This window comes from Acomys minous, assembly GCF_964271855.1.
Source record: "Acomys minous genome assembly, chromosome: 11".
Taxonomy (NCBI): Eukaryota; Metazoa; Chordata; class Mammalia; order Rodentia; family Muridae; genus Acomys; species Acomys minous.
In genome coordinates this window covers 97,291,755-97,413,633 of record NC_140492.1, presented here as the reverse complement: position 1 = coordinate 97,413,633, position 121,879 = coordinate 97,291,755, and the positions used below count along the sequence as shown (strand labels likewise).

Genomic DNA, 121,879 nt, shown 5'->3' with positions numbered 1-121,879 from the left:
AAGGGAACAATTCAAGTTTGAAATAAAAAACGATAAAATGGTAGAGAAGAAAAGATCCAGCCTCCCTCCCATCAAAGAGATCAAGAGATTTTTAGATCTGTTAAAAATCAAAGTTTTCCTCCCCTTTCTCTAAGGAAAGGAAAATCACGCCGTGTTTAACTCCCAGCCCTTTGTGGCGACCTCTGCACTTCAGCAGCCTCTGTGTAGCTAGCTACTGGCTTTCACATCTAAGGTGGAGAAAAAAAATCTCATTCAGTGATCTTAAAAGTAGCGTGGGGCCTTACTAATGGACACACAGCACGGAATCACAGACTCTGAGACTGACGTGCTTATCCCTTTTCTGCTAGGCGGTTCTAACCTCCCCTCCCTTTTCTTTTTCTTTTTAAAATAATATATTTTATTAATTTATTCATGTTACATCTCAATTGTTAGCCCCTCCCTTTTCTTGCAGAAAGGGAAAAAAGCCTTTTTAAGAGCTAAGATGGTAAATGAATTCAGCATTTTCTCCTGCTTGTAGAGATGCAGTGCTGACATAGATGCTGAGGACACAGGGGCAAGGCCAGTTGCTGGAACTTAAAGTGCATGCACACGTTGTAGGGGCAGAGGGCAGAGGGCAGAGGGCAGAGGGCAGAGGGCACAGGACCAGAGGTAGTGGACATGTGAGGTAACGCTGTGCCAGTCTGGGTACCCAGGAAGGGAGATAGGGCTTTATTAAGGCAGAAGTTATGCTAAGAGTGGGGACCTGATTCCAGGCAGAAGGAAAAGTCTTGGGCAGACCAGTGATGCAGACTGCTGTATCCTGAGAGCGGCCATTGAGACAGATACCCCCAAGAACACATGGGATTCGATCCGTGAAACTTAGCTGAGCTCTCAAGCGGTCCCTAGGGTCACATGGCAAGTCTCTGATGTGATATTCGTGAGGGCTCAGTAGGCCTGACCTTTTAGCACAGGCCCCGGGAGAGGTAGACTCAGTGCATTATCTCTTGGAGTGCGAAGCACTAGTCAAAGACACTTACTTGCAAAGTTTGGAACAGCAGCAACAACAAAAATAAACCCCTCCTCCTTTTGTTGTTTTTGTTATCCTTCCATCAATAGGAAATCAAACAACGGAAGATGGAATCGAATGACGATGTAATAATTCACTTACTAACAGTTGTGTACGAAAGTATGAGCTGCCCCCTCGGTTTCCAACTAAAGGCACAGTCCTGTGCCCATGTGTCCCTTTTCCTCCCATGATTTCCCTGAATTCCACACCCCAGGGTGGTTCCTAACCCCACATTAACTGGACAAAATGTGTGACAGGCAAGCACCTTCTTAGTGTCTTTATACTTGGAGTTTATATTCCAAATGGCAGTTTGAGGTAAAGAGCTCTCATGGTTTTCAAAAGCAGCAGCAGCAGCAGCACCACCATCACCAGCAGCAGCAGCAGCAGCGAGCATCTACGGTTTCCATGGTTACCACCCTCTAGCCTTAGAATGTGGGTGATCTGTTTATTGCACACAATCAGAGCCATGTTCAGATGCCGTGTCTAGACTTTTCCATTGTTCTGTTGCATTTCATGCGTTCCGCAGATGAGGGCCTGTTGATCCCCTCCTGCTGCTGTTTTCCTTTCATAATAATTGATATTTCAGAAGGATATATATATAAGAAAAGGGACAAGGGAGGTATGGGTCTGGGAAAGGGAAATAAACATCTGGCTATTATCATCTTTGCTGCAATGTTTACCATCAGATAGTTCACTTCACTGAGTGAACCAAACATTGGAGATAGGCAGAATTAAAAAAAAATGTTATTGCTTGCTTGTCTCAGAAAGACTGAATAACCAAACAAGGTATCACATCCTTTAAGGGCTCCTTCCCCAATAATCTCCTCTTTACACACACACACACACACACACACACACACACACACACACACACACACATATATAGAGGGGGGGGCAGGGAGGGGAGCAGCAGGGAGGGGAGCTGTGGGGAGAAGTGAGTGATAAAGCCAGGAACAGGGGCTGGGAACAGAGCTTGCCTCTGGAAGAGCAGCAGGTACCCACCCCCCCTTGCATTCCCATTTCCATTCAAATCCAGTCTTAATAGATAGCAATGACCTTGTGAGAATTCAAATGACTTTCAAATCTAGAAGGTGAAATGTCTGAAAAGATTTATTTGCAGCCCCTGTTTGCAAAATTGTCAATTCAGAAGTTAATATTTGCGTATAGTTATGAGAAATATATGGGAATATATTACCCATTCCCAGTCTTGTTTGATATTACACTTTCAATTTTTGCTCCTTGCTTAAAGCATTTGGTGTTAGAGGCAAAACCTTGATGGGATTTTGGGAGACAGTTCCCATGCTAAAATAAATTGAGGAGCTGTTAAAAATGCTCACAGCTGGACTTGCTCAAGATCAATTGAATCCCATTTTTCCTCTTTATTCAAATGTGCAGCCAAGGCTGAGATCATGGGGCTGGGCCTCAGACACCTTTGGGTATTGAGCCAAAAAAAAAAACAAAACAAAACAAAAAAACAAAAAAACAAACCCTAGCCAGGTAGTGACTCAGAACTTGACTCAGACAAGAGGTGGGGATTCAGCAGGTGGTCCAAAGGTCATCTATAAGGCTTAGAGCACGGCTGTGGCTTAGGGCTGAAAGGATGAAACAGTGATGCTATGGGGAAGGCACACGACAGGGGAAGTCACAGAGCCATTTGGTTCCCAGAAAAGAGCTTAAATGCTGAGTCTGACCCAGGGGTAGAAAGAGCCGTCAAAACAGATGACTGTCTTGAATGAGTTAAACAGCATGGAGAAATACGGGTTAGAGAAAGGAGCTTTCACAGAGCTGGTGGAAAGGCTGCAGTAATAATGATAGAGCGCACCAAGAGGTGTGCCAACTTGATCTGGGTGCCTAGGAAGGATCCTCCTCCTCCCCCTCCTCCTCATTATCATTAGCATCATCATCATCATCATCATCAGCAGCAGCAGCAGGAGCATCATCATCATCATCATCATCATCATCATCATCATCATCATCAAAAACCAGGGTGTTGTGTGCGATGTTGGTTTTGGGAGGTGGCACACACTGGCCTCCCCTCCAGCTTCAATGGCAGGTGTAATTTGAGAAGCCTCCATGCTGGATTCCTGGGTCTCCCCAGGGTTTGGGTTCCCTCAGCCGACCTCCATGAACTGCTATTGTGTTCAACCAACAGAAGTAAATTATTTACCAACAAGACTTCTAAAGGTCCTACTTTCTCTCTCTTCCTTCCCCGCCCCTCCCCCGAGAAAGAGTTCCACGTAGCCCAGGCTGGCTTCAAGCTCACTGTATAGCTGAAGATGACCTTGAACTTCTGATTCTCTCAGTGGGTGATTAGCTGTCACACCCTGTTAAAAATGCTAGAACTACAGCTATGCACTGCTTTGACCAGTTTTATGCATCACTCACTGGGGACTGAGCCCAGGGCTTCGAGTGAGCACTGTCCCAACTGAGGTACATGGGATAAGAGACATTACTCCTGTTTCATAGGAAACACAGAGAATCATAGAGGCTAGGAAACCTGTGGGTTCAAGGCCAACCTAGTCTACAAAGTGAGTCCAGGATGGCCAGGACTTACAAGAGAAACACTTTCCCTAAAAACTAAAAAGCAAACAAAAACCAAACAAAAACAAAAACAAAAAACCATAGAGTTGTGTGTAGGCGAATTAGTTACTTTTCTCATTGTTATGACCAAATACTTGACAGAGGTCACTCCAGACAGGAAAGGTTTATCTCAGAGGGGACAGTCTGTCATGTGGAGAAGGGACGCTGGCTGGGGTAGCTCATCTCTGGCAGGGGAAGCATGAGACACAGTCAAGACCCTCTCTCACCCACACATCAGCGAGGCCACAGTCCTCAGTCCCACAAGCTCTCGGATAACACCAGGAGCTGAGGACATGAGCCTATGGGGAACCTTTCACATCCAAACCAAAGCAACATGCATGCCAGTTAATTTGTAAACACATAAATTCATATAAAATGCATATAAATGGAATTCCCTTGTTGCTTTTTCATGAAGGCTGAAATCTTTGCTCTAATTCTAGATTAGCAGATTGGAGTTCTATAATAAATCCTATATTAGTATGGAGTGAGTCATTCATGATTTGCTTTTTTTTTTCAAGTCGGTCAATAACTTAAAAAAAGTTTTCAAGTAAGCTGAGAACAGAGTACATGTGTGTGTGTGTGTGTGTGTTTATGTGAGAGACTACATATATTCCCTTCAATATTCAAAACTGTTTTCCTCATGCCTAAATTATAGTGAAGCATTTGTGTGTGTGTGTTCAATTCAACTTAATGAGTCTTTTCAAAGCATTCAAATTGGTTTTCATAGAAACTCTGATTTTCTCTATCAATGCGCTGAGTTAATTAATTAGACACACAATTATTATAATGAAAGCACTACCAGTATAAACAGGCATGGTAACAACCCAGGCTGATCCTTGGCAAGCTTGTAACTCAAACTGGGGAAGGCAAGGAGCAGACTGGCTGGGGGATTTCCCTGTTCTGTGGATACTGGGTGATTAATTTTATAGAGAGAAGAAGCAAGTTTGGAGAAACAGCAAAGTGAAGGCTGATGAAGAGAGCTTCTCCTGTACATGTACCCCAGATATATTGCCACCCAGAATCCTACACCCCTTTGAGAGCACGCCCTAGAAATATAACCTCCACAAGCCTTACCTACCACACACACGTCTCTGCCTTAAATCATTGTAATTCTGTCTCCTCTCCCAGGCCATCTGAGCGAGCACTTAGCCCGCAGTCAGCTGCCCATGACCTGGGAACATTCTGGAAAAGGAAAGGCAGTTGGATATCTCTAGCAAAGAATTATCCCCGAGAAACAGAGACACTGAACAAGTTGGTGACAAGCTCTTGAATGGGAGATCCTGATGTAAGATTTGATCAGGTAATCGGGGTTGTTTGCATTTGAAGAATGGAAGCACTATTGGAGGAGGCCAAGGACAATATATGTACAGATGGGATAGTTATGCAAGGGGACAGAGCTGCCGTCAGAGAGCGGCAGGCCCCCAGGCTTCCTGATCTCTTCCTTCAGAGTCTTGTCACTTCCCAAATCCCTGCCATTAGCGTCCTCCTGACTTGAGCTGTTTTGAATGGGTGAATGGCCGCTGTGATCGAGTGCCCAAATCAGATTAGAAGACAAAGTGAGACCGAGTAAGTGTATATTAAGAGCTCTGAGACTAGACGTCACTGAAAAATCCTGATTTGTCTTTGCTTCTATTTTCCAGACTTGGGAGATAGGTCCAAATAACCTGCTGCATTGTTTCTGCCCATCATACTTCAAACTTCACAGGCCACATCCGTTCATCTTTGGCTTCGGTCAGTAGCAGCCCAGCATCCTTATCCGGCTCTCTGTTGTTTGGCCCTGACACTGTATTCCAGACTAGAGTCTCTGTCTTTTCCCTTGATGTCCTTGGTGTCTACTTTCTTAATCTCAGTTTCCCCTTCCTTCTTGCTTAGAGCTTCCAAGATTGGCATTGCCCCTGCAGCTGCCGCTGAGCTCCCTCCTGAGACTGCCCGCCTAGCTCCCTGGGGTGGCTTGAATGAAAGCAGCCCCCATAGGCTCATATATTTGAATGCTCAGTCACCAGGGAGTGGCACTGTTTGAGAAGGATTAGGAGGTGTGGCCTTGTTGGAGTAGGCGTGGTCTCTTTTTGGAGGAAATGTGCTGAGGGTCAGGTCGTAACCCTCAACTACTGCTCCAGTGCCACGTGTGCCACCATGCTCCCTGCCGTGATGATAACGGACTAAACCTTTGAAACTGTAAGAAAGTTTTCAATGAAATGTTTTCTTTTATAAGAGTTTGTCTTATAATAGAACAGCAACTAAGACATTCCCTATAACCGTTCTTTACTGTTGGCCTTGGGACCCTCTTCTAGCGTCCAAAACTTCTCCCCAGTATATTTTCTTTTGTGCTTCTTATTCCAACCATTATTATCCTAGGACTTTTACAGACCGAGTGGCATTCGGCTGGCCTTGTAAGGTGTGGTTTGGCAGAGGGAACAGGAGGAAGACAAGGAAATCCTGATGTTTTATCCCTGCTTCATTCTCACTGGCCTTTAAATTAAGCTCATGTCTCATGGTATTCTTTTGAAAGGACGAGGAGAAATGCGTTACCACCTTTCCCAGTACACTGGTTGATTTTTATTGTCGATTTGACATGGGCTAGAGCCATTTTGGAAGAAGGAAACTTTGGCTGAGCAATTGTCTCCACCAGCCTGGCCTGTAGTCGTGCCTGGGTAAGGAATGGTCTTAACTGATGATGGCTGTGGGAGGGCCCAGCCCACTGTGAGTGGTGCAATCCCTAGACAGGAGGGCCTGGGCTGGATAAGAACTCAAGCAGAGCAAGGCAGAGGGAACAAGCCAGCAGGCAGCGTTAGTTCAGTTTCTGCCTCCGGACCCTTGAGTTCCTGCTTGAGTTTCCTCAAGGATGGACTGTGTCCTGAAAGTGTAAACTGAAATAAACTGCCCTCCCTGCTCTAAGTTGCTTTTGGTCACAGTATTTATCGCAGCAACAGAAAGCAAATTAGAACGTCCAGGTATAAATGTTTATGTTAATTTGCTGTAGCATGAAAAATATAGGCTCCATCCTATGGAAGGTGACAAAAGGGGGGACAATGTGTGTCGTGTTTCCTGTGGTTGTGACAACCTTCAGGAAATATGGATTTAGGGGTGTTGGCAGGAATGCTTTCATACGTTCAAGGTGGAAAAGGGAGCTGCATCAAGCAGAAAAGGAGTAAAGATCGCATTATAACAGTGACTTTATTTTAACTTATGGGTAAAATAAAAATACTTACAAATCCTCTGAATCCCAGGGAAAGAATAGTGACCACAGTCGGCCTCAGTCACAGGGAACTTGGAGTAAGCAATTTTTCACGTAACTTGAAGTTATTTCTTTAACTGTAATCTTCATTGGGTTATATTGGCCCCTTTAAAAAACATTTAAACAAAGTGCATTAAATCAAATTAACATTCCTAGGCAGTCCAGGATCTTACTAGATATATTTTATAATGTCATTCAATTCAGTCCCTGCCAATGGCAGCCTAGGATGACCATGTTTTGAATCATACGATGCTCCCAAACCTGCTTGTGAGCGATTGCTTAAAAATGGAAACCTCTTCCAACGCTAGCCATTCTACAAAGTGGGTCAATGATTAGTGGTCTATGGGTTGCCTTCAAAAGTTCACATGTACAAATAGGAGGCTCAGTAATCAAAGCAAACATGGAAAGAGGTACAACTGTGTTATAGATGTAGAACAAAACACTGGAGACATAAATGTTGGGGATGAGAACTCCATGATGCTCTGTAAGTGAGCAAATCTGTGAGAGGATGTAGCCCATGAGGTGAAGCAGGCACAAGGCTGGCTGCAGGGAGACTGAGGTACCAAAAGGCAGAGATCTCTGCTCCCTCCTGTGGAAGGAAGGCTCTGACGATTTGCACTATGCACGGATGCCCGCGGGAGTCAGGCACTGCTCTCTCTTATCTGCTCAGGTCAGGTGTTAAATTTGTTCCCCTAAGTTTCTCCATATTCTTGGGGGGAATTTGTATTTATTTCAGAACCTTCAACATTTTTCTCTCTCCCTCTAGTTTCTCCCTTATTTATATTCTTGTCTCATTTTCCATCACTTCCCCCATTTCTTCTATCCCCCACTGTTACTCATGGTGTTCAGCATGTTCGCTGACGGCCTTCAGAGACTGCGCTCTGCCAGTGTGCTGCTGTCCTTGGGGAAGAGCCTGTTGCCACTTGTCATCTTCTGTAACCTTCAAGGTTTGCATCTTCCCAGGGTGAACCACTGCTCACTCCCAGAGGCCTTTGGGGGTATATTTTGGTTTGCAGTTTTCCTGAAAAATAGAGAGCGCCAGATGTCTGAAGAACACCAGCGGGCTATTAATGTTGTGTTCTTTTTTATTTTCTTCTTTCTCCCCACCCCCACCCCTTTTCTCCTTTGCCAGCAAAAGCTTGCCTTTCAAAGTCCCTTGCTTATTTTAAAATTAGTTTTCATTCCATAAGCTCAAACCAGTTGAGCTGCAGGAGGCAAACGAGCCAAGTTGTTTACTGTGCTAAGTTTCCAGAGAAGTCAACCCGATTTAAAAATTGACCTCAAGTAATGAACAAAATAAAAATTGTTGGGTAATTCTAAAATAGTAACAGCACTGGTTCTATCACTGCCTAGAAAACACCCAAAGACAGTATAAACAAGCAAGACAGAAAAATAATTCAGAGGGAGAGTTTGAAACTTCCAGACATGGTAGGTAAGCAAGTGTGATTAGAGCATCCCGTAGTGACGATTTTCTTGAGGAACTGGGTGCTTGTCCCTCTGTCCTGCTTCTGCTCTGTTGCGAGTCATTTATAGCTGACATAATGGAACCGAGGGACAGGAGTGGCCCTGGGATCATGAGAAAATAAGGTGACCAGTATTTTCAAAATGCCAAACACTTTCTCTTTGGCATGGGTTTAAAAGGTTGTAAAAGCTTAGAGCAGGCTGATTTAGCACATGGCCTCTCACAAACCTTTCAACCTTTCCCTAAGAACAGACTCCTCTCTCACTCTGGATCTTACTGTGGAGTTTTGTTGCCCTTGGTTTAGAGACTTCTGGATGTCCACCAAAACAAGGGATTGGGGAAGTCACCCCCTCTGGAGAGTCACATAAAAGGAGGAAAAGATAGAGAGGTGATATTGAATGTGAGACATTTTGCTTCATGTGAGTGGAAATGACCTGGTGAGTTTGTATGTCTCTATACATCCATCCATCCACCTATCTACCTACCCACCCACTCACCCATCCATCCACCCAACTATCTACCCACTCACCCACCCACTCATCCATCCATCCACCTATCTACCCACCCACCCACTCACCCACCCATCCATCCACCTATCTACCCACCCACCCACTCACCCACCCATCCATCCACCTATCTACCCACTCACCCACCCACTCATCCATCCATCCACCTATCTACCCACCCACCCACCCACTCATCCATCCACCTATCTACCCACTCACCCACCCACTCATCCATCCATCCACCTATCTACCCACCCACCCACTCACCCACCCATCCATCCACCTATCTACCCACTCACCCACCCACTCATCCATCCATCCACCTATCTACCCACCCACCCACTCACCCACCCATCCATCCACCTATCTACCCACTCACCCACCCACTCATCCATCCATCCACCTATCTACCCACCCACCCACTCACCCACCCATCCATCCACCTATCTACCCACCCACCCACTCACCCACCCATCCATCCACCTATCTACCCACCCACCCACCCACCCATCCATCCATCCACCTATCTACCCACTCACCCACCCACTCATCCATCCATCCACCTATCTACCCACCCACCCACCCACTCACCCATCCATCCACCTATCTACCCACTCACCCACCCACTCACCCATCCATCCACCTATCTACCCACTCACCCACCCACTCACCCATCCATCCACCTATCTACCCACCCACCCACCCATCCATCCATCCACCTATCTACCCACCCACCTACTCACCTGTCCATCCATCCACCCATCTATCTTTTTGTCCATCTATGAAGTTTATAATTTATAAGTCATATTTGCCAAGGGATAAATATTGATATATGTGTTTGAGATGATTTTTAAATGTAAAAAAAGGCATTTATGAATGAAGGTAAGTCTGTTTTTGTTGCTTACATTGAGAACAACTTGTAAAATGATATGCTGTGGTAGACAGTTTCTGTGAACTGTATTGGCCAAATTCCTTGCTGTTTTAAATTTTAAAAATCTATTTGAAGCATTGACGTAGAATGGAAGAACGTTCACTAATTGTATTTATTTAAACTAGTCATAAAGGCACAATGGCACCAGCTTAGACTGTGTGTATAGAGCTTTCCAAAGTTATTCATTACACAAAGGATTCATCACACACCCAAAGAGAGACACCAAGCTATGACATTGAACGAAGCTGAGGAGTCCCACACACAGTGTTGATCGACAGAAACTGTACATAAGCATAAACTGTGATTCCATTTTTTAAGGTCAGAAACAAACAAAACAGGTCGCCACAGTCAGAAGTCAGTCAGGGTTGTTGCTTCCGAGGAGGCAGAGGCTGCAAAGGAAGTGCGGACTTCTGGGTACTGCAGTGCTCTGTCTGAATTTGGAGACAATCTACAGGTTTGTACTCACCCTGGGAAAGCCAATAAATAGTATGACTGTGATTTGGGCACATTTTAATAACAATGAAAAAGAAGAGCACTCTGGGGATGAAGAGATGGCGCAGTAGTTAAAAAGCACTCGCTGCTCTTGGGGAGGACTGGAGCTGAGTTCACAGCAACCTGTAACTCCAGAAGATATGACACCCTCTACTGGGCCTCTTTAAAGACCCACAAGCACATTGCATCACAACACACTTACACACACACACACACACACACACACACACACGCGAGCGCGCGCACATGCACACATGCACTTAAGCAAACCTTAAAACAACAGCAGCAACAGCCCACAGTGGGCTAGTGTTGAGTAAGGTTTCTTGGTTGCAGGGACTCTTGTGCGTTACCGCCTCTACGTTCCTGTGATGACCGATGCCCACCCTCTCCCTCCGGCTCCCCACTCTCTTTTCTCATGACCCACTCGTGTGTAAGCTTTCATGCTCCAAAGCCTCGGCTTCCTCTCAGGGTTGCAGTGTCGCCTCCCCTCTATAAGAAGGCCTCTGCTTCTGGTCTTGCCACCCTCACTCTCTGCTGTCCTTCTCTTGCTTCCCTGGCTCTGCTGTCTCCTTTTCCTTCCCTCCCTGCAGAGGCAGGCTGCAGAGGAGGCCAGCAGAGGGCAAGAGCATTGGAGGCAGATGAGTGCTTGCTTTGCACTGCTGTGGGTGAGTGTGGCCAGAGGGCGGAGCTAGTTTGCTGGCTGTTGGTGCTCCTCACCTTTGGGGACAGGCTCCCTTGTGGCAGGGACCCCTGGATTGATGCAGAGATGGTGTGTACTGGTCAGCTTTCTCTCACTGTAAGGGAATACCCAAGGTTTAGCTGGCTCACAGTTTTGAAGATTCCTCCCTTTATTTGCCTCTCAGTGCTTTGTGCCTACAATGAGGTAGCAGCTTAGAGTGCCACCATTTACTTGTTTGTTTGTATGTTTGTTTATTATTTGGAAGAGCAAAGCTGCTCATCAGCTCATCAGCCAGGAAGCCAAAGGGCCCCATAGTCCAACTCAGGGGCACACACAGTCACCTGAGGGCCTCTCACAAAGCCTGACCTCCTTAGGGTCAACCCCACTCCAAGCCTTTAACACATGGGCCCCTGTTGGGGAGTCTTAAAAACCATAGCCTTGTACAGTGGGGCATGTATGAATGGAGTTCTGTATGGCATGACGGCCTCTGTCTGTTTCTCTGTTGCCTGTCTCTCTGTCTGTCTGTCTGTCTGTCTCACACCTTGTTAGTGATGAGTCAGAATGTATCTTCGTTTTGATGCCCTTTGCCATCTCTTTGTTGGCAGGCATAACCCACAGCCCATTTATTGCCCTGAAATTGCTGAACCAAAGACAGTAACCCAAGGCCCTTTTTCTCTCGCTGCCACGGGAGGTCCGCTTCATTCCTGCTCCTGTGTAGCACTGAGGGCAGACGAAGCATGTGACAGTGACACCCAGGGAGAGTAAATCAAAGCAAATCAGAGATTTCTGGGGCAGAGTCTGGCAGGGGCAGGCACCGTGGGGCACACCACAGTCCCAGTGAGTGCTTGGGGGGCCTGAAGCCAGAGGAATGTGAGTTCAAGGTCAGCCTGGGCTACACAGTGAGACCTTGTATTAAATAAAGCAGACAGGAGGAGAGCAGGGGAGGGAGGGAGCGAGGGATGGGTGGGAATGTTCTAGCAAAGGGTGGAATTGGAGGTTTTCAGAATTGCCTGACTTCTGTCCTACTTTGGACCTTGTAAATCCCCCCAAACTCTGCGCTTGAATGGCCATGCTCCTTCTGCTTGACGAAACCTCAATTCTCCTTATGTTTTAGAAACTAACGTGTGAGCATGCCCTGATTACCCCCCTAAACATCGAGGGTGAATTAGAATAAATATTTCTCTCTCGGAACAATTTACATAGAGATGGGATTTTGTTTTAGAGAAAGAAGTGAATATAAATGGAAATGCCTGTGTGAATACTCAAAACCCAGGGCAGAAGGAATAATCAGATTTATTCTGGACTACAGGCTGCGCCGAAACTTCTTTCGGCCCTAATATGAAATCTATCGATTTCTAGTAGGAAGGAGAAGAAAGCATATAAGGTTTAATTCCTGCATAGGGCACTTTCTGTATATTAGTCTAGTTGATTCTGACTGTAAATCCCTGGAGAGACATTTTTATTTCCCTCTCTACAGATGAGGGACCTTTGATGAGAACACACAGGAGCTACGGACCCCCGTCAGGATTGTGACCCATACTCCGAAGCCATCACTCGCCCATGTGCCCCACCCCCACCCCGTGAGCTCCTCAAGCCACACACCTGGCTTCGTTTTACCACACTTCACACAGCTTTTGGTTATTTTGCTCCTGGCGTTGTGTCAGTGACATGGGTACTGCGAAAGCAGTAGGTGTTCCCTCTTGACTGAGCTTATTGACTTCAGAGAAACCGGAGCATTTTGTATGCAATTGAAAGCAGTTGGGCTACCGGTAAACAGGTTCCAGCTGAGAACACGTAGATGTTAGCTTGTTGTCCGCTTAAGGGATGCATCCTGTACCAGAAAAAAAAGACCATTGGGAAACTGGGGCAGGGGTCACTGGAGGATGCACTTAGTGAGGCTAGGACAGAGGCAGCTGGCCAGAAGGGAGAAACCCAGCCATCCACACTGGCTGGCTCTGCCACTGTCACTTCCATTTTCACTGGCATCAAAACAACTTTAACTTCTTTTCTGAATTTGCTAAGAAACTATTAATTAAATGTCTCTGTTATTACTCTGATCTTTAGTTCCCCTTTCTATGTCTTTACCAATTATGCTTTAAAAAGAAAACAAATTACGCCTTTTCTGTAGAGGAGAGGGTGCCCCTCTCAGAAAGAACTTCCCTTTCTGTGTAGAGCTGGTGTGTCATCCTTTGATGCCTGAACTACGTCCTTTCTTCTGTCATCTGGCAGATGACTGGACCCTAGAGTGTCCCCAGTATATTTCCTTCAGTTCCTTGCCTCTGATTTTATGTAAGACAATATATAAATAGACCTCTGCCCAGAAGATGGAAAACCACACACATTGACAAGCAAAGTACATTTCCTCTATGTGGCCTTTTCATGACGACCATACTGCGCGTGGGATGCATAGGTGTAGCGCATTAAAAATTTACAGGAATTATACGTTTCTGAGTTGACTTTAAAAGATATTTTAGTGTTTTCACTAGTTTATGAAAATAACCAGAAGCCTGAAAAAAATTTTCAGAGTCTCAAATGAAACAGTAAAACCAGGAATTAAAAGGCCCTGGCTCAACTGCCAAGCTCTTTGCTGCAAACTTTCCATGTTAGAGAGGGCTCCCTTTGCCTGCTGTTGTTAGAGCAGTCTGAAATGTGTGTGTACTGCGGTTCCTCACATCACTCCTGGATTAAGAAAGATTATTAGGGGTTTCTATTTCATTTCTTTTTGGCTGCTTGGCTGGCTGAGGGGCTGGAAGAAACTGAGATAGGGAGAAAGGGGGAAGGGAGAGAGGGAGGGAGGGAGGGGAAGGAGGGGCAGAGAGAATGAGAGAGAGGGGGAGGGAGAAGCCTCTACAATTCCTCCTGTAAGCACACCTCCCATTCACCTAAGGACCCCTCACTAGGCCTCATTTTTAAAGGTCCACACTAAACAATCACAGCTGTACTAAGGTTCACGTCAACACATAGACACTTAAGAAACAAACCACGTTCAACCGCCACATGGGCATGGCTTTGTATATAAATCTATGAACTATTTTGAGGTAATTTTTATGAACTGTGTGAGGTAAGGGTCAAGATTCATTTTGCCTATGGATCCCTGACTATTAGAAAAGTCATTTGTTAAGTAGAGTCTCACCCCTCCCCATTGGATTTCCATGACATTTAATAAAGTCTACTTTAATTCGTTTGATGCCTGTTTCTGAACTCTCCACTAGTCTGGAATGGCTGCTGTCCCCTTGTTTTCTGTAGCTCTCCTGTGCACTCAGAATAATCAGTGTGGGTCCGTCGACTGCACCCTTTGTCTAAATAGCTCTGGCTTCTGCAGGTTCTTTGCATTTCCAGTAAATAACAATAAACTGTTAGTTCAGTTTGCAATTCCTCCCCCCCAATACACTTTACAGGAGTTGGGTTGGGATCTCACTAAATTTCTCTATCAATTTGAGGAGAATTCACTTCCAGTTTGGCATATGACATATTATTGCATTTGTTAAATCTTCCCTGTTTTTTTTTCTCCATAGTCTTTCTTTGATTTTTGGTATGTATAGGTATAGTATACAGTGTGTTATGCTGATCAAAAAATTTTCATGTTTTTAGAGATCACTATAAGTTGAATAATTACTAGGCTGAACGATACTATGTTAGTATCACTTGAAATTTTTTATTACCCCTGTTTTCTTTTATTATATAAAATACAAATGATTTTTGTCTTTAAAGTATGAGACCTTGGCAAATACTCATTAATTTTTAGAATTTTTAGTATTTTTCTATGTACATAACTACATTCACTATAAATATCTTTTTTGGTGTGTGCTCATGAGTTTACTCCCTCCACTGTTCAGTATTATTCCATCTCACTAATGGGCCTCAACTCTTCCTTTTAAAATACTCATTAACACTTGATGAAAATTTGGGTTCTCTGTGTTTCAAGCTATAAAGCCACCACGAGCGTTTGTTGAAATTCTTTATCCAGACATGAGCTTTGGCAAATACCGGCAGGTGAAATGGCTGGCTCTTGTCAGTGCCAGATGGACCCTCGCATTGAAAGTGTACAACTTTTAAGTGTACATGAAAACAGGGGCCTGCTTCCTCTAAATAGTTGTGTAATTGTACATTGCCACTAGCAGAAAACTGGAAACTAAATAGAGCAGGCCTTTATGTGTTGCCTGCCGTACTCACGTCTTCCTTTGAACACATTCTGTCTTGTAAATGAACCTCCTGCTCTGGCCACCTGGTCCCCTCCCAAGGGCTCCAGCACACAAAGCAATTTCCTGTCTTACAGCAGCCTTCCCACTGGCTTCCTCTCTCTACCTGACCTTCTTCCTTTGGCTCTTCAGAAGGTCTGGCTTTCTTGTTTAGGCCTTAGTTTGCAGACCACATCCTCGGAGCTTAAGCACTCAACTTAGGCATCGCCTGCCCCTGGTTCCTTGTTTCCTTTTGTTTCTTCTTTCTTTGTAGCATGCCTCACTGCCTGTAATTATATTTAATTGTTTTTTTTTAAAATCTACTTCCTTGGTTAAAGAGCTGGCTGAATGAAAGTATTCTCACAACACACTGAGAAGAACTCTGACTGGAACGTTATTTACAACTCACTTTGTTACCAATAGTGTTTTTTAATAAGCATCCTTATTTGGGAAACACTAGGCATCAATGGAGATGCAACTCCATTGAGCAGACTGGCCTGGACAATTGTCATTATAGTTGACTGAAACAAATGTGTTCTCATGAGCCCACTTGAGAAGAACCCCACTGAATCTGCTATCAAATCTTTGGGCATCCCAGTTGTCCTCGTGGGACAGCGCAAGAGATAGAATTCATTTGTTACGCCACTCTCGGCCCCTGTCCAAATCTTATGAATGCCATACGGTTGTTTTTGTTTTGTTTTTAAAGAAGGACCAACATTGCACCTATCACAGATGGGGTTTACTAAGAGTTAATTTAGGATGCACAGGCTGTATAAAAAGTGAGGACCGCTCTAAGGCATGAGTGAAGAGAAGGTCTTATTTTTTGTAGATATGAGGGAGAGTACAGCCAGAGGCATCTGGAAGAGTCCAGCGCAAGTAGAGCAAGTAATGGGACTAAACATGACCTGCAGACCCAGCCAGGCTATGAGAGAGGAGGACCGAGAGAGAAGGGGGCGGAGCAAGAAGGTACCAAAAGAACAAAAGAGGGTGCATGGCCAAATGACAGGGATATGTAGGAATGAGAAGCTGGGGACTAGAAAGTCCATGAGCTGGAGGATGTTAGAATAGGAGACAGCGAGGAGAAGAGCCAGGATGCCTGCATGGACTCCGTAACAGGTGCTCATGATGCTGAGAGAGCCTTGAGGCCAGCATGTGCTCTGGTATGCTAATAGGTACCACTTGTCTGTTTCTTTTGGACCTGATCCACACACAATATTTCAACATGGCCTAAAGACAACAGTTAAGCTTTCAGCTTAAAAAAATAATTCAGATAGTGTATTCAAGAGATCTTACTCCATCCGTTGCTCTAAGTCTGTCCCTGAACCTCACGGCTTAGCTTTCTAAGTCTTTATCATTGGTGAGTATAACAGCCAGTTGAAAGGGGGGGGGGGTATAAAATGTCCACCATAGACTGGCGTCCTAAAGGCATGGTCCCCGTACAGCAGCGTTTGGAGCAATATGTGATGTGATCAGGAGGAGTCCAGCCTCATTTCAGTGGACCCACTGACGAGCTCAGCCCTGAGTGGATAATTACGAAGGGGTCTTTGAAAGGCCATTTTGTTCCTGGCCCTTCAGTCCTTCCCCTCTCTCTGCCAATCCCCTACTGCCTGCCTTCCACCTCTTTTTCTGCTTCTCTTTCTGTCCATCAAGAGTTGAGAGCATTTTCGGCCAGATGTTCTGTTTTACAATAACCCTGGAAACAATGGAGCCAGCAGCTATTGGCTGAAACTGCTGTACCCATGAACCTCTGGAAGTTGTTATTCCCAGCTATTTATTCCATCATGGGATGGAGCAACACAGAGATTAAACGCTGCCCTTGCCACTGCTGCTGGGTTTCATCTCTTCATTTTTCCTCTCTTGTCCTCCTCCACCTTTCTTCTTCTTCTTCTTCTTCTTCTTCTTCTTCTTCTTCTTCTTCTTCTTCTTCTTCTTCTTCTTCTTCTTCTTCTTCTTTATTTTCCATGGAGACCAAGTGGAGACAACAGTGACGATGGTCTGTCTGTTGCACACACTTGGACCATGTACTGATGTAGTTCAACCATGATCTATTTTCTGTTTTTCTCTGTTAGTTACTTTTCTAGTTGCTGTCACCAAAATAGCTGGTAAATAGCAACTTGAGAGAGGAAGGGTTGGTTTGGGCTTATGTTTGGAAGGAAAATTCTGTCACTGTGGAGAAAGCATCGTGGCCAGACTAAAGTCTCAGGAACATGAAGTTTGCTCACATCTGCCAGGCAGGAAGTAGCCACTGGGGCAGTAGTGGCATGACTGCTGTGGGATAACCAATTCCTGTTGGACTTGAGGCTCACTTCCCAGGGAAGACTCATGCCTGGGACCGTAAACCTTGTTAAAAGCCCAGTGGGCAAGTCTTAGGCCTTACGTGGGACTGTACTAATGCTGCTTTGCTAACGTGCTTTCAGCTTTCAGAAGACTGTTGATGCAGACTCCCAATTGGTCAAAGTGAAGAGAATAAGTGACCGTTGAGTGCTCAGCCTTACACAGGACATCCATATCATGCTCCCCCCCCCAAAGGCTCAGAGATCATTGTGGAAGAGAGGGTGGAAAGAATGTAAGAACCAGAGGGTAAGAAGTAGTGTTAGGAAACGCTACTCTGTGACGTGACCTGGCTGTTATACCCATGAACTCACAGCATGTGTGGCTGCCTACACGAGGCTGGCATTAGACGGGAGCCGCTAGCACTCCATCAGGAACAGGAGAGGGGCTGACCTGAGGAGCTACAGGCAGCTAATGAGTGTTGGGGGCAGGTAGAGTCACATTCCTCAGGGAGCGTAGCCTCTAGTAGTGTAAGTTGTCTCTATTCAAATAAACAACCCCTACCCGTGCAACCATAACTAAACATAGTGGGCAACAACAACAACAACAACAACAGCAACAACAACAACAACAGGTGTGCAAGCAAGAGGAGGGCTCGGTGGGAGGAGGGGGTGGGGTGGGAACGAGCAGCTCATGGTGAATCTAACCAAAATAATCATATACGTATACAAATGTGAAAGGACATATAATCTTATAGGAAATTAAAGTCTGCTTAATAATGTGTATAAATATGTATTTAAAAAAAGGGATTTGGCCCATCATGACGGGAAGGCATGGTGATGGAAGGGTGAGGCAGCTGGTCACACTGCCCCTGCCCACAGGAAGCAGGGGCTTAGCTTGCTCCCTCCCCACCCTTTTTATTCAGCCTAAAATCCTGGCCCATAGGATAGTGCTACCCACATTCAGAGCGTGTCTTTCCATCTCTGTTAACCATCTTTGGACATGTCCTGGTAACACGCTCTATAAGGCTTGTCTCTTAGGCGACTTTAAATCACTCAACTCGACAATGAAGATTAACCGTAACAGGGACAGAGGGAGGCAAGATCGTTTCTACTTCTGATTACAGGCAGAGTCATGACTGCAGTATGTGGGCAGGACAAGACACGGTCCCTCTAGAATAATCCAGAGCCTGGGGAGAGGGCTGCCAGTGACATGGGCACACTCCCGACCCTGGGTGTTTCCAGAAGACATTCTGAGGAGGCTGAAATGTGAGCAGACCCTGGCTTCCTGGGCATGCAAAGCTGACAAGGCAAACTGCACCCTAAACGCTAATGCTGCTCATTTGCTGCTAACCCTGGATGCAGCAGAGTCAGGGGCACCTGCAATGCCACCTGGGCCTGTGGAGAACCATCTAGATGGGCAGCCACCACCCACGCACAGCTTTTAAGCACCTGTTATCTGCCTAGCCTGAATAGAGACATGTGCTAAAGATAAAATGCCCATCCGATTTTGAAGTCTTAATATAAAAATGGTTGTAAAGCATGTCTACAATATTTGTGCTGATTCTGCATCTAAATGATGATATTTAGCACACACTGTATTGAATAAAATTTGTAATTGAAAATCAATTTCTTTCTAATGTGGTCACTAAAATGTTACTCATAGGTATCACCCACGTTTATTTGTATCCAACAGGACTAGACTAGGTGACCCTCATACAACTAAGTCACTTAGAAGCAGGTAGCACCCGGCAGCAGGTTTTCAGGCCATACAACATAATCTCCACTCCAAGTAGTATAAAGAATAACATTGTGATGTTTCCAAGGTTTGAAAATGCAGGTTGTTGACACAGCGTCTCAATGGGTCCTGATATATGCTTGACATGTTCCTACTCTGCCCTCATCTGGCACAACTCAGTCAGTGGATTGTGACGTTTTTAAGGGTCACATGCAGATATTGTCAGTGCCAAGGGGAAGTAAAACTATGCAAAGATATCCCTTCTTGATCTCTTTCGTTAGTGGTGATGGCATCTTTGTCATGTTCCTCCCAGCCACCTCTCTCATATTCCATTTCCGTGTGCCTTCTCAGATATCTTGCCCCATAAGACACCCGAGGCTTAAAATAATTCCATTTTTATCTCAGCAGAGGGCGTCCTTTCCCTCTGGGACCCTAACCAGCTCTTAGTCATAGGAGACTTAAGATATGAGACCTTCTAAAAAAGGTCCTAAGAACAGTTTCAAAATTGGAAAGGATGGGCAGAACCACACACATTATCCAAGCCAATGACGTCATTTCCTGTGTGACTTCTGCTCAGAATCCCATGTTCCGCTGATGCCTGGCTAAGAACCAGGATTTAGGCTGCCTACCATCAACTCAGTGGATAGTGTCCTGGCCTCCTGCAGCCCTCTAACCGTGCATTTACAAGAGTAAGCTTATGCTGCTTACATTCAGTGTTTTACACCTGTGTTTTAGAGGTTCAGCCTAACATACAATGTGATGATTACAGAATGTCCTATGTCATTTATCACCTCTCTCTCTCTCTCTCTCTCTCTCTCTCTCTCTCTCTCTCTCATTGACTTCTTCTAGATTGGCTTATTTTTAAAGCATTATTTTCTCTCTTTCATCTGTTTAGAAATGTTGCTATTTTACAATTATCTATTTTTTTGGTAGCTAGTCTAAAAATTATGGTTTCTGTTTATTATCTTTCTTTTCTTTTCTTTTTTTCTTTTTTTTTTTTTTTGGTTTTTTGAGACAGGGTCTCTCTGTGTAGCCTTGGCTGCTCTGGACTTGCTTTGTAGACCAGGCTGGCCTTGAACTCACAGAGATCCACCTGCCTCTGCCTCCCAAGTGCTGGGATTAAAGGCGTGGGCCACCACGCCTGGCTCATTATCTTATTTTAACCCTGCATTAACTCATACAAATGTAATGTGAGGATTGGTCTTTACCATTGTTCCATCTAGTTTGGCAACATCAAAACTTTAAACCCCATTCACTCACGTCTCAACTAATTTGTTATTTATTGACTTATAACTCTATGCAATTTTTTTTTAAATTCCAGAAGGTACTTTGGTCTTGTTTGTCTTTATTTCTTTTTGTATCTGGGCCTTAGGACTTTGGGTCTTTTATCTCTGTTCTTTCATTTTTCCCCTAAGCATAAGTTCTAGGACTTCTAATACCCATTTAAACAAATGACAATAGATTTTCTGATAAAGACATTTTAGCATTCTAAGCAGGCATATGTTTTCTTTCACTGTGATAATTATAGGGTTTTACTGTCTTTTAACTTCCATTTTTGCCTTTGGAAAGCAATCAGCTACTTTACCCTTTTGAAGGTACCATGTTTTCTGCCCTGTGTATACACACCCCATCAGTTTCCCATGGCTTTGACGTCACATCCGGGAGTGCCGGCTCGACATGCTAGTCTTCCTGAATCTAGGGACCCGTGTCTTCCGTCAGTTTTAAGGTTGCCTTGCAGTTGGTGACTACGAATCCCAGCAGCCGCCATCTCCACTGCTCCTGGGTCTGTTTGTATTGCCTGTTATTTCTGCTGTTTTTTTTTTTTAATTTCCCTCAGTGTGTTTGTATCTGTGTGTGAGTGGTTATTCTTGACCCTTGGGACCAGGAAGAGCAGTAGAATGATTCACTTCAGCTCATGGTTTGAGAATTCAGTTACCATGGTGGAGAAGGCTTGGTGGTGGGAGCAGCTCTCAGCTGTGACGACTTGCCTTGTGTCTCCGTAGAGCAGGAAGCAGATCTCTGTGGAGCAGGAAAAAGTAGAGCTGGTCCATAAATGCCAGGGCCTCAACCATCTATACCCTTCGCTGAAGCTCCATAATCCAAAAGGTTCCATGAGCTTTCAAAATAGCACGAGGTGCAAATCACGTGGGGACATCACACTCGAGCTAGAACACAGTGGAAACGACATTGTGTGTGTTTCCAGACAAGAGCTCAAGTGTCCTTGTAGCATTCCGTCTTCCTCCTTTGAAACTTTGAGACAATTACGTCTTGAAATAGAAAATATCCACATGTAGAGAAAGATGTCATTGCCAACACATGGAGAGGGGGCTGAAGAGATGGCTCGGCAGCTAAGAGAACTTCTTGCTTTTCTGGAGAGCATGGGTTCAATTCCCAGCCCCCGCGTGGTAGGTCACAACTGTCTGTAACTCCCGTTCCAAGCAATCTGATGCTGTCTCCTGACCTCCCAGGGCATTGCACACACATGCCTCACCAACGTACATTCAGGTGAAACACTCATATACATTAAATAAAATCTCCAAAAATTTAAATTTTTTTAAAGGAGAGAAAATTCCCAAGCAAAACAGGAGAAGAGGGAGATATCTGAACTGCTAAAAACCAAGTGAAGGCAAAAGTCTGCAGGAACAGAGAGTCACTCCATTCCATTCCTAGTAAATAACTGCATGGCGAGTTACCTGAGTGGGCCAGTGGAAGAAAACGTATCGCTTCTTATGCCACGAACTGTACAGGGCCAGATGGACATCAGGTACGCATGGTCGGCAGAGGGGACTCATAGCTCCTCACGGCCATTCTGATGCAGAAACTCCTTCTAGTGGCCGTGGGAAGCTGGGAGCTTGCTGGAAAACAGACCGATGAGTTTTGAAACAAATAATTAAATTCAGAGCCAGAACTTATGACACGGGCCCGTGATCCCATCACCCGAGAAGCTGAGGCAGGGTCACTGTGAGTTGGAGGTCAGTCTAGGTCACATAGAGAAACCTTGGAGAGAGGGAGAGAGAGAGAGAGAGAGAGAGAGAGAGAGAGAGAGAGAGAGAGAGAGAGAGAGAGAGAGAGAGAGAGAGGGAAGGAAACTAGGGAAAGAGAAGTGAGACCCTTGTGACTGCCTTGAAAATGACCTGTCCAGAAAGTCTTGTGCTTCTAAGAGTCAGGGGGGGTTTTTGAAATGGAATCAGAGGAAAGAAATTGGGGCAGAGCGGGGAAAGCCCAGAAGGCTCTGATTACTTCACAGCGTTTGTGTTTAGTAGGCTCCCTTCCTTTCTCCACAGTTTAGTGCATCCCTCTGCCTCTGGGAAGGCTTCCTGAGCAGGACTTTGAACTGTGCAGAAGCAGAAGCCTCTCTCTGCCCTTTCCCCAACACATCACACCTCTGGAGGTGGCTGCAGTTTCTCTGGTTGTCACCCAGTTTTGATGACTGTGTCCTCCTTAGTAAAGGAAGTCCTATCTGAGTGACTGAAAAGAAGCAGTCTACTGTCAAATATAACTCCTGAATCTGCTATTTTTTGTGATAATGTTTTCAATAAAAGACTGGAAAAGGCTGGAGAGACGGGGAACGGGGTCAAAGCGTTTGCTACAGAAGTGTGATTTGGGATCCTAGCACACACACACACACACACTCACACACATGCATGCGCACTCACATACATCTCACACACACTCAGGTATATGCACACACATTATAGCACCATACACATAGCACACACACATTCCACATAATCACTTACTCACACATGCCCCCACACACAAACACACAAGCACACACACTCACTCACAGCAGCACACACATATCACACACAGATACACATGTGTACTTAGACACAAGTATACACACATATCCACATGCTCACAAGGACACACTCAGATATAAACACACATGCCCATACATACACACAAACAGGGAAATGTAATAATGTTTTTGTTTGTAAAATAAGGCTCTTTTTATGATTATCCCAGCCCCATCTCTCCAGTTGCAGTAGCCGTAGGCTGGGTGCCTAGTGTCAGGCAAGACAAGGGCTGGCTGTGAGGTCCCAGAGTTGAACACTACCTTGAACACTAAGGACCCAGCAGAGCCAAGGCCAGCCTCCCAGCCCGTCTGCAGCTCTTCCTGTAACTAGAGGTCTTTTCCTGTGTTTGAACTCGCCACCAATGGCTGTCCTACCAAAGGTAAACATCAGAAGTCTGGGCAATCCTCTCTGTTCCCAAAAGAAAGCTTTTAACTTTTTCTTTTAAAGGAGGAGGAAGGAGGAGGGTCGTCTGAGGACTGGGTGGAGGAAGGGAGGGAGGAGGTTAGCCCAGAGGAGACACGGTGACCCCAGAGGCTGCCCCGCTGTGGCTTCTTTCTTCTTCTTGTTTCTCTCTTCACCTCTCGCGTTATTTTTGGCTCCCTCTGTCGGGCCACCTCCCATTCACTGACAGGTGCTTTGAACATCAGTCGTAGCAGGTCACCTGCCAAGCTGTGTGACTTCTTGCCACATCACTCTGAGGGCTCCCGTTTGTTAGCTTCAAAGCTTGCTCAAGTGGTAATTGCCTCCTTCAGGGTGCGCATTAAAAGAAGAGGAAGCCTGGGCCAGGGTTACAAAACTTGTCATATTGAGGCTGGAAGAAGAAGAAATAAGAACCAAAGAATAGCGGCGGCTCCTGCCAGGGGCTCGTGGCCAGTAAAGGAAAGATGGGGGCAAAAGGCAGATCTGAACGTGTCTAATCTAGTTTTTCTCATTTGGATTGAAAACTGTTTCTCAAGGAGGCTCAGTCTGCTCCATGGGTGCCTCAGAACCACTGACACCTCAGGGGTGGGACTGAGGGGGAGTCAGGGAGAATTGGCTGAGTTTCTACTTTCTCGTGTCATTTTAATTTTTTATTCAGTCAATCATTCAACAAACGGTTATGGAGCAGCTTGCACCCAGAAATGACTTCCTGTCACTGGACAGGCAGCCCAGTTCAATTCCCATGGAACTTAGGTTCCGCAGTCTATATTAGCTTTTAAGTAGTAATGGCCTTTTGACAAAGGGCTCTGCAGATTCTTTTTTCTTACTTTGAAAAATGACAGATTTCTAATATCTTAACTTTCTGTGTGATAACTGGCATGCATGAAACAGGTGTATATTTTGTACTCTGTAAAAGAGATTAATAATTCTGTCACAACATGAAAGCTACCAAGAAAAGACACTTAAAAAGAACTTGCCTAGATGTCACCTCCACCCTCCCCAACAAAGGAGCAGGAAGATGACTCGAGTGGTGATCTGTCACCTCCCAAGGGTCCCCTCTGCGTTCACCTGTTGTCTCATAGGTCATCTGTCTGAAAACTACAAGAAGTCTGAACTCAGCCTCGCTTGGGTGACGCTCAGGGCGCAGTGGTTAGCAGCTCTGTTTAGTGTCAGAGTCAAACTTTTAGAGGAACCTGTGAAAATTCTCAGCTGGGAATTTTGGTTTGAAAAGTTCAAGCCCAAAGCTCTAAACTAGAAGCCTCCTGGCCACTTACTATATTAGTTATCTTTTGCTGCCAGGCAAAAAAAACCAAAACAAAACAGAAAAACATAAAACAAACAAAAACAAAACAAAACCAAAACCAAACCAAACCAAAAAAACAGCAGCAACGAAAACAAAAACAATAGAACAGTGCTGTGATTTGAATATATCCTCAGAACTTAAGTGTTAGGAAGTCAGTCCCCAATGTGGCAATAATCTGAGGTGATGGGGCCTTTAGGAGCTATTAGGGTCATGGGGGGGGTCCCATGACCTAATGCTGAATGAATGAATGAATGATTGAATGAATGAATGAATGAATACTGTTCTCACAGGCAGCCCTGGATCGGCCGCCTCAAGATTGGGCTGTTATGAATTGAGACCGCCCTTGTGTTCTGTCTCCCTGACAAGTGTCTGCTTGTTCTTCCGGTTCTCTGTCATGTGGAGGCAGAGAAAGATTCTTGTCAACTGTAGTTGCCCACGCTTGGACTTAGCGACCACCGGTAGAAACCAGGAGCGAAATGAACTTTCTTTTACATAGATAACAGTGAACGGATGGAGACAAGTACTTATCATCTTATAAATTCTGTGGATCAGGAATTCAGAGTGTGTGGGTATATTGTCTCAGGAGCCGCCGTGAGGATACAGTGGGAAGGACAGAGTCTGGAAGGGCTGCTGTCACCTGAAAGGCGCCGTGGGTGGCAGGACCAGTGCAGCTAGCAGACAGCCCCCACCGTCCTCCATGTGGTCTGCAGAGCGCTTGGGTGTTGTGACAAGCAGCTAGCTCCGCCCCCCTCCAGAGCAAGCAATAGTACAAGAGTGTGAGGATGAGACACCTTGGTGCCTTTAATGACTTTGTCTCCCTAGGTCCCTCATTGTCACTTTTGCCCAATTCTTTTTCATTAAGAGTAACTCGCTGAGTCCTGCCACAAGAAAGGGGTGGAGAATCAAGTGAGGTGTTTTTTTTTTTTTTTTTTTTTTTTTTTTTTTTTTTTTTTTTTTAGCAAATAAAATAATACCAAAGAACTTGTGGGCATATTTTAAGATTCTCCTTAGGCACCATTTACATATAGAATTTGTTTTTTCTTAGAGAATTTTATAACACATTACAGGCAGGTAGTATACTTAATTTAAAAAGATTTATTTGTTTAATGTGTATGAGTGTTTTGTCTGCATGTATGTATGTGCACCATGTGCAAGCCTGGTACACACAGAAATCAGAAGAGGGTGTCAGATCCCCTGGAGCTGGAAGTGTGTGGGTGGTGGTGAGTTCCGGTGTGAGTGCTGGGAATCGAACCCAGGTCTTCTGCAAGAACAAATGCTCTTAACTGCCGAGCCATCTCCCCAGCACCCCCAAATTAATATTTTATCTGTTAATTTTTTATTTCATATTTTTAAAGCAAACACAGCATCTCATTATTATAGCCAATGAAATTAGTGACGGTTCCAGAATATTTAAAGAAATTATCTGGAACAACTAATTTTAGAGTGTGGGATGGATGAAAAACAGTGAGACAGAGCTGTCAGTCGATTTAATGTCTACAAAAGAAGGCTTTTATCCTTTAATGTGCAACGTAGATGCAGAAGACCCTGGGATGCTCAGAGGGAGCATGTAAGGAGAAGATGTGCTAGCAATCTTGGAGGAAGACACTGGAGTCAGTTCTTCTGAACTACAGATGTGAAAACCTCTGGCCTGACAATACATCTAGTTACTTTAGAATGAAGGTATGGACATGCTATCCCACATTGCCAATACTAGCTATCAGAAGCCCAGGTGTGTGTGTGTGTGTGTGTGTGTGTGTGTGTGTGTGTGTGTGTGTGTGTGTGTATGTGTGTGTGTGTGTTTTGTTTTTAAGGGGGAGGGGTTGGTTTTTCAAGACATGATTTCTCTGTGTAGCCCTGGCTGTCCTGGAACTTATTCAGTAGAGCAGGCTGGCCTCGGACTCAGAGGTCCACCTGCCTTTGCCTCTCAAGTGCTGAGATTAAAGGCATGAGCCACCATGCCCAGCTTCCACATGCTTGAGAAGGAAGTTAGTAAGAAGTCTGTGTGCTCTGTAGTCAGAGAAGCTGTCGTTTCCTCCTCCTCCTCTTCCTCGTCTTTCTTCTCCTTCTTCCTGGTCCTTCTCCTTAGTCTCAGATGGTCTCTCCAGCTATGTGTGCCAGTTCTAAACTACCAGTCCACCATATGGAGCAGAGTTTGCTTAGGAAATGTCAACCTTGCCTCTAACATGGAATAGCTAATGTGTGTTCTCTTCAACTCTGGTAGTTTCACCAACTTTCAATCCATCACTCAAACTCACCACTTTCCCACAATCCTTAGGAATGCTTGACAGCTTTTCTGATGACAGCACGAGGCGTGTACAACTCTGTTAGGTGGGTATTGATACATTTAGCCATAAGAACACATATTGAGACAGTAAGAAAAAGGCAAGCAGATAGCAGGCAGGTACGGAAGCAAGGCAGGTTAAGTACTCAGCTTTGAAAGTGGGCATGAAATTAGAGGCATGGTGGAAGACGCTATTTGACAGACATTCATAAGATGTTTACATTTACACCCCACACTCTCTATCTTTGGGCTCTTGTCATACAACCTACCAACATATCTCTCAAGTTGTCCCGGTTATTCCGTCTCCAGGTATTGGTGTACCCGGCTGGATTTCTGGTAGTCCTCACCAGAACCATGAAAATAGCTTATACTTTACAGCTGCCCATCGACATTATTCTTGCCTCTCCACAACCCACCTTTGCGAGTGGCCAAGATAGCCTTTCTGAAATGCCTCTGTGGCAGTCCCGTCACTCGTGTGAACGCTTTAATGGTTTTCCATCCTTCTTATAGCCAGGTACAAAGTCTGAACTCAGACCTACCCTGTTTCCCCCTACAGGAGTGTCTCCTCACCATCTTTTCTTGGCTTGTGCTTGTTCTTTAAGCCTCAGTTGACATGCAGTTTTCCCTGGAAAAGACCATCTAAGCAGTGATTAATTGTTTAGCTATTTAGGTATGACTGGTGTAATTTGTAAGCACATTAACTGCTCACAGCATGGAGCCTTCTGGAGCACAGACTTGCTCTCTAAATGACTAGTGTGGTTCTAGGCCATGCATTTTTGCTTTTACAGTTTAAAACATAAGTCCTCCAGTTTTAGGGAACGTGCATTGTGTTTTTACCACTTGACAGGCATTGCTTATGTAGAGGACAAAGCCTTTTGGCTCCATGGCTTAAAACTAGGGTTCTGAGCCAGAATTCATGGGGTTTGAGATCTTACCGATGGTGTGATGCTTAAGTCCTGTGCCAGTGCAGTGAGCACACCTTCTCAACCATAGAAGGATGGAAGGTGGCAGAACCTACGTCAAGGGCTGTTGCGTCCTTAGGTAGGCCTTGACATGCCAAAAGCAAAGAGGACCATCCCTGGTGCATAGCAAATACGTGATGTGTTTGATAGACTTTGCCTTTCCCCCCATGACTTATTCAAATGAATTCTCCATTTCACTTTTTTAGGCAAACAAAACAGAACAAAACAAAAACTAAAATGAAAAAGGAAGATAGAAGTGAACGTTCTTGTGGTTTTGAGAGCTGGGTTTTGAAAAACCATGAGGGCTTGGCAAGAGAAAGACAATAAATCAAGGAGACAATGGTTGTTTCAAGGCAGCTTCAGGCTGGGGATTTGAGCAATCCCTTCATCACTTGAGGATGGTGGAACTCGGCATGCCCACGTGGAACCCAGAGGGCCACGGAGACTCACTGACCACAGACCGCAAGGGGAGATAAAGTCCACGCTATGGGGTGGGACATCAGGAGGCACAAGTTCCTGCCAGAAGTGAGAACGGCACCGCGGTAGCTCTTTCAAGCTTCCGAGGCCCTCTGTCACGTCTCCAAGGTACCACCATGTCCTCACAACAAATTCATATGATTAAAAAAAAAAACTCTGATGCTATGTATCTTATGTGTGAGGAACTGGATGCCAAACCCACCGACCAATCAACAACAACAAATGGTGAGTCACTGAAGAGGACTCTTTTTTTTTCCCCAGAGAGAAACGAGTCCTGCCTCTGACCTTTAAGAAGACATCTAGTAGGGACAGATGTGATGCTGTAACTTGGCAATGACTCAAAATGCCCATCGTCAGGAAGGTAGACATGTAAATGGTGGTGCTGACCCGACCTGAGTACCAGGCAGCAGTGAGGTGGGAATGAACAGCCAAGTGCACTCAACACTGAGGAGAAGAACCTTGCAAATGTCAGGGCTGAGGAGCCCCCAGCGGATAAGCAAAAGCCAGCCTCACCTTTGACACAACTTCAAAAGCAGGCATGCTCCTCTGCAGTTAGACTTCAAGATGATGTCCCCCGGGGACGCATGTGGTAGGAGGAGAGCCAAAAGCTCTGCTCCTGGCCACGAAGGTCAACCACTCAGACAGATGCGTTCCTGGAGTTTCCCTGGCCAGCATGTGAAGTGTTTGGCGCACTTTTCAGACTACATCCCATTTCACTCCTACCTCCACCTCTATGATCTGGGACTAAACTACTCCCAAGGGTGAACGGAAGGCCCCAGAGCTCTTGACATCATAGCTGGAGAGGTCCGAGTTGGGACCTATGCTATGATGAGCCGAGTGCACACAGAGGAGAGAGGAAGGTGGTTCTGATGTTGGGTTGCTAGGTCACTGCTTTGGTCCCATCGTCGTTTTTTTCCCCCATCCCATGGCCCTGCAGCCCTTTCTGGCCAACTCACATGATCTCTATAATGAGCCATGCTATGTGGAGATTACGTCCAGGTTACACCCATGCCACACACGGGCTTCTCATTGGCTTGGCGCAAGTACCCATTCCTTACTCCCTCAATAGGATTCAGGGCAGCCTCCAGGAGCTCAGTAGAGTTTAGGGGCTGACTCCGATCTCCCTCCGGAGGCCTCATGGGAGAATTTTCAGTTTCTGACACCCGATGGGTGATTGGATGAGAATCAGGTGGCTTTCTATATGATTGTCAGGGAAAGAGGAAGAAGAACTTGCTTTGGCCCTAGCAGGCAGGTTACAGCCAGGTGTCTTCATAGAGCAACCTCAGGGAGCTCCGTGGGCATCCCTAAAGCCTCAGAGAGGCTGATGCCCGGCCTCAAAGCCCAGCACACAGAATAAACATGTCCCTGGCCAGGCGCTCTTGGGTGGGTCTGCCGGCGCTGAGAAAACAACAGGGTTCAACGTGACAGTCCCCACATTCTGAAGACTTGAAAGGGAAATGCTTTGGATTGGGACCGGACTCCTGGGGCTCAGCCTGGTCTGGCCTGAAGCTGCAAGAAGAATAACAAATAGAAAGGACCATGGGTGTGACTGGTCTTCGGATGGTGAAGGTTTCTTGGCTGTAGGGACTCTTGTGCGTTCCCGCCTCTACGTTCCTGTGATGACCGATGCCCACCCTCTCCCTCCGGCTCCCCACTCTCTTTTCTCATAACCCACTCGTGTGTAAGCTTCCATGCTCCAAAGCCTCGGCTTCCTTCCAGGGTTGCAGTGTCGCCTCCCCTCTATAAGAAGGCCTCTGCTTCTGGTCTTGCCACCCTCACTCTCTGCTGTCCTTCTCTTGCTTCCCTGGCTCTGCTGTCTCCTTTTCCTTCCCTCCCTGCAGAGGCAGGATGCAGAGGAGGCCAGCAGAGGGCAAGAGCATTGGAGGCAGATGAGTGCTTGCTTTGCACTGCTGTGGGTGAGTGTGGCCAGAGGGCGGAGCTAGTTTGCTGGCTGCTGGTGCTCCTCACCTTTGGGGACAGGGTCACTCATGGCAGGAGTCTCTGGGCCAGAGTTGGATACATGCCAAATGCCAAGAATGCCGCCCTCGCCACCCCCTCTGCCAGTTCGTATAAGCACCCCAACTACCATCCTTCCATGCCCTTTCTGATTTTGCACATATTCAGACAGACAGGTATATAGGCAGGCAGAGAGAAGGAGACAAAGACATGGACAGAAAGTGTGGGATAGATACTCAATGTTGTAGACCATAGCACTCAGTTAAAGTATCTGCCGGATCCTGAACCAAGCCTCACTTCCCGTGAACTCACCTTTCCCGTGGCGAGCCATCAGCTATCCTTTCCACCCCGGTTTTTTTTTTTTTTCTTTTCTTCTTCACTATCAAGCCAATCGAGGAAGCAGCTTATAACCAGTGACTCTTGTGTCATCATAATGAACCACACAGCTGCTGGTTCCTGTTTGTGGTGACGATGGGCTTAACTGAATGAATGGAGGGCACAAGACTCACGAAACTAATTGGATGAGGTGGCCCCAGCTCCCTCCGTCAGCGCAGCCATCCCTCAGAGAGCCCAGGCTTGCCCACTGAGCCCCAGCTCCCTCCGCCAGCGCAGCCATCCCTCAGAGAGCCCAGGCTTGCCCACTGAGCCCCAGCTCCCTCTGTCAGCGCAGCCATCCCTCAGAGAGCCCAGGCCTGCCCACTGAGCCCCAGCTCCCTCTGTCAGCGCAGCCATCCCTCAGAGAGCCCAGGCTTGCCCACTGAGCCCCAGCTCCCTCTTCAGTAAAATATGGCCACATCATTTTTCTCTGTTCCTGCCTCGCCTTTCTATCGTGTTTCGAAAACAGAGATTGACTTATCTAAGACCTCAGCTGCTTCACAGTATTTTCAAAAACAATTTAGCACCCTCCTTCCAGTATTCCAGGGGTGACTCCTTCAAAGCAGGGCAGGACAGTATAAACAATACCCAGAATTAACCAGGGCTGGCAGCACTGCACTAAGTGGTGGCTTCTTTTCCTTTTGTTGTCCATCAGCAAAGATGGAGCTGGACTTGGCCCCCTGCACAGAGCTCAGTGGACAGTGCATAAACCTGCAGTTCGGTCGTGAGGGGCTCAAAGAACCTAGAGTCAGCCAAAGGGCCTGGGTGGCCAGCTACCATGCCCTTTGTTAAAGGCTGCAGGTTCCTCTTGGTTAGCACAGCAGTCCAAACTTTGCCCGGCTGAGGGTCAGAGTCGACATGACATGATTTGTTTCTTCTGGGCTGTGTCAGTTCTGCAAGCCAGACACCAGAGGCTGTGACCAGGAGAGCCTGCATTTGTTTGGGCACGACAGGGCCACTCAGGAGTTTTCATCTCACGAAAGCTCCCAGGGCAGAGAGCATATTTGAGGAATTCTTTTTATAAAGATTTTCTTTCTTTCTTTTTTTTTTTCTCCCGCTGCCCCCCCTCCCCTCCAACATTTTGTTTAAGAGAAAATGAGATGTCTATCTTCTGTTTCCTTATTTTTTTTCAGGAAAGCGAAGGGTTGTTGACTTCCGCCCTCTCCCCTCCCTTCCTTCCTTCTTCCCGAAGGTACTCATCTGAGAAAAAGAGAACGAAGTATTGTTCCTGTTCTCCTTCTTAAGTCATTTGAAACACTGTCCCTGCGAGTTCTTTAAGTTCCCTGCAATCTGTACACAAGAGAAAGAGGGAGAGAGAGAGAGAGGGAAACACAGAGACAGCCAGAGACCAGGTAAAGCGGTGGGGCTGCAGCCACAGCCCTCAGGAGCTGGTAAGTGACCAACTCATCCTTTCTACCTTCATTTTATTGTCCATGCGATGGAGGCTGACCCCGGTATCTGCCACAGAAACCACCTCCCTGCTCTGCTCTTTAATCAAGAGGTGTGACTGATGGGTTGCCCAGAGTTGTCAGCTCATGTCTCTTTTCTGAAGAGAACATGAATGCTTCGCAGAGCTGAGGCTGGCAGGACTGGAAACAGAGCTGTACTGGGGCTGAGGTGGACGCTGTGTTTAGTCTGAACGGCTTTGGCACAGACGACTTGGTTGGGTTAACTAGGAGCCAATGGGACGTGTGGCGGGCCCCACTGGTGGGATCACTGCTCCCCAGTACTGCGTCCTGGGAACCCTCTGTGGGATGCCTGCTGAGAACTGTTATTTGCTCAGGGGTTTTGTTGTGTTGTCTGACTTGAGGTTCTCCTTCTCTTGCTTTTTTTTTTTTCCCCTTTTACATTCTATCCTCCACCTCCCCAGAGAGAACTGTTCATGCATGCCTGTTGCTCTGTCACTGAAGTAAGAGGGGAAAGGTAGGGAATGCCTCTTGGAAATAGTGCTGTATGGGACCTTGGCGGGGTAGGTGCCACATGTGGGTTAACCATAAATGTACCGGCCGCTGTCAACGGGAGTGTCATGTGCTGTGTAAAAGAAGGCAGAGATTGGGGGGGGCCCTGGGGGGCTTATAGCTTTAGTTTTAGAAATCAGCTTGTGACTAGAATGGGAAGATTTAGATTGATTGCTTGTGTCAGGAAGAATACAAAAAAAAAAAAAAAAGTGAGCCACGGATGCAATTGAAAAACAGTCACCCAGAGCCTGCTTGTCTAAGCACCAACTAGAACACTGCAAAGTAGCCAGGCTTATCCATACCGCGCTGCCAGCGTCTAAATGTCTAACTCGCTTCCAACGCACTTGTCAGAGAGGATAGCGTTACCAAGAACTTATTACGGCAAGCCAAGAGGGAGCCAGGATCATGTTGTCAAAAATAGGTCAGCAAGGTCAAGCCAAGAGTCGGGCACGGCGGCTATTAATAATTTAATCCAGTGAGGTGCTGGATGGGTAAAAGGCGGCGTCACACACACTTCTCAAACTGTTCATTTCGATGGAAAAAAAAATGGGTCGAAACCCTCAGGGTGTGAGGGGCATAATAAAAGCAGTTAGACATCTTAAAATTAATTTGGCCAGATTATGTTTTAACCACAATCGAGTAATTAACCTTTATTTGAAACCTAAGCCATCAGCCTAATGAAGATGAGAAAAACCTTACAGAACTCGAAGGTTAATGTAGGGTTTGTTCCACTAACAGACTTATTTTTTTTCTCGTTCTGAAAAAAAAGATTTTCCCGCTAGAACCCCCATAACACAAGTGACATACAAGGGACATGATTAGCAGTTGTCCATTTAAGGGTACAAATGAGTGTGGCAGCAGTGAGGAGTGGTGCCCAGCTCTCCCACCACCTACCCAGCCATCCCATTCTCACACAGCTCAGCTTCTAGGACTGACCTCCTTGGGTGTTTTGCATCAGTGCTCGGCAATTGTGACCCCAGAAGAAATGCAATCCTGCCTGGTTCCTTTCGGTTTCGTTTCTCCTGATGTTATTAATGCCAATATGTCCAATAAAGAGAATAGCACGGGTCTTTGCTTATTAACAACAAGCCTCAGAAGCGATGGCGATGGAGGACAAATGGCTTCAGGGTCACTTTATTTAAAGACAAGTCAGGCAGAAGTGGGGAGACCATGTTTACTGTGTTCCTTCTTGGTGGCCAAGACTAAGGAACTGAGGGTAGTGAAGTCATCGCCAGGATAGATGTTGGATACAGGATAGCTCAGGGGGTGGAGGGAGGTTCAGAAAAAAAAAAAGTCCTTCAGCCACGTTAGCCTAGATCACTGCTACTCAATGTATCTTTTACTCAACTCCAAAGAGCGAGTTGGCACTTGTGGAAATTTCCAGAGCAATTCTTCTTTAGGGACATTGTAGACAATATTAGGGAAATTCCAGTTTGGAACGAGCCAAAACTTAACCCCTATGATATTTCATTAATTATTTTTTGCCAAAACAGTGCCAATAACTAAATTACCAATGTGTCATCTGCAGTTGAGGGAGGTGTTAGGGATTGAACTTAGGGTGTGTGCTAGGTACGTGTTCTTCCACTAGTCTATGCCTCACCCTCAATTAAATACAGTTTAGATCACATCATGGTATGTGTCCCCCAGGGCTGAGTGTGCATGGGTCACTCAAATGAGAGCAAGCAGAGCATGAAGAGTACAGGATGTGGTGATACAAACTGAGCTTGAATCTCAAATTTGTCACTTACTGATGGTGGGGTTCAGGTCCTCCAAATGTAGAACTGCACTAATACAATATATCCTGAGGACTAAGTGAAATAATTAAAGCAAAGCCGTTAGCACAGTGCTTGGGAACTCCCGGGAGCCGATCTCTGTCAGCTCTGATCCTTTTCAGAGTCATATATTAATTCTTAGGTGGCCTGTGTTTTGACAAATTGAGAGAATGAGCTAAAATTCCTGTTGTTTGCATATTTATTCTTGCCCGATACTGTGCCAAGGATTGATCAGAAGAGATTGCTCCTTGTAATTTCCAAGTTGGGCACACAGCAGGTACCTGTATTCCGAATCTTGAATTCACACGATGAAAAAGCTGGCGTTGATGGACAGGCTAACGTCCAGCCTTCCTGGTGACAGAAATGCAGACCTTGGTGGCATGGAGTGGCAGCTGCACTTCAGCCCCCGCTGCTGAGAAAGGCTTCCTTGGGGACCAAGCTTCTCCACTTAGACGCCTGCGGGAAGAGAACTGAATGGTGCTGCAGACATCTCTACTTCTCTTTACCCACTTCCTGTGTTCAAGCTTTTCACTGTGGTGACCTTTTCCCTGGCCGGAGAGGACTATGGTCTCTTATTCTGAAGCCGGTGGTGGTCACGACGGAGACTAAGGGGAGCGTGGTGGAAGTGATACAAAGTGGTGTTCCCTCCCCCTAAGCATTCCAGCAGCAAGCCCCCCACCTCAGCCCCAGCAGTAGGAAGGAGTCGGCCAGCACTGTGTGTGCGTATTGGGTCGTGAGGAGTCAGTTTCTCTCTCACTCAAAACTTTACAACCAGCATGCGTGTTAGCGCATCTAGCAAAAACGATACTTTTATTTAGCTCCCAAGCCTCTCTCTACTTTCCAAAAACAAAATCCCTAACAGCGAAATGAAGCAGATGCTACAACCCGGAGCCCAAGCTCCTGAGAGATTTTCACTAGAGTAAAGGCTCTGATGCGACAGAGACTGATTCTGATCCCAAGCCAGGAAGAACAAAAGCTGGGTGCCCCACACCACTGTGCAAAAGGCGTCTTTCAGTGTGGTGCGGATGTTGAAGAAAAAGGCCAGATCAGAAGCCAGAGCATATACGTTCTGGTCCAGCCTCTGCCACTCCCTGCATGATGCCTTGATGGATTTCTTGAACTTGGGTAGACCTCTGGTTTTCTGTTTGGAGATGACAGGGCGGACAGAGTCACAGTGATAAGAATAAGTGAGGCCCACAGGGGAGAGAGTTGCTTCTGTCGATTGTCATATGCCCAGGGCCTAGAACAGTATGCAGCATAAAATACATGGGCAGTAAATATTTGTTGAATAGATAAATTATAAATAAATGGGCTGTCAGTAGAATGTGCTATTTTTATATGATGCCAAAAGAAGCAATTAATTAATTAAGGAGGGGGAAAAAAACAGGTCAAGCTTTGGGCAAAGGGAAGGATTGGCTCATCCGGCTTGGCAGTTCCACCCTGGAGCTGACTGGGACTCTGGGTTTGTTTGACTGTATGTACGGGGCTGCTACCCATGCATAAGAGGGCCATGGATTTCAGGCAACCCACCTACTTGCTCATGGGAGAGAAACATTTGTCAGAGAGCTCCACCGAAACACGATTGGCTACATTTTATTTTTTCATTTGTTTTCTGGGCAGATGACGGGTTAGCAAATTGTTTCTGGCAAAGAGAGAGAATGACTATTTGTTTTCCCCGTGACTGAAGAGCTATGAGCCAGGATTCAGCCTTGAGAGAGTGAACCCAGCGCTCTTGAGTTTACTGTAGGCAAGGCTCTGCTTGCAAACCGAAGGAGTGCCAGGTCTCATGAGAGCACAGAAGACCTTGGGGCGAGCTCGGGGCAGGAAATGGGAAAGCCTTGTTGAGTGCATGTCTCTTAATTAAAATCCATGAAGACAGGCAAAAGTGGCTTGTGCCAGTCTTACATATATTTGGCAAATTTGGAGAGGGAAATATAAATGCTGATCTTCTTAGGCAATTGACACTACAGCTCGGCAAGTGTGACCCCAGAACAGCAGGTTGGGAAGGGGGGGGGGAGGGTAATGTTCACTACATTTGACAACAGCTTCTACTATTGTAGTAGAGAGCCTGAAAAAAAAAAGCTGTCTGTCCATGTCGATGAATGCTGTCTCCTTAGGGCCAGGGCCACACGCAAAGGCTGCGCCAGTCCACTCTTCTGTTTCCTTTTGTGAATTGTGGTCCCATCTTGACTTTATTCTCTGTGTCTGGGGATACCAAGTCAGGGCATGATATAACCAGAGAGCCTGCTTGTGGCCATAGGTTAAGGACCAGCTCGGTGCCTCGTATGCATCAGAGCCTCCTGCCTAGGTGACGGGTGTCTTACTCTCCCACCTTCAGCCTGCAGAAAGGCAGACAAGCAAGCCAGAGAAAGAGGAGGGCTTCCCCCAAAGTGACGTCGTCGCTTCTTTCTGTTCAGGTTCCTCACTAAGGAAGGACACCTGTAGCTGACATACCTTTAAAACTGGCATACCCCTTCAGGCAGGACCTCACAAGTGTGGCCCAGGGATCTTCAGCAGGACGTCACCGAAAAGCCTGTTAGGAATGTGGAGGCTCAGGCTGCACCCCATATCTGCTGGATGTTTCAGCCATTGAACACCAAATCACAGCTCCCCATGATTCTGTGTGTGTTCTAATCCGAGCCTCACCAGTGTAAGGTGATGAAGACTGCCCTCCCCTCGGTCTCAGCATTATAAAACCATCTGTTGGCTGTGGCCCTGTCTCAGACAACAGGACCGTCCTTTACACAGCGACATTTCTAGATCAGTCTCCTCCTCTACTCAGCTCAGAGCAACATATGGCTTGCATGTTGTGGTCATCACCCAGCAAACAAAGTCCTTCCCAAAGATCCCGATCTTGTAAGGGATATTGCTTTTCTAGTGTGTTTTAGGTGACAAAAATCAAAGCCACCCAGGGCAGGTCCCCAGTTCTGGAAGATAGTAGGAATCTGGGGTGTGGAAGCAAAGCAAGGCTCAGTTGGTTGCCCAAGCCAGCAACTTAGGACAGAAGAACTCAAAGGCTGGAGAGCAGTGTTGGGTTGGGGATGCAGAAATTCTGCCTTTTCAGCAATCTGAGAACCAACTAAACAAACTTCTGGGTTCAATTTTCAGCACAGAAAAAGAAAACGACATTTAAGAATGAAAGAGAGAGAGAGAGAGAGAGGGAGGGGAAGAGAGAGGGAGGGAGGGAGGAAGGGAGAGACAGAGAGAGAGAGAGATGCACACAGAGAGAGACACAGAGAGAGACAGAGAGAGAGAGAGAGAGACAGAGACAGAGTCAGAGAGTCTTTGCTTCTAGAAATCTTGCTGTTAGCCCACTGTCCGGGGATTCTGCGTCCAACATCACTCCCCTCATCTAGAAAAGTCTATGGAAAGAATCCTTAGAGTTTCCTTTTTGCTGGGGACTCACCGTTCTCTCCCAGAACAGAAATCCAGAAGGGGCTATTGTTGGTGAGGCGGGGAAAGGAAACAGCGGAAAGAGGGAGGGAGAGGACAGGAAGAGCCTGTGCCTGCTGCAGCTGGGACCCAAGAGGGCCTCTGCCTGGAGGGACACGGTGCCCTCTTCTCCTTCACTGGCCCCTTTTTATAGCAGTGCAGGGAGCGGAGGAACTTGAGGGGTCTCAGCAGTTTCATGGGGCCACACTATTGCCCCAGGGCCTGCCCACCACTATGTTTCTTGCTGACTAGCCTTCTGGCATCCCCCGCCCACCAACCCCCAATGTTCTCAATGGGGTGGGGGTGGGGGAAGGTACATAGGGGAATCTTCTAGCATCAAGATAAAAGGTGTATATACGGACTCATTTAGAATACTCTGAGAGTTCTGTGCTTAGTCTGTTGATGCTCCTGAAATACTGGAACTGGACCTTGTGGGATCAGAAGCACGCACAAAGTCCTAAGACTTCACGGTAGGTTTTACAAGGCAGGTCTATTGTGAGTATCATTTTTTCCCCCCGGCTCTCTAGAGAACACTGGCTCACGCACAAGAAGTGGGCATCTCCTCCCACGTGGTCCATAGGCCTCATGGTACACCAGCTGTTTTCCCATAGGATCTCTTGTATCTGGTCACGAGGCGAGAACTTCAGAAGAAGAGAATTCTTATCTCCCAGCTGCGACCTAGGCCCCAGGTCTGAGCTCGGAAGTTGAAGCCCAGCTTTTAGGACAGAGGGTCCTACCCAACTCGGCGTTGTTTGGAAGACTGTAAACCCATTCTGGGCGTCTTCAAAACTGTCACCTGCCACAGGGCAGTGCAACCTGACTTATACTAACTCCCTGATGCCTTCTGGCTCTCCTAAGGGAGGGATGTCAGTCTCTTGTCTGTAGCATCTGCCTTTGGGGAGGACAGTTTCATGTGGAGCTAATCTGGCTCTGTTTTCTACATGTAAAGTACTTAACGTATTTGTTCTGCAATTGCTCTGGCTGTCTGGGAAGGGAGAACTGGTTTACTGCGGACACTTAATGAACCTGCCACAGAGCTTATACATGTCTGTATGGAGACACAGCCTACTCAAAATTATGGGCCTTCATAGAAGAATAAGATCTCATATATCAACCATAAATTATTTCTTTGACTTGAGAACGTCGTAACTGAGAAGGTGGATCAATTCTACCGTCCTCATGTGTTTTCCTCGGTGATGGTCACTAGCATTTGATTTTCATTAGCATGAGACACCAGGGAGAAAGTGAGAGGCGAGCTAAGAGCTCCTGTGAACAATTCATAAAGTGTTTCATCTGCCCACTATGTGCAGTTGAGGGGGGGGAATAGAGTCATGAGAATTAGGTAGCTATTTGGGAAAAAGAAGGTGACATCATGCTGTGTTTCTCAAATGAAAATTAAATTTCAAGTAGACCAGGGGCATCAGATGTTAAAAATAAAGCCCATACTATGACTCTAAAATTACATTAAGTTGTCTTTTAAAGATCAAAGAACCGAGTGGGAAGATGGCTTGGGAGGGAGTTAAAGGTTTAGCTGCTCTTTCAGAGGACCCAAGCTAGGTCCCACCCATGTCAGCTGGCTCATACCTACTTGTACTCTAGCTCCATGGGATCTGTCAGTTTCCTCTGGTCTTCATGGGTACTGCACCCATGTGCACAAGTCCCCCCACCCCACACACACTACACACACGCACACACAATTTTTTTCTACTCATGGTATGGTGGCGCATGCCTTTAGTCCTAGCTCTTGGGAAGCAGAGTCAGATATATTTCTGTGAGTTCAAGGCCAGTCTGGTCTACATACTGAATGTCAGACCAGCCAGGGCCATTGTTGTGAGACCCTGTATCAAAGACATCTTTTACCCTGAAATGAAAGTATAAAATATTAGAACAAATGAGAGATTTATGGTTTTGAATCCACAATTAGGGAAACTCCAGTTTGACCCAGAAGAAATGTTAGTGTTGATTACACATTTTATTGCACTACAACAAAAGTCTTCTTCAGGGCCTAAACTCGATAAATAAACACAACCAGAAACCTGCGGGAACATCTGCAGAACGCATCACGTAATGCTGAGCGGAAACAGAAACACAAGGAAACGGCACAAAACACATACTTCACATAAAATGAAATCTAGTTGACTTGTAAACATATAAAAAACGAACAATACATAACCATTGTCATAATAGGAAAATACAAACTAAAACCCAGATGTCAGCTCTCATTCATTTGACAGATGCAGATAAACACGCGGAGCACACTTGTGTCTGGGCTCTGCTGTGACCGTGACTTTAAAATAAAAAAAAATCTTTGTAACTTTGATTGGACAAAGATGTCTTACACACACACACACACACACACACACACACACACACACACACACACCCCATCACACCCCATCAAAAGAAAAGCATAGATTAAATTGAGATTTAACAAAAACAAAAACCATTTGTCCTTCAAGAAAACAGATACCACTAGAAAAATAAAATGTCACAAAAAGCAGGGGGAAATATTTTCAAAACATTTATCTGGTAAAGACTTTATTTTTAGAATATATAAGGAACTGTTCGAGCCAGGTGGTGGTGGTGCACACTGTTAATCCCGGCACTCAGGGAGGCAGAGGCAGAGGCAGAAAGATCTCTGTGAGTTCGAGGCCAGCCTGGTCTACAGAGTGAGTTCCAGGACAGGTAGGGCTACACGGAGAAACCCTGTCTCAAAAAAACCAAACCAAACAAAAAAGAAGAACTGTTTGAACTTAATAATGACACACCAGCACAACTAAAAATGGGGGAACTTTACTGAATGAATACTTAAAGAGAAAATAGAAAAATGCAAAGCACTTGCTCCGTGATGAGAACGCAGACTTGAATCGTGCTGGGGTGCCTTTGTGCAGCCAGTTAAAGGCTCCAAGCCAAGAGGATGAAAAAAATGTGCAGCCTGCACTCTCCATGCACACTGAAGGCATGAACAGAAAAGGGTATTGATACTTTGGAAACCAGTATGTATATATACCCACCATATGATTCAACTTTGCTTCTAAAATAATATGTTTAAGTGAAAACTTGATGTATTAATAATAGAATTGCTTATAAGAATTCTGAATTGAAAAATAATCCAAAGCAACATCAGTTGGTTAGGAAATTCTGTCATTTTTATGCAATGGAATACTGCTCAGGCATGGAAAAGGGCTTCTGATGCATTCCATAATGTGGGTGCATCTCAGAATCATCCTGTGAATCAGAGGAGCCAGGCACAGCATTATTGAAGTAGACCAACATACGAGAAATGCCGACAGCTTCTGTTCATAGGAAATTTCTAGAAGCACAAAATGATAGAGATAGAAATTAGATTTGCCGTTTTCTGGCGCTGGGGTTGGGAGCAGAGAAGGGACTGTTACCAAGAATAAAGGCGGATTCATATGTAAAATGAAGCCTCTGTGTCTGGCGTCAGTGAAAATGTTTGAGACTGAGATGGGTGAAATTATTCTAAGATTGGATTTTAGTGATAGTTGAGCTTTTCTAAAATGCATCACACTGAATACATAAAAACACCTAATTTTAGACTATGTAAATTATACCTCAGGACAGTTGAGTGACTACGGGGAAGGGAGAATTATGCACATCTCTGTGTTCTCCTGAAGAAGCACTCTCCAGCTTATAGGGCTCAGGGAAAAGTCATGATGCCTCAATGGTGCAGCATGAATCATTTCTGTAAGCAAACCAAAAAACCAAAGTCTAGTTTTGATTTGCATAAGATATGGTACAGTTGCCAATAGAATTTGACTTTGGGAAAGAGACTGGAGAGAGAGAGAGAGAGAAAGAACGGAGTCTTGATCCCCACGTCAGGCATGCCAGGTCACCCACCTTGGGACCTTAGTCATGTGATATAGCTGCTGTTCCCTCAGCTATAAAATGAGCAAGTTGGGTCTGTAACGTCTAGGGAGGCATCTGGTTTTAACTCCTGTCTTTCTTTAAGAATGACCTCATGGGTTTTTTTTTTTCTCCTCTTGTCATTCCATTGCCAACTTGTCACAAAATGCCACATGGAAAGCAGGCAAAACCGTCTAGTTTATTGATTCCTGTCTTGGCAACATTTAAGCTCTGGGCGAGCTGGCAGCCTAGGAAGCCACGGGGCATGGCAGCGAGAAGGGATTCGGGAAGGATCTCTACCCTGTGCCTCGGCTAGCTGCTTGAGATGAACCGCCTCATCTTGCTTGCCCGCACTGTAACCACAGACTGTTTACCTCTGAGGCATCTCATGTGGCAGGCATGGGATGACACAGTGCTCTTTAGGTGCCAACTGAGAGGGCCCAGCCTCACGACCCCTTCATACAGTTAGAGTCTCACACCTGAGTGCTATAAGGGCATCTTTTGATTATGAAGTGAAACTGTCCTTGCTTATAAGGCAAGTGGTATCCTGAGGTAGAGGAAAGAGAGGCCTGGACTTCAGTAGAACCTATTAGCCCTATGAACTGCAATTTCTTGGGTAGATGGGTCGACTTTTCCAATAACCCAAAGGGAGAGGCTGCAATGTATTCGGCTGATGTTACAAAGGGAAACATGCCCTAGGAGTCAATGTCCCTTGGAATCAGTGACCAGCCTGGAGCTGAAATGGGTGTGGTTGGGAGCTGAGAGATTGCTGTTCTGTGCCGGGGCTTGAGGCAATTAGGTTACCGTGAGTTTCAGTGCCTTAAATTATATCAGGACAAAACGCTGTGAAGCATTGACATCAGGGCCATGCGTAACCTCCCCCCAGAGATGTCACCCAGCAAGTCTGAATTATGTCTTCACTCAAACGGAACTGAACCAAAAATCTCCTATCACCATGAGGTGGGGTCCTGTCTCAGCTTCGGTTTTAGTTCACAGAGAGAACACAGTTTAAGTCCAGATGGTTCTCTCTGAATCCCTGTAACTTCAGGCACCTCGCCACACATAGCAACCCTGACCACCACCACCACACACTCAATATCTCTACAGAAATATTATCTCTGACACCCTTTAAAAGTGAGGTGAATGTCCCAGTGTGCCTGTGAGGTCGCAGTGAGCCCCTTTGGCACACAGACACACACTGACCTTATTTGTCATCAGACCCCATTCTTGGACTAGAATTTAGCAAGCACATTTGGTGATTTGTTCAATAAATTCATTCTTTGAGGTTTCTGTCCTTTTTCCCCCTTCCTCCAAGGCAGGGTCTCTCTGTGTAGCCTTGGCTGTCCTGAACTCACTTTGTAGACCAGGCTGGCCTTGAACTCACATCGATCCGCCTACCTCTGCCTCCTGAGTGCTGGTATTAAAGGCGTGCTCCACCACACCCATCTGAGCCTGAGGTTTCTGTTTTTTATAGCCGCACCAGAACAAGACAGGCCAGGGATATTTTTATGGTAAACATTGTACTGTCACCAGGAGAAGCCTTCTGGATTTGTGACGGTTTCACACTAACTCTGTGCAAGGCTTAAAACAACATCTCATAGTGTCCTGATGGGGATGAGAGATGGGGAAACTGAGGTTCAGAGAGGACAAACATCTCAGAAGAGATCACCTTGGTGGATCTCAGAATATGGCGTTACCAGAGTGTATAGAGGGGTCAGGTTCCCAGAGCCTGCAAACCAGCTGTTTTGGAAGGAGAAGCAGCTGTAGTATTCAAATTTGGTAATATTTTGGCAATTAATTATCTAGAAATTAATGTAAAGATGTTACTGTGTTCAAAATTGCTTTTATTTATTTATTTTCTTCAGACTCACCAGGGTTTGTAAAATAGGTTTTGTTTATGAAGTATCCCCATGCTGAGAAGTCTGGGATCCACTCCTCGAACCAAACCCGGAGTTCACTAACATATTTTAGAGGGTGGTTTGGGCCTGCACTGTAACACCTAAGCCAACTGCTTCTGTTAAGCCAGAAGGTTGTTACAATGTTTGTCATTTTGACGACAGCGAGCTTTTCCATCCTTATATGTCTGATCAGAGTGTTTGGAAGTTATTTGCTACTATTGTTCCATTTCTTCCTTATCTATAAACCATCTCGCAAACCATGGTTCCTTCTTTTATTGTCTGTATGACCTTGGGCAACCTTCCTAGTCTATTTGTGTTTTGGAAAGAGTGTCACTGCTGAGGCTGCTGTGACAGTCACATGAATGAGCACATGCGGCATCTTTAACACAGTCTTGTCACACAGGAAACACTCAGCAAAATACTGCTTAGGCACCACTTGTCACCGCCTTGACACATGGCTGAGGCTGACTAGACATTCTGGCATGGAGTTAGTGAGAGACAGCGTGGAGGAGGAAACAGGGCTGCCGGAGATGTACAGTTCCCCACCCACACTCCCCCGGGCCCAGCCGGGCAGTGAAGGTGGGCTTTCTGCAGATGCTCCACTTGAGGGGCGGTTGCTTGAAGGAGCTCAGGCTAGAGGCACACCTCTGCATCTTCAGGTTCAGCTGACTTTCCCAATGCACATCCTGGGGTAGTTGATGGATCAGAAACCTACACGTTAGGGACCAGCAGCTGGAGCTTGGGCCTAGAGCTTGGATGAAGCACACTTTTCTCTCCATCACCAATGGCTGGGAAAGGAAGCACACCCACAAGCCCCGACCCCTGCCCCAGAACAGGAGGAGAAAAGGAAAGTGCTGCTCGCTTGCCACAAGCCAGATGCTGAGGGCCATAGTATTAGGGGGTTAAAGGGAAGTTCAAGCGACCTTTCACAGACAACTTGCTATTTAGCCAGCTGATAATTTCACTTCCAGATCATCTCATGGATAGATACTCAGCTTTATTATATCAGCAATCTTCTGCCTTAACAGAAACAGTTGGCTTAGGTGTTATAATGTTTGTGGTGGAGGGGGTAGATTATTAATTAAATCTATTTAACTGATACATAAAAATTGCACTTGGTACCAGGGTGTCACATGACTTGAGGTTTTTTGAGCATGGGGGGGGGGGAAGAACCTGATGTTAGAGTTTAAAAGTGGACAACTTTCTCCTGGGTTTGGTACAGGCTGACATTATTTTTAAAACCAGAATTGCAGGCAAGTCAGCCAATGAAGCAATAACTAGTTTCTGAGAAGTAGTCATTTTTCTGGGAGTAATAATTCTCATCCTTGGCCGCCCCATATTGGGGGAGGCTCTATGTTGGTGTTATAGACCTTAAAGCAAATAAGATCAAATTCAACCCTACCAGAAAATTAGCAGCTATATGGAATGAAATTTGAATAAATGCTCCCACCAGCCCTGTTTCTGCCCGCTGCTATCCGCTCTTCCTCAGTGTCATCTCTTCACATATTTAAACATAAGGCACCAAGTTTCCAGGCTTCTAACTATGATTTCATAGCCTACAGGCAGCTCTCAGCCATGTCGGTAGAGCATGTCTCTGTCTTTGTACCAGCAAACTGCACTTTCTATTTGTCCTGTCTATCACGTCTTACACCAGAACATCACCCACCATTGCCGTTCTGATGGTCTGGCAAGCAAAGAGCAGAGCCAAGCATCCTGGGCCCATTTCCAAGGTGAGAGCCATCACTGTGGTTGCCTTTTGATGAGCCCAGGTGAAAAGCACTGGACTAGACAAACAAGGAGCTTGGAGCTTTTTTAGTCTCCAGCCCTAACCTTGTCCCCAGTTCCCTTTCTTCATCTTCATAGCCCTGGAAAATAACAAAATAACCGGAGAGTTGGTATCTGCCCAGTTATGGTGCCTTTAAGCCTTTATTAATCTAAAAGGTCTCTGTCTCCAATACTTGTGAGCTAGTTGGAACAGAGAAGCCTTGTAGAGTCTACTATCCATTCCACAGCAGAGCAGTAGTAGGAAGATCAAATGTTAGCCAAACTGCTCTCTTGTTTGATAGCCTTTATCTACCTTACCTTATAGAATACTGTAATAACTCTACAGAGTGAGTGATTTTTTTTAATACTCATTTTTTTCTGCATGGAAAAAAACCCATGAGGTTTAGAGATTATGCAGTTTGTTATAGCTGGTAAGAAGACAGAATTCAGACCCAAGGCCCCTGACTTCTAAATGTGTGTCCCTTTTTTATGCATCAAACTCAATGACATGACACACTTGAACATACTTAGAATCTTGTCTGTTGGCACTAGGTACTTCATAAATGTCTCTTTTTCCTTCTCGCATCATCTGCTCTCTTCTCCTCAAATAATCACAACAACCCATTTCCAAGGGGTGTGGCAGATCCCCAGGCAGGCAGGCACCATGGATGCTGATGTGGTTTTACCCACCCGAGCTTCTTCTGGGGATCTGTAGGAGAGCCTACATTGTCCCCACAATTATTAGGCCAGCAAGTTGATGACCAAGGAAAGTCAGGGTAGTCATTCTAAACAATCCCCTCACCCCTACACACACACACACACACACACACACACACACACACACACACACACTTGTCCTTTTCCCTTTCTCCAAGTCATTTTATTCCATCCCCCACATCATGTGGGTGAATTTGGTGTCTTTTGAGCTCCATAGCACTTTATACAGCTCCTGCCTTCTTTCAACTCCAGGTTCATAGGTCAGAGCGGGACGGACAGCAACGAAGGTAGTCTTAGGGTGAGCTTTTCCTTGGTTCTCCCTTCCTCGGTGGGGTCCTTTATGACCTGCTGAGAGTGTTCTATGCCATCACTTGCACCAACTCTCATACTCGAGGCTCAGGGTTCTCAATAGGAGCAATGTAACACCCTACTGGAGGCATGCGCAAGTAAGAAGTGTGCTTTTGGATGGTCATACTGTTGGTATGCAGTGGCTGGTGCCTTTGCCATGCACACCATAGTCTGGCATGGTGAAAACCATTGCCTTCTGGCCATTGTCCTTCCATGCTGAGCACCATGTCCCCCACAGTCCTTTGGAACAATCCTTGAATGAGTGTTCTCTTTCGTTACCTGCCTACATCTCTACGGATCTCTGAAGAGCGGTGCTCAGCCTCTCAAGTCTGGAATTATTTTCATAAGGAGACATTTTATTCAGCCATGGCGCCCATGTTCCATTCCTCTTTCCTCCCTTCTCAAATGTGTCAGCAATTTGAGCTCCACAGCCCTGTGAGTAAGTGTCTTCTAGACTGATCAGCTCAGATAGAAGACCCTTTTCAGCACACATCAAAGACACGACTTTGTAGAGTAGTTTTAGGCAGGAGTTTTTCTTTCCAAAGTAGATCTGAGTTCTCTAAAAATGTTTTGGTAGATTGCTTAATTGATTATATCAATTAGTGAATAAGTCAATGATTGTTGAGTAATATAGCCAAAGCAGCAACAGCAGCCCTGCTGGCTCTCCCTCTTGGGAGCCTGAGAAATGGCTGTGGATTGAGGTCTGATGGTCTTTATCATGTTCACTGACATGTCAGGAATACGGACGCTGAGCCAGCCAAGGACACCAGCTTCCACCAGGGCAGATGAACTATCAGGGAAGAGACAGAACTTTGCCCCATCTACATCCCCAACTCCCCACCGGGTACTCACTCCCTGACCTCAGCACAATGCTACAGAGCATGGTGGTGTTTCACAGGAGCACCCCGTGGTACCTTCAGCATCTATGACTCTGAATTTTAGGTTCTGGGTAACTGCTTGAGAAGACCCACAGCTCCTTTCCCCTTGGTAAACTTCCAAGAGAAAACTTTGTTCCCCTTCAGAGAGAAAGGGGAATGCCTAACCCCTTTCCATAGAGAGTCTCTCATTTTGCTAAAGGGTTTTTATGAAATACTATAATGGTCTTAGAGTTTATATACTTTCTTTTGTTCTTGGTTTTGTTTTTTTGAGACAGGGTTTCTCTGTGTGTAGCCTTGGCTGTTTTGGATTTGATTTATAGACCAGGCTGGCCTCGAACTCACAAAGATCTGCTTGTCTCTACCTTCCTGAGTACTGGGATTAAAGATATGTGTCACAGCACCAGGCTTAAGAGTAGTCTAGCTTGTGGCTAATAAGCACAGGCAGGCAAGGATAACATTTGCCAACAGGAGAAAGCACTAACATTTATTTAGTCTTTATCTTCTACCATGCAGAGTAACTGTTGGGTATCTCATTGTAATTTTTCCACAGATCCAAAGCGTATTTGCCAGGATTGACTAGGCTATGCTTCAATAAAAAAAATGTCCCAATTCTCCACTGGGAAAGAGAAAGGAAAACAAGGATTTATCTTTTTGGCTTCACGATACATCCATTAAATAAATAAACCATGGCTTTGGCTTGGCATCTTAACTTTGGAGCCTAGACCAAACTAATGACTGTCATTGAAAATGTTTCACGTGGCTACAACAGGGGGAAGGAAAATGATGTGAAATTGTAGACTACTTCTCAAACATTCTAAAGAAATGGCCCATGCCACTTGTGTTTATATTGCATTGGCCAAAGCAAGAGGCATGTTCATGCCTTTGCCCCATTTTGGTCCTTTTCAAGGGAGTCAACACATCTAGTATAAAACCATTATGTACCAGAAATCATAATTTTGAAAACATGGCATGTTTTTCTTTCAGATACTAGTCTCATGTGTCATAGGTCTCTTTGCTTACTGCTTTGATTTGTTAAGTGGTGAAAGAGCAGCCACTTTCTCTTCAGTTCAGCGAGGCTGCTACCTGGTGGATCTTTAAAAGCCAGGAGAAAGATGGCCAGAGCCAGAAGTCTTCAGTTACTTTTAGAAAAACACTTTCTAGAGGGAAACGGCCCTTGCTCAAAAGAACAGTAGAACACGATGACCAGGTCTTAGAGAGTGAGTCCTGGTGCCTCATCTCCCTGGGACCACAGAAGTGTTCAGGTACGTCACTGATCCCTGACTTATCTAGTTAAAGCATCCTTAATGGGAGTGAGAAGCTACAGAAGAAATCCTGAGCTGTCTGTAACTGGTGAATTTGACTTTAACGTGTCTGTGTTTCCTACGTTCTGTTCTGTGACACTGTTGCATTCGCAATGAAAAGGTCTTAAATTAATAAGCGCTGTGGGATATGGCATTCTGTGGATTCCACCGTCCCTTCCCTGGCATCTCAGCATGTCAGGACAATACACTCATCATCTCAAAGTGGGTCCCTGGGGAAGGTAAGGGTTGGTGTCAAGTTTGTGGTATATGGCGTACTCCTTAGTAGCTACAGCACCCTATAAGACAGGAGGAGAAAGAGGAGGAGGACCAGGAGAAGGAGGAGGACCAGCAAGAAGTGGACCAACAGGAGGACCAGGAGGAGAAGGACCAACAGGAGGAACAGGAAGAGGAGGACAAGGAGGGCCAGGAGAAGGAGGACCAACAAGAGGACCAGGAGAAGGAGGACCAACAAGAGGACCAGGAGAAGGAGGACCAACAAGAGGACCAGGAGAAGGAGGACCAACAGGGTAACAGGAGGACAAGGAGGAGGACTAGGAGGAGGAGGAGGACTATTAAATGATATTAGGAGACAAAAAGGAGCAAGTACAGATGGGGGCGGGGCAAACATGGCTGAGGAAAGCACATGGAAATAGCTTGGAACCAATTCACAGATTAACACAGTCATTAGAGCACTACTTTTTTTATTCTTTGCATTTCCTTTGCACATTAAAGAAGACAAAGCACTTTGCTAGGAGCCGAGTGAGCTGTGGGTTGAAGCAAATGGTTTAACCTTGCTGGTGTCCAGCCCATAACTCAGGGGCTGCTCAACCTAATGAGGCAGAAAAGCACAAAACGCTCTCAAGGTGAAGCCTGCGATTTAAGTATCATGCATCATTAAACAAAAACGTCTACTTAGGAAGGAAACTCCCTGGTCACAAACTGTTGCCCTACTGAGTCATCAGCACTTAGAAGAGCCAGTTGTTCAAGTCCCCGGGCAGAGGATCCAGTTGTTGATGCTAAAAGTAGAAAAAAAAATATATAAGAACAAAGACACCAGGAGGCTTGTAACAATTGGCACGCTCCGTTAAGGTACTGGCTGCATTCAGAGGCAGATTCCTGAGCTGAAGAAGGCTTCGTTTACTGGAATGGAAAAACCCAGGGCCAGGAAATTGCTCAGAAGCCTCCTGCCTTCCTGTGAGCAGTGAGGTGCTCTGCCCGTTGGCTACTGTTTCGGATCAGAATCTAGAAACTTTGGAAATTGCTCGAGGTGTGTCCTTGGGAAAGAAAGGAGTTGTGCGATGTGTTTGGGTAAGGCTGGAAGGAGAGCCAGACAGGATGTAGGGGGGATTCTTTTATATTCTCTCTGGAATGAAATTAGCACAGGGCTGTGTTGGGAGATTGGGCAGCCAATCCGAGCTTAGGAAGCTGCCACATTTCCTGAAGTGGGGACGCTTGAAGATACAGGCCCATTCTGTGTGTCCAGGATGGAGGAGAGGTGGGGTAAACTCAAGTGTCAGGGAGTAAAATCAACGTCCATGGGCTCATGGGGGTCTGCATCCTAGCAGAGCGACAGTGGATAAAAATACAGGGCGCTGGAGGGAGTGTGAAATAGTAGAGACCATAGACAGTCTACTGAGAGAGCGCCAGATGTTAAGTGAGCGACCCACTCTGGTGTGTAAGTGTCAGCACTTGTGTATCTGTCCTGGTTTGGGGGTTCAGGAGGAAGGGGTGCTCGTTCCAGTATCTGAGCAATGTGTGTCATCACATCCCAGGCAAAGGAAGCTGGTGAGGTGTGGATGGCGCCCTTGACGATGATGGGAAGGGTGCTACAAAGCGTCTGAAGGAGAGGGAACAGAACATGTGAGGGGACCAGAGACTGGCGATGCCCTGAGTGTGGATCCAGGGATTGGGGAATAAGATTGTATGGGGTCTAGACCAGGTGAGGTTTGTTTTATGTTTTGCTCGTAGGCTTTTTTTTTTTTAAGACTAGTCCAGGTTAGCCTGGAATTCACTAATAGACCAGACTGGCCCCCAAACCACACATTCTCTTGCTTTAGTCACCAATGCTAGACTCCTGGGTGGATTTTGAACTATATCCCTGGATGGGTTAGAAGCTACTGGAGACAGGGGAAAGGCAGGGTCTTGCTTGCCTATAGATAAGCTCACTGCAGCTGTGGTATGGAGGACAAACTAAGGGTGTAGAGTACATAGTGATAGAAAGTTCTTGAATCAACTGCAGCTGTGCAGGGGAGATTGCAAGGACTTAGTGGAAGACCACAATGAAGGGGCCATGCAGAGATCTAAACAACAGTTGAGGAATTGAACCGGGCTTTGGATCAGCCGTGAGGTTTGACAGAGGGAAACTCAAGTACAATTCTCAGAGTCTGCTTCTCGCCTACAGGAGAACTCACCTCCTTGCATTAGGCTAACCACGGGGACAAATTGTTCTTACTGGTATTTAAAAGAAAAATGGGCTTTTGGGTGGTGTGGGTGTGGTGATCAGCCTTACATAAAGAGAGCGGTGAGGCATCTTGGTGAGATGATGTCATAGACTATTGCATCCAATGTCATCCACCCCGGGTTCAGCCCGCCTATCTCACACAAGCCATGATTTACTCTTGTGTGTCCCCACAGTAGTATAATCCAATGGAAAAGAAACAAGAGAAAGCACCTCAAACCATCTATTTTATTTTACCCAATTAGACAAAAGGATTATATCAGTTACATTACTCATAGGATAATCATGAACGAGAGATTTTACTTTTTTTTTTTCTCAATCTTTGGAAACCAGTATGGATTTCACAAAGTACTATGTGTCTCCATAATGAAATGCCACAATTTGATGTGCTCACAAGGCACAAGTGGCCAGAGGCCTGGACTGGATAGCACAGCCCTGTGCCCACAGCCATGACAGAATCTGGACTCCATGCTCAAAGTACTGGAAGTGTAGGCCTTTATAAGTCATATGCTAAACATCAATGCCTCTTATATAATGCCTCTAAATAAAAGGAAATTGATCCTTGGGGCAAAATGAGGGAGCTTCTAACTAGGGTTCGTGGTAGGTCACTGGATGAGTGTCCAGAACCAGAGATGTGATGCTCAGACTTCTAAACCATAGGCTTGATTCTCATCATCAATTATCCGGATGATGACCTACAACTCAGGACAAAGCCAAGGCTCGGACCTTTGAGTTGGAAGGCTCATAGACAGTCTTGACACATCCCATGACCTCCTGGAAGAACTCATTTTTGCTGCATATCTTGGGTGGTCAGGTGAGAATTAGCCAGAAGCAAGAACTTCCTCTGCCTCACGAAGCCAGCAGTTAGTGGTTCTTGTGGTCCGCTGACTGACACTCGAACACGTCGGCCCTGAAAACTACGTGTGCCCTTCCAAAATTCCCTTGAGCAGCTTGTGTCTGCCGAGTTCACCCTGAGTTCAGATCTGACTCGCCTCACCATCGCTGGCTTACTATCATCTGTGTGCTCCTGGGGATCTTCCAGGAGCTAAGACCATGTTAGCTTTCACTTTAAGGCTGTTATACCTCTATGACTCCGATTTTACTTTTCCAGTTTCTTTCTCATTCCTGGCACAGAGGGCGGGGGTCTCTGGCCAGGCGGGCAAGCTCTCTACCACTGAGCTTCATCCCGAACCACAGAAAGAAATGTAGTATGCATTTCCTGGTGGGTTTGTTAGTCAGTATGGTGAGGGACGAACTGTGAGTGCCTCAGAGCCTCACAGGGACCAAGCTAGAGCCACGAGCATCTGAAGCTGTGGTGACCCCCAACCATAAAATTATTTCATTGCTACTTCATAACTGTAACTTGCTACTGTTAAAGATCATAATGCAAATGCCTGATATGCCACCCACAGGGTTAGACCCACCGACTAGCGTTCTAAACATGGAATTCTAGAATATTCAAACTTTCATATCTTCTTTATGCTTCTGTCAGATGGAAACATCTATCAAATCTGAACAAAATGGTACCAGAGATCATTTCCCATGCCCTCAGCAGTGCAAAAACCCTTCTCAACAAGATTTCTGAAAATAATGAATGTGATAATGGCGGTGATAGATTTTGAAAGCAGAGCTAAGTGTTGCCACACCACCACAATCTCAATATTGTGTTATATTTAGGAGCTTACTTGATCTCATGTGGATGGTAGAAGTAGTCATAAAAGGTAAAAAAAAATACAGCTAAAGAGATAAATAATATTAATGTGAATTAGATTGATCTGGAAAACAATTTAGCACTATGTGACAAGACCCGGAACCTCATAGACTTTTACTCCGTAACTCTAGTTGTGAAGACTCTAACCTAAGGAAATTATACTCAACAGAGATTTATGAATGAAGTTGTTCATTTTTGTATATTATTTTGTCTGCTGTATAGAGATTTTGATTAAATAGGGTCATTGAAAAAAATCCCACGCATAGTAAAAGAAACAAACCAAAATATTAACATAGCTTCTTTGGAATTATTGATTATTTTAATTTTCTTCTTCAGTATTAACATTTAAAGTGGTAATGGATTTATATTATTTAAAGGTCATTAAAAACAAATTATGTAGAATTCTTTACCGTAATCAAATGTTGGTGCCAACACATTACGGGTTTAATATGTCATGATGAATAGCTGGTGTATCTCAAAGCATTTCTGGGTTTTCCTTTTCCCATCATTTTGTGAGGGCTTTACGCTGCGGCTTTGCTTACACCCCCATCCCCTACCCCCACCCCAGCAGCTTTCTCTGGTTTTAGGGTGTTTGCACTGTGACTCTCCCTCACATTTATTTATTCATTTTTATTTTATTTTATTAGCATTTTTTACATTAATTCATTCATATTACATCTCAATTGTTATCCCATCCCTTGTATCCTCCCATTCCTCCTTCCCTCCCATTTTCCCCTTACTCACTTCCCCTATGACTGTGACTGAGGGGGACCGCCTCCCCCTGTATACGCTCATAGGGTATCAAGTCTTTTCTTGGTAACCTGCTATCCTTCCTCTGAGTGCCACCAGGCCTCCCCATCCAGGGGATGTGGTCAAATATGGGGCACCAGAGTTCGTGTGAAAGTCAGTCCCCACTCATCACTCAACTGTGGAGAATGTCCTGTCCATTGGCTAGATCTGGGTAGGGGTTCAAAGTTTACTGCACATATTGTCCTTGGCTGGTGCCATAGTTTGAGCAGAGCCTCTGGGCCCAGATCTACCCATCACAGTGTTCTTCTTGTAGGTTTCTAGGATCCTCTGGATGATCATACTGAGTGAGTTAGCCCAGAAGCAGAAAGACTCAAATGGAATATACTCACTTATAACTGGACACTAGGCCATGGGGCATGTCTCATGAAAGTCTTCACTTAGCAGGAAAGCGGGATAGAGGTGAGGACATCCTATCACTCTAGGTGATAGAAATATAGGAGAATGGGGAAATAGAAGGATGCCTCCTATTTATTTCACACCATTTCTTCACATGGAGTTCACACAGCATTAATTCACTCACAGCTTCTTCCTTTGAGGGTGGAAGGCCCCTTGGGACACCCATTGTAAAATTCAGTTTTCTTAATTCTCCTTTGAAGTTAGTTCTAAAGCAAAAACTTCCTACATTTGTATTGAATTTCTCATTGATAAATAGCTATTTACTTTGGAAAAAAATGTCAGAAGTTTCAGAAATGCCGTAAACTAGGAATCGAATATTCTATTATTAACAAACAGCTCCAGATGAGTGAGTACCTCTCCCCACACGAGATGCTGCACTGGAAAGGCCTTTGTTACTCACTCACTCCTTTAGGTTAGTTCTCTTACTTTAGTTTCTCTATTTCTTCAGTCAACAAAAATCAAGATTAAAAACTTGAAAGGGGATTTGCACTCTTAAATGATGTTGGCAGATCGGCCTTCTTCCTTTTCCCCCCTCTCTTTTTCTTCTTCCTCTTTCCTTTTATCTTTCTTTCTTTTGTTCTGTTTTTGTTTTGCTTTTTTAAATTCACACTGGCCTTGAACTGGAGATTATCCTCCTGCCTCAGCCTCACAAAAGCATGGCTATTTGTCTTTGTTTTCTCTGGGGTGTACTGTTTTGTCTTGGATACAGGGTCTCATTTTGTCCAGTCTGACCTGGTCCCTCCTGTTTTCCTGCCTCTGTCTCCCGAGTGCCCCGGGACTGTAGCTGTAGCCAGCACTCCCACCACAGGTGTACCACTGCCATAAGAAGACTAGAGACAGCTAAAGAGCTAATAGAACCAGCCCAGAGGAGGGGCAGAGGTACTGGTTGAAATTAATCAGACTTTTTTGAGAGTCCCTCTCAACCATCTGAAGTTTAAAAATGGCAAGAAGAAATAGAAACCAAGTTATAGGAACCCATTTCTAAGAGAACTCACTCTTTAGCCAAAACTTCCAAGGAGATGTTTTTTTACTCGGGACCATGAAGAAGCCTTGTAGCTATTCGAGCTTATAGAGCAGGTGTCTCGGAGTCGGCAATTTTCCTGCCCAGTCCAGGCCAGCTGTTTCACACCTTTGCATTTGACTGGCTTGTGTGATTGGTTTCAGTCTGTGCTCACAGAATGCTAATTGCACCTTCCTCCCAGAATCCTCCATTTCGCCTTTTGTCTGATAGGCTTCAAAGCTCAGAGGGGTGTGTGTGTGTGTGTGTGTGTGTGTGTGTGTGTGTGTGTGGCGCGTGCGTGCGCTCTCGCGTGCATGTGTGTATGTTTTAAGAGCATGCCTAATTATCCTAAAAGACTTATTTTTGTTATTGTTTTCAGTGCTGGGGGTCCTACCTAGGGAAGCACTGTCTCTGAGCTGCAGCCCCAGCCACGCCTTGAACTTGTTTTGTAGGGTAGGCAGGCTTTGATCTTTCCATCCTCTTTTCTCAGTTTTTTGAGTCGATAGGATTACAGGTCGGTACAACTAGACCTGATTAAAAAGTTGTTGTTGTTGTTGTTTTTTTAACAAGTCATTGATACTCTTCTTGGATATTGCCATTTGATTCCTTTTACCCAATAGTCTACTTTAGTTATACTCATAATTAGGTTGTGCACACTTTCAGATGTTTAATATTACTGTCACCTGTCCCTTAATGACGGGGATATTTTTTTGAAAAAGATATTGTCTGTCAGTTTTACCATCTGCATACTTCACCGAGTGTTTTACACAAGTCTCTATGGTGATAATGCCAGCAGGCAATACAATCATTTAGAGCTAACAGAAGGCCCTTCCCTGACCTAAACATCCATACAGAGTGAGTTACTGCACTTGTCAAATGATGCAAACATCTTCCTGTCTGCTATTCTCTTATCAATTTTATGTGATTTGGGACATATGTGATTTTTTTTATCTTACGTATTCATGCCATGCAATTTTCTTGTTCCTGCTTTAGTGAAGGGCTTAGGAGATGTAGGTTTAAACCAAAGGCCCTGGTGTTCTGTCCTCTGGTGAGCAGAGAGGCCACTGTGGATGAAGCTGGTACAGTGTTCCGTCATGGGTTACCATCCTCCAGACAACTGGGCAGGGGATGGGGTCTGGGATTAATGTGACACTCACCCCAAAGGAGGAAAAGCCCCTGAAACAGGAAGGATGGAAGTGACAAGTGGCCTCTGGGGAAGGTTATGACAGTGATGACTGTAAGGAATGTATGCGCTTCCAAGAGTCAGGCATGAGTCTGGCTTATTTTAGAGGGACATCTTCTCCCCAGACTTAAATAAATTGAATGATTCAGTGATGGAATTTCTTGGGGTGGGTGAGTAAGTCCTTTTTGGGACCAGCAACGTAATGAGGAAGTGAAGGCTGACTTTGGTCCTATGGCCAACTCCCTTCAGATCCCCTAGCTAACATGTGCACGGAGTCCCCTCCTTGTAAAGATCAAGCCAGGCTTTGATTGTTCTAGCAACGTAAAGGGCATAAGGCAACTCGTGGCTTCCTGGTCTTTGTAGAGAGTAAAAAGGAAAGAGACTTTCAACCTGAACTGACTCTCAGAGCTCATCTGCTGGTGACTGGGTTGACAAGCAAGGCAAGGGGAGTGGCCCGTTATCAAGAGCCTGGTGGCCAAAGGGAAGGCACACAGCAAACGCGGTTCAGCCATGTGCACTCTGACCTCAAGCAGGTAGCTTCCCCTTGGACTTTTCCTTCTCTCCTACAGAATGTAATAATGACACCTCTATTGCAGAATTCTTGTGAGGCCTGGGTTTTGCAATATTTCAGTTCCCACAATTCTTATATTAAATCTTTAGGTGTTGTGAAGTTTTGAACGTTGTCCAGAAACTTAAGGAGATACAGCTGCGTAGAGATGGAATCTAGCAGCCGGTGGGTGTTGCATGAAATTCCCAAGATGCACAGGAAGCTTCCCTCAGCTGGGTTTTTGTGTGGTTTTTATACCCACACTTTGTGTTCTGATGAGCCAAGAAATAAGACTCACTGAAACAGCTCAGTTATTTCACCCAGCAGACGCTGTGTGCTCACAAGAGTTCGCATACAGACGTCAGGGATCCCCATTGAGATGAAAGATTCCAGAAGTGTCCAAAGAGAGCTTGGTGTCAAGATTAAATGCAGAAAGAAGTCAGCCAGTTACAGCCCTCAGGACAAATCCAGCCCACTACTGTTTTTGTTGTTGTTGTTGTTTTGGGAGCGGTTTAGAGACAAAGTTTCTCTGTGGTTTGGCTGTCCTGGACTCACATTGTAGACCAGGCTGGCTTCGAACTCACAGCAACCTGCCTCCCTCTGCTTCTCTGCGTGCTGGGATTAAAGGCATGTGCCACCACACCTGGCCCCACAACCTGTTTTTATAAATAAAGTTTTATTAGAACAGAGACACTCTCATTTGTTTACCGCTCACTCCAGCTGCTTTCTTCTTTCTTTCCAATGGCAACTTTGATCAGCTGCAACAGAGATTGTGTGTCGCATAAAGCCCCAAATATTCACCATCTATCCTCTTACAGCGGATATGTGCCAGCCTCTAGCGAAGACCTGTGACTTCCAGGCTAAGTGCCCTTACACAGATCATTTATACTCACAGTGCCTCAGATTCCTATTGTATAGAAAAGGATAGACCGAGAGTGGTAACTCACACCTATAATCCAAGCACTCAAGGGGCAAAGCAAGTTCAAGCCAGCCTTGGCTACCTGGTGGGTTGAGGGCCAAACTGAGCTTCGTAGCAAGGGCTTGCCTAAATAAATAAATAAATAAATAAATAAATAAATAAATAAATAATAGGAGAGCTATGCTATTTAAGCTAGATGTAAAGAGACATTTGCACGTGATAACTTCCTCATTCCCATCCTCCACCCTGCTTTAATAGCTATCACAATTATTAGTAGCGACACTGATTGACAACTAATCTTTTGGGGTAAACTATTCTGGCCAGGTTTTCAAAACCCCTCCTCCCCACCCATAGATATCACTCACTGCAGCTAAACTAGTCACCTTTCCCTACCACCAGTGTGACTGCTTAAGATCAGCCATTTCAATGCTATCAGCCACCCCGTTCTTCCACCCGCTGTGGAGACATTTGGATGAGTGTCATTGAGTATTTCCCAGTAGCCTGTGCGTCTGATCTGGAGATGGGGAGTCGAGTGAGGCACTCTGCTAGAATTAAATGCCAAGACTGCCAGCTGCTTCTCTCTGAAAATATGAGCTAAATAGTCCAAAAGGTGTGAACCGTCAATCAAAGTATCAGAGGATATTTTAAATTTACTTGCTGTTGTTGTGAGGTGGGGAGAATTAAAAACTAGAGAAAAATCATTCTCTTGAGAAATGGCACCAAAAGCAATTAGGGAGATGAAAACAAAAAAACCAAACAAACAACAACAACAACAACAACAACAACAACAACAACAACAAAAAACCGCAGCAGACTCCCTTGGCCTCCTCTCCACAGTGGGAAATGCTTGTTCAATGCAAAGAACATGCCTCATCCTGAAGTCTCGTCAGATATGGGGGTGATTTCCAAGAGAGAAGTGAAAAGAAAACAAAATCCCACAGCCCAGCCTTTCAGAAATATCGAAGTCATGCAGAAAGAAGCCTTTTTTCGGCTCTTCCTCATTGTCAACCTTTGCAGATTAGGGGGAAAAAAACCACCTTGAACCAGCCTGGCTTCCTACCACGTGGCAGGACAGGGCTTTGGCGTGAAGGGATACCTGAGAGCAAAAGAAAGGGTTATGGGTAAGGCAACGTGTCTAGCAGAAAACTCCTGTACACAGAAGCAACACTTCTATGGCACCCTCTGGCACCACCAGGGTACAGCAAGGCTGGCTCAGGGCACCTCCAGTTATGGATTATACAGCCCATAATGGCCACTGACAAAATGCATAGTTCATGTACTCAGACTTGGTACATGTCGTTATGTCCCTCACACAATCTTCAGTGGTCTGAACAGGTAGTGGGGAAACAGGGATGGTGGAAAGGCACTGCTTTCCTCCTTGGAATGCCTCTTCTGGCACCTACCAAGCTCTTTAAAGGCATGGATGCTTAAGCCTCTGCCCAAAGACCCTCAGGTCATTGATTCCATGGAGGAAAAAAAAAAGAGGGAGGGAGGCAGGGAATGGTGTATGTTTAAAACTTTCCAAGTGGTTAAAATGCTTTGAGACCTACTGTGTGCTGGACTCTCTTTTGGGAGAATGAAGCAGAGCACTAGCCAATTGTCTGATCTAGTGGAGCAAGTAATATACTAAATAAGTTAATGGCCAAGATATTCTTTTCTGATAATGCAACACACACACACACACACACACACACACACACACACACACACACACACCGGGGGCAGGGGGAGAGAGAGGCAGAGAGAGAGGGAGGGATGGAGGGAGGGAGAGAGAGAGAGATGGAAAGAGGGAGAGACAGAAAATAAGAGAGGGGGAGGGAAGGAGGGAGAGAGAGTCAGAGAAACAGAGAGTGAGAGAGAGAGAGAGAGAGAGAGAGAGAGAGAGAGAGAGAGAGAGAGAGAGAGAGATATTTGAGGCCATAAAAGAATGAGTCTGGGGTAAGAGTATCTTGTAACTTTGCTTGGCCTCTTCTTTGCTTTCTTGGCCTCAGAATTTGCTTTCTTGCTTGGTGAGCTCTCTTAGTGTTGAGAACTTGCAATAAGGTCATGTTCCTGTGATAGTTCATCGCTTACTGAGCCCAGGCCTCACAGCCTGATGAATGCTGGCGGGGACACTGAGAAAAGTAAGCCTCCTCACAGGGGAGACCTTGGCTCTAGGATGCCTCAGCCCTTTACCTTTCACCCAGTGAACTTCAAACGTCTTGAACTATTCTGTTTCTTAAATAGCGACTTCTATTTGTTTCTTCCATTAATGCGAACGTCTTTGGTCGCCCTCTGAAGAAATGTTCAATGGATAACATTTATTGAATGCAATCTTCCATCTTGTTTCATGATGATGATCTAAGGGTAACTTGCCATGTGTGGGCGTGCCACACAGCAGTTAGCTCAGCTCAGCCACCGCTAAGATGAATGCAATCGGCCCAGTTTCGTCAATGTGGAAACTGAACTCGCGCAGGAACTTGGGGTTCTACTTAGCTTTTCAGATCTTTTAGGTCTTTTCCAACTCAGAGAACCCATGGTCCTTTGATCCCTGACCTATTCTATGTGGAAACCTTCAGGGACAGCAACTGTCTTAAACACTTTGGCTAGCCTCATTCTCTCCTACCTGTCAGGAGCCTTGCTTGTGGGGATGAAGGCCACCCAAATTTAATGGTCATCCCTGAGTCGTCGAAGCCCCAGGAAGGCCTTCTCCTATAGGCTCTGCTGTCCCTCACAGGATCCTCTGTGTAAGAGCAAAGATAGGTAGCTGACTTCAGGCTTTCTCCTCAAGATTGTCAGGGGAGTCCTCAGCAGGCAGCACTGAGATTCCACAGAACTCCCCTCTCCTCACCAAAGCACCTTATAGGCATGTACAAAGCACTCTGGTATGTGTTTGCTCCCTGGAAAGAAATTTTTAAAGGAAACAGTTCTTTCTTGCCACTTTTCTCTAAATAGTTTTTTCCTTTTTTTTTTTTAAATGAGATTAAGACTCAAGATAGAGTCACTGTAATTCTTACATTAGGGATTGTGATGCTAGAAAGCAGATTTCAATTAAGGGTGCTCTGCATTTTAAGGTGGTAGAAGATTCCACGCAGAGAGAAGTTCAGGTAAGGTTTTTATCTTCAAAGGGAATAGTAAATTTTGTTAATTTAACATAAAACAATATGGCAGTGCGTGTGTGTGTGTGTGTGTGTGTGTGTGTGTGTGTGTGTGTACATATTAGACACAGAGGGGAAGAAATCAAAGGTGTGGCTACGGTGATATTTCATTGAAAAAATGAAGAAAAGAAGAAGAAGAAGAAGAAGAAGAAGAAGAAGAAGAAGAAGAAGAAGAAGAAGAAGAAGAAGAAGAAGAAGAAAGCTAAGAAGTTATAGTAACCTGAGGGACAAAGGGACATCCTCACATCCTCTAAATGATAGGTCTGTCATCATTTCAATCAGTAGGGTCTTGCTCCCTCTTTCCTCTTCTCTGGTCCTTTGAATAAGCTGGGAAACACAGCACTTGGAATTGATGGCTCTGTATAGGGGTCTTGCCCAGCCCCCTCAGGAGCCAGGTAGCTGAGAGTCTTTTAAAGGGCTCCTGTGGGTTTCGTTTGTCTGTTTGTTTTTATGTGCATTGGTGTTTTGCCTGCTTGTATATCTGTGTGAAGATGACAGATATTCTAGAACTGCAGTTACAGACAGGTGTCAAGCTGGGAATTGAACCCAGGTCCTCTGGAAGAGCAGTCAAGATTCTTAACTGTCAAGGCAGCCCCTGTTTTTGTTTTTGTTTTTAAATGTCAAGATGCCATAGTCTTGATCTCACGTCCTCTTGCTGCTAAAAAAAAAAATCCAGATTTAAGGAGTTAGAAGTTTATTGTCAACATCAAAATCTAACCTATAAACAATATGCCAATCCCAACATACTTCTCATGGCAATAAATAACGCACAGTGATACTGTCTGCTGTTGCAAACTTCTCCACATGGAGAATTAATTCATCCTGACTCTGAACTGTCAATCAATGCAAACATCCACCTATCAGAGTGAAGTGCAAATTGAAATTCATATATGATGCTAAAGCCACAGACCAATTTGCTTTAAGACAATACATACACATAGTAAGGCAGCCAGAGTCAAGCAGCAGAGTTGTCATGGTGACCAGCACAATGGAGGTTGTAAGAGACATCAAAACCCACGGCTCTGGGGTTGCTAGGAGCTTAAGCAATAGTTGAAAAACAAAACTTGTCTGCACAACAAGCAGAGTGCAATCTAAGGAAAACTTGTATTTAATATTGGGCTCAGTGTGTGTGTGTGTGTGTGTGTGTGTGTGTGTGTGTGTGTGTGCGCGTGTGTGTGCGTGTGCGTGTGCTGGGGTGTTTACAAAATGATTTGAAAGAAAGGAGATATGATTAGGTATGAGAGCTTAGAGTAAAGGCTTCTGGTCACATTGAAAGAATGCAGTGAATCAATCAAAATCAAAAATCCTGACTGGTTATGGAGCCTACACAAAGTGGACGAGGGAGGGTGCTGACTGCTTGATTAGCTGGCCTGAGATGAGAGCAATGAAGTGACTGCAGCGGAGAGGAGTTTAGAGAGAAGCGACCTCCTTCTCCCTTCAAAGCCAGGAAGAGGGGCTTGTTCATGCACAGGTTCTTTTTAGCTGACTACCTTTGTTCGACATAGGACAGGACTCATTTCCTTAAAGAGCAGAACGCCAGAACCACATGGGTAAAAGTAGCTCTGTATGGCTGGGCTCGATGGCACATGCCTGTCATCCTCGCACGTGGGGAGGCAGAGGCAGGTGGATCTCTGTGAGTTCAAAGCCAACCTGGTCTACAAAGTGAGTCCAGAACAGCCAAGGCTACACAGAGAAGCCTTGTCTCAAAAAAAAATTTTTTTTTCCACACAGCCTCGTTCCCTCCCTCCTCTTTGCTTCATGTGTGCAATATGGCTGTTCTGTCCCCAGCCTCATCTTCACGTTCCAGACAGAAGGAAAACAGGAAAGGGAAAAGCCTCTGCCATGGGAAGTGCAGGATGAGAGCATTCACCCGCAGTCCTCTACATGTCACTGGCTCCAAGGCAATCTGCCTGAAAGGGTGACAGGGAGAGCTGGTGCTTCTCCCAGATGCGTCACCACAAGAATACTCGGGGTTCTGTTTCTTGAGGAAAAGGGAAAATGGATATCAGAGCACAATCAACCATCTCCACACACAATGCCTAGCAACCCCATATGCTACTATTTAGGTTCCTGAGCAGAGAGTTGCTTGGAAAAATTAGCAACATCCTTGGGGGCGGGGCACAGGGATGGATTGGGCGTTATACAAAAGGGACATGGAAGGAAAGGGGAAAATGTCCAGGAAGGTGGTTGGAAAACTGTTGAGAGGAAGCTAGGCATGAAGCGGACATTTAGACTAGTACTCTGCATATGATGATGCCAAGAAAGAGGCAAGCCGTTTCCCAGGACCGATCCCATGATTTTGTCATAACTGGCCAGCAGTGGGCAAGATGGATGGTGTTGACAAATTGATTTCCTAGCCTACTCTTCTCTTTCTAGCCACAAACTAACATTTGGAGATAGATAGGAAAAAGACTTACTAGAAGGAAGAAGTTGGTAAAGGAAACGGTAGAATCAGAAACATTGCAACAGTAACAGGCCCTGGAGTCTTACTGTGTTTTTAACACAGGCAACATCTGAGAGGCAGGAAAAGGGTGAGTGGGCCGGAAAGAGGGGACTCTTCCCTCTTGGAAACTGAGCTTCTCTTTGCAGGGATATCCTTAGCAAATCTCCGGAATACATCTATGCTTCGGAAGAATCAAGCCTGTGAACAGTCCACATTCCTTTCTATGACTAATCCTAAACAAGGAAAGCGCTGGGCCCATCTGCAGGCATCAGAGCTCAAGGAAGGGGAAAAAGGGAAGGAATCCATGGACTCATTCTCTGTCTCTGTCTCTGTCTCTGTCTCTGTCTCTCTGTCTCTGTCTCTCTCTCTCTGTCTCTCTCTCTCTCTCTCTCTCTCTCTCTCTCTCTCTCTCTCTCTCTCTCAACTAGTTAATTATAAAAGAACAGAACGCAAATTTAAGGCTAGGGAATTATTGGACTGTGAAAATATATTTCTTAAAAGGTACCAACTACAGCACATGAGAGAGTAGATACAGAGAGGCTAAAGGATGCTTCTGGCTTGGGAGACCCAAGGTCATAGGGCGGCAGCCAATCACAGTTCTTCATGCAGAAGTTCCCTCAAGCCATAGAGGACAGACCATGGAAGCTGACAGAAGGAGGAACCAACCCAGCTGAGGGCTGAAGCACACTTTGCGCTTTGACACTTAGTTGTTCGGTAGCTGGGCAAATCATTTGGAACTGTTTTTACGTTAGCCTGAAAGAAGTTCCAAAGCATCCTGGGAACATTAGAACTCTGGGAGAGGATCTGACAAAGATGTCATCCTAGTATTCCAGAGTTCCATCTGCTAAGAAGTTCCAGGATGAGCGTGATGGGAAAAAAAAAACAACAACTGGATTCGTATGTAATTAGGCCCTGACCAGGGATCTTCATAATGTGCTCATTTGTCTGAATCTTCAGAGTAGAGCGCTCTTTGTCCTTTTCCTTCTATAAACATGGCTTCCCGAGGGCAGCCCCATATTTCAGGTCTTCCTCTGTTGTCTAGAATCCACAGATATTGAGGCTGGAACATCGAGTGGGGGAAGAAAGAGGTCTTCAGACATCCTTCATCCTTTACGAGATGTCCTGACATTTTATAATTAAGTAAGGGAACACTTGGAAAGAAAAACAGTCCATCAAATTAGTCAAGGGTGCGGAATTCGACTTTGGGCTCTGTTGTATTAAAAATGGAGTCAAGCTTGCAGGCCAAGATTGCTCTGTGGTAGCTCCTACAGCATGTTTCTCCACAGCTGGTTGCCGTCTGTACCCCTACCTGATGTGGAGTCCCTTGAGCCTCACAGATGGCTGATGAGACACTGAGCTCCTGGCACCTACCCTAGGGCAAGCATAGAAGAAGCACAGAGTTGCTTTCTCAATAGATGTCTATGGGGAGGTTACTTCCCTGAAGGTTTGAGCCTGTGTTCATAACACTGCACATCCATGAGTTAATCTGAGGTGAACTCCATCGTCATAGCAAAGACTTGGGGAAGAAGATCAAAGATAAATCAAACTGTGTGAAACAAAATGCTTTAAGAGAACTCTTCCGAGCTATGAAGGAGATGCTGTATCTAACTTTGTCTAAATTGATGCTGGGCAGCCAATTTGAATTTGCACTTTTTGTTTTTGTTGTTGTTGTTTTTGTTGTTGTTGTTGTAGGGATGGTGGTGTTTTGAGACAGGATTTCCTCAATGTAATAGCCGTGGCTGTCCTAGAACTCTCTTGGTAATCCAGGCTGGCCTCAAACTCACAGAGATCTGCCTGCCTCTGCCTCCCAAGTGTTGGGATTAAAGATGTGCACCACCACATCCGGCATGAATTTGCACTTTTTATGCATACGTGTCTGAACAGCTATGTCATTGCTGGTATATAAAGTGTTGGTTGGAGAAGTGCACAAACAACTCCACCCAGCTCAGCTGTGAGGTCACCTTCCAGTTGAGCCCTTATAGGAGTAGCTCTTTCTAAAGTCAGTAACTCTGTTGCTTAACTTCCAAGCCTACCCCTTCCTAGACACCCAGACCTCCTCAGAGACGTCCTGCTTTTGTAGTTCCTTCCTTGGACAGGCTATGTATCCATTCTGCTCGACAATGATGTGAGCCAAATGGATAGAAAAAGTCAATATGATGTAAGCAAGTGAGGAGATCCCCAAGTACAAGTTGGAGGAGGGAGTGAAGGTACGCAAACGGGGGACTATCATCAGAATGCAGAAATAGTGTGGGGGTTCAGCCTGCATAAAGGAAGGACAGAACAGGGTCTCAGGTCTTTCCCTGGAGCTAACAGAGCTTACAGAGTGTCACAGGAAGCTGCAGCTGTTGCTCAAATGAGACAAATCACCATACCCTGCCCTCCAGGGACACTCTGGGTGACACATTCTCTTAGAGGCTCAATAGCATTTGACTACTGTCACCTTGAGTATTTCCAGAGACCACTCACATTAATTTGTATTACCTTAACAAGATAGACTTTCTTTCATTAAAAAACAAAAACAAAAACAAAACAAAACAGAAACATGGTGTGTGCTCATCAAGGGACCCAAGCCAAGATGAAGCACAGGCTCTTGGGAACTTCAGAACAGCTACCATAGTCCCAGATGCACGTTGGCCGATATATGCTCCTCATTAGAGAGGTTCCTGCCATGGAATCTTGGTGAGGTTAGCTTGAATGGGTTAGTGTGGATTTACTGGAGGAGAACATACTGAACAGTTAATTTGTTCTTCAGAGAACACCAAAATTTGCATAGGGTCCAGGAGAAAGGAAAGCTAGAATGTGGCATTACTGAGTAAATGGTCAAGTAATTGCTGTCTCCACACATTTATAGACCACTGAGTTTCTTGCTTTGTAAGTATATTATGTTACAAATGTAGGACATCACACACACACACACACACACACACACACACACACACACACACACAGAGAGAGAGAGAGAGAGAGAGAGAGAGAGAGAGAGAGAGAGACAGACAGACAGACAGACAGACAGACAGACAGAGACAGAGACAGAGAGACTGAGATTGAGACCTGCCAGTGATAGAATTCAGAGATGAGAGGGATTGTGGTAAGAAAGTTTCTCTCTGTCCACCTCCTCCGCAGAATGTTGCAGAAACCCAACTCTCTCAAGTGCAAGGGATAGGAGAGCAGGGCCTGGTGAGGACTGTGACTCAGCATGCAGCCTCTGGGTTTGTAAATGTCTAAGTGAGGTCCACTCTTACGGCAGAACTTAGTTAAGCTAATTCAAAGAATAATGAACAAGAGAGGGTGGTGGGCCTGAATATTAATATCAGTCAGTTGATTTGTAAGGGGCACAAGTATATTTTCTAATGATCAAAATGATCTTGTCCGCTCATGGCAGGCTACTTTGCATTTCAAAGACCGTTAGAGCAATTAGAGTAGATTGCTTGCTGAGCATGTAATCAGGGCCCAGAGATTAGAAGACCTTCAAGTAAAGTATAGCCTCTGTGCCTTACAATATTCTTGTTCAATTGGACATGCACATACACTTGCACACATTCACACACATACACACACATGCACATACATGCACACACATGCATGCACACACATGCACACACTTACACACACATGTGCACACACCACACACACGTGCACATACATGCACACACATGCATACAGATGCACGCACTCACACACATGTGCACACACCACACATATGTGTACACATACACACACATTGCTAGTATATGTCTCCCTCTGAACTAAGTAGGAGTTAATTCTATTGAATTATGACCCAGTCCATGCTCTTTTCTACAAACTAAATGCTAATTATTAGACACATTCCAAAGCTAAGACCTTGTTAAAGAACACTTTGTCAGTAGCATGACTACTGTTAGACACTTGACAAGCATCTTTAGCTGTTCATTTAATAATGATACATAAAGTAGTATTTTGTGTGTATTTCTTTTGGATATTAAGACTTATTTGAAATTTATATTCAGTATAATTTTTTTAGTTTTTGAAATTATAATATAATTACATGATATCCTTCCTTGTATTTCCTGCCCCTACCCATCTTAAACAACCCTCTTTTTCTCTGTCAAATTCATGGCTTCTCTTTCTTAAATAAGTTGTTGTATTAGTTCTTTAATTAATTATATATATATACATATGTATATATTTATATATATTCCTAAGCACATAAGGATAATTTCTTGTATGCGCTCTATCAGCTTTGACAAATACAGAGTTGTATAACTCCACGATCAAAATGCAGTGCATTACATCGTCCCCCCCCCCTCAGAGAAATACTGTGTTGAATGACATTTTCAAAATAAGTTTCTTCTCCATAGAGCCACAGCAGCTGGCTGCCCCTCAGAGGGTCATATTTTCTAACCTTCTCTACAGCATGCTGCCAGCATAAATCTTTCTAACATGCATGTGCATACCTGCTTATCTTTTAAGCCCCTTTGATCTGTGAACATAAAGCAAAGCAAAAAGCTGATAGATATTCTATGGACATTTTCCCCAGAGAGTTGGGGGACAAATCCCATGCAAATGGGAGACATGAACTCTGAGACTCTGAGGGCCGAGGAAGAGAACTGCTAAGCTGTATCTTCAATTCATTTCCTTCCTTTAAACAAGCCACTCGCACAGAGATAACCTCCAACTCCCAGCTGCCCAAGCACCTACACCACTGGAGTCACCCTGGTTTTTTGTTTTTGTTTTTAATTTCTTTAAAATGGGGCCTGGCCCAATGGCTTAGAGGGGGAAGGCACTTGCTGCCAAGCCTAGGAGCCTGAGTTGAATCCCCAAACCCCACATGAAAGAAGTAGGCAACTGACTTCCTAGTGTTGTAATCTTCCCTCCATGTGTGCACAGTGGCACAGATCCACACACGCACTAGTGCTTGTGCAACATGTGTTCACAATAACTGATGTAAAACAATTTTAAGACTTTCTTAAACATTTGTAAAACAGTATCGATCCACACTGGTTCTGGAGATTTTAAGCAATACAGAAGTCCAGTTGTCTCTTGGCGTTTCTCAAGGATTGGTTTGATTTTTATTTTATTTTTTTAAGACAAGCTCTCTCTACAAACCCCCGGCTGTCCTGAAGCTCACTCTGTAGACCAGGCTGGCATCAAACTCACAGAGATCCACCTGCCTCTACCTCCCTAGTGCTAGAATAGAAGATGTATGCTAGTATTCTTGGCTAAAACTTTTATTTTGTGTATCTAAGTATTTTGCCTGCATATTTGTCTGTACACCATGAGCGTGCCTGGACTGGTGGTGCCTGCAGTGGCCAGAAAGTGTGTTTGTATGCCAGATGCCTGGGCCTCCCTGGGGTTAGAGTTACAGACAGTTGTGAACCTCTGTGTAGGTGCTGGGTATTGAACCCAGGTCGTCCAGAAGAGCAGGCAGTGCTCTTAACGGCTGAGCCATCTTGCCAAGTCCATACTGAAGAATTCTGATGCACATCCAGTTAACTGTTTTATATGTGACCAAATCTTACAACCAAATATTGTGTTTTGGCCACTATCGGCAGACAGGCTATTTCTTTTGAACAAATAGGAGAAATGGGGTTTGTAAGATTAATGGAGACTAGAAAGGCATCTGGAAGTGTGCTGGGGTCCAGTAACTAGGCATCTGGTCACCTCTTTTTGGTCTTACTGCTGACATAGAGGGTGACAAGACAGAACATCCTTTGCCTTGAGAGCACACTGCTCCACCAGCAGGATGTATGTGGAGACCCTCGATTCCTGCCAGTCCCCGGACACACGACTGAACCGCTGCTCACAGTTACTTGCACTGAGAAGTTCAGCAGACTCCTGCTTCGTGTTGTTGGGCGACTAGACTAGAAACTTTAAGTCTCAAAGTCTTCAGCCAGGTTCAGAAAGAATAGGAAAGCCATGAAAACCTCACTCTAGAGGGACATGTAACGGGGTCCCTTTTGCGAACAAGGAGAGGACAGTCTGTGTGTCCTGCCCCATCCTGCTTTCCGGTTGTTCCTCCACACACACCCCTCCTTCTGCCTCCCCCCCCTTGGTGCTGCTCCTCATGCTTACACCTTCCCTGATCCTCATCTCCTCCCTACTTTACCCCTGTTGAGAACGGACCTCAAGCAGAAGCCACAGGAACAAACCACAGGGCTTCTTGAACAAGTAGCGGCTTGCCACAAGACACTGGCAAGCTTCATGGAATAAAAACAACAACAACAACAACAACAACAACAACAACAACAACAACAACAAAAACGTAGATCCTCTCTTTGGTGTGAGCGTGAATATTCTTTGGTCCCTTTCAGGATGTGTGGAAGGATGGAGATAAATCTGTCCCTGGCGTGCTGAGTCACTGTGACTCTTCCAATACCATTTACCAGCATGACCTTCAATTCGAATGAGAACCACAAAATGCCAGTAATTTTATTTGGGGGAATATTTATATTTTGGTACAGTAGGTAAATTCCTAATGAAAGGGCATTAATAGAAGCATTTCCCTCTGAATTCCAGTTTCATTTTAGGCTTTGTGCATCTAATTGGTCTGTATGATGGAATAAAAATAGGGTTTTTTTTTCTTAATTCACCCATTCCTTATTTCTTCATAACTGATTCCTTAGCAGGGCGTGGTGTACCCCTTTAATCCCAGCACTTGGGAGGCAGAGGCAAGCGGATTACTATGACTTCGAGGCCAGCCTGGTCTGCAAAGTGAGTCCAGGATAGCCAAGACTACACGGAGAGACCCTGTCTTGAAAAACCAAAAAAAAAAAAAAAAAATTAAAAAAAAAAAAAAAAAGGAATATAATCTTTCAAAGAAAACACCGTAAGTTCCAGATCCAGATCACTTTAAGACAAATCAACTCAGTATCTTCCTCTTCAAACTGTCCTGGTTTAGTGCCTACCAACTGAGTGCAGTCTTTGAGAGCAAATTGTTCTCCACTCAAAGACACGAGCCTATAGGTATTCAGCAGTTGCCTCCCCTGTTGCTATAAAGGGCAGGCTAACTTCCTAAGGGTCAAAGGGTACAGAGCATGCATGCAGCTGGCTCCCAGTGCAGGAGCCTATCGCCAACGACCTTTAGGCTTTTCAGGACTCTGTTTCCTGACTGGACTGTAGAACTCTGTGGCACTTGGAGAATGGCATCAGTGTAGCTAATGCTACATCTGAGAGTTAGCCAGAGACCAAGTGCTCAGCAGGGAAGGGTATGCACAGTGTGCCCTGGAAGGCTAAGAGAGTTGGTACAACAGGAGGCGTAGGGTCCGTCCAAGAGCTAATGAGGACACTGCCAATCACGTGCATCACATGCCGGAAGTCGCCAGAAACTGAATCATGGAAGATAAAGTTGCACACATTTAGGCTTCATATCGTGGCTTTACATTCAAGAACTCAACATTTCATCTCTCGAAGCATCTTATTGAGCAGCTGCTTTGAGCCAAGTGCGTGGTAGAGTCCAGAAACACAGCGTTGGACAAAACAAAATGTGTGGGTCCTTATCTCCCCCAGTCTAGAGCAGCGGTTCTCAGCCTTCCTAGTGCTGTGGCCCCTTGATACAGCCCCTCATGTTGTGGTGACCCCAACCATAAAATTATTTTTGTTGCTACTTCACAACTGTAATCTTGCTACTGCTATGAATCATAATGTAAATGTATATATATATATATATAGATATGTGTGTGTGCGTGTGTGTGAGGGAGAGAGAGAGAGAGAGAGAGAGAGAGAGAGAGAGAGAGAGAGAGTGTTTCCCCAATGGTCTTAAGTGACCTCTATACAAAGACTGCTATACCCCAAGGGATCATGACCCACAGGTTGAGAACCACTTTTCTAGATAGAACTGGTCTGTCAGTGTTGATCCAGCGGGTCCTAGCTTCTGTACCTTTGGGTTTCCGAGGCAAGCGACCCCCAGTGTTAGATCGGGGCAACCTCTCAGTCTCTTACACAAGCTAAATGTAAAACCCTCAAGAGGTTCCCACCCTTCACTTCAACTTCCCCCAAGCAGTCTGGTGTAAATGTAGACAGGGCTGCATCTTCCACACAGGGAAAGAGGCATGGGGAAGACGGTGGAAGTATCCTCAGACTCCAAAGCATGCAGTTAGTAAACTCTTGGGCACTATGAATGTGTACGTCCTCACCCCTGTGACAAGACCAACACAGCCTGAAAGCATAAAGCCTTGGTTTTGATCCTGCAGAGGCTAAGATGCCAGGCAGTGGTGACTGACAGTGTCTGCTTGGGAAACAGAAATGACAGCCACTGCCACCCCGCCAACCATGGACCCCAGCCCTCCCGTCCTATCTACTCTCCTACCCATCAAGGCACACTGTTTAATATACTTTCTCACACTCTATTTTAAGCCTCTAACCATATGGGGATATCCAAGCTCTCATTTGAGAGATGAGAAACAGCAGACCTCAAAACCAACTTGCTCAATCCTCCTCAGCCACTAATGAAGCTAGTGTCCGAGTTCAGACCCCTCGGGCTGCAGAGCATGTGCCTTCCACAGTCCCACCGCTGTCCACTTGAAAATTTCGGTTCTTTCTTTCTGCGTGCTGTCTCAACACATACATAGCAGGCAGGGGACTGCCTTGCAGCCTGCTGGCTTTCTCCAGGGCTCTGGGAGCAGCCTGTGATGACCACCAAGTATGACACCATCTGCTGGTCCCAGATGTAGGCTTCCCTGTCAGGCTCCTGTCCTCAAGTTTCTCTTGCCTCCTGCACAGGAATTCGGCAGCCGCCTAGATGCCTGTGGTTGTATTTTTAGAAATAGAGGAGGGCATGTGGGTGGTATGCATTTGAGGTGCTCTAGGGTCTATTAATATTTTTTTGCTGAGGACACCCAGAATTTTAACTCGATTGCCAAGACAAATTCCCTCGGAAGGTGAGTTTGCCCTTCAACGCCGCCCACTTCCCAGCATCGCTTCTTTTCATAGTTTTGTTGTTCTGCCTCCAAGGGCTTCTCCTAGCACCTGGCACTCAAAGGCAGGGGCATTAGTAGCTAGCAGCAGCCTCAGTTGATTGCTCTCCAAGAAGGCCAAGGGGGAAGCGAGGCTAATCCTCCTTGACCTCTGCGGAGATTGGCAGTGTTCCCTCAGAGCCTTCAGCAGAAGGGGCCTGCTGTTTTAAAGATCGGAACAAACATCCATGGGTGGATCCCCTGCTTTTTAAAACTTCCTGGGGTCACTGGCTTTATTCTGGGGCACACAAAATACTCTTTTGGGAAGAAAAGACTAGAAAGCCCAAACCGTGGGAAGTTAATTTTAAGCTGTTGAAATAAGTAAGAAATTAGAATACGCACATACAAAATATCTGCCTTTGGGAACATAATGGTGGCAAGTACCTTCTTGATAACAACACAGAACAAAACAAGACAAAAACAAGACGTCCTTATGTTACGGCATCCCCTTAGCTACACAGTTTCAAATCAAGCTCTCTAGTATGATGTAGGAGTAACTGCTCCTTTTAACCACATTAGAGTAAAAGCAGAACACCACTTTCAGATAGTGGACAGGCACTAACAGTCCCCATGATTCCTTTTTGGTCTCAACAGCCTCCTTGCTCGAGGGAATATATCTGCAAAGCGGGTTCTGAAAGCAACGCTAGCTACCATGAAACCCCACCTAGTCGCTATCGCCCTTTCCAAAGGCCAATCTAGAAAGCCCTTGGTCCGAATGGCACTCCTGTAACTCTGTGGATCTAGATAGCAGAGCCTGCTGGCCACCTAGCAAGCATGGGAAGACGCCAAAGAGCCTCTACTGTCCCCAGCTCCAGTTTGTGTTTTCTGGCAGCAGCAGCGCCCAGCTTTTGTTGTAATGCCCATCCACGAGTTCTCAGAGTCATGAAGTAAAGCATCCCCTCAAACCCTTGTTATTTCCTACAATAGCTGGGGGGGGGGGGGGAGGGGGAAGGGGGGAGGGACTTAGAGAGTCTGCATTTGGTAAGTGAGAATTTCATGAGGGAAGCCCCAAGTCCAAAGACATAACAACAAACCAGGGCTTCCCGCACTACTCACTAAATGCAAAATAAATGTTAGTAGACATTTATCACCATCACCATCATCATCATCATCATCAATCATCATCACTATTATCATTTTAGTTCTCAGGTCGATTCACCAAAGAGCTTTAAATGGTGTTTAAATATTTATGTAATAAAGATACTTTCCCCTTAACAGGATTTGTTTGGATGTGGACTTGGTAGTCAAATATTTTAAAAATCTAATTTAATTTTAATTGCACTATACTGCTCAAAATCCTCAAAAAAAGAGAAAGCACAAATAATTTGGGAATGTTTGTAATATTTTAAAAGCTCAACATCTCGCCCAAAGCTCTAGGAAATGAGTAGAGGCATCAGGCTCTCGAGCCAGGATCCCACCCTCACCCCACCCCCAACCCCGTTCTGCACGCTAACCCCACAGCCTTGAGTCACTGTAGGTCCCTGTTCCAGCCTGTTTTCCGCTGGCTCTTGGTCAACTCTTACGTGTGGTAGGCCTACAATCTCTTTGGGAGCCTCTGAAGAGCAGGGAGGACCAACAAAGCTCCGAGGGCTTGTGTGTAGCAAGAACCCTCACTGGAAAGGCAGAAGCAGCCACTGGTTTAGTCTATCGATGTCCTTGTGGAAAAAGAAACAGAAAAAAAGAACTGGCACAGAGATCCACGGAAAAGCAGTGTGGTTCTTGCGTCCGACTTTGCCCAGTTGGCTCTTTTAGCAGTGCCTGAGAAGGCACCGTGTGGTGTAGTAGCCAGCTTGGCAGGAGCCATGTCAGGCTCCGTGGGCTGGCTTCAGCTTGAGTATCTGTATGCCGGGAAAGACACAGTGCAGCTTTAGAGATGCATACCTCCCCCCACGCCCCCATCCCTGCCGTCCTTGAAATTGCTTCTGATTGAGGCTTTAGAATGCACAAATTGACAATGACTTTGGAACACGGAAACGCCAGTATGTTTTCTCCATGCTCCTTAGCAGCTCGCCCTGCTCAGCGTGGATATCGCCCACAGCACACCTGAGCTCAGCGTTAAAGCCTCTCTGTGTCCTTCACGGTCTTTGACTATCCTAATCTGGCACAGCACAGACTCAAGCTCAAGTGGTGCAAGAAACTGAGCGCCGAGACACATTTAAAACATCAGACGAGTAGCTACCTGCTCCCCGGTTCTCGCTCCTCCAACGAGTATGTGACTTGAACACATCTTTTCATCACCAGGGCCCTTAGGACCCTCACTTTAGATAAAAGGGAGGAGAGGAAGGCAACACAAAGGACAGGTGAGTTTTCAGGTTTCTTCCAGACCAAATCCACTCCCAGCCTCTGTGGTACTGGCTCTCTTGTTGTGTGGTTTACAATAGGCCCTCGGATCTCACTCTCGTTGCCTAGTACTTTCCACATATTAGCAGCTGAGTTTGCAAGACTCAGAGGGTCAATATAAACAAGTATTATAAGTTAGTATTGATCTGTAACCAAAGCCGTTAAATTCAGAAGATTTAAAAACAAAGCAATGCAAAAAAACCAAAACAAAACAAAAAACAAAACCACACAATGGTTTCTTTTTCTTTAAAGGGAAACTGCCAAGGATGCAGAAGGCAATGAAGATGGTCAAAGATGAGGATGGGCCCTTCAATGCTGCTCCAAAAAGCATCCCCTCCATCCCCCACTGCCTACAGCCCGAGACTTCCCGAGGGAAGGCTCCCCAAAGACACCCCTTTCCGGAATCCCTCCGGGGCCCCTTTTCCCAGTTTCGGTATGAACCTTCTCCAGGAGACCTTGACGGATTCCCCGAGGTCTTCGAGGGAGGTGGGTCCCGGAAACGGAAGAGCATGCCCACAAAGATGCCTTACAACAACTCTGCACAAGAAGCCACGATTGCTGAGGACGGCAAGAGCCTGGGTCCTCCGAACCTCCCTCTGCTTTTCCCGCAGCCTCAGCGCCCCAAGTGCGATTCTCAGATGATCGACCTGTGCAATGTGGGCTTGCAGTTCTACCGCACCCTGGAGCACCTGGGGGGCAAACCCGTTAAGCAGGAGCCGGTGAAGACTAGCGCTCTGTGGTCCCAGCCTACACCTCCTGCCTTCCTGCCCGCGCCTTACCCCTACTACCCCAAAGTCCACCCCGGACTCATGTTCCCTTTCTTTATGCCCTCATCCTCAGCTTTCCCCTTCAGCAGGCACACCTTCCTGCCCAAGCAGCCCCCCGAGCCAGTGTTACCCCGGAAAGTGGAATCCCTGGAGAGCGAGGAGACCAAACAGAAAGTGGAGAGGGTGGACGTCAACGTCCAGATCGATGACAGCTACTACGTGGACGTGGGTGGGTCTCAGAAGCGTTGGCAGTGCCCCACCTGTGACAAGTCCTACACCTCCAAGTATAACCTGGTGACTCACATTCTGGGTCACAGCGGCATCAAGCCACACGCGTGCTCCCGCTGCGGGAAGCTCTTCAAGCAGCTCAGTCATCTGCACACCCACATGCTGACACACCAGGGCACGAGGCCCCACAAATGCCAGGTGTGCCACAAGGCCTTCACCCAGACCAGCCACTTGAAGCGCCACATGATGCAGCACAGTGAGGTGAAGCCCCACAACTGTCGCGTGTGCAGCCGGGGCTTCGCCTACCCCAGCGAGCTCAAGGCTCACGAGGCCAAGCACGCCAGCGGACGGGAAAACATTTGTGTGGAGTGCGGCCTCGACTTCCCCACCCTGGCTCAGCTGAAGAGACACCTCACTACGCATCGGGGCCCCATCCAGTATAACTGCTCCGAGTGCGACAAGACCTTCCAGTACCCGAGCCAGCTTCAGAATCACATGATGAAACACAGAGACGTCCGCCCCTACATTTGCTCCGAGTGCGGCATGGAGTTTGTGCAGCCTCATCACCTCAAGCAACACTCGCTCACCCACAAGGTATGGGGAGGGGGGGGTTGCGGGGGAGGGGCAAGCAGGGCGGCAACCAGGGGTTGGTTGCTGGGTCGCCAGGGACCCAGAACAGAGCTGGGGACCTATGCCCATGCTGCTCCTAACTAACCCGCAAAGGAGCTGTGTGACCTTGGCTAAGGTGTTTGACTTACCTGAGCCACGAGGCGCTCCTCCACTTCACATAGCGCCTTGCCAGTAGAGAATCACTTTAAGCCTTTCCCCAGAATAGCCTTAGCGTCTAAGGTGGGACTGGAAATTTCCAATGCAGACATTTTGGAGAGGACAGTGAGGAAGGATGAAGGAAACAGCTGGCTACTGTGATAGTTCTGCTTAGCCCCCCAAGAATCCTAGGGATTTTTGTTTCTAGAAACTTCTTTTAGGGTACTAGTAGGGGGAAAATTGCGCATGTCATCAGATCTCAGATCACTATTATGCCTGGCCTATATCAGTAAAATCTACCTTCTAGAAAATTCTCTAAGAGCTCTTCCCAGCTGAAGCAGAGTCTATTTCTGGTTTATTGGCTGGCTCTGCTGTGAGACCTGCTTCCCTCAGGTGGCTATAAACTGAAGCAGAGTTTAGCCTAGTTACCCATGGCCAGCTCTTCCATGTCTGCTTGGGCTCACTAGTCTGTGATATCCTTGTGGGGGTGGGGAAGCAGGAGGAAGTGTCCTTCTTGGCTTGGTGTTAACTTCCCTGGGCTCAGATCTTCATGTCGCAAATGCAGACCCCAAGGCTCAGGTTTCTGTGCCCTTTGTAACTATAGCTCTGGAGTTCATCACCCAAAGCAGGCATGACCCTAGCTGCATCTTGAAACCTTACTCCCACTGGGCTTAGGTAGGTCTGCTTTGACCTACCAAGATATGGCTTTTGTTTCTCTCCCCCCCCCCAATCCCCCTTGCCTCCCCCCCCCCCACTGACTTCTAGTCTCATCCTTGACCTCAGTTGTTTTCTTGGCAAGAAAGATTTCTAGCAAATCAGAGTCTCTAAAACATCCTTTATTTCTGAAGGTCATCAGAGGACTGGCAGCTGAGGCAATGCTGCCACTTTACTCTTGTGGGTCTCATCCATTGAGTTAGGACAAAACCCACAGTGCTTTCTAGATCTGCAGCAGAGATGTACTTCCTGTTGGACAAAAGGCGCCTATAGACACAGCTGCCTGCCAAGTGCAGGAACCAGCAACAGAGGAAGGTTATTATTTTAAGACCATATAGATTCTTCAAGCTCATAGAAAATGAAGCTCAAATGGGAAAAACAACCCGTTGTCCGACATGTTTTCTTCAAATCAGTAAACAAAGTGTGTTTGCACTAGAGACATGAGCAAACAGTGGGAGGTCCCGGTCACTGGGATGCTGGCTGTGTGGTGGCTCATGACTCATCTGTACTGGTTCTTGAGGATGCTGGGATCTCCTTCCAACTGGAAGTCAAGACACCAAGACATAAGAAGGGCTCTCAGAACCCCAGCGCCAGCACCTAAAGCTTTATTTCATTTTGTACATGCGTGCGCATGTGTGCAAATGTCCCTGTGTGTGCATGTAGAGCCAGAGGTCAACATCTGGTGTCTACTATTGCTCTCCACTTTTTCTATTTGAGACAGGTTCTCTCAATGAACTAAACTTCATCACCTGGCTGGGAGTCTTCCTATCCGTGCCTCCCAGTGCTAGGATTACAGACATGCCTTGCTCTGCCCCACTCTTTCTCTGAGCACTCTGAGCACTTGCACACTGGACATTTTACTCACTAACTCCCTAGCTCCAACAAAATGAATTATCTTTTATTTGTTTGTTGGTTTGGGGGGGTTGTTTTGTTTTGTTGGCCTTTGAGACAGGGTTTCTCTGTGTAGCCCTGATTGTCCTGGAACTCCCTCTGTAGACCAGGCTGGCCTTGAACTCACAGAGATCCACCTGCCTCTGCCTCTCCAGTGTTAGGATGAAAGGTGTGCACCGTCACTGGCACATCACCATCGAACTCTTAAACACTGCATTGTCAAGACTCGCCTTTCTTCTGGTCCCTAACCAGTCTCACTGGCTCCTTCTGTATGCTTCCCTTGGTCCCTTCAGAGAGGCAGAAGTTTCCCTTTAAGCTGCAAGGTTGTGTCTAGTTCTTTTTCTCTTGTCTTCTACGCCAGCCATTTGTGAATCTTACTTTGGAGACACAGTTCTCTAAGCAATTTCCAAGACAGTGATAATACCTTCTCTGTTGTCCCAGGACAGCTGGATCTTACCCAAGCCCAGAGAAAAATCTTTCTTCTTCTTTCTTCTCCTCTCTTGTCCCCTACATTCCATAGAGGCTCTGAGAGGCATGCAAGCACACTCAGTCACAGAACATCTGGACAGACGGGAAAACAACTGCTACAGTAAATTTAAAAGCAGATCAAGAAAATAATTGCTGATTTTATGGTTTGTTTTTAAAACACACTGGATATGTAAATCATTTACAAAATTCATCTTGGGGGGGCATTGAAACTTAAGTTTGGGAGAGTGTTGACTCCAAGTCTTTTTTAGTGACATAAATCCATCCTCCTATGTGGCCATTTAGAATAGAAAGCATTTGCCCCAGAGAGAACTTGAGAGGTCTCAAGACCCTTTATTTGAAACAGAGCTTCCCGTATCCCAGGCCAGTCTCAGACTTGCTTTTAAGCAGATAGTGGACTTGAACTTCTGGTCCTCCTGCCTCCTGGGAGCTGGGTTATAGGCGCGCACCTCTGTATCTATTTATGCATGGATGAGGCTGCAAGCCAGGGCTTCATGCATGCAAGGAGAGTGCTTTACCAATTGAGGTAACATGCCCAGCCCCACCCCACCCCAAAACACCCTGCCAGTCCCAGGAAAGACCACAGAACTTACTTCTTTAAGGTTTCCTAGTCGGTAAATGGTTAGACGGGGGCATGAGCCCACCTTTTAGTTGACACCAAAACTAAACAGTTCTAACCCTTTTTTATCACACTTCATCTTAAATCAGCGAGAATACAACTGGAGCTAACTCGGAATCACTCTTTCCTTAGCCTACTTACGGATACCAGACAGTGTGGATTTTTACGTTGTTAGTTTGGTTAACTTGTTCTAATCCTCATTTTAGTGCCAAGGTTCTTGAGTCTTCCTTTTTAAATCATTCTTGCCCAGAACAGCAGCCCACACCTGTAGTCGCAGATACCCAGAAGGCAGGAGCAGGAAGGAGGGCTACTTCAACCCAATTCGACACTAGCCTCAGCAACATAGTGATGCCCCTTGGGGGCTGAAGAGATGCTTGGTGGTTAAGAGCACTTGTTGCTATGGAAGAGGACCTGAGTACAGTTCCCAGCACCCACGTGGTGGTTCACAACCATCTGTAACTCCAGCTCCAGGGGTGGGGTCAGGGCAGGGAACTGATTCCCTATATAATAACCTCCTCAGATACTAGGCACGTAGGTGGTACACATACTTCCGGTACCTATATAGATACATATAAGCATTCGTACACATAAAATCAATAAACCTAACATTGCTTTTAGGTCACTGTGGATGGAGACCTTTTGCACAGGCCTCTTCTGGGAAGTGAAGGTTGTTGAGAGTAGCTAACATTCTATCCGCGAGTCTATGGAAAGGCTCTGAACGCAGGGCATCAAGACCCAAGTCTTTAAACACTGCTCGATAGTGAGGAAGCTGGGCAACCTCCTGTTCTAGTTTCCAGTGTACAAAGTTGTCCATGCCACATCGCCACAACAGAAACAGCTGCAGGCACTCCCTCCAGAGCTACGGTCAGCGTGGCCTGTGGGAGCCCGAGGGACCAACTGAAGAGGGCGATTATACGGCTGTAATTGATTGAAGAGCGGATGAGTGGCTCTTTGGGGATTTTTGAGTCCATTGGGGAGAACTGGTGAGACGCTGGCTACCTTCTGGGAAATGATAATATCAGTTTAGATATTTTTCATCACCGCGAAAGCCAGATTATAGACTCATTTCACCTATCATCCTGCAGTGCTCTTACCAAAATCATATTAATCCCCTCATTCTGTTGTTGTACAATTAAGCCAGGAGCAGCGGGAACAAAGGTGGCTTGTTTTTTTTCTAGTGGCCAGCTAGTTTACAGTGTTCAAATGAAAGGGAAAAAAAGGGGTGTAATTATATAATTAATGCTTCCAAGGAAATCACAAGTTGACATGGCTAGCGCTGTGTCGTTTGGGACTTCACTTCCGTCTCCAAGCTTCTTGTGGGTTTATGTGTCAAAGAGCAGCAGCCTGTTCACTCATAAAAGCTTGGCACACGTGCAGCACTCACTGTTTTGAATCTTGCCTCTGCACAGGGTGTGAAAGAGCACAAATGCGGGATCTGTGGGCGTGAGTTCACCCTGCTGGCCAACATGAAGAGACACGTGCTGATCCACACCAACATCCGTGCTTACCAGTGTCACCTCTGCTACAAGAGCTTCGTGCAGAAGCAGACCCTCAAGGCGCACATGATTGTCCACTCTGATGTGAAACCTTTCAAATGCAAGGTAGGCAGAAGGGGGGCCTCCAGGGGCTATGCGAGTGTCTGACAGGCAAGACCCTGGGAAACCTGCTTGGTTCATGGTGAGTCTTTGGCTAAATCCAAGTTGCATCCATCACTCTTTCACCACTCTCATTTCTGACCTCCTTAGGTACTAGGCATGTAGGTAGCATACATACATACATACACACATATATACATATATAAATATATACATACATACATACACACACAAGCAAACATACATACATACAAGCATTGATACACATAAAATAAATAAATCTAATACTGTTTTAAGTCCATGGATAGAGATCTTTTGCACAGACCTTTTCTGCTCAAAGGATGAGCAGGAGAGAAGGCGGCACATATACACAACGGAATACTATTCAGCCATAAAAAGAATAAAGCCCTGGATCTGTGTCAGACATGAGTGGAGGCCATATTGGAGGACATGATGTTAAGTGAAATAAGCCAGGCACAGAGAGAGACAAACATTGCAGGTCTTGGCTCATACATATGAGGTAAGCTGACCTCCTGGAAGTAGAGCTGAGAGTAGTGGTTACAAGAGCTTGAGAAGAGGATGAAGAAGAGGAGACAGAGGTTAGTTAGGGTGCAGAATTACAGTTAGCTGAGAGGAGTGTGGTCTAGTGTTCAGTAAGGTGACTGGTTATTTATCGGGTATTTCCCTGAAAGGAAGATTATTGAGCACCCCCCCAACATCAAGACATACTGATGAATACACTGATAACCTTTATCTGCCCATCACATATTCTACACATGAATCTAACTGTCATGCTATAGCCAATGCATGGATACTCATTATGTGACTATTCAAAATATTCTGAAGAGGTAGAAAAGGATCCCAATCGAGCCCGCCAATGGACACCAGAAATGCTTCTGTGGAATGAGAGGCAACTGTGAACTCAGCCTCCACAGGATTTTTTAATTTATAGCAAAGTACCACCCAGCCCAAGGTCTAAGCGCCATGGTTAGAACAGCTGCATCTGATTACTTTCCTTTGGTTAGTTCCTATCTTATCCGTTGAGAGGGTCTGTGATCTATAGATCTTACAAGACCACAGCTGACTGAGGCTGCCCTCCTTTTGGGCTGTTCCCAGGAGAGTTGCTTAGACCTGCCTGGGTGGTGGGAGGACTGTAGGGGGTGGGTGTCATGAGAGAGCAGAGGAAGAAGACAGAATACCACATTCAGACAATGGAGCGTGTCTGTGCGAAACCTACATTTTCCTTTTTCGTTACTGCGTGTTGTCCGGAGTACGGCTGACTCACTTTGCAAATCCACATCCCTGCGCTGGGAGTCCCTTCTTCCAGGACACGGTTGCTCCTTTAATCCCTCAGTAGTGTGTGTGGCCTCCCATTTGGAGGAACCCCTGTGAAGTTGACTTTTTTCCCCTGTGTTGGCAGCTTCTCCCGAGGGTGAGAGGTCAGGAACCAGAGCTTCCCTAGGCCGTGTGGACATTGTCTGGAGAGGGGCCTTCTCCCCCCGCCCCCCCCCCGCCATTCCTTTTCCTGCCCCTTCTGTTTCCCCTTCTTTTCTCCAAGCTTTCGGTGATTTCAAAGTCACATTATGTCCATCTTGAGCGCATGAGCTAAAGGAGGAGAAAGCAGCGTGTTTGGGGTGGGGCATCCCTGTCAGGGCCCTGTGTGGAATGGAGAGGCAAGGCTTCTTCATGGGGGACGAATAGTTTCAAGAGCAAATTCAACACTCACTCAGGCTCAGGAGCCTCCTGACCAAGACGCCTGTGAGCATCTCCAAGTCACTGGACTCCACAAGCATCTCTTCTCTCTCACATCAGACACCCCTCTACTTTCTTACTCACTCCATCAACCCCCCCCCCCCAGTATTCCACCACTGGCAGTTGTTCCCCCTGCAGAGACGGACTGTCTCCTGTAGTGGAGGGGACGTCTCTTGCACTTGGACATCAAGAGTGAACTGCATTAATTATCTTACCAGCTCCTGGTTTGCAGGATAATTGTCATTATATAAAAGTTAGTTTATTCTCCAAAGAAGCATACACCTGCTCATGCCAGCCATCAACCATCTATACGGTATCTACTCTGATCCCTCGGTAGGAATACTGCCTTGGAGGAGCCCCTGAGATGGAAGAATAGATTATGCCAGACAAATAATCTTGAGAGGAATCCCTGAGCTAGAGAGCTTGGTCATGGAAGACATTCCGTCTAGGGGACTCCCCTGAGCAGGAGAGGTTAGGTCAAAGCAGACATAGTCAGGGGGAGCACCTGAGGTGGACTAGGGGGTAGGACAGAGCAGACATATAGTCTGGGGGGAGCCCCTGAGGTGAGGGGTTAAGTCAGAGCAAATATAGTCTGGGGGGATCTTCCGAGGTGCAGGGGGCAAGGCGTGCTGCAGCCGTTCTAGCAATGAGCTAGCTCTAACTGCCTTTCCTTCAAAATTTGCAAAGATTCTCTTAGCAACAGATTCTAATGTCTTGGGAGTTTTGCCGTTAAAATCCCCTCCTCAACATAAATCCTTCCTCCTATTGCGGAGTGGAATCATCCTCACTGGAAACAGCTGTCCCCAGTGGGCAGGAATACTCTCTGGCTGTAAAACTAAGTATTAATAATAGGATGGAAACAGTGGAGAAGGAAGTTCTCCACTCTGTGACATATATATATATATATATATATATATATATATATATATATATATATATATATATATATATATATATATATTCTGACTGCCTTTCTGGATTCTTGCTATTGGCTTCATTTCTAGACTCCTTGTTTCTGGGAGCCAGCTGGAGTTTGTCCAGAGGCCCAGCCTGTAGACTTAAGCTATGTTTCCCAAATATGCTTCCCAGATTCTGCGTAAGCACGCGCAGGTCTTGATTTGGATACTAGCCGCGTAGTGGCCGCACTCCATAATAGCAAAGAACCAGCTGCCGTCTTTGGAAAACCTGTCCAGGAAAAGCTTCCATCCAGAATTTCCGGGACAAATTCTCTTTTGAGATGGATGAAGCCCCGGAGCTGCCTAAGTTATGACTCACTGGGGTCATCTACAGCAAAGGCCTGAGGGCTGGAGGCCTGTGGGGGGGGGGGGTCAGAGGGGCGAAGCCACCTTGAAAAGGGGGCTCTGCTTCCTCTGCCAAACTGATTGTCTGCTATTTGGTGCACCAAAAGGAGAGTGACCAGACCATGCAGTTTGTGGGGACTCAGTGCCTCTGAGGGGGCTGGGGTTTTCAGGCTGGCTTGGAGGGGGTTAAGGCAGTGACCAGATAGCAACCTTTTTGGCAGCAAAGCCCTCCTCCTAGGCAGAAGGAAGGATATAGCTGCATGAAATGCCTGTTTAACAATGCCTCCGCATGTCCCCAGGGGCCCGCCTGCAAATAGATTTCATCTTGCTTTCTCTTGTACTTTTCAAAGCTTCCTGTTTTCTCACGGTCCTTTTGGACAGTTTACAGTCTCTCTCTCCCTCCCTCCCTCCCCCGCTCTCCCTTTGAGGAAAGGAACACCCTTCTTATTAAAGAGGAGAGAGGGAGAAGAATGTAAGGGAAGGGCGGTTGAGCTGAGGCCATTCTCTTGTGCTGGCTGAAGCTCTTTGACCCTCTCCTCCCGGGATAGGAAAACACAGCTTCCTGGCGCATCTTGGCTCCCTCCCGAAGCTCACCTCAGGCAGCTGTAGCCAGGTCCGGTGCTGCTTTGGCCTTCTGGGCCTCTAGCCTCAGCCAAGTGGATGCTAAGGCAAATTGCCCTCTCCCCACAGCTGACCTCTCTGTGGCAGCTTGCTGCCGCAGGGGATCATGGGAAGCAAGCAGCTCCGGTCCGTGTATCTTGGGGTGGTAGATGGGGAGGACAGCGGGAGGCCAGAGCAAGGAGGCTAAGCAGAATTTTAGTGCCAGGCAGAAGTTTAAAATCCCCTCCACGCCACCCTGAAACCCCTGGACCCCTGCCACTGAGTCCCTACAAACCCCCTACTCTGGTCTCTTTCTTGGTGCTCCGAACAGCTGACAATCAGTTTGGCAGAGGAAGTAGAGCCCCCTTTTCAAGGCGGCTTCACCCCTCGGCCCCTCACATAGGCCTCCAGCCCTCAGGCTTCTGGCTGTAGATGACCTGGTGAGTCATAAGTTAGGCAGCTCCACGCTTCATCCATCTCAAAAGAGACGTGCCAGCTGTTTTGAGGGCACATCAGAGAGACAGATGGCGCGCCTTGCAAAAGCCTGTGACCTATAGCGAGTCTCTGCTTTCCACTCATGAATCCTGGGCTGGGCTGCTTCTATTCAGCGCCGGGTCACCTAGCACAGGTTCAACTAGAAGATTCCTTCCGTTCCTTTGATGTCTGAAAAGGACAGCACCCTTGCTGGGGTAAGGCGGCTCACATCTGGAAAGACGGAAGCCGAAGTCTTCAGCCCTCCACCAGTGCCTGCACCAGCGTCGCTCTTACTTTGAAGCAGACCTTGTTAGGAGTTCACTCACCCTGTCCCGCCTTACCTCAGAATTAAGAGAACCCTTTCTTTCAGTTACTGATTTTCCCCCATTTGGAGAAGACTTGAGCTCCCTTGGCACTCTTCCTCCCTGTCTCCAGTCCCCAGTTTCGTGGATTTGGCTTAGAACTCAGGTCTCTGGGCTCTGTGAGTAATTGAACCCAGCCCCCCTCTCTGAGCCCTCTTCACTGTCTGAGAGGGATGGTGGTGGTTCTGCATGTCACAGACATCAAAACAAAATGAAAACTCTCGGCCCTGGGGCATTGTCTTGAGGACACTCCTCTGGGGGACAATGAAGAAGCAAATGTTCTGAGTGTGGACCTCAGAGGTAGGGAAAGATGCTGAGGGATCACTGCTGATACGTGCCTGGGGCCCAGGTGCTTCAGGGCCTCCAGCATTTTCTTAACTAATGATTGACGTGGGAAGGCTTAACCCTTTGTGGGTGGCGCCATTCCTGAGCTGGCGGTCCTGGGTTTTATAAGAAAGCAGGCTGCGCAATCTAGTAAGCAGCACCCTTCCATGGCTTCTGTATCCGTTCCAGCCTCCAGGTTCCCCGGACTTCCCTCAGTGATGGACAGTTACCAGGAAGTGTAAGCTGAAACAAGTCCTTACCTCCCTGTGTAGCTTTGGTCATGGGGTTTCACTCCTGCGATAGGAACCCTAACGAGGACAGACACATGACCTCTTGATCCTTTCTGAGAGCCCAGGGAGTTAATTGTTGACTGCTTTACAGATTTCTTGGCTTGCTTCACTCAATCTGACACTTCTTGGGACACTTTAATGCCATATGGAAACATCATGTCTTTAAAATTGCGGGATCTCTTCTGACCCCCAAGTCCCAAGTATGATGGGTAGGACAGCCATAAGCAATTGCTCCTTATCACAGTGGCAGTAGTTCCCTCATCTGTGGTGAAAGGCGAACTGAAGTGTCTACAAACATTAACAAAGATACTTGGTACGTGTGCCAAATCAAAAGTAAAGGACACAACACACACATCCTTCAAGAAAAGGCTAAACTGTTCACTCTGTACCGAGTGTGTGTGTGTGTGAGAGAGAGAGAGAGAGAGAGAGAGAGAGAGAGAGAGGGAGAGGGAGAGGGAGAGGGAGAGGGAGAGGGAGAGGGAGAGGGAGAGGGAGAGGGAGAGGGAGAGGGAGAGGGAGAGGGAGAGGGAGAGAGAGAGAGAGAGAGAGAGAGAGAGAGAGAGAGAGAGAGAGAGATGGGGCCAGAGCGAGCTTGCATCCTTGCATCCCCCCCTCTCTCTGTGATATCTGCCTTAGAGGAGAGCATCTGACCCCTTCTATGCATGACTCGCTCTGTGATTGAACTGATCTTCAGCTTCTCCCTACACACCCAATGCTCCCACACCTGCTGTGTGTCAGCCATACATAAGGCAAATTGCCCTCCAAAGGCAGGCAGAGCCTTCACAGACTCAGTCTGCTGGGTGGGAAACATACTTTCAGTATCGACTAAGCATTGGTCCCAGCAGTTACAACAGCAGCACACCCCCCAAATACCCAGGGATCACCCCACAAAACATAGGAGGTGTGTTTCATTTCCTTAAAATGCTCTTGGACTAGAAATGCCTAGCATGGGTTTTTAGATCCGAAGTTATCTTTTTTTAGCTATCATAGAGAAGTGGCTAAACTAAGCTATTATGACTTATTCTAACCATTATAACTTTAACAAAGAAAACTTTGGACATGTGCAAACCTGAGCCCAGATTAGCATCTTAATGAATTCTGTCTGGTGGGAATAAAGGAAGTATCCATCCCACCTGTAGTTTCTCTAGTAGAAGTTGGAATTGGGTCCGTTTTCTCATCCGTTCCTCCTCTTAAGGTGTCAGTTTTCATTGCTGCCTCCTCACTCCTTGCTGGACTTCAAGCCTGGCACTTACACATACCATGCAAGCACTGTACCTCCTAGCTGTGCCTCCAGGCTTTGGGTCACCGTCACTGTCTCTAATGCACATGGTGTACAGTTACTCTGAACTATGAAGAAGTCTGCCTAGGATACCAAATTGCTTCCTGTAGGCAACGAATCGAAGGGGAAAACGGTACTTCAAATCCAGAAATACGAATCGTTCAAAAGTACAGAGGGCAACCACCCAATCTATGTGTGGATGATTTGGGGTCTGCCGTGCAGCCCCAGCCTGGCTCCTCTTCCAGGCTTGCCTTGCCTCCCATGGTCAATCTGTCAGCTCGTCTCATTCTTCCAAGGTCAGCTCCACCGCCCTTCCCTAAAGAAAACAATGCCTTTGGTAATAGACATTCAATCTCCAATCGTCAGCACTAGCCTTGAAAATTGCTCTCAGTGAAAAGGGAGAGCTGCTGTAAGCCCCAGGGGGATGCCTTACCTCACACCCTCCCTGTGGTATCTCTCACCACGGATTGCTGCCACCACTCCACTGGCCCTGAGAGGTTGAGGACAGAGAAGAGTACTCAGCCATTAATTAGCACACTGGTCTAAGCAGGAACACAGAATCCTTCCTTGTTTTCATCACAGCACAACAAAGAAAGAGCTGAAGCCCCCAAATGTTGCTCCCCTGAAGCACAAAAAGTGCCCCAGAGTCACCACAGCGCACTTTCAGATCCACTCTTGAGACCCATTGTGTATGTATCCCCCAATGGGCGGCTCACAATTGCTTGGTCATCTATATGTACATAGGTACATACATAGACTCAGACATACAGTTCAAGGAGATACACACACACACACACACACACACACACACACACACACACACACACACATCCCAGACAATATTCTTACTTCTTTTTATCTCTACCCAGAGAAAAGATAGCTACTTTCTTGTATTTTCATTTCTTTTAACTAACTACATTGTAAGTTCTAGGTCAGCCTTGACTACATGAGACACAGCTGCAAAACAAAAGAAGCTTTAGCTTAGAAGCTTTGCTGCCTGGGCCTTGAGTTTAGAGAGCCTGGACACCTGTGTCTCTCAATCCATTCCACCTGCTCCACTTCTGAACCCCCGGGGAGCACCTGGCTCCTCCCTGCTGCGAGGGGGCCATGGTCTTTGGTAGTAGCAATAGCACCAAGCAGGTGTGGCCAGTGCGCTCCAGGGGCCCCCACCACCACTGGAACACAGGTTCTCCATGGCAAGATGACCGTGTCCTGGTCTCTGTCTCCGACAGCTGTGTGGGAAGGAATTCAACAGGATGCACAATCTGATGGGCCACATGCACCTGCACTCGGACAGCAAGCCCTTCAAGTGCCTCTACTGTCCAAGCAAGTTCACCCTGAAGGGGAACCTGACCCGCCACATGAAGGTCAAGCATGGTGTGATGGAGCGAGGCCTTCATGCCCAAGGTATTTAAGACACTGGTTAAAGAGAGAATGTTCTCCGGTTTTTTGTTTTCTTTGAGAAGCTCTGGTTGGATTTTTTTTTCTGAGAGCAGAGTTTGCTTTATCATCTGGGTGGGTAACATTCATAGTAAGAGAAAGCCAGGCCATTAGAAACCTGATGTGGTCACTAGGGACTATGTCCCATTGAAGCTTACATCCTCACGGGCACCTAGTGGCTCTGTCACCTTGTGGGAGGAGTGCCATTATGTATCAGAGGGTTGCTTTGAAAAACCTTAACAGATTTTCAGCAATTTTGGTGGCTTCGCCTATAAATAGTAATATTTTTTTGTGGCTCAAAATAAATCATTAGAAAGATGAAAAGGATCCCTTTTGTGCCCTGACAAGATTAAAGCTACAGGCAGCAGGCATCACTGTCCCTCCCCTCCCCTTCCTCTCTTTACTCCGACCCCAGCCTGCCACCTGCTGTATCCTGGACACTTCCCTTCCTGTTTCTCAACCTTCAGTGTCCCTGCTGTGTCTGGTTTTGGTCACCACAGGCAGAGAGGCCTTAAACCCAAGATGAAATGAGCCTGTGCCCTGTGCTGATTGCTAAGCCCTCTAGGTACCCAAACTGTAAGTTAATGGGAGACTCCTTGCCCCTCCCACCCACCCCCAGCTCCCCTCCCTCCTCCCCTCCCCCCCCCCCCCCCCAGCCAATGCAGGGGCATCAGACCAGGATCAGGCACTTCACGAGCTCCTCAGAGGACCTCTGCTCTCTGTGCACAGGGACCACAGGCTTAGAGTGGCCTCCTTGGCGCCATGAGAAAGACAAACTATCCTTTGCCATTGCTTCATTTATTTGCAGCAAAGTAAATGCTCTCTGTAAGAAGAAAATGAGAAATACTTGAGAAGTGAAGAGAAAATGCGATAATCACTTCAGAGTTCATCAGTTTTGAGACCTGAGCCTATATCCTTTCAGACATTTTTAATAAGGAAAAGAAGGGAAGAGACTGCCACAAAGAGGTGGAGAGAGGAGAGAGAGAGAGAGAGAGAGAGAGAGAGAGAGAGAGAGAGAGAGAGAGAGAGAGACTATGAGCTATGACTATATTAGACCCATACTATATCATATCATGCAATACAGACTTTATGTGACATATTATGGAATATATTTAACTTAGAACATATAGAGAATACATATATGTAGGTATTTAATCGCCCAGATATAATGTAATTCTACCATTTATATATTCAACCAGAATTTAGATACTAATTTAAAATTTTTTATTATAATGAAATTTTTTTTCACACATACTCTGTGCTCCTGCCCCCCGCTGCTTACATTTTCATATTTTAAATTCTCAGTAGAGACTTTGCTAAGTCCAGGCATGTGTTGCCAAGTTTGCCTTAAAGGGTTGTATGGATTACTAGTTCGCCATGCCCAGGTCCTTAGTATTTTTTAAACTGAATAACCAGGATGCTTAAAGCGCTCCCGGCGCTGCTTTTCTTAGGCATATAAAATTCTGCTCTGGTCCTGCAGGTCTGAGCAGGGGACGACTTGTCCTGGCACAGTCTACTGGTGTGCTGAGGAACCCGGAGCAGGAAGAGCCATTTGACCTCTCCCAAAAGCGCAGTGCGAAGGCGCCAGTGTTCCAGTCCAACGACGGAGACAGCAGCACGCGGGACTACCTCTACCATGAGGAGGCAGAGGAAGAGGAGGATGGCGTGGACGACAACCTCTACGAGGTGGGGCTGTACAGCCCCAACTTAGCCAAGGACAGCCAGCAGCTCTGTGCTCCGGAGGATCTGTCCACTAAGCAGGAGCAGGCCCTGCAGGGCCTGGGGGAAGAACGCAAGGACCAGGATGCTCTGGAAGAGCCGCGGGAGGACCGTGACAAGGACAGCGAGGACAGAGACACAGACTGCTCCATCAGAGACGAGCGCCAGGGCAGCGGGCTGTTGCAAAGTGGCGTGCAGGGCCCCTCATTTTCTGATTACTTATACTTCAAGCACAGAGAAGACGGTTTAAAAGAATTACTGGAGAGGAAAATGGAAAAACAAGCAGTCCTTTTGGGTATCTAAGTGTATGGCTTTAAAACCACATTTGGAAAATGAGATCTAGGCAGTTCAAATATAGCTTTCCGCGCAAACTGTCATTTACCGGGGATGCCCGAGCCGTGCCAGTCTTTACAAATGGCTCAGATTAAATGTGTGGGTAACACAAATGCTTCTCAGGTCTTTCCTCGGGCACTTGGCAATTTCATACACGTGCAGGGGCCCTTTGGTGTTGTTTTACATATCACCCACAGGATGAACTGCTCTTCTAGATAACTAACTGCAAGCTGAACCACACGGTGCTTTTAGAAACTTTTCTCCTAAAACGCAATAAGGCAAAAGCGTTTCTATTTGCAAAACCGTGGTGCTCGTGTTACCTTGCTAGTGACTATTTAGTTGCATTTATGAAGGTTACAGTGTCATAGATGAAAATATTGGTAGTTGTATATAGAAAAATATAGCCTCTATTAAATAATAGAAACATGAGAAATGATGCAAGAGATCAATTGTTGGGAAGGCTTTTCTCAAGTAGTTCCTGCAAACATTAGATGGGGGGGCTCAGGAGAAAGAGAATCATTTTCACGGAGCAGAACCAGGTGACCCAAGCAAAGCCTTCCAGTTCTGGGGCTTCGCCCTGTAAGGTTCTGGTTTTATCTATCTGGAGTAGGGCCCCAGTACTGAGGGTTTCCAAATTATCTCTAGGTGCCTCTTGAAAAAGAAGACACCAGATTGGGTCCTCTGTTCTACTTTTGCCTGCCTGGTCAACAGGGCATTTGGGGCACCTCTAGATATCTGGGCAATGCTTGGGGGTCCCAGCTCTTCAAACCAAACCCCTGTCCAAGAAGAGCTCCCTCACAGAGACCGTTGCCACTTTGTTCTGAGGCCTCGTGCCCCATGAAGCAATTGAAAGCAGAGTTGCCACCGGGAGCAGTGGAGCTTGGCCTATGAAACGGGGTTCAGGACTTCTCCCTAAAACAAGCTCTGCCTTACTTACAGTAGAGGAATGACCAGCCACTGATCGCTATAAGCAACGCCGAGCTGTACTCTGCGCGCTGGCTGCTGATGAGCTTGTCCAGTGGATCCTTTCAAAAAACACTGGCGTAGCGAGGCATGGTAGCGCACAACTGTAATCCCTGCACATGGGAGGCAGAGGCAGGGGGATTGTCTCATGTTTGAAACCAGCCTGGGCTGCAAAGTAAAACCTTTTCTTAAAGGAAAAAAATGGAAACAAGCAAAAACACTCAGTGCTGGGGCTCTGGGGGTTCTAGTTTAATTCATCTGGAGTAGGGCCCCGGCACTAGGGGCTTACTAGTTACCTCTAGGTGCCTCTTGAAAGAGAAGGGCACTGGTCTCACACAGCCCTCACCCACTTCTGTGTCTCCTGGGACTCCTCCCCACTGTCCGTACATATCTCTGATCCTGTCTGTAGATACACTGATGTGGAGGACAGGAGACCTACAGCCACAGTGCTGACTTGGGTCTTTGTTCTTTTCTCTGTCATCCTCCCAAGGGATGCCAAACACACACACACACACACACACACACACACACACACACACACACACGCACACGCACACGCACACATGTATAGTGTGTATGTGTGTGCTACAAGACAATGCTTGTGATGTTTGTAGCCACTTAAGTGTGTTGAAAGATGCACGGCTGGCCTATGCTGACTCTTACTCTTGCCCAGATGTTTGAACAGCTGTTGCAGTGAGCTGTGAGGATTAGGATGGATGTGTTGGGTCTATTGGGTGGGTCTTCTTAGACCCTGCCACCATGGAAAGCAGTGCCGACGGGGGTTTCATTCATGTCACTGACTCATGGCAGGTCCTAGACCGTGTTTGTGCGAAACCTGCCTCTTGGTTGAGAGTGTCAGTGTCTTTCGTAAAGCCAGGGTCTAGCGACTGCCTTTGCTTCCTCTCCCTCCCAAAGTTCCCGGCACATCCCTTTAGACGACCCAGCCTAGCTCCAACTGTGGGATGCTGCTTCTCCGTGAGCCTCATCCAGCCCCCCACCATCCATCCGTCTGTGGGCTTTGACAGCCTCTCATGCATTTCTCTTACCAACATCTACAAATTCCTGCCACTGTGAAGAACAAAAAGGTCCATGCCTTTCCCACTGCCACCTGTGCACGTCCCTAGGTCACAACATCCGCAAAGGGAATGGATGGTGGGGAGAATGGCCTGGACAGAGAGTGGGTGCAGGTCTTCAGATGGGCAAGATCCCTCTGTTCACGGTGAACAAAGCTTTTTGGCGCCTTTGATCAAAGCGTCCAGGAAGCTTTATTCGGAAACCGAGAATTGAGACCCATGTGCTGTGTCTGACCACAGGTTCCATGTACTTCCAGGTGCCTCTCGTTTCCTGTTGGAATAGAAGGAACCAGGAAAATCTAGAGGAACAGAATCTAGTCAGTTCCAAGCAAACCTTGTGGGAATGTCAGTTGTGTCAGAGAGAGAGAGAACGGTCTAGCGTGGTAGTTTGCGAGCATGGTTTGAAGAGTTGGAGGTCTCACCAGAGGTCCCTCCAGAGCCGCTGAGAAAGGAGGTAGCCAGCTGCAAGGCTTACGTCACTCAGAGCAGCAGACTTCCTTTGTGTGGTGTGTCAGAATCCTGGGTAAGTGTCAAGGAGGGAGGAGAAGCAGCCAGGGAGTGGAACCACCTGTGGCCCTAAGCCTGGCTTTAGCTTTTACTTCCAGGTGTGAAAGACTTAGTAGGGCTTTAACCTGCACTCACCTGAAGGTGAAGCTAGCTCCGGCTTGTATGTCCCCGTTTATACCAGTCACCCTAAGGCAACGGCTAGCACTGTTCCCTGACTTCTCAAAAGCATCCCGATGAGTGTGCTCAGATTCCGGGACACTGGGGAAGGCGTGGCCAACCTCCGTCAGGCTAATCAGATACAAATCATGAAGCGAACCAAAGAATAAAGTCATGCAAGGTCACCAGCACTCCAAAGCCATGCCCTTCACTGCATTATAGAACTCTGAAAATTGGCCAGAGTCAAACGCTTCCCAGGCCGTTGAGCATCACTACTCTGAACCAGCTAACAACTTGTCTCTTGCTCCTTCAATTCGAGCTTGTGATGATCTTCCTCATTGCTTTTGTATCCCTCTTTCATCCTTTTATTTTTGAAAACCTGAATATCCCTTTGGCCGTGACACTGAAACCAGTCTTTCCCAAGCCAAAAGGAGCTGTTGGGTATACCTGGATATAGGTCTCTGCAGGAGAAAGCTCAGTCAGTGTGCATTCTGTATGTATTGAGCCCCAAAGCCATTGGATAAAATATTAATATTATGTTTTGAATTATAATCTTTGTCTGCTTTGCTGAAACAAAATGTAACCAAGCTAACATTCAAAATCCTTCACATATTGGGACAACATTATACCAAATGTTGCTTTTTTTTTTTAATACACAATTTTGGCTTGACAGTTAAAAACTAAAACTCCAAGTGTCTAGCAACCCAAGTTGTGAATATTGCTTCCCGTTTCCAGGCAGTTTACCTGGAAATGGCATGTAACCTATATTTTGTTAATTTAAGGAAATAAAAAATATATTGAAAGAGCTGTGCTACTTATTTGCAAGTACTTGGAAATTGGAAAGGAAGCTGCCACTCTCAATATCTCATTCCTGTCATTACACTGTCTGCCTGGAGGCAAGAACTTTGCATTCTCCTGCCCCAAGACTTTGGTAAAGATGAATGGACATCCAGCCATGTGCAGACGGATGACATCTCACTCATGGCTTTATCCTGCTCCAGGTTCATGGAGTGAAGAGGCAAGATTCTCTCCATTTGCATCAAAGGCTTTCCAAAATGAAATTAAGACAAGAGGCAGAGAGTTCCAGAATCAGGGCAGTGGGGCCAGGCCCCTGCTTCTCAGCTTGCTTCTCAGGCTGCTTGGTTCCGACTTGCAGCTTCTGCCCTCTGAGACCTGGGACCATGAACCTCAGTGTGTGTCCGTTCCCTCATCTGTAGACCAGGACTAGCAATTATACCTTCTTCAGTGGGTTAAAGGACTTAGTATACACAGGCCGCTAGACCGTCTTGGGCTCACAGTTTGTGCTATGGAAGAATTAGGCGTGGTCAACGGCGTGACCAGAGAACTCAGTGCTCCCTTCTCCCTCTGCAGAGGGCTCACAAAGCCATGTTAGCAGGGGCGAGCACCTGTTTCAAGGAGCTGCCCTTTAAAGCAACAGTAAATGTGCAACACACACTATTATATACACCAGGCACTATGCCAGGTGATTCATATAATATATTTTATCTTAGCCTAGAAACCACAGGATGCTAACATTATCCTTCGAATGAGGAAATGGACATTCAGAAAAATGAAATAACTTATGCCCCTGCCCCAACACCTAGTTACTGTTTCCTTGCTTCAAAGCACATAACCTGGTGTAGGTGTGGTCTCCCAGAAGCTAAGACAAACGTATAGGTAAGATGTTTATTAAGGATTGACACACAAGAAAAGAAGAGATGAAAGATCTAGCAAGGACAGAAAGGGTTCTGGTGTAATTCTAGCCCCAGTAGGCAGAGCTGGAGCAAAGACTTCCCAGCCAGCAGGACTGTACCAGCCTCAGCAGGACTGTACCAGCCTCAGCAGGACTGTACCAGCCTCAGCAGGACTGTACCAGCCTCAGCAGGAACGTCTAGGCCTCTTTTACCTCCACCACTCCAGCTATTTTCAGCCTATGATCATCACCTGAGGTGGGCTGCCCTGAGAAGGGCACGCCCCAGCATTTGGGACTGACTCTAGTGGGTACGCAGCTGGAGGCTGGATGCTAACCGTACTCTCAAGGTAGCTGCATGCCCTCCCTGAGGTGGGGGTGGGGATGTTCATCTCTGTATCTCTTAGTGAGATTGCTGCTGGCATCACTCTGGGCCACTTTCTAGAGATTCATGGATCTTCTCTGCAAGGCTCTGGTAGGCTTTTCGTCAAGACGGAATATTAAAAGAGGAAGGTAAAAGCAAATTCCAGCCCCTTTACCTGCAATGTGTCAGGGTCCAAAGTGTGTGGCTAGTCCTGTTTCCACTCCTGGTCTCAGGACACACTCAGTCTTCCTAATGACTCTGTAACATCCTTAAAAGTCTTTGGTCCACGACTATACTGAAGGTTGGTACCCAACCCTCACAGACCATTTTCTCTCAGAAGCACCCTAGGAAGCACCCACTCCTGGGCATCATATGTGTGATAAAGCCAGTGGGCCCATCTCTTGCTTTATTTACTGTAAAGTCAAGTTCATGGTTTGATGGAATAGTATGTGAGGTTCGGTATTAGGCAAACAAACACTCCACAGCCCATGTGCACCGTAGTAGGTGCAAAGTTCTTACATGCAGCCAAAAAAACTTACACCAGGAAGGAATCTGTGTCTGTTCCTGCTGGCCCTCCAGGATAAAGGGTGAACCTGTCCTCTGGTTGTGATTGGTTGTTCGGTGCTCTGTGACCTTTCCCGATGTGTTATATACTGTGGCCTGTGGCCTTGGTCCGTGGAGATGCTTCAAAGCCTTATTAAGAATGTCTGGGTCCCAATGAAGCCCTACTATACCCAGGTTTACCAGGAAATTTGGGTAGGAATGGGGCTAATGAGCTTCATCCTTTATAAAATTAGGAGTGCTGATAAAAAAAAAAAAAAGTAAAGCTTTGAAAGGCTCCAGTCCTGCACCTGCCCATGGCCATCATTAACTGTTCCATGCGTCCACTCAAGATGAAGCATGTTGACTAAGCTTAAGCAAACTGTGTTAGATGGACATGGCCCATTGCTGTACACTTGTCTAAGTACCACTACAATGTGGCATTATTAAATGTGAGAAGCACCAAAAAAAAAAAAAAAAAAAAAGAAAAAATGATTGGTTGTTCTTCTTGAACAGTGGGGTCATATGGCAAGGCCTCCTCATAGCTGGCCAACTCAGGAACAATAGCAACTTCTTAGGCCTTGGATGGTGCAGTTCAGGGTACCTCGCCTCCAGGCCACCTCCAGCTCTGCTCCTGTGGCTGCTTCACTCAGTGTGTCCTTTGTTCCAGCACTGCAGTAGCTAGTGACAGAGGCCGATGTCCCCTGGCGAGGTCATTTGATCTACCATGTTATTGACTGTCTCTTCCACGGTGGGCATTAACCTGTGGTACAAAGAGTTTAATACTTTTACTTATTTCCATACGAACATCCTCATAGCTACCCTAGGTGGGGGATAATTAATACTACCGAGTTTTTAGCAAGAGTAGTCTGCATCTCGGTTCTGGACAGAGTTTTTGTACCCTTCTGAAACTTCATGAACTGGGTGTCCAGTTTCTGCACTTCTCCAAGAATTCTTATAAGTCTAACTCCTACCTCAGTGTGGAATCTCTGCCCATGGCATTTGGAGGCTTTTCTAAGCCAGAGCTGCAAATTCTTCCACATTGCTCTACAAAGTGGTCCCAGAGGGTTAAGAACCACATATTTGCAGCAACAGCCCGCACTTCTTCATGCAAATTGTCTATACTGCTTTTCTCATTCCTGTGACAAAGTACCATGACTGCCTTAGGTGCTGCTGCTGCTGCTGCTGCGAAGAGACGCCATGGCAAAAGCAGCTCTTACAAAGGAAAACATTCAACTGGGGGCTGACTTACAGAGGAGAGGTTTAGTCCGTTTTCATCATGGTGAGGAGGGAACATGGCAGTGTGCAGGCAATTGCTGGATAAGTAGCTGAGAGCTACATCCTGATCCTAAGCAGAATGAGAGGGGCAGTGTGGAGACTGAGAAAGACTCTGGGCTTGACATTCCCACCCCCTACCCCCCCACACCCCACACCCCCACTCCCACCCCTGTGCTACCCCCCCACCCCCCACCCCTTTCTCCAACAAGGCCACACCTCCTAATCCTTTTAATCCTTTCAAATAGTGCCATTCCCTGGTGACTAAGCATTGAATATGAGCCTGTGAGGGCCATTCTTATTCACACCACCACAATGACCAAGCAATTTAAGAATGGGAGGGTTTATTTTGGCATGCAGTTCCATGTTGTCTGCTATGTGAGGAAACCATGGATAGTCAGTTTCTGGGTTTTGTTTGTTTGTTTGTTTGTTTGTTTTGTAAATGTCATTTAACATGAAAACTGAAGGACAGAAAGGCAGCCATGGTAATAAGGAAGGAAGGGCTTTCTGGGTAGTGCTTACCACAGGCAAAGTTCCTGTAGTACAAAGAAGCTTGCCAGAGAAAAGACACAACCACAGGAAAGGGACAGTAACACAAGGTGAGGAGGATATTTAAAAAAATCATTGAGAAAGGAGTATAATATTCACTTTTTTGAAATTCGTTTTAGTTATTACGTAAGAGAATGGTTTGGAAGGTAGCCAGAAGGATGCTGGGAGATATTCAAGAGTCAGCTTTAATCTCCTGTGAGAGGCAGTATTAGGATAAGGTGATGATGAAGAATTCAAAAATGGGTACCACGGCACATATCTGTAATTCCAGAACGCAGGAGGCGAAGACAAGATGAGAGTTCAGTGGCTGCCTCTCTCCTCCCTCCTTCCCCACCTCTCTCTTTCTCTGAGATCCTTTGACATATACCCAAGGAAACTTTAATTGCAAAACCCAAAAATGGACTGGGATGACGTGTCAGTTGGTAGAGTGCTTGCCTGGGAGAGGTGAAGACCTAAATTGGATAGTCCCAGCTGGAGCAGGGGTCCGAAATCCAAGAGCAGGAGAGGTGGGGAGGGGTGGATGCTCTGTGTTTGCTGGCCAGCCAGACTCGGTGACTTGGCAAGCTCTAAACCAGACCAATTATAGACTCTTTCTCAAAATCCACCTGATGAAGAATAGCCTTCACACACATATAAAGACATGTAAAATAAAATGCACACCTTCCTAAGTACAAAACAAAATGGCCCTTGATATAAAGTCCATCTCCTGCCATATGACTAAAGGGATCAGTGAGAGTCTGTAGCTGCCATGTGCCCATGCTCTTTTCTTGGTGAGTAAACATCACACTAAGTACTCCATGGGACAGAATTAAGTCCGTCTGTTCTCTCGGTTTTCTTCTAGATTTCCATTGGTGAAAACTGAAGCAGGAAAGAATTGCACAGGTACCGGTAGGTGCTTGGAAGAAATGGCAGAGCACAGAGTTGGGGAAATCTATCTCAAAACAGTGGGCACGAGACCAGAAAGAAAGGCCGTTTCATCTCTGAGGCTCAGCTTCAGAAGCTTCCATGTGATGCAGCAAGGAAAGCAAGTGCATGAAAATGAACTTTCATTCTTAAAAGAGAATTCATGGCCCAAATACATTTTCATTTAAAAAAGGAAGAAGAAGAAGAAGAAGAAGAAGAAGAAGAAGAAGAAGAAGAAGAAGAAGAAGAAGAAGAAGAAAAAGAAGAAGAAGAAGAAGAAGAAGAAGAAGAAGAAGAAGAAGAAGAAGAAGAAGAAGAAGAAGAAGTTAGTTTTCAAAGCCTAGCTATCCAGAAAGGTCCAGTGCACACCTAGTAAGGTGAGGGGTAAACACACTGCTGTTATGTTACAAGTCACAGGGACAATTGTTCTTGGGCACCCTGATAGGAAGAAACCCAAAACAAAAACAAGTGGAAGGAATTTGTCTCCGCCCTTAAGGAACGAGTAGTTCTGGGCCAGACTGTGGAGACCAGCAGGACATAGCTAACAATTCTCCAAATCTCTTTTCCCCAGAGCCATACATCTGAGCCCTCTCTGCCCCACGGAAATGTAGGTATGTTCACAGCCTGCTTTGCCACAAGCTCTGTCTCTGTCTCTGTCTTTGTCTCTCTGTCTCTCTCTCCCTCTCTCTTCCTCCCTCCTGTTTCTTCCTCTTCTTTCTTTTTTCACATCACTGCAGAGCCAAGAGCAACTTCCACACCCATTACTACAAACTCTCTCTGCAAATGGAGGAAGACAAGCCCCTGCGGTAGCTGGGGTGTGACCCTCCTGGGATCCCTGGGGGCCCAGTATCAGTGGCGCTCACTGTTTCCTCTCCCCTGGATGCAACAATATAGTCAGGGAAAAGAGAGGAAAAAAAAAAAAAGAGGTTGGCTCTTTTCATGATTTTCCTTTTTTAATTTGTGTTGAAAGAGGGCTGTGTTCTCTTGATCCTTCAAACAAATGGAGGGGAAGTGGAAGCCCCCGAGTTTCTCTTCTGTTCCCTGGAGAGGGCGGCTGTGTTTGTAGTACGATGTGGGAACGGTCCTTGTGTATCTGCTGCAGTGTCCACTGTGCTCCACCGCTGGACCACTGGGATTTGTACAAGGAAGCATGGGACAGATCGGACTTCTAGGTCAGGGAAGGAGTCAGTTGCATGAGATCAAGGATTGAGATCTTCATTCCGTGATGAAAGAAATACAGGTGCATCCTCTGAGTGTGACTCAAACAATACATCCAGGCTGAAGTCCTTGCTGTTCACCGTGGCCCTAGGCAGGGCAGGCGACAAGGTGAGGGGCTGGCCGAATTACCCAGAAATGATAAGAACTGTATGAAGGGGAAGGCTGTTCTAGAACCTTTTTAGCTGATGCTTGGTGTGTATATAGTAAGTCTCTTCACACAGTGGATCTTAATAAGCAAATGGTATTCGGGAGGAAAATAGATGGGTGCATTAAGACATATGGAAGAATCACAAAACTATTGCTTCCGGGTTAGCGGTTCATCGTAATAAGCTGGTGAATAATTTCGTCTCTTCTTCTAGAAAGTGGTAAGAGTAAAACTGGTCTCTAACCTTGTGTCAGACGAGGGGATGGGTGAGACTAAATCCTATTAATCATTCTAGGATCGCAGAGAAAGCCGCTGTCTCACTTATTATAGTGTACGGATGGCTTCTCTTCCAACCTATAGCAAGTCTAGCGAAGAAAATGGCTTCACTTAGAGTGGCAGGTTATTCAAGTCAGAATAATATGTAAAACACTCTGCTGTCATTTTGTAGGATGGCATCCATACAGAATTGAGTCAATTGCCTCTTCTTACACTTTAAAAACCAACTGAAAGTCAAAGAAATATAAATTCTCCAGCAGTGAAATATTCTTATGGGAAGAAAAAAAAAAAAAGCAAAAAGCAAGGCAAGGTTATGCAGAAATTTAGAAACAACTTGTGACAATGGTACAATGGGGATGTTCAGTAAACATCAAGTAATGATGCTTTTCTCTGAAGTGAGCACAGCTGACAGAGTCCAGGCCCCTTAGTGGTCACCCTAAGTCCCCATCTGAAGATGCAGATAATTCCCTAGATGGTTAGGGTCTTGGGTGTCTCCCACTGTTCGCCTCCTCACTTAGCTGTAGGAACTCTGCATGCTTGATATGAGGTTTGTACTCAAATAAATGTTTTTGCTTTCCTCTGGTTGTTAGCTTACAGGGTAAAGAGCTGGGCTTGGTTTTAGAGCAACTAGACACTGGCGAGAGCCACTGTCTCTGATTCTTCCTGGGGTGTTTTCAAAAGATGGTAAGCTTAGTCTATGAACTTACCTGGAAATCTCCAAGAGGATGTACACAAAATGCTGTTACTCAAAAAACAAAAAACAAAACAAAACAAAAAAAACAAGCAAACAAAAACAAAAACAAAAACCCCACATCCTTTAACTATGATAATTTTTTCAGACAGGGTCTATTGTAGCTCAAGTGTGCCTCAAACTTTCAAAGGTAGCCAAGAATGACCTTCAGCTTCTGGCCCTCCTGCCTCTACCCCATGAGTGCTGACACTTTACCATGCCCAGTTTACCAATCCAGGGCTAGGCAAGCGCTCTGCAAACAGAGCTACATCCTTGGTTTCTCAACCCAGTGAATTCAAACTCTGTGTGGGGGGGTGTGTGGTAAAAGTTCCAGAGTAGTGACATGTGGAATCCAGAAAGACTGACCCTGCTGCAGAAGCTCACCCTTTCTTTTTACTTCTTTCTGAACTCTGCCTGGCTGGTTCAACTCAGCTGGTCTGGTTCAAACTTCTCCCCAAGCTGACTGATTCAAACTGGCTGTTCTCAGTTTCTCACTGAGTTACTCTTCTTGGCCTCAAACTAGCCCTAGCAATCTGTGCTAATCTTCTGGCTGCTTCTCGTTCTCTGGCTCACTGTCTTCACCTGTGACTAGCTTGTTCTCTCTTCCACCCGTCTCTGTAAAACTCTCCCGGTAAAAACTGCCTCTGAATCGTACAAACTGAACTGCCACAAACGCAACTGCACTGTGCTGCTTCTCAACTCCCTGACTCAACTGAACTGACTCAACAAAACTGAATAGAACTCAGAGATCTTCAAGTCTCTGTCTCCTGAGTGCTGGGATTTACCTGTGGGAACCAGGTCTGACTGGGCTGCCTGCCTGCCTTGCTGTTGCATGTCCGGTTTTTAGCACCTTCCATGTCTGTGCTTATGTTGGTCAGCTAGTCAAGTTTACTGCTCTGAGAACGCACCCCTCCCTTCCTTAGGACTTTCCCTCGTATGCGCAATCACCTCTTGAGGGATTTCACCTGCGAGTGGCATTCCTGCCTTGCTGCCTATAAAAAGGCTATTTGGATGCTGAATAATGGCTGCCGGGAGCTCTCTTAGCACGGGAGGACCCGCTGGTTTATTGTGTGTTAAATCCGCAGTCCCTCGCCCTTGACTCGGTATGGGGGTGGTGCAGGCGCCACAATTACCATCATGCCTGGACCTAAACTCGCACTATACCTGGCTAGCCTTGAACTCAGAGTTCTAATCGCCACTGTCTTCTGGGATTATTTTAAAGGTATGCCTGTATTCCAGCCAGATCACAGTGACCTAGAAGGTCTTAAGATGTGATGGACTGCCAGAGCAGCCATGTTCTGAATTAAAATTCCTTGACAAGTATCCGTTTATCAGCACTGTCCTTTCCCTTGGGGTGGGGGTGGGAGTGGGTGGGAACAAGGTGATCCACACCTTCAATCCTGAAGGGTCTTGGCCATTTTATCATCTCTAGGTAGAAGTTGTGTGGTTTCCATTGACTTTGACTGAAGGGCATGGTGTCACCAAGAGACACCATGTGATGACTAATTTTCTTTTATTTTTTTAATTTTTAAAAAATATTTTCTTATTTTATTATTATTTTTTGTGATGACTAATTTTCTTTTATTTTTTTAATTTTTAAAAAATATTTTCTTATTTTATTATTATTTTTTGTGATGACTAATTTTCTTTTATTTTTTTAATTTTTAAAAAATATTTTCTTATTTTATTATTTTTTTTGTGATGACTAATTTTCATTGTCAACTTGACTATATTTAAAATCACCCAGGACACAGCCCTCCCAGGTTTGTCTGTGAGATGAGGCTGTTTTGGGAGAGGGTTAACTAAGGAGGTTAGGCCAACATTGTGGGTGTCATCACCCCATGGCCTTGGGTCTAGGTCTAAATGAAAAGGAAAATAGGAAGAAAAAACAAACAAACAAACAAAGACAAAAGCGAGCTGACTGCCAGCATTCACCTCTGTGACACCTTTTCCACCATAACTCAGCCACTGTCCCCTTAAACCACGAGCCACGGTAAACCCTTTCTCTATTAGATTGCTCTTTACCAGGCATTTGGGCACAGACATGAGACAAATAACTGATACATGCCCTATAGGGTCTTTGGTTCTCTTGTCATCTCCACCACAGGAAAGCAGGTCAACGACCCCCATAGTCTGGACCAAACTCCCGCTGACACAGAAACTTCTTTCCTAGTCTATTGACTCCCACACACCACTTCCGTTTCATGCAGGATTGCTGCTGTGCGTATGCTGTGTCAAATAACACCTGTGATTGGCAGCTCAGGTTGCATGGTAATTTGGAAGCATATTGTCAAGCATCCAGTTTCTGCTAACGCCCAACGGAAGGCCAAGATCTGGTTCCCAAAGGGTGGTGAATTGTCTGCAGATGAGAGGAGGGTCTTTCTCCAAAAGCCGTGAGCCTCCACTGTGATCCATATATGGAGGCCTGCCAAAGGCTCCAAAGAGCATTCCTATCTGCTACTGATACCTTGAATACTGTTTGGCTTGCTGGAGAGGGTTTGATGCAAAAGACTTCTTCCTCTAGAACGAGAGGGTTCAGAAGATATGATTCTGAGTCCCATCAAATTGGCAATGAAGACCAATGATCACAATCCACAAGGCTAACAGTAAATCCATTCCCCCTCAGCCCAGTGGTTGTTCTGTTCTGTTCTGTTCTGTTCTGTTCTGTTCCGTTCCGTTCTGTTCCGTTCCATTCTATTCTACTTCTAACTCTAAACTTGACCAGCCTGGGCATCCACCTCACCTAATATGATTCATAATATATGCTTTTGTGCCTGGCTTCTTTTACTTATCATGTTTCTAAGGTTCACCTGTGTGGTAGGTAGCCTATGCCATAACTTACTTCCGTTGTCCCTGGCTGAAGAAAGTTCCATTGTATGTATGTATGTATGTATGTATGTATGTATGTATGTACGTACCACTTTTTGCTAATTCACTTGACTGTTGATGGACATCTGGGTCCTATCTTACTTAATCCCAAGAGTGAGACCATTCCCCTTGCTAGGGTGGAAGGCACAGGGAAGGGGGAATCCACACAGGCCTGTCTGCATCTCTTTCTTGCCTTCTCCTTTGACCCCATGCCCCAGCTCTCTCCCTGAGGCAGATCACTCCTCTGAGTGACAGTAACATAAGCCTCTTTCTGTCCTAAGCCCAGTCAGCTGTGGGAGATGGATTTCCGGCTGGGAAGTCTGGCTAGAATTTGCATTCTTCAAGACTCATCAAAGGCATCTGCAGGGAAAGCATTCCCCCCAGCTGTGACAGATGATTAGGCAGAACGGCAACCCCAGGTGCTCTTGCTAATATCCCCAGCACCCCCAAACCAATCGCAGGAAGGCAGCTTTCTCTGAGGGAGAAAGCCTCAGGTAGATGTCGCTTCCAGTACATTTGGTACACTTGAGGGTGGGGGAACGCTCAACTTTTAGAGGAAGAACAAATTTAGCAGGCAGATAGCTGAGTTTAAGTTTTTTATAACACAGGCAAGCACCTGGATTGTAGGCCAGGCCTGTGGGTGGCATAATTAACATTGTTTTCAAAGCAGTCTGTGGCTCATTGAGGGACCATGAAATCAAGTGGGCCGAGAGCAATGTTTCTGCAAAACAAAATAAACTACAGTAGAAAAATACCAGAAAATGCCATACACAGTAAAGCCAAGTGCTCTCGAGGAGGCTTGTTTGGGGGGAACTCTATGGAGATGGAGACGGATTACACTGTCAGCGCTTTTCGTATTTTTTTTTTTATTCTTGTTACATCTCAATGGTTATCCCATCCCTTGTATCCTCCCATTTTCCCCTTATTCCCCTCCCCTAAGACTGTTCCTGAGGGGAATTACCCCCCCCCCCCCGGAGGCGGAGACCTAGTGGAACTCAGAGGAAGGACAGCATGTTACCAAGAAGAGGCTTTTCGTATTGTTGCTTAAGGTCAAAGTAGTTTGAAAGTCACTTAAAAAGTGAAGACAAAGAAATGCACAGGTGACATTTTTATTGAAGCAAACAAAACCTATTCAGGATTGAAGGAGTGTGTGATGATAAGAGACGCCCATCATTTTTTTTTATACAGTGTAGCTTTACATCACTGCACAGAGAGCAAAGGAGAGTCTACCACGATGTCTACCTCATGGGGTTCTGAGAGTTTCTCTTTTGATAACCAGAACTATGTCAGGGAGGGAGGGAGGGAAGGAGGGAGGGATAGAGAGAGAGAAACAAAAAACAAACAAACAACAACAAACAAAACAAACAAACGACAGCTAAGAGACTCAGCTCTTCCTCTTCTGTTCCATGGGTATCACCTCATTTATTGATAACTGTATAAATTACTACCACAGTGAGCATCATCTCCTGTGGGTCAGGGACTGCAGGGTGGATGATCTTATGGTCTCATGTCATTCTGGTCACGATGTCCCATAGGCCTGCTCCCACCACCCCAGATATTCTGCTGAAGGAAGTTTGCTTGGTAAGGTCTGGCAACAGTGCATATGATGCCTGGGCCCCGAGGGCAGTGCTTACACTGGTGAGGATGGGAGGAGAAGCTGCTGCAATGTCATCTTAGATCAGTCCCCAGGAAAGGAAGGCTGTGACCCTGCTCCATCATCTCCCCTGCAGGGTGGCTGCAGCCTGCTTCGCTCGGTGATTCCGCCCTGAGCACAGAGCATGAGCCAGCTATTCTTTGCCCAGTGGTCCTTCCAGAGGTGCACAGCGAAGAGTTCCTCTTCCTTCCCCTTAATAAGCTGGAATGATTCCCCTTTCTATCTTAATAATCCTCTTCACTTTTCTTCTCATTAGTTTGTATTTACATGGATGAAAGTTGAAATGTAGCCTGGAAATTGAATGCATCCTCTTGGAATAATTTTTTAAATCTATTTTGCATATTAACTGGGGTCAGGTAATATGGCGATGTGCTCCTGTGTTGCTTCCTCCATTTTCATCCCAGTACCCCACCCCATGCCCAAAGCACTTTCCCCACAGGCCTTCTCTACATCTTTCCCAGCATGCCTTGCTCATGGTTGAAGCAAAGACTTCTATTGTGAAAGACAAAGGTACAAAAGGTGGCTTAGAGGCCCTGGTCTCTCTGGCCATCTGATCCAGTTTCTAGAAAGTGTCAAGCTGCATTAAAATAAGTGCACAGTACAACTAAATCTGCTTTTAAATGAGTCCCCACAATAGTGTTATCCTAGTATCATCCTATAAAAGTGTCAAAGGCGGCTACTGATTTGGGCATACCTTAAGGGAGACCATGGCATTCACTTCCACTCTTGCTCTTGGGAGTGCTATCCTGAATTTTGCTTTGCAGCAGGTAAGGAAAGTGCAATGACTTCTTTGTTTGGAAACAGCTGTTCTTATGAAAATGACCTGGTGCCTTTAACCTAGGCTGACCTAGCCATGGCCCAGGAAGTCATTCATATAAGAGACCGCTGAAGTCCCCCAGCCCAGCTCAGGGCAGAAATGACATTTTCTTAGTCTTGTCTTTTCTACATTGTTCATGAATCTCTGGACCACAGCTTTGGTTCCCCTCCCCCAACCCTGTAGTGACTCTTGGCACTCTCTTAAACTGTATCTTACCCCCTGCTCTCTGTGCACCCCTAGCCTAAGTTAGAAAACTACTGTGCCTATTAAGTGCTAAAACATGGAACCCCTCCCCCCCCAGGGGCTGCCTGCTTGGCCAGGGTCAAATCTTAGAGCTTCATTATAGATGGGTGACAAAGAATTTAAACGATGAGCAAATCTCAAATGTCCACATAAGATGACATTGAAACTACAAGGTCACTCTAGTGACAAATCCCAATGTCAAATCCCAACAGAGACTCAACATACCTTGGCACTGTGGTTTAGCCTTCATGGGCTCAGGACTCCTGCATGTGACATTTGTGACTATTTGTATGCTCTGCCTCATTCTTAAAATAGTACCTGGAAAACCAGGACACCGCTACTGTCTTCCAGCAATTCAGTGTCTTAGGTTTGCTCTACAGAAATGGCTGGACACATGCAACTAAATGTGGATACAAAGAAACAGGTTAATTCGGAGAATTATCAAACTCTCACTTGGCTGAGTAGATCTGGGCATATTCATATAAACCAGCTTTAGCCTTTAATAAAAGTGACAGTCTGTGCCTTGACATAAAGGGATGCTCACAATGTGATGCCAAAAGCAGCTTGAACAACATGGAGAAAAATCTAGGAGGCTATACACCAAAATGCTACAGAGGTCAAATGTTGTGATAAGATCAAAGGGTCTTTCTTTTTTTCAGTAAATTTCTTTTTCCTCTTTCCGTTATCTGAGTAGAAAGATTAGGTAGGATGGTTAGAGAAGGTCTTCAAAAAACCTCAGAGACCCGCAGAATATGGCATTTTAAAATGTTTTTTATTATTTTAAAGATTCACTGACAATGAGACAAGTTAACTCCTGGCAACACCCAGCCTACCTCAAAGAGGATGATGAGTTGTTTTGTTTTGTTTTGTTTTTTAATGTGACTGTAACAAACCTGTCTTTTTCGTATGACAAATAAATAAAACACCACTTAAGAGAAAAATAATAACTTTGCTTCTTGTATAAGCCCCCGGGCCCTGCACTCTTTCCAGCTTTGCTCTTTCCTGGCGGACAGCAGCCCGTTGCCTGCTGTGTGTGCATCCGTCCTCATCCTTTCCTTGAGCCTCCTCTCTGCCTGTCACTGTCCCTTCCCTGCACCTCATCTGACTCCTCAGCATTGCAGGCCAGAGGTTCCAATGTGAAGTGTGTGTGTGTGTGTGTGTGTGTGTGTGTGTGTGTGTGTGTGTGTGTTCTCTCTTTCTGTCTCTCTGTCTCTCTCTGTGTCTCTCTGTCTCTCTTTCCGTCTCTCTGTCTCTCTCTCTTTCTCTCTGTGTGTGTGTGTCTGTCTGTCTGTCTGTCTGTCTGTCTGTCTGTCTCTCTCTCTCTCTCTCTCTCTCTCTGTGTGTGTGTGTGTGTGTGTGTGTGTGTGTGTGTGTGTAGACCAGAATTCAGCTTCAGCTTTAGGTGTTGTTCGCTGGGAGCTGTCCATGACAGCCAGCACCCAACTGGACCATGCTCCCCTCTGATGGAGGAAAAAAAGGTGTCTGGATATTATTTCAAAATTCCCACATAGCAGCAAAATGACTGTGACCCCTTATAGTGACCATATGCCCTCACTATCATCACTCTAGTAATGGGGGGGGGGCATTAAATACAAATCAAGAGTCCACTGACAGGAACTCCAGAGCAGTCTGCACCTCTGATTTGTTAAACCTCTAATGCTGGGCCCTATGGGAGCCTGAGCCCAGGGATTGGGGGCAGGAGGACATGATGTCCCTGACGCACTGTCACATACGGACATAAAATGATTTCCTAAGCTTCCTTTCCACAGGCTCCTAGAGCTCTTTATTTAAGTAAGGCGACGTGGTCTTTTGGTCTGACTCCACTGTGTCCTAATGGATGGCTTTGTTAGACTGTGTTTAGACACAGACTTGGGGAGCAGACTCCCCTGGGAAGGGCCAGTACTGGCATCTGTGGTGCATTTCAGAGCTTAAGACCTTGTGTGTACTCACTTGTTTAGGAAACCCTGGGAAATGAAACAATTGGCTAGTGGCTAGCAACTGTTTCTGAGGAGCTGGAATTCACCCCCACTATTTCTTTATATAAATATCATCTACCTAAATACTGGCATAGACGTTAATTGGAGAGAGTCTTCCAGTGCAGGCTCCTGGGCCCTGCAGTGGGTACTCTGATGCTATAACTCTCTCTGGCTTAGCAGCTGCTAGTATCTTCTGGAGATCATGGGGACATAGGGTTCTATCTAACACCCTAGTTGGTATCAGTCAGAACTGGACCCCAGTCGTTAGTCCCTGAAATACGGTTTAAATGGTTTAAGGAGAAGGACCAAGCCATCTGTCTTGGCTTTCACTCTCAAGCAGGTCCAGACCTTAATCAGCTCTGAATTTCTAACTAATTGACCTGTCAGTCTTTCTCTGAAGAAATTGGGTTTCTTCAAAGCTGAGAACATTACTCTTGAAGCCCGAAGAGGTATTTCCCGTGTTCTTGCTGTCTTGGATAAAGCTCTGCTAGTTTTAAATTATGGAAACCAAAGTGAGATAGCTTAAACATAAACAAGTAGGAAAGGAAGGAAAAGCCGAGCAAGCAGCCTGTGAGAAGGCTAGACGCAGAGCAGCTCCAGGTAGCAGCAACAATCCGACCCTGGACCTCACCCAATAGTGTCTGGACAACTCACGTCTGTATCTCTTCTTTCAAACTTGAAAAATCCTCAGAGACAACCCAGACTGGCTCCATTTATGTCAGGGGTCCCTTGCATAAAAGTCACTTAAGACTGAGAAAGAAGAGGGGATCACGTGAGTCCTCACAGCAAGTGAGGGCCCTGCTTGTGAAGGGAATCCTATTCTCTAAGAGGTGAATTTCTTAGCTTTGTATCACTATGACCAAAATACCTGACCGAAACAATTTGAGGGGAGTCTAATTGGTTAACATGGGGTGGGGGCGGAGCGGTGTCTCAGTCCATCATGATCATGATGGGTGTATTAGTTACTCTTCTATTGCTGTGATAAAACCCCATGACCCAGGCAACTTCTAGAAGAAAGCATTTAATTGGGCTTATGTTTCCAGAGGGTTAGAGTCCAAAATGGCAGAGGCAAGGCGTGGTAGCTAGAACACCTGAGAGCTCACACATCAACCCACAAGCAGGACTTAGAGAGCACACTTGGGGGGCGACAGGGGCTTTTGAAGCCTCGATGCCCACTCCCTTGGCAACCTCCTCCAAGCCGCACCCCTTCATCCTTTCCAAACAGTTCCACCACCTGCGGATGGCCGAGCATCTGAGCCTATAGGGGTCATTCTCATATAAACCACCGCAGTGGAGGAGCTTATCAGAGAAAGTTAGTTCCCAGCAGTGGAGGCATGTGGCAGAGGCCGTTCACATCAGAGAGAAGTAGAAAGAGAGGATGGATGTAACGGTTCCAACATTTCAAAAGTCTGAGTTCAATGTCTCCTTGAAACCAAAGATACTCTTAGCTGTGGGACCCCTGCAAAACAAAACGAGCAAACAAAATAAAAACCAGCAACAAAACAAGCTAAATACCTCCAAGATATAGTGACACAGAAGTGCCACTTTTTTCAGGCGAAATTTTTTCAAACGTGTTTATAATTGTACACCACCAGAGCCCACAACGCGCAGAGCCTTGCAGATTTCCTACAGTCCCTGGACAGAGTCCTTGGTTTCTCGTTAATGGCACTAATCTAACAACCCAGTTCCTCATCTACACCTTTTCACTTTGGACAGACTGGACATTTTTAGATCCTTCTGTGTTTCCTCCTGGTCCTTGCTGAAAACCTGTCTGAAAGCAGCTGAGCAATAACTGTGATGCAATCTGAATGATATGATGTCTTGAAATCTCATCTGCCAAATTAATTAGCCCATTACCTCTGAATTCAGCTGCAGTCAAATCTTCAAGGGCATGGGTAAAATGTAGCCCCCCCCTTTTTTTTAAATAGAAAGTTACATGAGTAGCCTCCAGTTCTCAACAGAACCTGCGTTTCCACCTGAAATCTGGTGATCGCCATCATTACCGTCTGTGTGCCTAAGTGACATTCTGGCCCTCTGAACGCCTATTTATAGAATAGGCCATTCATAGAATTCTAAGGATTCTCTAGTTTACTTCTCCAAACGTTTGCAAATTCTACAACTTTGGGAAGTCTGTGCCTACACGGTCAAATTTGGTCACAGCAAATATCCTGTCTCTCTGGTGTCAATTTTCTGTGTTATGTTCACACAAGTGGCCAAAATGCCTGCCAGGAACAAGGGGCAAATGGATTATTTTGGCTTATGGCTTTTACAAGTTTCTGTGCACTGCAGGAGATAAGTGGGGGGAGGGGGCAGCTCACTTCACAGCACGTGGAATAGGCGATTCACATGACGGCCGACTAGAAAGCTCTGCACCAGCCAGGAATCAGGGGCCAGGCTGTAACTGCTGCAAGTCTTCCCCTGGAGACTACCTACAGGCTAGGTCCTGCCTCCACAGACCCTGAAGGCAGCATCAGCAGCTGGGAGCAAGCATTCAAACTATGAGCCTGAGTGCAACAGTTTACATCCAAATCTTAATAAGGACCCTCTTACTCTCCTTTCCTTGGTACCCAATGTGGGAACAGGTCTTAAACTGACTCCTAGGATAAGCCGTTCCCATGGGCTCTTCTCCACCCCAGCTCTCCCTTACAGACCAAAGCCATTATGGAAAATCTTCATGGGGTTCCCTTCCCCACAGATCTAACCCATGGGAATCTCTTACTCTTGTTCATTTGGCTCACTTCTGTGAAATTCCCACTGGGTGGGTGGGTGGGTGGGGGGGACTCCTTTAGGGTGTGTGTACAAATAACGCTGGGAAACCAAAGCTGATGTATCCTGCTTTGAATTCTTTCTCTAACAGCAGTAACAGGTCACGGTAAGTCACTCAAGCTAGTTTCCTTTCTGACTGCTCTTACAGAGTGGGGAGCAAATTGATTGAAGCTGTGGGCGGGACAACTGAAAAAGAAGGCGTTTCCCGGTGGGAGGGGCTATCTGGCCGGCAATGAGAAAGAAAACTTACTTCTAATGGAATCTATACACCAAGTTAGAATGGGTTGCCAGGTTGGGGGGCGGGGGGAAGGAAAACAGGTTTTCGGGCCCCTTCATACTTAGTTCTCTCTCTCTAGAAGTTACGTTAGCTTTCACATCATCAAACACTAACTGCGGTGACACATTCTTCTCACAAAGGTCACGAGAAGATGCCACAAAACTCAGACATGTTTTCCTCTGAATTGAACTGAGGGTGAAAAAATGACAGATATGCTTAGCTTACAATGTGTGCTGTGAAGGCCAGTTATGTAGCCTCCCGGTGATTACTGTATTCTTCCTGTCTCCTCTTCCCTGGAGAGAGTTATTTTTTTGAGATGATTGAATAAATGTTTAAAAGAAGAACCGAGATTAGTGCCTGTCATGTACCAAACACTTAAGACACGTTAGCCACCAGGAGCATTTGTGACATTCGAGAGTAAATGTGTGTGCATCTTCTCAATAAAAACTTCATTCGTTGTACCCTGAGTTTTCTCCACTGCTAGACCACGGCACTCAACTGGAGCCCTTTGTACCATATCCCTGGTACCCACAGAGCCATCATGATGCTGACTGTGTGCATGAATGCTTACCAGAAAGCCAGCTGTAGGCACACAGCGACCTCTGAGATTCTTCAGTCTGCGAAAGCAGCAAATGCATTAGCAGAAGGGTGTGCACCAAGACCACAAAGGAGAGGAGGAGAACAAGCTAGGGGTTTTCTGTGAGTTTGGCAGGTCGGTTAGCTCCTTTGCTGTTTGTCTGTCTGCATTTCGTTTTATCAGAAAGTATCCTATGCAGCCCAGGCTGGCCCTGGACTCACTATGTAACCAACGATGGCCTTGAACTCCCGATGCTCCTGCCTCCACCTCCCAAGTGGTGAGATTACAGGAATGCACCACCATGCAGTAGCATTTTAACCCTTCTTGGCTCCAGCTTCTTCATCTATAACATGGATATTAAGAGTTTTTCACAGCATTGAATGAATATAGTGTTTGACGTATAGCAAGAGTAAATGACAGCTATGTGATAAAATAGTAGCTGTAGCAGAATTTCCTTACCCCCAAATAGGATAGCTCAAAGACAGAAGCTGATGAATGATCAACTGAAGCCTCTGGGTTTGATTGACTTTCACCAAATACTCTTTAGATAGGAATACGGTTTCCTATATAGACTCCTGGAGAGATGGACAGAGTAGGGATGCTGCCTCTTTTGGGCCTTGTTTAAAACGGACAGGCATGAGGCTGAAGAGATGACTCAGAGATTGAGAACGCTGGCTGCTTTTTTATAAGACCCCAGTTTAATTCCCAGGAACCATATGGTGGGTCTAATCACCTGTCACTCTGTTCATTTCCAGGGGATCTGATACCCTCTTCTGGCCTCCACGGGCACAGAGTGTGCTACAAGCACACATGCAAACAAAAACATTCATACACATAAAACAAAATAAATATAAATATGTCAAGTGGCTAGGTAATTACAAATTTTCCCTGGAAGTTTGCTGAGCTGGACCAAGTCTTAGTAGAAAAAGGTGTAGAAAGGATGTGGACCTGATGCTAGCGTGTGGCAGCCCCTTCTTGTTCAGACACCAGAACTTCGCCAAAGCATTTTCCCCAGAGGCCTGCGAGCAGCTCCTGCTCACATTTGTCTTATTCTGGGAACACTGTGAGCAAACATGTGAACAGTTGGCTCACAGGTTCATATAGTTCATTTTAAATGAACTGAGAGATGTATCGTTAGGTTTAAGACAAGAGGCACCCAGAACATGGAAACAGCCTAAGTGTCCCTCAGTAGAAGAATGAATAAAGAAACTATGGTACATATACACTATGGAATACTACTCAGTAAAAACAAGGAATTCCCAAAATTTGTGGACAAATGGATTGAACTAGAAATGCTCATAATGAGTGAGTTAACCCAGAAGCAGAGAGACTCAAATGGTATATACTCACTTAACTGGACACTAGCTCAAGGAGCATGTCCGATGAAAGTCTTCACTTAGCAGGAAAGTGGGATAGAGGTGAGGACATCCTATTGGGACTCTAGGTGAGAGAAGCATGGGAGAATGGGGAAATAGAAGGATCCAAAGGATCCTAGAAACCTATGAGAAGAACGCTATGATGGGTGGATCTGGGCCCAGGGGTCCTGCTCAAACTATGGCACCAACCAAGGACAATACATGCAGTAAGCATCAAACCCCTACCCAGATCTAGCCAAGGGACAGGACATTCTCTACAGTAGAGTGGTGAGTGGGGACTGACTTTCACACGAACTCTGGTGCCCCATATTTGACCATGTCCCCTTGATGGGGAGGCCCGGTGGCACTCAGAGAAAGGATAGCAGACAACCAAGAAGAGACTTGATACCCTAGGATCATACTCAGAGGGAGGGGGTCCCCCTCAGTCACAGTCATAGGGGAGGGGAATAGGGTGAAAGAGGGAGGGAGGGAGGAATGGGAGGACCACGGGATGGGATAACAATTGAGATGTAATATGAATGGATTAATTAAAAAATTATACTAAAAAATAAAAAAAAAAAAGACACCAGGCACCGAAGACTCCAAGGTATGCTGAAAACCATGGCAAATTGTTGAAATGAGTAGCGCAGAGTGTCTCCAGAAAAACTGATGATAAGCTGATGGTCTCAGTGACCTGCGGGGAGAAGAGGTGAATGGCTGAGGGTCAAGAGAAAGAGAGACTTTTCATGTATTTCCCCCGCTGAACCTTGAATTTTTTGAACTATGTCAATATGATCACTTGATCAAATCTGCATCTAAAAGATATTCAGAATTTAAATGGAAAGCCTACTCCTACCACATTAATTAAGTTTGATTCCTTAGCTGACTAGCTCAAAAGTTACCATTTTACTGATTCCGTTCATGAGGATTTCTTTTCATGTTCTTTAAAGCGAGCTCGTGCCTTTGATCACTGATCTCTATGGTCACAGTTTTTAAACTTCAATTAACTTTTTGAGGGAAGAACTCTTAGATTTGCGGGAAGTCGGCTCGTTCCTGTGTTGACCTGATATTATAGGAAGGATGATATTAAAAACATAAAGGAAAGGGGAGCAGATTCTCTCTCCTCCTTTCCTCCCTCCCTCCCTTCCTCCTCCCTCCCTCCCTCCCTCCCTCCCTCCATCTCTGTTCTCTCTGCCTGCTCCCCCCCCCCATGTGTGTTAGTTTCCAATCACTATGACATCATTCTGATACTGGGTTCAACTTGGTGGGTTTGGTCTAAATTTCCTGTGACTAAAATGAAAGAATTAGCCTGGACATTGTAGAAACTTCTATCTTGACATTCCTTCATTCCTTGGCATGGGGCGTGTAGACTAGAACTTGATCCTGGATCCCTACTTGGAGTTGCCGACCGCCATCTTCATTCACCTTCTCTCTGCCCAGAGTGACTTCCACCTCATATTGCTTTCCAGGACCCCCTCCCCCAGCCCCTGCGATACACACAACATGGACATCCACACACCCTCAGTGTCTCAGGTCTGTGGCAGCTGTCATCAGACATGAGTGTGTATGAGAGACATTGGTGAGCGGGGTGGTCTTGTTCGTCCCATTATTTCTGAGCCACACATCCAGAGTCTATGATCCAAAAGGTCTGGGGTGGGACTCAGATGTGTATCATTTCTAACAAGCCTCTGGCAAGATAGCAAGGGCCTGGGAACCACACTTGAGAGCCTCCTGTTTATATAATTCCTTAACCTTTGAAAAATCTGAACAGCCTTTTAGAAGGGCTCGATGGAGCTGGAAAGATGGCTCAGTGGTTAAGAGAACTGATTGCTCTCTCAGGGGACCAGTGTTCGGTCCCCAGCACCTACACAGTGGCACACAGCCATCCTCTATTCCAATTCCAAGAGATCTGATTCTCCTCTTCTTACCTTCTTAGCCACCGGGCATATACATTATACACATATATACATGCAGGAAAAACATCCATACACATAAATAAATCTATCTGCAAAACAGAGAGTCTCTCCATCTTATCAATAAATTAATTCTAGAAAGTGGAAAGAGCTTGGGTATTTTGGGACAAGTAAAATGGGGTTCACAGGCTCACCTTGTCATGTGTTGGCTTATTAAGCTGATGAGACTGAACAAGAGGCTCAACTTCCTCAGCCCTGTTTCCAAGTTCCTCGACTGTAAAAGGGGACACTGGCACCTACTTCATATTGTTGCGGGACATTTGATCATACTGTGAATCCTGAGACCGTGGTGTGCATTGAAAAACCTGTTTCTAGTTGTGGTGTGGCTCAGCCGTAGCACACATCTTTAATCCAAGAGCTTTCTGTAAATGGGATTAAATAGTCAACCCTAGGTCAAGAGGCAGAGCAAGCAATCAGTTGAGAGTGAGTGAACAAAGGGGGAGAAAAAACAGAGAGGAAGTCAGGAGGACAGAGAGATGCACAGGAAGTAGAAAGGAAGAAAAAACCTTCAGTTTGAAGGGTTTTTAAGACAGTGGAAATTTCCTTTTGGGATGTTGGCTAAGGAGGAAGGTTAGCTGTGCGCTTTCTTGGCCTCTCTGAGCTAGCAGGCTTTCACCCCAACATCTGGCTCTCAAGTCTTTAATAGTAAAACTGAATAATTGTGATTTTGTTTTAAAAAAAATCATCATATGACTAACACAAGTGTTTCTTTCGCCCTACACTCTCTCCTGATGAGCAATGGACTGCGACAATTTGAATGTTTCCCCCCAAATTCCACATGTTGGAAACTTAACCCCCAGAGTAATATGTTAAAGATATGCGAGAAGCAGGGCCTGTTTAAGGCGACTGGCAGAGTTCTCATGAGTGGACTAGTCTACTTTTCAGTTACTGACATGATGGTTAGGAGAAGAATGGTTTTGTAAAAGAAGCAATGGCCTCTGGTGAGCTTGCTCCCTCTCACTCTCGAATACCTTCTGTTGTTTTGACCTCTGTGGAGTTTCCCCCAGCAGGAAGCCCTTGCAAGATGACTCCTCATCCTTTAAAAGCGTGAGAGTTAGTGTCTCTACTTTCTTAATATCCAAGGTATTCTGTTATTTGCACAGAAGGCAGACTGAGGTGAGCCACTTACTATTCAGAAGGTTAACTGATCCAAGGAGTGCCCTGGATGAAAGCAATTATTCAGACACTTTCATATCTTTGCACGTCCAAAAGAAGCTGCCCTACACTATCATCTGAAGGAAACCTAACAATCAACAGTTTTAACAACTCCCCCCAAATAACATCTCATTTAATGTTCACAATGGCGTGAAGCATGGTGTTATAAATCAGATTTTCTACAGGAGAGATAAGAGGTAGTTGACTCACCACAATTGCAAAGCAAGGTCCCAAGTCTCTGGCTTGTGAACTTGGCTCTATGATATAACTACAGAAATATTTAACGGTGGTATTTTGGGCATGCGAGCCAGGAAAGCGGAGTGGATATTTTTTGCTTTAGAAGAGCTATTCTTGGCATCGCCTGATGAGGCAGTAGGTACTGACTGAGTATGTGACTCCAGGATGGTTACCCCAGGAAGGATGCACTTGACGCAGGTGTCTCGCGGCCTTTCCACTGTGAATGGCCGACCAAGGGCGAGTTGGCTTTCTGGAATGGAACATTTGGTGATGCTGCTGACAGACAAGTTCCCCCTTTGTCCTCTGATCCTGTATAGCTCGAGCCTTTATAAGGCAAGAAGGCACAGAGTTGCTTCTAAACATGGTTCTGGAAAAAAAAAATCTTTGCCCAGGAAGGAGAAAATCTTGGCTTGGATCTTTGTAACTGGGGTTGGCCATCAGCCAACACACCACCAGTTGCGTTATTTATACTATAAAAGGGAATCATTTCATTGCAAACTGTCCCCTTTCAGCTTTTGTCGAATCCAAAACGAGCATCTGCAAACCAAAAGCAGAGGTTGTATTAATAAAAACAAAATACTTAGTGGCTAGCCACATAGCTTCCCATCATAAATAAAACGTCCCATACAAAACCGAGTGTAGTGGCGCACGCCTGTAATCCTAGCACTCAGGGAGGCAGAGGCAGGTGGCTCTCTGTGAGTTCGAGGCCAGCCTGGTTTACTGAGCAAGTCCAGGACAGCCAAGGCTACACAGAGAAACCCTGTCTCAGAAAACACCAACAACAAAACCCACAAAAGTTCCCATTTAGTTATCTGTTCCTTACACTTGCCGTCTAAGCCGCTATACTTAATTAAGACTGGCTTGATCCTGTCTCTGCCTTTCCCACCGCAGGACCATATTTGTTTCTTGGGAATTTTCTTGGTTTATGAGTGTCCCTCGGGCTTCCGTGGAGTTTTCTTTTTTAATTATATTTTGAATAAGGGATGGTTGAATGAGAAATATAACCCGTGGTCAAGTTCACCGAGACTAGCCAAGAGAGAAATTAATTCTTAAGCTGGCATAGAGTTCAACAACGAGAAATGGGGTTCTCATGCTTAAGGACATTTGGACCAATAAGGTAGTGACAACAAAATCACATGAGCTAAAAGCCTGCCTCATGAGCGTTGAAATGGAAACTTTGTTGCCCATCGAAGGAATGGTGCATCTTTCTTTCTACCCCCCAGCTTGAGAGAGAACACAACTTCCCTTGTTGTTTGGCTTGCCTAGAATTCATAATAAGCCCCACTGGGGCCGTGGCTGCTGAGCTCAGAAACCAAATTTGATGCTTAGAGAAGAGCTGGAATGGGGCTACCCACACTAGACTGAAACACACCAGCTTCAAAATCCACCTTGTGCCCTTCTTCCGCAAGTGAGAGTGAGCCTCACACGAGTAGGGTAGAAACGGACTCTCAGAGAAACTAACTGAAATGAACCATTTTTATATTGTGAACATTGGCTAATTTGTGGTGCGCACAGACCGTGATTAAGTCGAATCAGAGGCATTTAAATCAATTTCTGAAGTCTAATCAAAGAGCTGAGGTGAAGCCGAAGTTTGTGAGGCTGTTAAAAGGGTGAGCGCTGATGTGCCTCCGGGAAAATTCCTAAGATCATGAAAATATGAATCACAAGACACTCTGCTCTCCCTACGTTGTGAATTTCTCCAGTTGAGAGGGAGAGCTTTGGGGAGGAAGGCCCATTAGTTGAGTCATTTGACATCCGAAGCACAGCTTGCCTCCTAGGGATGTACAATGCCGATTTTGTGAGCCGTCTCTGAAAGCGTGCTGGTTCCCGGCCAACTGGGATAGCATCTGCCACTGGAATTCTTGGTCAGTAATCCACAGCAAGCAATGAGCCAGGGCCTTCTCCGTTCCTGTGAATTTTAGTTAGCACCAGGCCTGCAATCATTTCCTGTACAGAATTCCGAGCTTCAGCTCTGCCTAGACTCAAACAAATCTGACATATGTCATAAATAAAGAAGACAAATGCAAGACAAACCGTACGAACCACGGGCGTGTAACTCAGAAATGTGAATTACAGATTCAAGCAGCCACTCATCCGTTTGTTCAGTAAATATTGATAAAGCCCCTAGCCACGGGAGCACTGCACCACCCTGGGGTGCGCCATTCACAGATGTTTCTATGTTGTGTATAAAACGGTGGAAGACAAAAGACAGTTTCTGCCTTGGCAGGGGTGTGTGTTGGAGGTGGGGGGGACAGAGGGTGAGGGTGGGGGACTTGGCCAGGCAATTACAACACAGAGTGGAAACAGTCAAGATGGGATGTCCAGCACCAGTCAGTGGTCCTGGGGGCTCAAGTGTCCTAGTTTTGGGGAATCTGCATGAAAGAGGCTGCACACAGCAGAGCCTGGGACCTAGGAGGAGACAAGAGAGCGGGCCAAGGGCAGCCACAGCCTATGCTAAGGAAGATGGGAGAAGAGCTGGGGGGAATCCAGAGCAATCCAGGGGATCTGGGACCAGCTGAGTAGACAAAGGAAGGAAGAGAATTCCAAGAAGGTCAGAAGAGGAGATGGGCTGGGCAGGATGAGGAGGAAGGAACTGAAGAGAGAGAGTAGGACAGCCAGAGCCAGAGCCACAGCTGTCTTGCTCGCACCTCCCCCTCCAAGCCACCCCCCAACCCCCCACCTCCCCCAACCTCCCACTCCCACCCCCCAGCCTAGCAATCAGACTGCTGGGGGTGTCCACCATCTGGCTGCCCCTCACTGCCAGAGCTCTAAGCCCAGCAAGGACTCTTGGTGTTTTCCAGCTGAGAGGCAAGTGAGTCTTTGAAAATTAAATCATTTAATCCCAGCTCTCGGGAAGCAGAGGCAGAGGCAGGCGGATCACTGTGAGTTCAAGGCTAGCCTGGTCTACAAAACGAGTCCAGGGCAGCCAAAGCTAACACAGAGAGACCCTGTCTCGAAAAACCAGAAAAAAATAAAAAAAATAAATAAAAGGCCATTTGGTGGCCTGTGTCTACAGTCTTAGCTACTCAAGAGGCTGTGGAGAAAGATTCCTTTGAGTGCAGAAATTCAAGGCTAGCCTCAGTCTAAATAACAAGGAAAAAAACCAAAAAACAAAAAACAAAATAAAATGAGTGAGAAGGCGTGTGGTTTGTACCCACTCCTTCACCATTGACCTTCACCATTTGATAGTCTGGGTACACTTAAGCCACTGAAGACAGCAAGTGGAAGCAGCTGATTTTGTCCCACCGTGTTAGAGTATGCACCCCTATTCACTGGCCTCCATCTGAAGAATACTTTGAGTTCCTGGTGTTTGCTGCTCCTCAGGCGAGCATCCATTTTTAGGATAACTAGGAGGAGCTACCGGCTGGTGATTTCCCAAAGTGAAATTTTAACCCGATGTTGTAATTTATTTCAGTGAGGAAAATGTCATAAAAAGATGTCACATTAAACAATGAAGAGAGTTTGTATTCTCCAGACACCGTGCCTCAGCTTCTAAGTTCCTGTACTTAAGTGAGAGGAATAGAAAGCTGGTGTTGGAAAGGCGAGGACTTCTGGGATGAGGGCAAGGAGGCCAGTTCTCAAAGAGGCAGCCCCAAAGTTTCGACCATCGACCATCGAACAAGCCTCAGCCTGCTTATTGCTGCTTAGTTAGAAATGAGCCAAAAGAGCAGCCTGCGGACTGTTGCTGCCAGGTCCAGCTTATTACATGGGTTCTGGGGGTCTGAACTCAAGTCCGATTGCATGTGGCCCTCTACAGACTGAGCCGCCCCCAAGCCTGGATGATACCCAGGGGACAGCAATAGTAATGAAATAGAGAGAATCTGTTCTTTTCTCCCCCTTACCTCTTCCTATTTATTCACCGTCTTTTTTTTTTTCAACCGCACTCAGAAACCAATAACACAAAGTTAGCCAACACAAACATCTCTCCTCTACCTCTTTCTTGCAGTTTTGTTCCTCATTTTTCTTCCCACTTCCCCTTAAAGAAGATTTCTCTGTCTTTCCTAAGTGGGCTGCAGCCCATAATTAGTCCCATGAAAGTTAGGCAGGACCTTGGTATGCTCTTTTCTCATGCAAAGGCCAGTAGGGCTCAAATGCCAATACTTTTAGCTTTGGTTTTTTCTGGGGGAAGAAATCCAAAGAACCACTAGTTGTAAATCTCCTTAGAAGATGTAACTGGTGAAAAGTTGCGCTCATAAATCCAAACAGGAGAAATTCCATGTATGCAGAATTTGATGACCATCTTGGTCTTTCTTAGCCAGGTCCTATAAACATAATCATCATCTGCAGCTATTAAACAGCAGCAATGCATCCCCCGAGCCTTCGCTCTTCTCGCAGGATGTTTTCTTGTCTGCCTGATATATCCTTGGTAGCAACTGTTGGCCTGTCCATCACACTGTTTCATTTCCAGCCATGGAAAGGCTGTGCCCAGCTGTGGTTGAAATCGAGTACCCAGCAACGCACTCCAGCCTCATCCCACGGCCAGCAGCAGGAGACCCTGCCGTGTCCTGCAGAAGCCCTCGCCGGCCCACGTGACGTGAACCGCACTCTGTCTCTACTTCTCTCTGGAAGTTTCAATTCTTAAAACTTGGTGATACTGAGTCTCTTCTTACTTTCCCCCCAGCAAGTTGAATTCCTTTCTGTGGGTGTGTTTCCTCTGTTTTGTGTTTCTAACCTTACCTTCTTTCCTTTCTGCTCCCCACTTTGTGAGAGCTGTAATGACCCTGAATCCATTTTGTTTAGATGTCATCCCTTTCTGCTCATTCTAATTGGGCAAGATATAGGCTCAGCACTCTCTCTCTCTCTCTCTCTCTCTCTCTCTCTCTCTCTCTCTCTCTCTTTCTGTGTGTATGTATGTATATATGTGTGTGTGTATGTGTGTATATGTGTGTGTCTGTGTATGTATGTATGTGTGTATATGTGTGTCTGTGTGTGCATATGTATGTATGTATATATGTGTGTATATGTACGTACGTATGTATGTATATGTGTATGTATGTATATGTGTGTTTGTGTGTGTACATATGTATGTATGTATATATGTGTGTGTACACATGTGCATAGATGCCCAAGTTTTGTGACCATTATCATTTGAAATCTGAGTATAGGAATAATTTAAATTATTACAAAATAAGAAAAGGTATGTTGCTTTGAACT

General features: G+C 46.0%; 1 protein-coding gene and 1 pseudogene across 2 annotated transcripts; both read left to right on the top strand.

Annotated features, from left to right (window-relative positions):
• The first annotated feature begins 31,835 nt into the window (after positions 1-31,835).
• ZNF366 (zinc finger protein 366) lies at positions 31,836-93,940 on the top strand. Its single transcript, XM_084802686.1, has 5 exons — positions 31,836-32,081; positions 74,752-76,088; positions 80,379-80,570; positions 88,179-88,353; positions 89,867-93,940. Exons 2-5 carry the CDS (start codon positions 74,766-74,768, stop codon positions 90,406-90,408), a joined length of 2,232 nt encoding a protein of 743 aa, XP_084658812.1. The 5' UTR covers positions 31,836-32,081; positions 74,752-74,765; the 3' UTR covers positions 90,409-93,940.
• A 1,876-nt stretch (positions 93,941-95,816) lies between these two features.
• Positions 95,817-96,211, top strand: LOC311609522 (ATP synthase subunit ATP5MJ, mitochondrial-like; annotated as a pseudogene). Its single transcript has one exon. The product of its transcript is annotated as an ATP synthase subunit ATP5MJ, mitochondrial-like (transcript).
• Positions 96,212-121,879: the final 25,668 nt, after the last annotated feature.

Excerpts from the sequence above, each read along its gene's own strand:
- ZNF366 (XM_084802686.1), top strand. The coding sequence starts at position 74,766 with ATGCAGAAGGCAATGAAGATGGTCAAAGATGAGGATGGGCCCTTCAAT. Across the intron at positions 76,089-80,378 it reads AACACTCGCTCACCCACAAG|GGTGTGAAAGAGCACAAATG; the intron begins GTATGGGGAGGG and ends GCCTCTGCACAG. Across the intron at positions 80,571-88,178 it reads TGAAACCTTTCAAATGCAAG|CTGTGTGGGAAGGAATTCAA; the intron begins GTAGGCAGAAGG and ends TGTCTCCGACAG.